The sequence below is a fragment of the Humulus lupulus genome, chromosome 6, assembly GCF_963169125.1.
Source record: "Humulus lupulus chromosome 6, drHumLupu1.1, whole genome shotgun sequence".
NCBI lineage: Eukaryota > Viridiplantae > Streptophyta > Magnoliopsida > Rosales > Cannabaceae > Humulus > Humulus lupulus.
In genome coordinates this window covers 61,727,146-61,871,324 of record NC_084798.1, presented here as the reverse complement: position 1 = coordinate 61,871,324, position 144,179 = coordinate 61,727,146, and positions in this window count along the sequence as shown.

Here is a 144,179-nt window from a genome sequence, read left to right as displayed (position 1 = left end):
TTACACATTACAGTGTTATGTTCTTTCCAGAACATTAGCAAAGTAGATAAGATCGAATGTATTTGTCACATCGGACAAGACCGATATTGACAGTTGATAAGATAAGTAAACATACCGTTATTATCTATTCTAGTCATATCATATAGTTGACCATAGGTCAATTCAATCTCAATTATAAGTGGTTAGTATTCTAACTGATTGTATTATTTGAGTTATTTGACTTGTTCGTTACCAGCTTACCCTACGAACTAGCCCATACTTACATCTTGGGAACTCGGTAGTATAATTGAGTGGGAGTGTTAATCATAGATATGAACATCTATAGCTTCTGACGAAGAAGTGAAACGATAGTTTCATTTTAGTTTGGTTCAAGGTGTTAAATGATAGAGATCTCATTTCAGTAATTAAATTAGTTTACGGAAATATCATTTACAAGGAACTAAGTATTTTAAGGATAAAATACAATGAGGGGTAAAACGATATTTTAGTCCTATCTCATTGTAGACCGTCTATAGAGGATTGAGTGACAATTATGGTTGTAACAATGGATAATTAATAGTGTATCTATATTTGTTATAGAGCGTTCTATGAATTCAAGAGTGCAATTTCGAGTCTATAGTGGAGTCACGAGGAATTAATAAGTTAATAAATTTATTTGTTAGATTTATGATAACTTATTGGAGCTTGATTTCATAGGCCCATGGTCCCCATTGTACCTTGGATAAAATCATCTAGATAGTCTCAATTAATTGATTTAATTATCAATTAGAATTATCAAAGTTGACCAGGTCAATTTTGGATAGTTTCATAGAGTTGTGTAATTTTGAGAAAAAAAGAGAAATTATGACAGATTTATTAATTAAGATAAATTGGTATCTAAATTAATAAATAAGTTTAAATTAAGGTTCAAATTATAAATAATTAATTTGATAAATGATTTAATTAATTAAATTAATAGAAAATAATACATGCCTTGATTTTAAGTCCAATGGGATTATAATCACATGAAAAATTTCACGGGCCTAAACCTCATGATAATTTCGACTTAGGGCTTTAAAATAACTATTATTTTATTAATTTTTTAATTAAATTAAATGGTTTAATTGAGTCTATAAAAGGAGTGCTTAGTGAGAAGTCAAAACGTAAGTTTAATCACTGGTTTTCTGATAGTTTTAGATTCTCTCTAAACACAAGTCATTTTCTAAGCCTCTTTGTTATTTTCTTGATAATAATTTGCGACAGAGAGGATACAAGAGTTAGAGAAACTGAAGGTAGGACTCTTTAATTCCGCTGCGTATACTGTAAGTATTCTATTTATTGTTTCTCTTTGAATTCAATTTTAAGAAAATGTTTTAGACTATCTCGTATTAATTTGTTTAATATTAGATATACATGAAAATAAATAAAGATGCTGTATAAATTTTTCCTAACAGATTTGACATCCTAGTCATTGATGTTTTTTTACATGACATCATGGCCAAAAACGGGTGTAACAACTGTCATTGCTTATACGTTTTATTTGTAGTATTTTTTTGAATTTGTTTTCCATTTTTCCGTTTAGATCTTGTTGCGGTTTTGATTACATTATTTTTAAAAAACTTGATCGCCCACATTCATAGAGATTTTCCATTGCTCCTTAGTTAGTTGTCATGAGCTTTCTATTAAAGGGGAAGCTCTTCGCGTGCGTGAATTAGTCTATATAATAAATTGTATTTTTGTAAAATAAAAAAAATAGTGTTGCTGTATAAATGCTAAAAAATAGGGAGAACCATGTAAGTATAAATATTGGGCTATATTAGGTGTATATAAGAAAAAGAAAACTCCTTTTTGTTATTCGGGAGCTAATTTATCAAGCTAAAACATACTAATGATGGAGATTTAAACCTTTAACCTCCTCTTTAATAATGAACTAATTACTAAGCTAAATGCAATTTTTTGTTTAAATTACAATTTTTATTATTTTTATAAATTTTCTAACAATACTTTACATATAATCATAGTAATGATATTTATATATATATTTTTTTAATTATAGAAATTGAAAAAAAAATGTTGCGATAAGGTGAAGGGAGTTTCTCAAACTTAAAAGTCTTATTGTCTATCCAAAAAATATGTTAAGCCAATTCATAAAACTTCTTGTGAACAAAGCAAACCATATAAGAGATATCATTGAAAATTTAGACAACAAAACTTAAATATCTAAAAAATACTAAAAGTTTGCAAGCTTAGTCCCAATGGAGTGGTTTTAATTAATTATTAGAATTTCATCACCTACTAATTTTACAATCACGTCGATTAGCATCATACACGAGTGTTAAATTACATACGGATTCAAATTGTATGTTTCTATTAGACTATGGTGTCCCACATGGAATATGTGTAAGAATATTGAACTATTAATAAGAACATGTGTAACTCCACTAATAACCAATTGGTTTTTAGATGGAGCCTCATGATTCTTGTCATGGTATCAAGAGCCAATTCCCTAGCGGGCATTCGATCCACACCGATCCAAAAGAGTGAGTCAAGCCGCACGAGATCCGCATAGTGCGAAAAGACACTTGAGATCCAAAAAAATAAGCGAGCTGACAAAATGGGCCACTTGTGATCAGGTGATTCAAGATTGGTAAAGAGTGAGCCAAGCCGCACGAGATCCGCATAGTGCGAAAAGACACTTGAGATCCAAAAAAATAAGCGAGCTGACAAAATGGGCCACTTGTGATCAGGTGATTCAAGATTGGTGAGCGAAAAATCGCCACCATCTTGAGGGGGGATATTAGACTATGGTGTCCCACATGGAATATGTGTAAGAATATTGAACTATTAATAAGAACATGTGTAACTCCACTAATAACCAATTGGTTTTTAGATGGAGCCTCATGATTCTTGTCAGTTTCCATTCAATGCTTAGCTTTGTGTTAACAAAATAAACATCCAATGTTGAGAGGACTTCTATTAAAACAAATTATACCTTATTATTTGTATTGAAAATGAAATTAGACCCAAAAGTGTAGGTCCATCAATTTATTTATTTAAATGCAAGAACAGTTTTCCGTTGGCATGCTTTTAAAGTTTAGCATCTTGCATCTTATAAAATTGCACTTTTTCTAAAGAAATTCAATTTGTTTGGATCATAATAGTCACACACAATTTCCAAAACTTTTCTAATCTTCTTTGTGGGTCATTATTAGTTTCTTCTGAAGTCAGTCGGCCTTGTTTGACCTCTCAAATAAATAGTTTTGAGACTTGACTCCATTAATGAGCCCACCATTTGAAACACCTCAGATTTGAGCAATTGACCACTTCTTTCTTCCTGCCACTTTCATTTCAATTCAATACAATAGGTTTCGATTTATTCTTCCTATCCTATTCTATTTTTTCCATCAACAAAAAGTAGCCAATTTGACAAATAATAATACAAATAATTTTGAAAATAAATTTGGTCAATAGTATCTTAGCATTTTTAGCCTGTCTTAGTGCATGAATTTGGAGCACACCCCACGTTCTGATGATCCCATTTTAATCCGAAAAGGTGATTATATTTATTAAATTTTAATTAGATGAATTATTATAAGATTGATTGACTATTAGTTTGTTTTGGTATGTATGAAATTTATTTTTGATATTTACTACTTTATGTTTTATCGAAATATGGACTTGGTAGTTTAATTTTTCAATAATACTCATAATTTACAATCCTATATATTTAATACTCTTAACTCAAATTTGAACAGTAAAATTTTATTAATATAACTAAATGGCTCTCAATTATATGTAATTAAGTAATTAAATTTAAGTTTGAAACTCATATAATTGAAGACAATTTAATCTTATTGATAAAATTTAATTACAAATATTAAATATGTACGATTTCAAATTACAAAATACCAGATAAATATTATTGATAATATAAAGTATCAAATATATATTTCCATAAAATATAAGTATCAAATATATATTTACCTTGTTAAAAAAAAAAGTTATTTTGAATGCTTATACATTGTTAACGGGTTTTTATTTTTATTTTGAATAATGTTAATTTGTGGATAGCACGTTTTTTGACGTTGATTAGGGAAGCAGATATAGTAGTGGGGTGCCAGAAGAGAGAACAAAAATCTCATGGTTTATTTGCTGGTCACAACCACAATTAATCATACTGTTTGTATTTTAGTGTCATTTTTTATGATGAATTTGAATATAATAGAAAGTCCTTTCTCTAACTTTATTATTTATAAGTTTGACTGTATTCTTTTTATTATTAATATATGTTTGTCTATTTTGTTTATATATTCACTTTCAACTAGAGTTGTAAATATCAGCCGGACTTTCTAGCACGGCACGAAACCGGCACGAGCACGACACGGCACGAAAAAATATGGGACTGGGCCAGGCACTATACGAATTGAAAATTGGCACGGCACGGCACGGCACGACATGGGCTTGAGCACGGCACGACACGACAAGCCCGAAGGCACGGAACGAAAGCATGAACAAACTAGCCCGAAAACACGATACGATAAAAAGCCCGATATTTTGACATTAATAATCATAATAAATTTTTATTTGTCAATTATTAATAAATTAAAATGATAATAGAAGTCTTATTTTCTCAATGTTTATATTTTTATAATTATATTGATTTATTTTAAGATTTGTGAGTTTAATTTTTTAGCATTTATTAGTAGGTATTAAAATTCTAATAATTATCTTTGATATAATTTTGTGTAAAATATTGTTAAAAAATATATAAAAATATCTAAAATTATAATTTAAACAAAGAAATGTATTTGGTTTGGTGGTAAGTCTATTGATGGTCAAAGAGGAGGTGGAGGGTTCAATTCTCCATTCTCACATTTTTTGGCAAAAATAAAGTGGGCCGGCCCGGCCCGGCCCGAATTTATCGGAGCCATGAAAATGTGGGCCGGCCCACATTTACACCTCTACTTTCAACTTTATGGTTTCAATAATACTAAAATACATTTATATTTTATCAATTCAATCATGATATCACACTGAGTTTATTGTTAACAAAAATTAATTTTAATAAGACAATATTATTATTATTATCATTATTATTATTTTATTTACTTCAAATTATCTTTATCTAATCTAAAATTTATATATATAAAAATAAGTATTTTATTTAAATAAAACAAGGATTTATATTATTTTGGACCTTATATTTTGTTTTATTATTTGCTTGAATCCTGTGTTTTGATAAATTATTTTTTGGACATTGTGTTTTGTACAATAATTTAAATAGACTCTTAAAATTGATTTTGATTAACAAAATATTGAATATAACAATATAGTTGTTAGACAGAATAATTATGTTTTATTCTCAGTTAGTTTGGTGAATTATTTGTGATTTTAGTTCAATTTTTTTTGATCAAAATCAGGTTTTAGGGGTCTACTTGAACCATTTTACAAAACACATGGTCGAAAAATTAATTTATCAAAATACGGGTCCAAACATGTAATGGGACAAAACACAAGGTCCAAAAAAGTCTTGTAGAGGAGATGTAGGTGAAGTCGACTACCAGATAGGACATGAGGCTCATTGAGGGAATGTTGGGGAGGCGTAGATTTGGAGCTTTAGGATGGTCTATTTCAACTAGTGAAGGGGATGCGAAGTGGCAAGAAGTTTCGAATGAGGATGATCTAGGTGAGGGAGAAGGTTGATCCAAAATATGAGGAGGGAGGAAAATCAAGGTGGTGAGGGGTGAAAACCTAAATCCATGGATAATTTGAGGTTTTTTTTTTTTTTTTGTTAATGTTTGCCATTAATGTGTATGAGTTTTTTTTATGATGTTCTTAAATTGTTGTATGAATGTGGGTTTATATTTTGTGTTACAATTTCTATTTTGATTTTGATTTTGTGTTTGGTTTTTGTTTTGATTTTGTATTTGGCTCATTTGACTAGCCAACAATGTCTAGATTTGGCAACGTCCCTTGGGGTTCCTTTGGTGCCTTGTCATGAAAAGTATCTAGGATTACCATGTTTTGCAGGCAGAACGATGAGTGGCCTTTTCCAATCTATCAGAGACAGAGTTTGGGATAAGCTATTTGGGTGGAAATCAAAGTTCCTCTAGTGGGAAAGGGATTCTATTAAAATATGTAGTTCAGTCTATCCCGACCTATGCTATGAATTTGTTCAGATTGCCAATGTCTCTAATTAACTGTGTGTGCGCTTCTGGTTGGGGGGGGGGGGGGGGGGGGTTGATACTGCATCTAAGAAAATGCAGTGGTATTCATGGTCTAAAATGTGTTGGCATAAATCCGATGGAGGACTTGGATTTCGCAATTTGTCCTTGTTCAATCAGACCTTACTAGCTAAACAAGAATCTCGTATCTATTACACTTCGGGCTCCTTAGCGAGAAGGGTCATGAAAGGCTTCTATTTCACATCCTCTACTTTCACTCAGGCAAAAGTTACTTAGAGGGCCTCATACTTATGGCGGAGTATTATGTGGGGAAGAGAGATGTTTCTGTTTGGAGCAAGATGGCTCATAAAAGATGGAAATTCGGTAAACATCAAGACTGATAACTAGATACCCAAAAAATACGTGGGACCTTCCATTTATTTCAGTGGCCCTTCTTCTCTTGAGAAGGTAAGCGATCTTAAAATGACTAATGGTGGTTGGAATACCGACTTAATTAGAGAGCACTTCTCTATTGAGGAGGCCAACTGCATCCTGTCTATTCCTTGTCTTATCCATCCGAGTCCTGACTGTTTAGTGTGGCACCACAATGAGACAGTAATTTATACAATCAAGAGCGGTTACTAGAGTGCAGTCCGTAATATGGGTCTCGGCCAAGCATCATCATCGAATGTCACATCCCCATGGTGGAAATTGTTATGGTCTCTAAGCTTACCACCGAAGGTGAGGAGTTTTGTGTGGAAGGCGTTATCCCATTTTATTTTGACAAGTGACAACCTTGCTCGTAATGGAGTTCCTGCGAACTGTGTTTGCCTAGTCTGTAAAGCGGATCGTGAAACAACAACCCACGCTTTATGGGGTTGTCAAAGATTGAAAAATATTAGAAAGGCGTGGATGGAACAAGGCATTGAAAATAAGGTGATATGTTACGAATTTTATGAGTTCATGTTGTTCTGTATGGATATTCTAAGTCGTGAAAAATTGGAACTTTTACTCACTTTGTTTTGGAAAATTTGGTATCGAAGAAACAAATTCATTCATGACAATTGTTGGACTAGTGATACCATCTTGATCATTGGGCTGCAAGCTACCTCTAGAGGTACCAAGACACTCAAACTTTAGATTGAAATGCATTGGGGACAAATACTCAAATTCCTGACTTACACCCGTCGCCTTGTGTTCCTGCTGTGAATATGGTGGACCTATTCGTGGATGTAGAAATTGATATAGGCCAAATGAAGGTTGGGCTAGGGGCTGATATCCACGACCTAAATGGGCTGTGCATTGGGTTGACTGTTATTCCCCTGACTGTGACCTTGGAGCCTCACGTTGCTGAAGCATGTGCTGTTGTTCAGGGACTATTTCCATGCTTATGTATGGGTTATGATTGTGTTAGAGTGAAAACAGATTGTCTTCAGGTGTGCAATATTTTATAATGTAAATTTGAGACTATGGCTGAGTTTGGGTTAGTGCTGCAAGATACATATGCTTTATCCAAAAAATTCAAAATTTTTTTTTCCACCATTGTAATAGATTTGAGAACACTATTGCTCACTCACTTGCTAAGCTTGCTCTGTCCATGGCATAAGCCACTGTGTGGTGGCTGCCTATTTGTTTATGGCCTCAATGGCCTTTTTATTTGTATGCTATTGGTAACTCATGCCTTTCTTAATGAAGCATCCCTTTAGTAAAAAAAACTAAAAAGAATAAAGAAAGAAGAAAAAATTAGCAAAAAATTAATTTTAATTTTAATTTTTCATTTAGGATAGATTTGAGGTTTAACAAAAGTTTTATTTTGATTTTTGTTTTATTTTACTTAAAATTATTTTTGAGGTTTAAATTAATGAACATACATTTTTATAAGAGAAAATACCATTTTGACACTTCGTTTTGCTAGAATACTTGTTTAGGTCCTTTGTTTGAAAAAAAATATCTTTGGACCTCATGTTTAACAAAAAGTATCAAAATAGTCTCGTAGGTACGATTTTGGTCAAATTTATTTTTAATATGACTAAAATGCCCTTGAAGCCCAACAGCTACTTTGATCCATTTTGCCTAACAGGAGGTCCAAAACAATTTTTTTTTTCAAAATTGAGGGTCCAAATGATTCTAGCAAAATTGAGAGATCAAAATGATATTTTGTTCTTTTAAAATTTCAGATTAAATATTACATATTACATATTTTTAAAATTTTAATTAAACATTAACTAAAATTCATTATTTATTCAAATTCAAGTGTATTTTGGTGACACTAAAAATATATTTTGACCAAAATTGAGTCAAAGGACATTCTTAATTGTTTGACGAAAACACATGGTCCAATTTTTTTTTTCTTTTTCAAGTGAGGGTCCAATTAATATTTAACTCAAACAAAAATGAAAAAAATACTATAATCATGTAACGTCCCAAAACTCCTAATATGACTAAGTGAATTGATTAGCATGTCGGGAGGACACGTGAGGTAATTATGTGAATTGTGTGAAATATATTACTATATGATTGAGAATGCATGATTATGTGTATTAAATGTGTTTACAGGCACGCTTTGGTTAGAACTAGACATTTTCATAATTTTGACCCGTTGATGGTATATTAGCAATTATTTTGTGTTATGTGCATTGAGACCACATTGGTGATGCTAGTGTAACATCCCAAAATTCCTAATGAGGTATAGTACCTTGGTTAGTGTGCCGAGATGACATAATTGGAATTGTTTGTGAATTTTGTGATTTTAATTGAATATGTATGTGATTATATGGAATATGTGAGTTATATTATGATATGATTGCTTATGCATGTTTATGTGTATTAAATACGCTTAAAGGCCCTCCATTGTCAAAAGAATGCATTTTTGTAATTTTGACCCGTTGAGGGTATAATTGCAATTTTGTATGCTATGGGCTTGAGATCACATTATTATGTGGATATATTCATGATATTCGGCATGAGCCAATCCTTTCGAGCAATTTAGCAGAAAAGTTACAACGAGAATTAATACCCGACTCGAGGAGAGCCAAGGGGTATTTTGATAATTTGGTACATATTTGGGATTTATTAGTAAATGGGATTGATTGGGAGAAATGTTTGGGTTAGTGTAATTAATTGGGAATTGGTGGTGAAATTTGAGGTTTAGTGGGGATTTAACTAAATGACCAAAATGTCCTTGGGGGACTAATTGGAGAGTAATATGAGCCAGGGGAAAATTGGTCTTTTACCATGAAAATAAATAATTTTTTTTACTAATTCTGAAGCTCATCTCATATACACGTTAACCATTCTATCTTTCTCTCTTGGTTTCCTTTCTTGAAGGGTTTCGGAGCTAAGGAATTTTCAAGCTAAGGTTTGGAGAATTGGAAGAAAATAGGAGGAGATTTAGCTCAAGAGAAGACTGCCAACTGCTAGGAGAGTAGTTCTGGCACAAGATTTAGATCATAATTTAGAGATAAAGCTCTTTGGTTTGTTCATATTTTGCTTGGGTGTCCCTCATAATTTTTGGAGGTGTTCTTTAGAAATTAAGGTGGTTCTAATAGTTTAAAGTTTCTAGGGAGTTACGTTATTGCTGTTGCTAGTGGAAAACATGAGTGGTGGCTGTTCTACATCTGAATTTGGGTTGTGATTCTCAGATTTTTTGGGTAATCTTTCAAAGTTTAAGCTCAAATGGTAATTTTGTATAATTATGTGTTTTTGCATGTTTAAGTGTATTTTAATGTTGTATTGGGGTTATAGAATTAGTCAGTGGTCGATTGGTGCGAGAAATTTTGTTGGTATTGTGTGAGGATTGGATTTTTGGTGTTTGAAATGCAGGGGAAAAACGTAGTTCTGTGTTTTTTGCGGTAGCGTCCTGGTGCTTGGGAAGAGCGTCGTGACTCGCTTGAGTTCTTTGAGGGCAGGGTTTGCCCTCTGACTGTCGTGGTGTCGCGACCCTTCCTGAGGACTCTGCGGTGCTACGTGACCCTTCATGAGGGCTCTATAGTGCTAATGTGGGATTTTTGATAGGAAAATCTCTCTGTTTATTGGAGCGTCGCGACCCTTTAGAGGGGGCGCTGTAGCTCAAAATGCACGAGTTTTATATAGGGGCTTCTCAATTTGTTTTAGAGTCGCAGCATTGCAAGGGTGCGTCGCGCTCGCTAATGCAATTTCAGGGTACCTTTGTTTAGGGGAATTTGGATACCAAAGTGAGGGCTCAGGGACAATTATGCTACTTGGTTTAGTGGAATCTGAGGTCTCGGGTGCTAGGGTTTGGTCTTGGAGCCCATTATATGAATTAGCCCTGATTAATGTACCATTACTGTTGTGACTATGGTTTTTTGTAAGGCTCAGGTGAAAGGGATCTACTCAGGGTTGCTTCGTTAAGTTGCTCAGGACTTAAGGTAAGAAAATTGGCATTTGCACAATGTGCTGAGAATTGGCCCTATTATTTGGAAAAAATTATGACTGTTCTTAAATTGTGAATAACGGTTGTGTGATTCTATCTAGTTTTATCTGTTGCATGTGATTGCTGTATAGCTATTTGTGAGTGACTGACACTGGCTATATTCGAGAAATTGCATGTGTAATGCAAGTCGAGATGGCGGGGCCACTTAAAGGGTTATGAACCCATTGGTTCAGCAAAGGTCATATGAATGAATATTAGATTGACATGAATTGTGTTATCTATTGTCATGCTTATTATGTGTTTTAAATGTCGTGATAGTTTTCTTGCTGGGCCTCGACTCTTGGATTCTTTATGGTGTAGGTAAGAGTAAAGGGAAGCTGGACCAGCCATGAATTAGAGAGTTGTAGGGGCGGTGTGTACATACTCTGGCTGCTTTGCCACCATGGTCAAGAGATTTTGAGGAACATTGGTTATTGGCTCGTTTTTGCCGCTTAGGTCGGCTAGTTCTATAATTTTGTTGTAACTATATTTCTTATGTAAAACCATTGGGATCCTTTGTATTTAGTCAAACATTTTTAATGAAAAGTTTAACTACATTGACCAAAAATTTTAATATCGATACTTTTGTTCATCCTTAATTACATTTTTAAGTCCAAAAGACTCACTTAATGAGTTAAGCACTATTTTTAACACACTTTGTAACGATCCTGGATTAGTATGGCATTCCAACTTGGCGTCAGAGTTGCCAAGGTTAATGGTTCCTGAAGTTAGGCCGAGTGGGTACGCTCGCCGCTAAAGATAAGCTCGAGTCATGATTTGGTAATTAAGGTGTTATACATGTTTTTAACTATTAACTGGAATATATATGCCTTATATGCATGCTTGAATAGGTAGCAATGAAATATACTGATAGGGTCTGGCCCTTGACTGCTATGTGAATATAAAAGATGTGCTTATCAACAGTAATGTTGCTTGTAAATATAAAGAATCTACTTATTAGCACTACTACTGATGTGTATGCTTTGATTGTTCAGTTTTGGATCGCGGGTTGGTTCCTGGATATTGTTATCATTGCCTGATTAGCTGAGTCTGTAGTGTCCTAGAATATTTACTTAGCTAGCTAGATAGTAGTAGTAGTTAGTATTAGTTAGTAGTATGTTAGTTACCGTGGCTTTTTGTTCAAGACGGGACTTAGTTGGAAACTCATAGAAACAGTTGTGGATTTTATAAGTTTAACCTATAGTTTAAGAATATTAATTATAACATAAGGTTTGATTAATATTGCTGGTCATATAAATATATTTAATTATAACCTAAGGTTTAGATAGAACCATTAAGAGCATGACACTTGTCATAATCATGTTTATTAAGGAATTAAGTATTTTTGATGGATAGTTTAAATAAAAGAAAGATCTAGAAGCTCTAGAACCTTCCAGCAGCTATTAGGATCATATTATGACTCAGTCAAAGCTATTTATCCAATTCAAATTATGCTGAAAAAGTGCAAATACGTGTTTGATATATCAACGTATGCCGATATATCGCAGCATATGGACCGATATATCGCCTACGGAAGATACGGAAAACACGTCGACTTTGCATGAACGATCGAACAAGCCCCGGGAATACAGGGGGAGACAATATATCTCCCATAGGGGGCAATATATCTACTCCATATATGTATTTTTGAATTTTAAAATTACCCTTAACCACTTAGACCTGCCTTTGAACGATTTTAACTGAGTTCTGGGCGTCAGTTGAACGAAAATTCAAATCTTTTTCATTTTATAATCATTTATTTATTCAAATTAAAAGGGGTTAGTTTCACTCCTTGAACTCTATAAATAGGACCTAGTGCTCAGCCATTTTCTTCATTCTTCAAGCATTTGATCAGAGTCTCCAAGGTGCTAGTGTTACTATAGAGAGATACACTTGGGTTTTGGGTTAAAGCTTTATCATTTTAAGCTTTTATAAACACTTGGGAAGTGAGAAATAGTGTGATTTCGGTATTGAGGTTTAGACCAATCCATAAGGTCATTCAAGTTATTTCTATTCCTAAGTTCAATTCTATATGGTTCTTTAGTTTTCTTTATTCAGATCCTAACTCTTGTTTATGATTCTTGATTAGGTAGTTAAGTTCTTGAAACTTAAGGTCCTTCTTGGTAAGTTTCTTCTTGATGGTTTAGTTCTCATATTCATCTTTATTCTTTAGAGATTCTCATCATTTTACAGTTGGTTTATAGGAGTTTCTAATTCCGTTCTTGTTCCCAAATATCCCGGCTTTTGGTAAGGAAAATAGGATACATTTTATGTGCTTATATGTTATGATATGTTTATTTTATGATATGTATATGTATAGTATGTTTTATAGTCCTTGGGCATATGACTTGTTTAGTTAGCAAGCCCCAATAATATATGGGCATATGACTTGCTTAGATAGCAAGCCCCACAAATTTATGGGCATATGACTTGCTTAGCTAACAAGCCCCAAGAAGTATGATGGCCATTGTAGTCCTATATGATATATGTTTCTTTTATAGTCATGTGTTTTCTAGTATATGTTTATGATATAGTTTTATGCATATATGTTTTAATATATTTTCCTTGCTGCGCATTAGGCTCACTCCTTTATTTTTAGTGTGATGCAGGAAAATAAATATGGAAGGCAAAATGATTCTTGGCAGCTTGGCTTGTGTGTTAAGGATGAAGGGATTCAATGGACTGCGTGTCGATCGAGGATGAAGTTATTTAGTCTTTTGAATTATGTTTCTTTTGTAATTCCGCATTTAGTTTTTAAATAATTGAATTAAAGTTTATGTTTTATTAAACAATGGGTACACATACCATATTTTACATCTTATTTTGTAATTTGAACAATATTTATTTTGGGGTTTTAATAAAGTTATGAATATTTTCTTATGTATGCTTTCTAAAAAATAGTAGCTATGTCTAGTAGTTTTAATGGTCCAAGGTCTTAGAAATAGTTGGGTCATTACAGAGTCGTTGATTGAATATATACTTTGGTAATTATGCCAAGAAGATCAAAATGACTAGCCGATGCAGAAATTGAGGCTAGAGATGATAACCAGGGTCAGAACCCTACACCTGCCCCTTAGGACTAGCAGCAAGTGCTTGCTGATATGCAAGTGAGACTTCAGAGATAGGTCGATGAGAACAGACTTCTGAGATAGTAGGTTCCGCTAGGGAACGCTCCACCGGTTGTACCACCAGTTGTGGGAGCAGTTTTACCACAACCATAGATTGAGAATAGATGGGAGCTGTTATATGAGCGGTTCAGGAAACAGCACCCTCCAACCTTTGAGGGAGGTCTACATCCACTAAACCATCCTGGATTTCATGAGGGTGGTGGGTAACAACAGAGTGGCCTGTGCCACATATATGCTATGTGATGACCTCCGCATCTAGTGGGAGGTTGTCTCTTAGACCTGGAACGTCACTGTGTTGAGTTGGAATGAGTTCCGGGATTTTTTCAACGATAAGTATTACACTGATGCAGTTTGAACTGTGAAGGCAGATGAGTTTACTAGGTTTGTACAGGGCAACATGACTATGCCTGAGTATGCTCTGAAGTTTGATAGGTTGGCCAAGTTTGCTTCTAACTTGGTGCCAACCAATGTTGCCAGGAAAGAAAAGTTTGTTCGGGGGTTAAACCCCATGATAGCACGGGATGTTAGGATCACCTTAGTGCCTGGAGTTACTACATATGCTCAAGTAGTTGAGAAGGCCCTTACTGTCGAGGACGCAGAGGATAAGATTTGGTGTGATATCACCCTCGAGACGTGGTGCCAGGAGGGTGGTACCTCCATTTACTAAATCTGGTAGTGGTGGAGGCCCTAGTGACTAGAAGAGGAAGACCCCAAACACTTCTACTACTCCTTGTTCTGATAGGAGGGTTCGGGGTACTCAGGGTGGCCGCCAGGGCGGCAATGAAGCCTGGAAAAGTTATCCAAAGTGTGCTAGCTGCAAGAGGCACCATTTGGGAGAATGTCGCGATAAGGCATGCTCCCTATGTGGGGTGGTAGGACATCTCAGGAAAGACTGCCCCCAGTCGAAGAAATAAGAGCAAAATAAGGGCGACAATTTGACTCCAGCCCGTGTGTTCACACTGATCCAGTCCGAGGCTGAGGCTAGTCGCTCGGTAGTGACATGTTAGATTTCTATTGCTGGCTCTACTTATACTGTGTTGATTGATTCTGGTGCTACACATTCGTTCATTTCTAGTAGAGTGATTGAAAGATTGTGTAGGCCTTGTGATCTATGTGCTGTGGGGTTTGGGACCTTATTGACTATTGGGGAGTTGGTAATTTCTAGTAGATGGATTAGATCTCTACCAGTAGAGGTGGATAGTAGGGAATTGTCAGTGGACTTGATTGAGCTAGCTATGGAGGATTTTGATATGATTTTGGGTATGGATTGGTTAGCCAAGTATGGAGCAACTATTGACTGTAAGAGGAGGATGGTGACTTTTGAGCCTGACAGAGAGGACCCGTTTGTGTTTGTGGGTACTGTGAATGAGCCTCACGTTCCTATGATCTCAACACTGAAGGCTAGAGACCTGTTGCAAGGAGGTTGCATAGGATTCCTAGCGAGCATAGTGGATACCACCAGGGATGTGCCAGTCAGGCTGGCAAAGACTAGATTGATTTGTGAGTTCTTAGATGTGTTCCCAGAGGATTTATCGGGGTTACCGCCACATCGAGAGATTGATTTTGTGATTGAATTGGCACTGGGGATAGAACCAGTGTCTAGAGCTCCTTATAGGATGGCACTGGTAGAGCTAAAGGAATTGAAGATTCAGTTGCAGAAATTACTGGATTTGGGATTCATCAGGCCTAGTTTTTTACCTTGTGGTGCACTAGTATTATTTGTGAAAAAGAATGATGGGTCACTGAGGATGTCCATTGACTACAGGGAGTTGAACAAGCTGACTATTAAGAACAAATATCTGCTACCTAGGATTGAGGACTTATTTGGTCAGCTACAAGGTAAGACAGTGTTATCAAAGGTTGATCTTCGATCTGGTTATCACCAGCTGAGGATCAAAGAAGAGGATATCCCGAAGATGGCCTTTTGCACAAGGTACGGGCATTATGAGTTCTTAGTTATATCATTTGGATTGACTATTTCCCTAACAACATTTATGGACCTGATGAACATATTATTCAAGGGTTATCTGGAAAAGTTTGTGATTGTCTTCATCGATGATATTCCAATTTACTCTTTGACAGAGGCATATCATGAGCTACATCTTCGATGGGTACTACAGTGATTGAGGGAGCATAGGTTGTATGCCAAGTTTAAGAAGTGCGAATTCTGGGTACTTCATGTGACCTTCCTTGGTCACATTGTCAGTAAGGATGGAATTATGGTGGATCCATCCAAGATCAAGGCAGCGAGAGATTGGCTAAGGTCCAGGAGTGCCACAGAGATTATGAGTTTCCAAGGTTTAGCAGGATACTATCAGCGTTTTATTGAAGGGTTCTCAAAGATTGCAACACCACTGACAGAGTTAATAAATAAGAACTTGAAGTTCGTTTGGTCAGAAAGATGTGAGAACAACTTCCAAGAGTTGAAGCGACAATTGATAACTACTCTGGTACTGAGTCTTCCTTTAGATCAGGGAAAGTTTGTGGTTTATTGTGATGCATTGAGACATGGTTTAGGATGTGTTCTTATGCAGGATGGGAAGTTGATCACTTATTCTTCATGACAACTAAAGGATTACGAACAGCGGTACCCTACTCATGATCTAGAAGTGGCAGCAATGGTATTTGCACTGAAGGTATGGCGACACTATCTGAATGGGGAGAAGTGCGAGATTTATATTGATCACAAAACTTTGAAGTACTTTTTCACACCAAAGGACTTAAACATGCGGCAAAGACATTGGTTAGATCTGGTGAAGGATTATAATTGTGAGATCCTTTTTCATCTAGAAAAATCCAACGCGATAGCAGATGCTCTAAGTTGGAGAGGTCCGGAAGAGTTGTGTACCCCAAAACAGATATCTAGGGAATTTGCAAGAGATAGAGTTCATTGTGGGTAGATTGGCCAACATTACTCTTCAGTCTACACTCCTTGAGAGGGTAAGAGAAGCTCAGAGGAATGATCCTTAGTTGAAGAAGTACTGGGAGGACGTCCTAGCTGGAGTGGCTAAGGACTTTACCATTGCAGAGACAGACATGTTGAGGTAAAAGGATCAGATTTGTGTTTCAATGGATGCCGGTATTAGACGAGAGATTTTGGATGAATCTCATACAACTCCTTATTCATTGCACCCAGGCACGACAAAGATGTATCAGGACCTGAAATCTTTGAATTGGTGGTCGGGGATGAAGAGAGATGTAGTGGAGTATGTGGCAAATTGCCTAACTTGTTAGCAAGTGAAGGCTGAACAGCAAAGGCTAGCTGGATTGTTATAGCCTCTAGGTATTCCTGAGTGGAAGTGGGAAGAAATCACTATGAGTTTTGTGTGGGCTTTCCTTAAACAGTGGGGAAACATTACTTGGTATGTGTGATTGTAGATAGATATACCAAGTCAGCTCATTTTCTACATGCGAGGACAAACTTTATCGTGGACCAGTATGCTGAATTATAACGTCAGGGAGTTTGTTCGTCTCCATGGAGCTCTGAAGTCTATTGTATCGGATCGGGACCCCAATTTTACTTCCAAGTTTTGGGAAGCTTGAAGAAGGCTATGGGTACTCAGTTGAAGTTCAACATATCATATCAGATACTAGAGGACATGCTTAGGGCATGTGTATTAGATTTCAAGGTGTCCTAGAGTAAGTATCTCCCCATGATTGAGTTTTCCTACAGCAACAGTTATTAGTCAACGATTGGAGAGACTCCATATGAGATGTTGTATGGTAGGAAGTGTAGATCACCCATTCATTGGGATAAAATGGGTGAGAGGAAATAATTGGGTCTTGAAGTGGTGCAAAGGACTAGTGAGGCCATTAAGAAGATTAAAGCGCGGATGCTGGCCTCACAAAGAAGACAGAAAAGCTACGCTGATCTTAACTGTAGGAACGCGGAGTTCTAAGTTTGGGACCACGTTTTCCTAGGTTTGTAGAACCTTTTGAGATCCTAGAAAGGATTGGGCAGGTAGCCTATAGATTGGCCATGTCTCTAGCCTTGCCAGGAGTATATAATGTGTTTCACGTATCGATGCTTAGGAGATATGTATCAGATACGACTCATGTGTTGAGCTATGGGGATCTGGAGTTACAGACAAATTTATTCTATAAGAAGCGACTGATTTAGATTTTGGATAGGAAGGATAAAGTCTAGCGAAACAAGACGATTCCATCAGTTAAAGTATTATGGAGGAACAACAAGATCGAGGAAGCAACTTGGCAATTAGAGTCGGATATACAGGATCAGTTTCCTGAGTTATTCATGTAAATTTTGAGGACGAAATTTCTATTAGGAGGGGATAGTTGTAGCATCCCAAAACTTCTGATGAGGTTTAGTACCTTGGTTATATGTGTGATTTTGTGATTTTAATTGAATATAAATATATGTGTGATTATGTTGATTATGTGAGTTATATTATGATGTGACTTCTTATGCATGTTTATGTGTATTAAATATGCTTAAAGGCCATGTTTTGTAAAGAATGGGCATTTTCATAATTTTGACTTGTTGAAGGTATAATTGCAATTTTTTATGCTATGTGCTTGAGTCCACATTATTATGTGGATATATTCATGATACTTGACATGAGTCGATCATTTCGAGCAATTTAGCAGAAAAGTCACAACGAAGATTAATATCCAGCTAAGGGTGAGCCAACATGTATTTTGGTAATTTGGCACATATTTGGGATTTATTGGTAAATGGGATTGATTGGGAGAAATGTTTGGGTTAGTGGACTTAATTGGGAATTGGTGGTGAAATTGGAGGTTTAGTGGAGATTTAACCTAAATGACCGAAACGCCCTGGGGGACTAATTGGAGGGTAATATGAGCTAGGGGAAAAATTGTGTTTTACCATGAAAATTGATAAAAATTTAATTAAATCTAAAGCTCATCTCATATACACGTTAACCGTTCTCTCTTGGTTTTCTTTCTTGAGGGGTTTGGACCTAAGGAATTTTCAAGCTAAGGTTTAGAGAATTGGGAGAAAATAGGAGGAGATTTAGCATAAGAGAAGACTGCCAACTGCTAGGAAAGTAGTTCTGGCACAACATTCAGATCATAATTTAGAGGTAAAGCTCTTTGGTTTGGTCATCTTTTGCTTAGGCGTCCCTCATAATTTTTGGAGGTGTTCTTTAGAAATTAATGTGGTTCTGATAGTTTAAAGTTTCTAGGGAGTTATGTTATTGCTGTTGTTGGTGGAAAATGTGAGTAGTGGCTGTTCTACATCTGAATTTGGGTTGTGATTCTTGGATTTTTGGGGTAAGCTTTCAAAGTTTAAGCTCAAATGGTAAATTTTGATAATGATGTGTTTTTCCATGTTTAAGTGTATTTTGATGTTGTATTGGGGTTATAGAATTAGTCGGTGGTTGATTGGTGCAGAAAATTTGGCTGGTATTGTGTTAGGATTGGATTTTTGGTGTTTGAAATGTAGGGGAAAAATGTAGTTCTGGGTTTTTTGCGGTAGCGTCCCGACGCTTGGAAAGAGCGTCGCGACTCGCTTGAGTTCCTTGAGGGTAGGGTTTGCCCTCTGACTATTGTGGCACTGCGACCCTTCCTGAGGGCTCCGCAGTGCTAATGTGGGATTTTTGATAGGAAAAGCTCTTTGTTTGTTGGAACGCCGCGACCCTTTAGAGGGGGCGCTGCATCTCAAAATGCAGCCTCTGTTTGTTTTAGAGCCACGACGCTAATGCAATTTTGGGGTACATTTGTTTAGGGTTTTTGGGAAACCAAAGTGAAGGGCTCAGGGACACTTCTGCTACCTGGTTTAGTGGAATCTGAAGTCCCGGGAGCTAGGGCTTGGTCTTGCAACCTATTATCTAAATTAGCCCTGATTAATGTACTATTGGTGTTGTGACTAGGGTTTTTTGCAAGGCTTGGATGATAGGGATCATACTCAAGGTCGCTTCATTAAGTTGTTTAGGACATAAGGTAAGAACACTGACATTTGCACCATGTGTTGGGCACTGGCCCTATTATCAGGAAACAATTATGACTGTACTTAAATTATGAATAATGGTTGTTGATTCTATCTGATTTTATTTGTTGCATCTGATTGTTGTATAGTTATTTGTGAGTGATCGACACTGACCGTATTCGACAAATCTCTTGTGCAATGCAGGTTGAGATGGCGGGGCCACTTAAAGGGTTATGAACCCATTGGTTCGACACAAGTTGTATGAATGAATATTGGATTGACATGAATTGTGTTATCTGTTGTCATGCTTGTTGTATGTTTTAAATGTTGTGATAGTTTTCTTGCTGGGCCTTGACTCACGGGTGCTTTATGGTGTAGGTAAGGTTAAAGGGAAGTTGGACCAACCATGAGTTGGAGATCTGGAGGGGCGGCGTGTACATACTCAGCATGCTCTGCCGGCACGATCGAGAGATTTTTGAGGAAAATGGGTTATTGGCTCAATTTTGCCACTTAGGTCGGCTAGTTTTGTAAATTTGTTGTAACTTTATTTTTGATATAAAACCTTTGAGATCCCTTGTAATTAGTCAAACCTTTTTAAAGAAAAGTTTGACTACATTGGCCAAAACTTTTAATACTGAAACTATTGTTTAACCTTAATTGCAATTTTAAATCCAAATGACACACGGTGTAACAGTCCTGGATTAGTAGGGCGTTGGCTATTGGAATGGGTAGATTAATGTTAGAAACATGCTTAATATTGTCTTTGTAACTTGATTTTGGATTGAAATCTAAGAATTGATTGGATTTCAGAATGTGAGGGAAAAGTGGGTTTAGAACCCTAAATTTTGCAATTTGTGGTTTTAATTGTGTAATTGATAACAATTTTGATGTCTTGATATTTTATCATGTCTGTGTATTCTGTTTTGTGATAAAAAACCATGTTTGGAAGCAACTTAGATCGATTTGAATTGAGTAGTGGAGCTGGAAAATCGTAGGAAAATTTGCAGGTTTTGCTCTTTGACTTGATTCGGTCGATTGGCCTGCATTTTGGGTCGGGTCGTGATTTCAGTGACTCGGTCGACCAGCCTCTACCATGTGGTCGACCGACCTAAGCTGGCAGCCTAATTTTTGGTTTTTTTTCAATGGATTTTGATGGGTAACCGTAAGGGAGTATAAGCTAAGGTTCCTAGGACAATTTGGGGCATGTTTAAGGTGTAATTGGAGCTTAGTGCAGTTAATAGAAAAGTTTTGACGAGTTGGGATTTATGAGAAACTAACCCTATAATATATTTTTGTGACTAGGTTTTCTGAGAGGCTTGTGAGGGGATCACACTCGAGTTCATTTTAATTTTCCCAGAAGACCTGAGGTATGACACCTGACACATGCACATAGAGTTGGGCATTAGCCTGTATACCTAAACGCGGTTATAACCGTAGATTGCATTTGTTTAGGGTTGTGTACCCATGTTTTATAATTGAATCTATTGCATATTATTGTTGTATTTATCTGTGATTGATTGGAATATGGGTCGTATTTGGCAACAAGCATGCGGAATGCAGGTCATGATGACAAGGCCACCAAGAGGGTGTTGTACCCACTTGCTTGACACAGGCCATGTAAATGACTTATATGCTAGAATGAGCTGATAATTATTTGCGAAGCGTGCCATTTATTGTTTATGTTTAATTGAATATTTATGATGCCTTGTTGGGATTTCTTGCTCGGCCTTGGCTCACGAATGTTCTATAGTGCAGGTAAGGGCAAGGGAAAGATCGATCAGCCATGATTCAAAGGGCTTTCGAGCAGTGCATACATGTTCGGCCTGCTCAGCCACCACGGTCGAGTTATTTTGAGGGACTTAGGGTATAAGTCCAATTTTTTCGCTTAGGTCGACTATTTTGTAATTTGGGTTGTAATTATTGTTGTGATTTAATTGGATAAAAAATGTGCAAGTGTACATAGTCAACACGTAATATAATGATAAGTTGAGTATCGTCTCCATAGGGATTGAAATAGCAAATAATTGTGCGCAAATCAATTACCAAACAATATAATAGTGGTAAAAAAATAAATTGAAAATGCTTGAAATAAACTAAGATGACAATATAAAAGCAAGAGAAATTCAATTTGGTGAAATGACCTTGAATTATTAAAGTCATCTATGTCAAGTGACCTGTACGTTTTGTTGCAACAAAATCTCATCAAAATTGCCCAGAGTTAACAATAATTCCAAATTAGTTCATAGAACTTTTCCAAATTCTATGATATTAATTCTTTCACCTAATTTAACATATTCATATGCCAATCAAGTTTAAGAACCCATAATTTAAGCATCAATTCATAATAGTTACACAAGGTAAATAACACATTCCTATGCTATTCACAAACATAACCTAACAAGATTATTCACTTGTGTCATTCAAATATATCAATTATATTCAAACTTCCTAGCACAAACATAACACAATATCTTGCCCTTGGTGGCCAATCAACAACAAGAAATCATCAATAAGCACATTTGAATGAACAATTGGTCAATTGCTAAAATAAAATGCTAGAAAATTAGAATTAAGACATAGAGTTCATCAGGCATAATGTGAACAATGGAGGAGAAACTCTTCATAACTCTGTGCCTTTGACAAAATTATGTGAACAACTCACTGTCAAATTGGAGGCCGTTGTTGGAGACTATCTTCCTTGGAAGTGTTCGTAGCGAGAGGTTTGACCTCGACTAACTTCGTGAAGTAGTTGACTGCCACAATAACATACTTCACTCCTCCCTTTCTCGTGGGAAAGGACTCGACAAATTCAATGCCCCATAATGTGAAGGGCTAGGGACTTGTCATCTGCGTGAGCTCATTCGGAGGAGCTCGAGGTATGTTGGCGTAGTGTTGGCACTTGTCGCACTTCTTGACGTAGTCCATTGCATCACCATTAATTGTACACCAAAAGTACCATTGTCTTAGGATTTTCTTGGCGAGGCTTTGCCCCCTAGCGTGGTCCCCGAAAAAGTCTTCATGTACTTCTCAGAGTATAAGGATGGATTTTTGCTTGGACACACACCGAAGAAGGGGCAACGAATATCCTTGCCTGTACAACATAATGTCCATGATCACGTATTGAGACACCTAGTAAAGCAGCTTCCGAGCCATTTTTTTGTCCTGCGATAACTCTCCAGAGACAAGGTACTTTATAATAGGATACATCCAACTGTCTTGGGGTTGGACTGCTTTCACCTCCTCGGGAACTAAGATGCTTGGAGCACCCAAATAATCTATTGGGACCACATTGATCAACTCAACATCCTAAGTGGTGGCAAGCTTGGCTAGGGCATCAGCATTCGAATTCTTTTCCCTTGGCACCTGTTAGATGGTAAATTTCTTGAAGTTGTGCAACATTTCTTGGGTCTTAGCTAGATAGGCGACCATCTTTGTCCCCCAGGCTTGGTATTCTCCAAGGACCCGATTCACCACAAGCTGAGAATCACTAAAAATTTCGAGGCCTTTAACTTTAAGTTCTAGGGCTACTCGTAGTTTGGAAATGAGTTCCTCGTATTTAGCCTCGTTGTTTGGGGCGTCGATTCCAAACCTCAAAGCACTGTGAACCTTGTGTCCCATGTGGGCCTGACTATTGGGGCCTCCTCGGGTCGCTCGTGTGTACCCGTTCACTCAATAATAAAATCTGCCAGTGCATGTCCCTTGATGGCAGTCCTCAGGTGGTAAGTGATGTCGAACTGACTCAATTCAACCAACCACTTGAGAAGTCTCCCGGAGAACTCCAGTTTTTGGAGGACCTGTCGCAAGGGCTGGTTAGTGAGGATCCTGATGGGATGTGCCTGGAAGTAGGGCCTTAGCTTTTGAGAAGCTACCATCAGGCATAATGTCAGATTTTCCATGAGTGAATATCTGAACTTCGTTACGAGGAGTCTTTTACTCACATAGTAGACGGGATGTTGGAACCAGCCTTCCTCGTGGACCAGGGCAGCATTAATGGAATTCTCGGAGATAGTCATGTAGAGGAGTAATGGCTCTCCATCTACAGGCTTAGAAGAAATTGGAGGGTTAGCTATGTGCGCCTTTAGCTGCTAGAATGCATGTTCGCATTCCTCCGTCCACTCGAATATTTGACCTCGTCGGAGGGTGTTAAAGAAAGGGATGAACTTATCAGTTGCCTTTGAGATAAAATGACTCAAGGCTGCTATCATTCTCGTTAGGCTTTGCACGTCCTTATGCTTCCTGGGGGATGACATCTTTTCAAGTTTTGTCTCTATTCCTCGAGCACTAACTATGAATCCCAGAAACTTCCCGAAGGCAACTCCAAAAGTGCACTTCTATGGATTCAACTTCATCCCAAATTTGCGGAGGACCTAGAATACTTTCGCTAAATCTTTCACATGGTCAGAGTCTGCCTTGGACTTCACCAGCATGTCGTCCACGTAGACCTCCATGTTCCTACCAAGATATTTTTTGAACATCTAGTTTACGAATCTTTGATACGTGGCACCAGCATTCTTGAGAGCAAAAGGCGTCACTTTACAGCAGTAGACATGGAGAAGTCTATGTAGTTGGGTCCAGTATGTCATTCCCACTAAAAGGCCCCTTAACTTCCATATATTACGCAAAAGATAAGAATTTAAACCTTTGTTTTATTGATCCTCATTCAATTTATTAGGTCCAATCTAGTAATGCAAAGCAAATGGGCCTTCACAAGTTGAATCACCCACAAGAGAGGAATTTAAACTTTGCATATTCAGTTGGGCCTAAATAAAACCTATCAAGATTATGACCCGTTTTATTTGACATGTTTCCCAGTATCTAAAATAATTGGCCGTCACTATACGCCCATCATCTAAGCACAAATTTGCAAAAATGACAATAATAATGATGCATGACATGTTAATTAATTTGATGGATCTAGCATACAATCTATATGGCATGTTACTAATTAATACATGTACACATTTATTACCAAAATAAATAAATAGCTAAAAAAATTAATCAATCAATTTCATGAAATAAATAAATTAATTAATCACAATTAATTTTAATTCAATCTTTAAAATATCAATCAAATAAAAATTAATTCAATTGTTCCCATTTGAAAAAAAATATCTTTATTCTCTTTTTAGAAAAAAAAATTACCAAAAAGATATTTACTTGCAAAAAAAATATATCATTTATTAAGAAATTAAAGAAACAAATCCAAAATAAATGATTTTTTTTTAATTGCCTCACATATATAAAAATATATCAACTAATATATATATATGTATAGATTGTTACCCCAAAAAAATATTGCCATTCAAGTATAGGCTACCAATAGATGCCAATTTTTTTTAATCTTATACTTGTAAACATATACTTATTGTTACACTCTAAATTTCGAGATATAAAAAGCAGCATCGAAATGTAGGCTCGCAAGAATGGAAATTAAATATGCAAAAGGGTATTCAGTGTGTTTACTTGCACATATAGTTAATCACTTTAAGATGTCACGTCATTAGCACCCGAGCATGTAGTGTGAGCTCGAAGGTAAAGGTTCTGTAACGTCCCAAATTTACTAATAAGGCTTAGTGCCTTGATTACTGTGCCACGAGGGCATAATTGAATGTTTATGTGTTAATATGATTTAATTGTGATTATATATATATGTGACTATTATGAGTTATATTGTGATATGACAACTCATGCATGCTTAAGGGTATTAAATGTGCTAATAGGCCCGTTTCTATTAAAAAAGGAATTTTCGTAATTTTGACCCACTGAGGGTATACCTGTAATTATACAGGTTTTATGAGTGGGACCACATTATTATGTGGGTATAGTTGAGATATTCGGCACGAGGTGATCTTTTTGAGCAAAGTTGCAGAAAAGTCACATCAGGATTAATACCCAGCTCGGGGTAAGCCTAGGGTTATTTTAGTGATTGGTGAATTAGGGGGGGGGGGTTATATGAGGGAAAATATGAGGGGGGGGGAGTATGAGTTATAACTGAGGGAAAATATTTGTATTTGGGGGAATTTTAGAGTAAATTGAGGATCTTAAGTGAAATATGAGGTGTAGCGGGATTGGTGTCAAATGACTAATATGCCCTTGGGGGCTTTGAAAAAAGGCTTAGCAAATAAGGGTATTATAGTCTTTTACACGGGCATAGTTCTAGACTTAGTCATTCAGAGGAAACTTCACTCTCACGTTCTCATCATCATTAACTCTCTCTCTCTCTCAAAGTGGTTCTCTATAGTTCTTGAAGAATTCATCTTAGAGCACCAAGTTTGGAGGTTGTTCAAGGAAAATTAATGTTCTAGGTGGGATTAGGAGTTGTAGAAGAACACCATTCTAGTAAAGAATCTTAAAATTAGGAGGTAATTCCTTAAGCTTATCCTCTAATGTTTTTTTGGTGTGTTCTCGGTGAATCTCAAGTGAACATCGCAATGGTGTGTATGTTATCACCAATTTGTTATCATGAAAAAATGGTTCAATGCATAGTGCAATCAAATTTTTGACAAATTTTGTGATAATTACACTATAGTAAAGTTCAAGTTGAAAAACACTTTGCTTTATGCATCAATGCAATGACTCCTATAAGAGAGAGTTCTTATTTAATCAAGTGGGGGATATGTTATATTTTTAAATATAATGATTGATTAAATAAGTGTTACAATAGATGACTATTTAATCTAGTGGGGGAATGTTATATTATTTTATAATATAATGTAATATTATATTATTTTATAATATAATGTTTTAGATTAAATAAATGTGACAAAGAGTGTCACATATTGTAACATATAATAGAGAGTTACATTATTTAGATATATGTGAAATATCCAAATATGTAGCATATTTGGTGTTACAAATTCAATCACAAATTTGTAAATTCCAAATATTACCCATTATTGTGTAGATTTGTTGTTACACAATATTGACATGAATTTCTTAAAGCCATATGTGAAATGGTTGTTAGAGATGTGATTTTAACTCCCATAATGTTTATGGAAGTTACAAAATCAAGTGGGAATGAATTTGGAACGTTTTGGAAAATTTGGAAAATTGGTTGCTGAAAAAACGTCTTGGGCCGCGACCAGTGTTTTTCAGGCCGCCACTAGAGCAGCTGACAACATTTTCCAAACTTCGGTTTTATCCAATTTTGAACGTTTCCAACAGCCAAGTAACTCCCAAATCTCTATTTTAATTCTATAAACATTCAATTAATCATTGGTAACAGCCATGGGGTTGGTGGAATTTGAAATTCAAAGGGGTGTCTCAAAACTCTATAAATAGGAACCTATTGCTCACTTGAAAGACACAACTTTTCTATCCATTAGAGCACTTGGCTAGAAAACACATAGAGGCTTGATTATTCCAGAAAGCATTTCCAAAATCTGTGAGAGATCCCTTAGTGCTTGAGTTATGGGGAAATAAGCTTTTGGACAAAGGTTTCAAACCTTGTTCAAGTTGGTGATCCCCAACACTCTTCACTTTGGTTGTGTGAGTGAGAGTTCTTTGTTCTTTGCTCATTGTTCTTATTCTTTTATTCTATTGCTTTTCATTTCTTCTATTATTCTTTATTTACTCTTTTATTTGTATCTTTTGTTTTAGAGTTGTAATCTCATCTATATCTTTCATTCTACTACTTCTATTTTATTTGTATCTTTTTGTCTTAGAGTTGTATTTTCTACTTCTATCATCTTCTACCTCTTTCTCTATATTTACATGTATTTTTGTCATAGAGTTGTAACACTTTTTAATCAATAATTATTTATTTGTAATATTTTGTCTAGAGTTGTATTTTTCTTACCAATTTCCATTGAGGCAAATTACATTTTCCTAACATTCAAAAGCTTATCCCTTTGTTTGTTTCAATGGAAGGTGAGACTATCAAGATCATGAATCAGGACCTAGTGAGGTTGGATAGGTTTCATGGATCCAATTGAACTAGGTGGTAAGACAAGGTAAGTGTAATTGTATACACTATTTTATAAAATAGTGATGAAATTTATTTCATGTATTAGCATGTTTTCAAATGTTGATATATGAATAATTGTGTAAATGTTAACATGTTAATACAATATGAGATACATTGTAACATAGTTGACAAATATATTTGTGAAAGTTAATGTGTAATTCTTAGAAGTGAACTTTTGACAAGCTCTACATAATGTAGGGATTGTTAGTCTTATGTGTATGCTATATGTGAGATAGTAGTACATACATTTGACATGGAAATTATGTTTTGAGAATTTATAAAGCATGATAAATAGGTAGTTTTTGACATGCCTATTTATTGATTTTATGAATCAATAGAATATATGAATATGTTGATATGTGAATTATTGTATGATATTTGTGATATACTTACAATATAATTATGAGATTCAAAATGCATGCTAATATGATGGATATATGTTGACAAATTATGTGAAATTTTTTTGAGACATAATTATGTTAATATATAAAAGTATTTTGATATATACATGAGAATTATCATGATTATTATGGTGTGCCATATAATATGATTATTAAGGTGATAATAATATAAATATGTTTTATCCTCTATTATTGCAATGTGATGAGTTACCTTTTATTTGGTAAATAAAGAGAGTTATTTGAGAAATTAAAATTTCTCATTTAAGTGTTGATCATCTCAACTTATGAGATAAGAAAAGATGAACCTAAGGGGGTCACATCTTTTGATATGTGTCTTGCTATTGCAAGAAAATGGATTAAGGGGATCCAAAATTATGAGATGACATATTGACCTATAGGCTTGGAGTCTAAAAGTGTTGGCAAAAGAGAAAACATTTGAGAATTATTTAGTGACAACAATTATAAAATATTCAATGTCTCAATGAGGTGACATTACAAAATTGGAGAAGCAATTTTGAATCTTTATACCAATAGTGAATAAGGTTGAAGAGAATTTTATTCATTCTTATTAAATATGGTGATATGTTTTAAATTAATCTCAATGAGGAGATAATGTTAAACCAAAGCATTAGAAATCAAAATGTTTAAATAAATCATTGAGGGTATATTTTCTTTGAATTAGTAGAATTCAAGGTCCCAGAGTCTAATATTTGTTCCCTAAGTATTTAATTGGATTAGAAATTTATGGTTACCCATTGATACTGTGACTAGGTTTATCGCCAAGGCTAAGGACTAAGGATCGTGCTCGGGACTCGAGGTAAGAAGACTACACCCTTGTGTGGTTGTGAACAGGACTGAGGTTCCCAATAATTGGATACATGTACTATGTAATTGTACAATTGTTATGTTATTTGAGAATGAACAACCTAAGGGTGTTGGGGCTGATGATAAGCGTACTGAACGCAGCTCGGCCTAAGTGAGCCGTGGTCAACTGGATAAATAGAGGGCTAGGCCTAAGTGTTCCAACCCTGAGTATTTGTGTAACTGATTGTGATATGTATTTGAGATGAAGTGTTTACAATTGTTTAATTTTATACTTGAATTCTGTTAAATAATTTAACTAGTTGAATTAAGGTTAATTGAATATTATTGTTGCTTCATGTGTTTGTTGTTTATGGTTTTCTTTTTGGGCCTTGGCTCACGGGTGCTATGTGGTGCATGTAAAGGCAAAGGAAAACTGGACCAACCATGAGTTGGAGACCTCTGGGGGTGAGGTGTACATAGTCAGCTACTCGTCCGCCATGACTGAGGGAAAGTATAAGGACAGAGCCCTAAAACTTGTATTTTGCCATTAGATTGGCTTTTGATTGTATTAAACTTTTGAGGGTTGTAAATTATCACTTATACCCTATTTTTGGGATCCCATGTACCAAACATTTGTTTTAATGAAAATTAACTGTTTATGATCAAAATATTTTAACCCTAACCTGATAGTTGACTTTAGGAACGCATTATTGTTCAAACTAATTGACTATCAAGTCTTACACTATTTTAAAATACAGTGTAATGGTCTTGGTTATCCAGGGCATTACAACCTCATTCCCTGAGCAAGAGCGTCTGTTAGGGGAAGGGTCAGAGGCTCTCGAGCTTGAACCCCTGTTCCTCTTCTTTGAAAAGGGTTTGACAGTAGGGATTGGGACATCTTCCTATCTCGTGTACTTTTGAGTCCTAGTATCATCTATAGACTTGCCTTCTCCCAAGAGTCCACATAGGCAGAGCTTATCCTCGTCAAGGAGGTAGTGAAGAGATCGTTGGCCGTATAGGAGCTTTAGGATGTCGTTTCAATGATCCACCATCTCCTTGGTCAGATTCAGGCGTTCATAATTGGTTGTACAATAATAAAAGTATTGCTAGTTGAGCTTAAGAAAAAGATGAAATTTTAAGCTCGAAAAATACGAAGACAAGACTTACGAGGATGTTGAAATGAGTAAAACTTGGATGAGTTGAGGCCATTAGTACAAAAGAATTAGATCTTGAAGTGAGGGTGGTTAGAAATATCCTCGAACAATCACTTTTCTTGATGCCAGCTCGAGAGGTAGTAGAATGCGTCTCCACCCTTGGCCTGTGTGGGGTTGCTTTTCAAACAAAAAAGATACAAAATCCTATAAGGCGAAGGCCCTTTCCATTTCATCTCGTAATAAAGTGAACTCAGCATCGCTAAAACTCGGTAGCAGTTGGAGTGGAGTTGGAAGGGAGCAATACCGATCCAATCAGAAAACTTCCTGAAATAATATTTAAGAGTAGGAGTGCCCCATCTTGCATGTGCTCGCAACTCCAAGTCGCAAGCTTGAGTTTCCTTTTCGGGTTGGCTTCACCTAGAGCATGGATACTTCTTTCGTTGGGCTCTGGATCTCGACACATTAATTTTCCAGACAGTTTGAGGCCTTGATAAGATAGAATGTTTGAAATCTGTCTTGAGGTGGTAATGGAACTATTATAATGGCCAGCCTCGAAAAAATTACTCTTTGAGGCAGGAAGGGAAATGATTTTTGGGGTTGACGATTTAGAAGGCTGGCTCGAAGAACTCTCCATAATTTCTAAGGAGAGTTGTTTGGATGGTAGGCAACAGTTACTTTAATCTTGGGGTCCAAAGGAATTTGGTGGATTTCAAGGTCGGGATCAGGGTAAACAGTGAACCACAACCTTCTTCTTTTTCCTTCTTCGACCTCAGTAATTTGACGTCGAAAGTGTGCACGTGTATCCTCAAGCTCAAGACATTCTTTGTGCTCTCGTATTATTCATTGGTTTCGAGTAAAAGGAGATTCAACTCATTGTGAAGGAGGATGATAAGGAATGGCAAGGTCGGGCCCCCACCGATTCTTCGAAGACTGCATCATCTAACAAGGAAAGTGTGAGAGCCCATTATTAAGAAATATATGAAAAAGGAAATATCTTGAAAATTCGAGAAAAAATAAGCTAAAAAAAACAAGATATAAGTTTTGAGTAATTCAGGCTGAATCTGGCTCGAAGTATCGAGATTGAACCCACGCAGAGTGGGTGGTTAAAACTCCCAATTTGGGCTATCCCAATTTTCTAGGAGGAAAACGGCAGTTACCCAGAATAGGGTTATCATTGGTTTATGCGCGTTAAAACCCTACTCTAAAGCCCAATGTCTTATTCTACCCGAAACTTGTGTCTACTCTATTAACAACCCAGAAAAGGTGCCATTTTCAATCACATTTAACCTATAAAACCCATTTCCCCCCTAAATATCTCATAAAAACATATCAAACACCTTATTTTTCTTCAAATATTCAAAAGTAAAAAAAAAAACACTCATGCATGGAACTGTATATACGATGTTAAGAGAAACAAAGTGAAGAAAACTTACACAAAGTTGATCGAGGAAACGAGAAGAGTGTCGACTGGAAGATCGAGGACAAAGAGGATCGTGCAGAATTAAATGAGTGAGGAATGTTTGATTATTTCCATTTGGAGAGAATGAAGGAGTAAAAGTGAAGAAAAAGGTTGAAGAAGGGGTTAAATAGGCAAAAAGGTTGAAGAAGGGGTTAAAATGAATTAAAATGTGATCTGAGGGACCACGTTTAACCTCAAAAACTAGCGGCAAAAAGTAGAAGAGGAAGGGACTTGGACAGAAGAAGAGTACTTGTGGACTCTTGGTATCCATTCCTACACTGACACGTGTCCATACTCAAGTGTGGTAGGTGGGCACGTTTTCTGAAAGAGGAGTTCAAAAGTTTCCTTCTCAGAAGGCTCAAAAAGATACTTTTGAGGGGGAAAATGTTACACCCAAAATTTCAAGATATAAAAAGCAGCCTTGATATGTAGGCTCACAAGTATGGAAATAAAATATGCAAAAGGGTATTCAACGTGTTTACTTGCATAGATAGTTAATCACTTTAAAATGCCACATCATTGGCACCCGAGCATGTAGTGTGAGCTCGAAGGTAAAGGCTCTATTTGAAGGACAGCTTCAAAAGTCTAATAGATGAAGAGGTGACGTTATTGTTACACTGAGCTCAAAACATCCTACAGGCTCGAAGACGCATTGAAGCAACATCGTGTTCACGGTTAAAAATCCCTGTAATTGTGGGTTTAGTTGAAACCATGTGTAAATGACCCTATTGTTAAGGGATTTTAGTTTAATTAAACATTTATTTGTATTTTAATATATTCGGTTGTATTTCAAATTCAAATGAGATACCATGTATCTTCCCTAAAATTAAGGGAAGAATATTCGATAAACCAATTCTATAAATAGCCTTGATTTAGTCATTTATTTTCTATGCACAAATTTGTACTAAAAGCTCCGTGAAATTGCTTTCAAAGCTTTAAACACAGACTACTTATTCAATAAAAGTGACTTGTGGACGTAGGTAGATTTAACCACTAAACCACGTAAAAAATCTGTGTTATTCCTTTTCTTCCTTATTGTTTATAATTTATAAGTGCTTAATTGCTCGATGGGAGCCTAGGGGTATTTTGGTAATTTTGGAAAATAATGGGACTCATTGGAGTATGAGTTATATTTGAAGGATTATTGGATTTAATTAGGAATTTTAAGTGAAATTTGAGGTTTGGTGGGGAGTTAATGTCTAATGACCTTTTTGCCCTTTGGAGCCTTGAAGAAAGGCTTAGTAGGCAGGGGTATAGTGGTCTTTTGCCAAGAGGTATAGCTAAAGACTTAGCCAAAGTCTGAAGCATTATCTCTCTTTCACTCTCTCCCATGTTTCTCATTATCTCTCTCTACTTTATTCCAAGAGAGAAAGCTTGGAGTCTTGATCCTAGAAGTGATCTAGTGAGGATTCAAAGCTTATGGTTGGGAATCAGAAACTGCTATGATTGTTATCAGCTAAGGGATTCGAATTTTTGTAGAGGAATTCAGAAGTAAGATCCTTGTTCTTTGTAGTTTTTGTGATATTCTTTGTGAGTCCTTAAGTTTTGGGATTATAGGGTGTTCTTGGGACTTTTGGTTGTTGTTTGTTGGGTATTTAAGTTCTTATATGTGTTCTGTGGTTGGTTAGTTGTTGGGCAGTTGTTAAATTGGGTTTTGTAGAGTTTGAAATTTCTGAAAATCACTAATTTTTTGGGTTTCGAAGTGGTGCTACAGTGCTTGGTAAGAGCGTCGCGACTCGTTTGAAGGTTCTCGAGGATGCGGGGTTCCTCAGACCCCCTTGGCGTCACGACCCTTATTGGGTAGTGCTGCGGCGCAAAATGAGAAGAAATTCTTGGTGGGCTCTCTGCCAAGTGAGGCGTTTGGCCCTTAGTGGTGGCCGCTGCGACACTAATTGATTGAATTTTAGGCTGGCCTCTCGACCTAGTGGGGCACCACGACGCTAAATGGGATACTTTGAATTTGAGGTCTAGGGTTTTGGGAACCCAAATTAAAAGGCTCGGGAATGATTCTACTACCCGGTTTAGTAGATGTAACGCCCTGGATAGCCAATGTAATGCCCTGAATTCTCCGATGTGGTTTAATGGCGGGATTAGTAGGCCGGGAGGGCCATACTTGCTTAATTATGCCATTAATTGATAATATGCATGTATATGTGAATTATATTATGATATGATGTTATATGCATGCATGTGGGTCCACATTTGAATATTATGATATTTTGATAATTTGGCCCTTTAAGGGTATATTTGTGTATTTGGGTGTATAATGTGATCTGTGAATGAGATTCCATTATTATGGAGATATATTTGAGCTATTCAGCATTAGACGGTCATATATAATGGATTAGCGATTTTATCATAACGGGGTCAATTATTGGGTAATAGGAATGTTATTTGATGATAAATTAGGAATATTTGAGATCAGGAGGAAATTCTGGAAGTTTTGACTATAATGTCCTCGGGGGTGTTTCCGGGACCCCGAGCACTAGGTTTTATTTGAGGTTACTTAAGCTTGAAGTAGCTTATCAGATAGAACGTACGTTAGAAAACCTCTCGTTCTCCCTTTCGTCAGTTCGTTTTACCGTTTGAGCCTTTTCGAAGAAATCTCGAGTTCTAGAAGTCGGAATCAAGCGAGGATTGAGGCATAGCGATCTTAGGAAAGATTAGAAGCTTCTTAACCAAAGGATTTGACGGAAAATAACCCAATCGAAGGTAATCGAAGTTTAAGTTTTGAGTTTTTCGAGTTTCTAAGCTTTGAATTAGATTTTGTAAATTGTTGAGTTTTCGGTTCGTTCGAACCTTGGGTTTTGAGAGTTTTAGAGCATTGGGAAGCTTGGGAGCTTTGATTTGATGATTGGGGAATGTTTAGGTATGATTTTGGAGGCTTTGGAGTGTTAAAAACGTGTTTTGGAATGGCCCAGAGTTGGGGGCCGCGACCCTATCATGAAGAAGCAGGTAGGGCTCTTTGTGCCTGCTGGGCGCCGCGGCCCTTGCTTCAGGAAGTTCTCGGGGCCACGGACCTAGCCCAGTTTTCACCCCATTTGCATGTTTTGACCCCGGGAACTTAGTTATAGGCCTCGGGAGTGTTCCTACTACTTGGATTAGTTTGGATTGATGTCCCAGAGGCTAGATATTGGTTTGGAAACCTATGTTGATCATTATTATTAATGATGTCCCGTGTTTGGTTATGATTAGGTGACCGCTAAAGGACTAAAGATTGATCGTTCTCAAGGGTCTGTCTTTTAATCACTCTAGCTCGAATCTGAGGTAAGAAAATAGTGTAAGAAAACTGCACCCTGTGTATATGTAACATGCATGATTGTTATTGAGGAATGTTGGTTGATAAATGTGGACATGGATTGCATATTAAATGCTAGTGAATATTGTTTACTTGTATATGGTACTGACTAGTCAGGGATATTGACCTAAGAGTCAGAAACGCCATAAGCGTCCTGAACGCAGGGCCGAATGAAGATTAGATCTAATCGATATCAGCATTGAATGAATCTAAGGCATTAATGCTGGACCGACCCTAAGGTCGATGAAACTTATAAGCGCTTGGCTAGTCTAAGACTAGTTACTGAGAGCCAGGGCCAAAGGCCTAGGTGACCGCTTGTCACATGGCTAGGGAACGCTGTTCCAGGGTTATGACTCTATGGTCATGAGGAAGGTTTTGTTGGTGACTAATCACCATGCACCTATCCTGTTTAAGCTTGTGAAAGGTTCACTTATCTGTTAAGCCCCGGTGACCCTATTGTCACATGGATAAAGGGAACTGTCCCCATCTTAGTGACTTCTGTGACTGTCACCTATATGTTATGGACTGAAAATCCTGAATGACTATTGTGATCATTGTTGATATTATATCATGCTATATTGTGTTTTCTTGCTGGGCCTTGGCTCATGGGTGCTGTGTGGTGCAGGTAAAGGGAAAGAAAAGCTCACCCACCCTTGAGTGGAGAGCTTAGGTGGTGATGTGTACATATGCGGCCGCTTGATCACCACGGCCAAGAAGTTCTCAGACAAACTAGGGGGTTTACCCTATTTTTGCCGCTTAGGTCGGCGGGGTTGTAAATTTGAAACAGTAGTGACCTTTTTGTATTATAAACAACTTGTAAATGTTTTGAATAGCTCATGAGCAGTTTATATACTTAATGAAATACATCATTTCCTTTTGATTGATTTTCTACCTTAGCCTGTTAATCACACTTAGAGCACGTTTTTAACCAAAGGACTCAGATAGCGAGTCAAATTTCCAGTTCACCGTAACTGTTCTGGGGTAACCAGGGCATTACAGCCAAGACCGCTACACTGTGTACTTATAAAGGTGCAGGACTTGCTAATCGAGTCATTTAGTTAAAAACGTGTCACAGAAACCGTTAATGTGCTAGGGTTAAAAGGTTTTGGTCTCAAAATAGTACATTTCATATAACTAAACATTCTTACACATGGGATCCCAAAAGAAATAGCGTTTAAAAGCCTGTTTACAAAATTTCTAGTGTACAGACAACCACTACCCTTTCTAAAGGAAAAATAGATGTTTATGGTTCTCCTGTCCCTGTCTCCCCTCAACCGTGGCGGCTGTGCAGTTGTTCATGTACATTCTGCTCCTAGAGCTCTCTAAATCAGGGCTGATCAAGCTTGCCCTTGCCTTTACCTGCACAACGAAGCACCCGTGAGCCAATGCTCAGCAAGAAAACGTAATATCACAACACAAGTACTGATAATAATCATAAACCCCTTTAAGCATGTTTAAACATTTAGCAATCCCTAATAAACATATAACTCACTGGCATAAACATGAATTCACAAATAGAGTCGACACCCTTAGGTCGCACCCTCTGTTTACCCCACTGACTACGGCCCGCTTAAACCGAGCTCAGTGCATAATAAGCTGTCCTCAGCTACCAGTGGCCGAGCTGCGCCCTATGCGCTAATGTAAACTCCGACACTCTTAGGCCATTTGTCTACTATTTACATGGCATAATACCATCCTTTATAAAGCAAACAAGGCAAGGAACCCTTAGTCCCATTATGAATCCACAACCGGGTGCACTTTTCTTACCTTTAATTTCCAACTGCTTCGATTACGAGAGATGCCCCTTGAGCATGATCCGTCTCCCGAGCCCTAGCTATTACCTACACTGCAGAATCAACTCCCTTGCGATTTCTGAGCTAAAACCCAAGCTTTCTAGCTTCAATTCAGTCTTAGTCTTGGTTGAATCCCTTAGTTAAGACTGAGCTAATCCCTTAAAACTTCAGCTTAAATCACAGAGTTCTAGCTAAATCTCCTTAGGTTTCAGTAGTTTTTCTCAAGAGAGAGAAAAGAGGGAAGAAAGGAACAAAAATGGTCATTTTGGGTATTTGTTCTATTGTTTTCTATTTTACTTAGTCTAACCTTAGTTAATTAAGTCAATCCCGAGGCTCAGGGTACCGGAAGCGTCCCCGAGGGCAAACTAGTAAAATTCCCCAATATTCCTGCCTAAGCTTCCTAACCTTAAATATATCTCCAATTATTTATTTCCATAGTTAGATAACCCAAATAATCATCTAATACCCGAAAAAGCCCCTTGACTTGCGCCAAGTCAAGTATTAAGCCCCGTTGTGACTTTCCCGCTAACTAGCTCCCTAGGATCGCCTCAAGTCGCATGCTGCAGATTTACCCACATAATAATGTAGTTCCCACAAATATAACATATAATCTCATTTACATTCATATAACCATGCAAGCATTCTTATCATATAATCATGCTTTAAATTAATAAATACACACACATAAGCCACTTATGCCCTCCCGGCACACTAATCAAGGCCCTTAAGCCATATTAGTGATTTTGGGTCGTTACACCCTGGGTAGCCAAGACTGTTACACTGTGTGTTTATAAAGGTGCAAGACTTGCTAATCAAGTCATTTAATTAGAAACGTGTTACTGAAACTATAATTGAACTAGGGTTAAAAGATTTTGGTCATAAAAGATACATTTCATTTAATTAAACATTTCGAACATGGGATCCCAAAAGAAATAGAGTTTAAAAGACATTTTACAAAATTTCAGGTTGTAAACAAGTACTGGCCACTCTAAGGGAAAAACAAACATTTAGGCTTCTCATGTCCTGTACCACCCCTCGGCCGCGGCGACTGATCAGTTGACTATGTACATTCAGCCTTAAAGCTCTCCAACTCAGGACTGGTCCACCGTGCCCTTGCCTTTACCTGCACCCCGTAGCACCCGTAAGCCAAGGCCCAACAAGAAAACTATAATGCATAGCACAAGCGACAACCAGCAGGTAGTTAATTTACGAATCATCAATCAGATATACAACAAGTCATACAACTCACATAAACAGTGATATCAAACTACAAGCCAATAATCATTTACTCAGATAACAAACTCATCACAATCATCAGTTTAAACAACATTAAACGTATCACCCCAAAATCTAGGGTCGGCGCCCTTAGGCCGCACCCTCTAATTATCCCACTGACTCCGACTCGCTTAGGCCGAGCTCAGTGATTATGTATTTAACCTTAGCTACTAGTGGCCAAGCCGTGCCCTATGCGCAAATATTGATTCCGGCACTCTTAGGTCGTTTACCACATGTCCCCATGGCATAATACCATCTCATGACATCACATACAAATATAGGGAGCTCTTAGTCCCAACATAATCACATAACTGGGTGCAGTTTCTTACCTTTGATTCCGAGCGCTCTGGTTAACTGAAATGATCCTCAAGCACGATCTCGACCGAGCCCTAGCGTACTCCTAGTCGCAAATGTAATGTAGAATCCTCATTAACATTCAATTCCGTAACCTAACCTCAGGACCAATCCCGAGCCCTCGGGAAGCCCTAATTCCACCAAATGGGGTGGTGGAATCAAACCCCGAGCCCCCGGGAAAAAACCCTAAGAAAATACCCAAAAATCCATTTCTGAAGGCAGGGTAGCGCTACAGCGCTACAAGTAGAGGAAAAATCCCCCAGAAAACCCTGACATAGTGCTGTAGCGCTCTACTGCTAACGCTACAGTGCTACAGACAACACCTTCAGCACTCTGAGTTTCTCCTTAGAACCCCTCCAAACCTCAACTACACTTCAAAACAAACCTACCATTAACTACATCTCATCCCACATGGCCCAACAACCTCAAATTTGGCCACATGCACCATCAAACAAAGAAAACAAGAATTGAACTCAAAACACAAGAACTCATCAGAAAAACCAGAACCAACCCAGCAACTCAGATGATCAAGCTCAGAAATTCTTACCTTCAATGGGGAATTTGACCTTAGGTTACCCTCTCAGCCTTTCCAGCCTTTAGCTCCTCAGTTCTTCAAGCTCAAACCCCTTAAATTCCCATCCAAAGTTTAGATTCAAAGATCAACACAACAGAACTCAGCAATCTCAGAAAAAGATAGAAACCTTACCTTAATCGAACACTAACTCTAGTCGAACCTCCTAGCTTCACCAAGAACCCAAGTTCCAAGCCCTAGCCTAGGCTACCTTTGAATTACACCTTCAAAAATCCTCAAGAAATGGTGAAGGGAGAGGAAACCGTGAGAGAGAAAGAGTCCCCTATTTTTCTTCTTTCTTTCCTTCCTTCTATTTCTACTAATTTCTACAACTTCCACTAAAGCTAAAAACAGAACAACACTTATTCTCTTTTAACCATCCAAAATACCATTTTCCCCTCCCATTAAAATCTAAGTCTTTAAACATTCTAAGGGAATTTTGGTCATTGTTCCCTATTCCTGCTAATTCTTCTAGTGTCCCTAATAATTATCGCTTACATCTCGACACCTAACTAATCACCAATTATTTTCCTCAATGTGAAATAGTCTCCAATATATTTCCAAGAAATACCTCTAGGCTCACCCCGAGCTTGGTATAAATCCCCATCGTGACTTTTTCGCTAAACCGCTCACTAGGATCGCCTCGAGTCACAAGCTGCAAATATATCCACATAATAATGTGGTCTCAACAATTTATCACAAATAATCATGTTTATGCCCTCAACGGGCCAAAATTACGAATATTTCCTTATAATCTAATCAGGGCCTACATGCATACTAATACTCATAATCATGCATCTCATACATCCAAATAATCATATAAGCATGCTTATCACATAATCATGCATTTAATCATTTAAAACACACATAATACAGTTATGCCCTCCTGGTACACTAATCAAGGCCCTTAAGCCTTATTAGTAATTTTGGGTCGTTACAGTAGAGCTCTAGGTCCCGGGGGCTAGGGCTTGGTTTTGAAGCCCTTTATTGATTCAATTCTTGATGGATATTCCTTGATATGTTGTTACTAGGGTGTACCACTAGGCTTAGGAGGAAAGGATCGCACTCAGGGTCGTTATACACTACTACAAGTATAGGATTTCTCTATGCTTTTTTTTCAACCTTAAATAAAGAGCGCAGAGGAATGGCTTGAAGGACTCTTAATTACTATGTTATTGTAGTTTTTTTTAAAATGTAGTGTAAAGTAGGAAATGTGTGGAGTGTAAACTGAAAAAACCGTAGAGAAAAATAAAAAAAAATAGTCTTGTCTTTGGATAGATATCAAAAAAACACCCAAGACATACAACCGATCACAAATTTATGCTTGTTCAAAGTTTTGAAAAAATACAAGAATTTTATCTGCAGGGTTTTTAAGAAAAGCATGGAGAAATTGTTTTCTTTCTCTACGATTTTGTTAAGAAAACCACAGAGAAAAGGTTCCTAGACCTATATATCAGCCCCTTCTTCCCCAAGATTCGTAGACCTATTTCGTTTCGCGAAAAACTTCTCCAGCGGCAATGGTACTTCTTTCAACATTAATCTTAGTGTTTTTTCATCATTTGTAGCTAAATATTAGTTAAAAACTGAATTAGATGCTTGATATTTGTCCATTTTCAGGTTTTTTGTAGTAAAAATGGTTACGATTTGGTCAGAAAATGGTCCATTTTCACCACATTTTTGGCCATACACTGTGTTCTTGAGCTTCAAAATAGGTAATGATCTACATATCTTTGTTTGCATATTTTTTTGTTTTGCTTTCATCATTATTTTTAGGGTTTATTTTGTGTGAAATAGCAAAATAAAAATCAAATTTTTAGAGTTTCATCATTATTTTTAGAGTTTATTTTGTTTTGGTTTTTTTTCTTCAGATTTTTCGGTGACCAAACCTGAAAAAGGGATTTTTTTTTCATCAGGTTTTCTTTGTTTATAGCTGGATAGATATTGTAACGCTTTGGTTAACCAAGACCATTACACTGTGTATTTAAAATAGTGCTTAACTCGCTAAGCAAGTCATTTGAACTTAAATGGGTAATTAAAGACTAAGTCAAGGTCAAGTATTAAAGATTTGGTCAACAAAATGGTTATTTTTCATTAAAATATTAATTTTACACACAGGATCCCAAAATCAGTTTATAGGCTTGTAAAAGACCAATAGAATACAACTTAGTCGTCAGGCTTGTAAAAGACCAATAGAATACAACTTAGTCGTCCTAAATGGAAAAATAGGGTTTAACCCAAGTCCTTCCCAAGCTATCCCGACCGTGGAGATCGACCATGCTGCATATGTACAAACCGCCCCTGAAGCTCTCCAACTCATGGATGGTCCAGCTATCCCTTTCCCTTACTTGCACCACGTAGCACCCGTGAGCCAAGGCTTGGAAAGAAAACTTGAACCAACATGCATAACTAGGCAACAATATAAACGCAGTAAACATAAATCATTAGATTCAATTAACAATAGGATATTAGTAACCAAAAAACAATAGTACTCAACTTAGTCAAATACGTAAACCAAACTCATCAATCGATAGAAATGACTAAGTCTACTTCTATTTATGGTATAATATCCAGGCCCGGTGCCCTTAGGCTGAGTCCCCTGGTCTCTTAGCCGACCCTTAAGTCGGGCTGCGTTCCGCACGCTTGCTATCGGCCCCTGGCAAATAGATATAATCGCAAATGCATAATGCATAGCAAGTAATCAATGGTAGTGTATACAAGCGTGCCCATCCAGATACTCTAAGCTACAGATATGTTCATATTCATAATATATTCATTAACAGGGGTTTAATTCCCATTCATAACCCGGGTGCATTTTTCTTACCTCAAGTCCCGATCAGCTAGCGTATGGCGGCCCCGAGCATGATCCCTAATCCTGATCCCTTGCAGTGTAACCTAGTCACAATGCGATAGTGGATAACCGTTAAAATCTGACACTAATTAAAAGCTTTGAAATAATATAGAGCCTTCAAGACCTCGAATTCTACTAAACCGGGTAGTAGAATTCGTCTTGAGCGCTTAGATTTAGGTTCCCGAGCTAACAAAATTGTTTTGGCTAAGTTTGCATATGCAGACTGCGACCTGGCCCTGAGGATCGCGGCGTGCCCCCTTAGTCAGAGGCTCCCAACCCTAGTTCCCAGTGACACGCTCCATGACCTAACCCTTAGGGTCGCGATGCACCTATGAAAAAGAAAGCCCCAAAGCTCCTAGGGTCATGCGGGCCTCGATGCCCATGAACATGGTCGCGTCGCGCCCATGTGAACACAAACAACCCAGCTTATTTCTGCATTTTCTCCGAGCTAAACCCTCCAAAATTCAACCTAAACCTAACTTAAAACCAGAATTAAGCCTCTCAATCATTCCCAAACACCATAAACAATATAACCACACTAATAGCAAAGACAAAACTCCATCACAGCCCAAAATCTAAACCTAGAGTTTAGAACTCAAGAACACCAAAACCAAGCTTAGGATTCATTCAAGAATAGAGAAATCCACTTACCCCTAATGTAGATTATGCACCTGAGTTAATCCTTCAGTGATCCTAGCTCCAATTCCCACTAGAATACACAAGCTCCCAAGCTTTTCCCCTTCCCAAATGATCAAACCATCAAGGCACCAAGGAGAGGAGAGGAACCGACTAGGGAGAGAGAGAGAGAGAGAGAGAGAGAGAGAGAGAGAGAGAGAGAGTTTTGTCTTGTTTCCTTATGTCTATAGGCTCCTAGTGCCTAAGTTAACCTGGGGTAAGTGTACCTTCCTACCAGAAAGACCACAATGCCCCTTAGTACACCCTTTATCTTCTAATGCCCGCGAGGGCAAAAATGTCATTAGGCACCTTCCCCGCTAATCCTTGAATTGTCTTATAAATTCCCAATTAATCCCATCATGCCAATTTAATCACCAAATAATTGCATGTTAACCAATAAATCCTAAATACACACTAAGTCCCCAAAATACCCCTAGGCTCGCCCCGAGCCGGGTATTGGACCCTGTTGTGACTATTCTGCTAATTCGCTCACTAGGATCATCTCGAGCTGAATATTGCAAATATACCCACATAATAATGTGGTCTCAATCATTTACACACATATAATCGCATTTATGCCCGCAACGGGCCAATACTACAAATATGCCCTTATTATCAAGAACGGGCCCACATGCATATTTAATACACATAAACATGCATTTAAATCCATATTATCATATAAATCATGTATGCCACGTAGTCACACATTTATTCAATTAATCACACATACATCCAATGATGCCCTCCTGGCACGCTAATCAAGGAACTAAACCTTATTAGCACTTTTGGGACGTTACAGGTATCGAAAAAATACCTAAGTTAAAAAACACCCAAAACGAACCACAAAGCACAAAGTTATGCTTGTTCAAAGTTTTGAAAAATTACAAGACTTAAAAAACCGAGGAGAAAAATCTTTCTTTCTCTGCGCAGAGAAAAGTCTTAATTTCTGTTGTTTTTTTCGTAGACTTGTCTCTGTGCCTGATTACATTGCGGTACTCATTACTCCCCAAAACCGCAGTCTATTAAGGAAAAAACTGCGGAGAAAGCTCAATTTTGTAGTAGTGATACTAAATTGCTCAGGACTTGATGTAAGAAAATTGCACCTATGATTGAGTTGTGGTCAGCATTAGCATGTGGAATGCAGGCCGTTATGGCTAGCCCAAATATGGAAGTGCGATATGCGCTTCCACGACTCTATAGCCGCTTGAAAGAAAGGAGTGTGGTATGCGTAATGTCCTCCTAATCCAAGACCGTTACATTGTGTAATTAAATAGTGCTTAACTCGCTAAATGAGTTATTTAGACTTAAAATGTGCAATTGAAACTAACCACAGGTTTAGGTACTAAAAATTTCGGTCAAGAGTCAACCATTTCATTAAAAGAGTTTGATTTCAATACATGGGATCCCGACAGAGTTTAAAATTGTTACAAACTCAAAATGAATACAAAGCTGACCTAAGCGACAAAATTAGGGTCATACTCTAGTTCCAACTGATAACCTCGATCGAGCGGGCTGCATATGTACACCCTACCCCTAAATCTCTCTAACTCATGGATGGTCCAGATTTTTCTTTCCTATACCTGCACCATTAAGCACTCATGAGCCGAGGCTCAGTAAGAAAAAACAATCATCCTCATAAGCAGTAAGTCATAAGATCACATAGTCATAATCAGCATGCCTAGCAGTAATAACCTACTCGTGCATGCAATTAATCTAGATAAGTGACTATAAAGCCACGCCAGGGCCTAATTCCCAATTCTTTGTATAACCAGCCTTAGAGCTGGCCAAGTGTACCTGGCGCTTATTATTTCAGGTGTCCATAGGGTCGTTCAAGCATATATCATGTTTCCTGGTTAGCTTAACCACATCGGTCGGCGTTCAGCACGCTATTACCGCCCTCAACTCATAAGTCGAGCCTTTAAACCCTCGACTTATAAGTCGAGCCTTATAAACCCTAGACTTATAAGCCGAGTCTTTTAACCGGATATATCCTCGACTAATATGCCAAGCTTTTAATTAGATATCATAGATAAATCCTCGACTTATGAGTCGAGCTTTTTAGTCAAATATAATCGATAAACTCTCGAATTATAAGCCGAGCGTTTCAATCAGACATAATAGATAACCTTCGACTTATAAATCGAGCCTTTCAATCATATATACAGATAAGCAGTTATTTCTTAACACAGGTAAGCATAGCGCAATTAACATGTTTAATAAAACATTCTCAGCATGGTTATAACCATGTTCTATAACTTGGCCAAGCCCTAAACATATATCGAGTGCATTTTTCTTACCTCAATTCCTGAGTAACTAGCGTCTGACGACCCCTGAGTACGGTCCTTTCCTCCCGAGCCTAACGGTTCACCCTAGTCACAACCATAACAATGAATAACTATAAAAAAATGAACTAATAAAGGCTTGCAGACCAATTCCTAGCCTCTGAGACCTTGTATTTTACTAACCCGAGTTCCCTGCTCCCAAAACCTACTTTTTATCATTTCTCCAATTAGGGCTACGTCACCCCCCACTAAGGGCCGCGCCGCTCAACAAGTCAGAGAGCCTGAGCCCAAAACCACTGGACACGCACCGTGGCGCAACCCACCTAGCTTCACGGTGCCAAGGTGGATCAAGGCACCTCCCAGTTTATGAGAGTCGCTGTGCTTCAAGAATAGCGTCGCGGTGCGACACTGCGAACTTAGGAAACCAGCAATTTTAAGAATCGCCAACTTCCCAAAAATCATCACAAACACATGATTTTCACCTATTTTGACCATAATAATGGTCCCAGTAACTTAGAAATACAATAACCAACATTAAAACTCAATTGAACAACAACAATTCCCTAAACTTCAAAAATTTTAAAGAAAAAAACCAAGAACTCAAACAGTTGAGTTACCTCTAATGGAGTTTGATTCCCAGATGGATCATAAGCTTAAACAACTTCCAATCCCACCAAAAGCTTTCCTCAAAACCTGAAGGATAAATAATTTCTATAAAAATTCAAACCAACCTAGGGAGAGATAAAACGTGAGGAGAAAGAGAGAGATTGTTCTATTTTTTCTTTCTAAACTGAGCTGATAAGCTTCAACTTACTTAAGGCATCCCATGGTCAAAATGACCATAATGCCCTCACTCCCTAAAATCCTCTCAAAGCCCCTCAAGGGAAAAATTATCATTTTACCCTCCCATCTCACAATACACTTAAAATTCCCAATTAATTTCGCTAAAACCAGAATATCACTATTTTCCCCAAAATACGACTCATACTCTAGTGAGTCCTGGTAAGTCATTGAATTACCGTAATACCCCTTTGCTCACCCCGAGCCGGGTATAAATCTCTTGTTGTGACTAAACCGTTATCTTCCTTGAAAAGACCGACTCCTGCCGAATATCTCAAATATATCAACATAATAATGTGGTCTAAATCACATAATATCATATAACTACAATTACACCCTCAACGGGTCAAAATTACAAATATGCCCCTTTAAATAAAAGCGAGCTTGTTTCGCACATTTAATACACTTAAACATGCATAATCAACTATATAATAATATAACCCATGCAATTCATATAATCACATAAATATCCAATTAATTTACATATAAGCACATAATATTCCAATATTACCCTCCTGGTCCCCTAATCAAGGCACTAAGCCTTATTAGGAATTTTGGGACGTTACATTATGCGCTCGTGTGGCTCTACAGACGCATGTAAGGATTTATAGCCACTTGAAAGAAAGGAGTGCGGTATGCGCTTGTGTGGCTCTATGGCTGCATGTAAGGCTCTATAGCTGCTTGAAAGAAAGGAGTGCAGTATGCACTCGTGTGGCTCTACGGTGGCATGTACAGCTTTATAGACGCTTAAAAGAAAGGAGTGTTGTATCAGCTCGTGTGGCTCTACAGCTGCATGTACGGCTCTATAGCCGCTTGAAAAAAAAGGAGTTTGGTATGCGCTCGTGTGGCTCTATGACCACGTAGATGGATTGAATGCCTACTTGAGTGTTGGTTATAACTTCTAAGCATGATATTACTGAATTATACATGTTGATTATCTGTTCTACTATCTTTGAGTTTTCTTGCTGAGCCTTGGCCACGGGTGCTACGTAGTGCAGGTAAGTGCAAAGAAAAGTTGGACCAGCCATGAGTTAGAGAACTTCAGTGGTGGCGTCTACATATGCGCCCTACTCGACTGCCACGGTCGAGACTTCTTTTGGAGATCTAGGATTTAAGTTCATTTTGCCGCTTAGGTTGGCCATGTTGTACATTGTTTACGGTTGTAACTATTTATAAACATTTTTTTGGGATCCCATGAATATACTGGAACTTTTTGATGAAGAGTAATATTCTTTTGGCCAAAAAATTTAATACCTAATCCTATAATTAATTTTAATTACACATTTAAGTCTAAATGTCTCGTTTAGCGAGTCTAGCACTATTTTAAACATACAGTGTAACGGTCCCTAATAAGTAGGGTGTTACTGTAGTTGGTGCCCACTATAGGGCTTTGGACCCTGTGGTATCTTATCTCTATAAAATGTTATTTGTTGGGCCTTTATCATATTCTTTTATGTAGTATACAATTATACCACAAAATCAAATATGATTAAATTAACTTTCAATAAAAATTAATTTCACAAAATTATTAATATAATTTTATATGCCATAAAATATTATTTAATATTAATTTGTGAGATTAAAAATAATACTTTATTATTTTTAAATATTTCCTTTTAATACCAAAATCATACTTCTGTGTTATCGAACTAGTACTGGGATAGTATGGACCCCGTAGTTCTAATCTCCAATAATTTAATTAATTTCACTAACTCTTAGTTGCATTAATTAATTTATTAACTATGAATTATTCCACTAGAAATTCATAGTTGAACTCTCAAAACTATAGTCTTATATTATTAGAAGCTATAACTATAAAGTCATCCATTGATTTAGTCATTTGCAAGAGTTATGACCCTCTGCAAGTTGTTCATAATCAAATCTAGGTCTTAATGTCCATTAGCCTCTCTAATTATGTATTTATCAATCAGTTCCATTAATCCTTTCATGATCATTATTCTATAAATTTAATTATAGAATCAAATTTATGTTCTCTAACAGAAATTGAGCGCTCTATATTCAAGCCCCGAATCAACACTAAAAGAAACAACTAATCTACTTTTATTTAAGTAAGGAGCAGATTCCATATCTAGGTAGTATGTCCCCAGCCACTTGTAGTTTTATGATTCTGAGATATCAGGAATTCAGTCGTAGGAATATTGAACCTTACCCGATAAGTGAAAATACGTAAATGCACAGATATGAGTTCAGTACTCACTTTAGGATTGAGGTCAATTCTCAAATGATCATCGATTGATGAATGTTGAACTTCTATATTTTAAAGGAGATTGTCAGAAGTTCTTTCTTTCATCGTGCACCAGTCCAATACAATCTATATTGTATACAATACCTCTATCTTTTTGTGCCACTACGCTTAACAGTCTGGATGAACTACTCTGTCTTAAACAGAAGATAGACCGTACTCATAATCTTTATTAAACAAAGCTCCCACTTTATTTAGCGATTACAGAAAATTTTTATATTATTATCTTGAATTAAATCCTCTTGTATATACATCATTATACATATACTTAATTCAAGACTACATCAATAATATTGGATCTTCATGATAAATGACATGTATAATTAAATACAAATACGAGTGCAAAATATTAATTTTATTTAATTAACAGCAATCGTTCATACAAAAATACACTTTAAGGGCACAAATCCCAACAATCTCCAACTTTCCCTAATGTAAATGAGTCATGTCGTGTAATCCTAAATATAATAAATGACTATCAAAACTCGTAGCAGGCATCGTCTTTGTAAAGGGATCAACATGGTTGTTTGCTGATTCAAATCTTTCAACGATTACATCCCCTATGCATCGCTCTTATGAGGTGGTACTTACGCTCTATATGCTTGGCTCTCTAATGTCTTCTCTATTCTTTTGAGTTGGAAACCGCTCTGTTGTTGTCACAAAAGAGTGCGATTGGTTTGTCCATATTTGGAATAATTTCCAAATCACCGAAAAACTTTCTAAGTCATACAACCACCTTAGCTGCTTCACTTGCAGCAACGTATTCTGCTTCCATGGTGGAGTCAACAATGCAAGCATGCTTTATACTCCATATAATTGTTCCACCCTCAAGTGTGAAAAAAGATCCAGATGTAGATTTCCTAGAATCTTTGTCGGATTTGAAGTTAGAACATGTATATCCGAATGGAATCAAAATCTCTTCGAAATATACTAGAATATAGTATCTCCTTCTCCTAAGATACTTGAGAATGTGTTTGACTGCTTTCCAGTGATCGAATCTTGGATTTGACTGGTACCTACTACAGAGGCATAGGGTATCCGTCTCATTTCCTCTTCCTCTTGGGTTGTCTTAGGACATTGGTTCTTGGAGAGGTGAACACCATGACGAGATGGTAGGTTTCCCTTCTTGGAGTTCTGCATCGCATACTTCGTAAGTATTTTATCTATATAATATGCTTGAGACAGTGCCAACAACTTCTTCTTGCTGTTACGAATTAATTGTATCCCAAGAACGTAGCTTGCCTCTCCCAATTCTTTCATTTGGAATTTGTTGGCTAGCCAGACTTTTACACCAGATAATTTATTCACATCATTCCCAATGAGTAATATATCATCTACATACAAAACTAGAAAGACCACTTTTTCCTTGTCGATTTGCTTGTATACACAAGGCTCAACGACATTTTGATCAAAACCATAAGATTTAACAGCCTGGTCAAATCTTATGTTCCATTATCTAGACGCTTGCTTAAGTCTATTAATGGACCTTTGTGGTTTGGAAACCTTTTTCTGTTTGCCTTGTTCTATGAAACCCTTCAGTTTACCATAAAGGTGCTTTCATCATGGTGGTCATTCAGAAAAGCAATTTTGACGTCCATTTGCCAAATCTCATAGTCAAAATGATTGGCAATGGATAAGAGGATTCAGATGGATTTTAGCATGGACACAAGAGAAAATGTTTCTTCATAATCCACTCCTTCTTCCTGTGTGTAACCTTTAGCTACCAGCCTTGCTTAGAAAGTCTCTACTTTCCCATCAACTCCTCTCTTTCTCTGGTATATCCATTTGCACCCAATGAGTTTTATGTCTTGAGGTAGATCTACAAGTTCCCAGACTAAGTTGGAGTACATCGAATCCATCTCGAATTTCATAGCTTCAAGCAATTGTTCCTTATTAGGATCATCCATCGCTTAACTATAAGTCAACGGGTCATCAACATTGTCATCAAATATTGTAAATTGTGCTTCTCCAAAATCAATATAACGAACGGGTTGTCTTTCAACCCTCCCACTACAACGAACTACTGTAGTATCCTGGTTTGGAATTGTGGCCTGTTCTATTCCAACTTCTAAAGTCGGTTGTTGTGTGATCTTATCACCAAGTAGCTTCTCAAGTACAACCTTACTTCGAGGTTTGAAGTCCCTCATATAGTCTTCTTCCAGAAAAGTAGCATTTTTCGATACAAATATTTTCTTTTCTCTCGGACTATATAAGTATCCTCATCTAGTGCCTCTGGGGTATCCAACAAATAAACATACTTCAGATCTAGGTTCCAACTTCCTGGTCTTAGCTTTTAGTACATGTGTTGTACATCACCATATACACACATGCCTCAAACTAGGTTTGTGACCTATCCACAATTTTGAGGGTGTCTTAGCTAAAGACTTAGATGGAACTAGGTTTAAGATGTATGCAACTATTTGTAAAGCATATCCTCAAAATTATAGGGGCAACGATGAGTAACTAAACATTGATCTCTTCATGTCCAGCAAAGTCCTATTCCTCCTTTCTGCAACATCATTTTGTTGAGCACTTCTTGGTGCAGTGAGCTGTGAAACAATGTCATGCTCTATTAAGAAATCTTCAAATTCCTTGTCAAAGTATTCCCCGCCTCATTCTTATATTTTAAGGGTTTAGCCTAACTAATTTTCAGCTTTGGCTATGAATTCTTTAAACTTTTCAAAGGTTTCCAATTTCTTTTCCATTAGGTATACGTAACTGTATCTTGAGTAGTCATCGATGAAGGTGACATAATACTCATAACTACATTGAGCTTGCACATTCATTGGACTACAAACGTCTCTATGAATTAGCTTGAAGGGTTCTTTGGCTCTAACACCTTTAGAGGAGAAAGGTTTATTGGTCATTTTTCCTTCTAAACAAGATTTGCAAACTGGTAGAGTTCCAACCTTTAACTCACTTAGAGGTCAGTCCTTAACTAGTCTTTGAATCCTATCTAAGTTAATATGGCCCAGTCTTTGCTTTGGTTGTTCAGATTTGAACATTTCAGTATTGAGTAGTGAAGACATTTTAGATCTTATCACATATATAACTTCCTCTACTTTTCCGTTACAAACATGTGAACTATTTCTTGAAATAATAACATAATTATTATTAAAAGAAATAGAATAGCGTTGTTCTAAAAATTTTGAAACATAAATTAAATTCATTTTGAAATCAGGTTTAAAATAGATCTCTTTTAGAGATAAAAGTTTATTTTCAGTAAAATAAATTTTCCCTTCTCTCATTGCTCTAGTTGAAACAAACGCTCTTGTCCACACTCTCAATGTGAACTCCCCTTCTTGGAGATCTTTCCAAGAGCTAAGCATTTGTAAATTAGAACAAACATTATTAGTGGCTCCTGAATCAACTATCCATGTATAATAATTATTTTCCACTAAACAAACCTCAGTGTATAGCAAATCAGATTTACTTTACTTTTTATTCTTTAACTCCTCGAGGTTCCTTTTACAATTCCTCTTACAATACCCATCTGTATGGAAGTGAGAAAAATGACCATTGAAGTTGGAATGGGCAACTTCTTTGCCCTTGCCTTTGTTAATGCTGCGTTTCTGAGTTATGTGCTTAGACATTGGCAATAGATTATTGTTACTTTTCCACCTTTTAATATTACCAAATAATTTTTCATTAGCAAGAATGGACATACGAGATGTAACGACCCAAAATTTGATAATAAGGCTTAAGGGCATTGATTAGTGTGCTGGGAGGGCATAATTAGTGTATGTGTGACTAAATGGTTTTATGCATGATTTTGTGGCATGCATGATTATATGGTTATATGGGTATGTGATATGCGTGTTTATGAGTATAAAATATGCATGTGGCCCTGTTTAGTTTATAAGGGCATATTTGTAATTTAGGCCCATTGAGGGCATAAATGTGATTATGTATGATAAATTGTTGAGACCACATTATTATGTGGATATATTTGTGGCATATGGCTCGAGATGGTCCTATTGAGCAGATTGGCGAAATAGTCACAACGGGGATTAATACTCGGCTCGGGGGAAGCTTGGGGTTATTTTTGGGAATTTACGGGATATCTTGGGAATTATTAGATATTGAGTAAATAATGGGTAATTAATTGGATGGTGGGATTAGTTGATAAATATTAGGAACATTTGAGGAATTAGTGGGAACTGGGGGAAATGACCATTTTACCCCTAGGGTCAACTTGAAGGCTAGGTAATTAAGAAGGGCATAGTGGTCTTTTGCCTAGGAACTAAGGGATATACTCAGTAAATATTAAGATTAGGCATATACTAGAAAAAATTGGAAACTTAGAGAGATACTTAGAATTCTCTCTTTCTCCCTCTCGGATTGCCTCTCTCTGTCTTTACTTTAGAGCTAAGGTGAAGGGGGCTTCTGAATTTTGGCCAGGAGCTCAGAACTAAGTTTGTTCTAGGCTGAGTCAAGCTGAGGAAAGGAAAGTTTATGATAGCCAGAGGATTTTTGAGAAGTTAGGGTCATCAAATTTAGGTAAAATTCTTGTTCCTCACCTTTGAATTTATTAAGTAGAACTTATTAGTTTGAAGCCTAGAACATGTGTTTTATTTATGGAATTTGAGTAGAATTGGACTGGGTTTTTGGACTGATGAATTATGGATGAAATTTGATAGTGATGAAGGATAATTTATGAGGTTTTGGTGTTTAAAATGAATAGTTTAATCTTGAATTTGTAGCTGGTTTGGTGTGGAATTGAGGAGATTTATTGGGGAAAATTATGGGTTAATCTTGGTGTTCTTGGCTGGGAGATGCATGGGAAAAACCCAGATGTTCTGGGTTCAAAGGGGGCACGCTGCGACCCAGCCCTGGGGCGGCGCGTGTGGCAATATTGGCCTGGGTGTGGCCTCTGACTTGGGGTGCGCCGCAACCCACTAGGCCAAGTCGCGGCTCACCTCCCCCTTTGGCTTGGGTGCTTGCTCTCTGAGTTGGGGGCAAGTCGTGACCCACTAAGCCAAGTCGTGACCCGCCTATGGATTTTAGCCTTAGAATTGTTTCAATAATGGATCAGGCTCGGGGGTTCGAACTTAGGTGCTCGGGACAATTTCTATTACCCGATTTAGTAGAAATTGAGGGCCGGGAGGTTAGTTTCTGTCTCCTAGGTATTTTATCTTGATTATAAGTTGATGGATACCCATTGGACCTTGTGAATAGGTTTATCGCCAAGGCTCGGAGCTAAGGATCGTGCTTGGGACCATTTCACTTTCTCTGCTCGAAATTGAAGGTAAGAAAACTGCACCCTTCGTGTGGCTGTGTTGGGACTGAGATTCCCTATGTTTGAATACAAATGTTGTATAATTATGATATCCCATGAGAGCATGAAATAGACGGTCTAAGAGTGCCGGGGCTAATATTTTTGCACAGGACGCGGCTCGACCACTAAGAGCTGGGGTCAGCTAGATAATCACTAAGTACGACCTAAGCGAGCTAGCGTCAGTGGGTTAAATAGAGGGTGCAGCCTAAGGGAGTTGACCCTGAGTATTGTATGATGATTATGATAAACTGATGAGTATTGATATGTTTACCAGTTCTAATAGGATGCTTATAGCTTGTTAAATACTAGAATGAATGGCTTATGAATCTTTGATCGTCCTCTCTGATTAGGTGACTGTTATGACATGCTGAATAAATGGTTAATTGTTCCATGAATCATTTGATTGTCATCATTGTTTATGTTATGCTATATGATTTTCTTGTTGGGCCTCGGCTCACGGGTGTGACGTGGTGCAGATAAAGGCAAGGGTAAGATGGATTAACCATGAGTTGGAGAGCTCTGGGAGAGGGGTGTACATTGTCAGCTGCTCGTCCGCCATGGCCGAGGGATTTGTACAGGGATAGAAAACCCGAAATGCGTATTTTGCCTTTAGAGTGGCTTTTGGTTGTATATGACTTATGGAATTTTGTAAATTTGTTCCTTAAACCTTGTTTTTGGGATCCCATGTACTAAATGTTTATTTAAATGAAAAATTATCTATGTATGACCAAAATCTTTTAACCCTAACTCGATTATGACTTTAGGGTCACATTTTCAACTGAACGATTTGATTAGCAAGTCTTGCACAACTATAAACACACAGTGTAATGGTCTTGGTTATCCAAGGCGTTACATGAGAGTTTCCTCCAGTCATTGTATTACTATAATTGAACAAAAGAAAAATAATAAATACAACCATACACTCATACACCATAAATCATAGTATTCGTACAATGAAATAAAAAATAAACATAATGCATACCTACAAAATCCTATTCATATAAGTACAACGATGAGATAACCAACACAAGTAAGTGTCATCGATAGGATAGGTCAAATAATTTCTAGTTAAATCGAGATGCTCTCAATTGTTATTATATCAAAATGTATGATATCTTTACAATAAACAATTACCCTTATTTTGGTCAAAAATATAACCAGCTGGGGTAGATATATTTTTCGTGAGTGTAACCTACTATTTCAGGTTTCTTGAATTAACCCATGAGTGTTGTTGATAGGATAGGTCAAACATTGAATACATCTCAAAACCCTATCACAAAGAGGTATATCTGTTAAAATCTTAGCCAAAACACCTTCCGATAGGGAGGATGAAAGCAAAGTCGTCTCGAGGTCCTGACTAGAACCAATGTGTTGGCGTCGTTTTTCGTCAACTTAGAAATGAAGAGAAATTAAAAAAAATACCAGAGGAAACAAACAATATAGACATGATTTTTTACATGGTTCAACAGTAAAAATCTACCTAGTCCACGAGTCTGTGTTATTCACTTGTTGGAATTTTCTCAAAGCTTTTTAGAAGCAATTTTATAAAGTCTTCCCAATACAAATTTCTCAGTCCTTACAAATGAATTGTTCCACTCTATTTATAGAGTGGTTTACCGAATATCTTCCCACAGATTTTGGGGACTTATGATACAAATCAATTAAAATAAACGCATATGGTTATTATGCATGCGTATAATTCCCATGATATTTGGGATTTAATAACATATTAAATCTAATATTTTAAACATAGGGATTTTACAACAACAAACACGTTCACACACAGCTTACGAGCTTGGACACTAGACTCACACACCTTCGAGACCGTTCACCCATCGCGAGCTTGACACCTCGGTTCGCCTATGTTCTCAACAAGATAACGTTGTTGATATCATCCTTTTCGAGCTCGCAATTCTCGAGCTCGAACCATCTTGTCTAATGGTAGTTTGTAAATCAGGAGATTTATACAAGTATTGAACTATTGTCATTGTGGTTTCAAGCCTGACTTATAACCTCGGAACTCCTCCGAGACCACGTAGTTTTTGATCTCACAAATTTCGATGTTGTCGCATTTACTGCTTAGCGAGACTGACCTTGACTTTCTCATTAATGCTGATTTTCATGACGAGTATGCTTATTTCGAGCTTACATCTTACGAGCCTGGATTTCGAGATCAAAATCTTCATTCTCGAAATCTGGGTGTAACATTTTGCCCCCTCAAAAGTATCAGTTCCAATCCTATGAGAAGGAAACTTTTGAACTGCCACATTCAAAAATTGAGCCACCTACCACACTCGAGTGTGGACACTTGTCACCACAGATTTCTCAAACAAAGTACTTGAGTACTTTTTCAACACACCCACGTCTTTTCACATTTCAACCTTTTTGCCACCATCGTCACGTTTGCACCCGACCGTCTGAACAAATACCAAAGCCGAAAAACCATCATAATCAGGGCCTTTGGTTAGATTTGGGACATATATATATATATAGTCACTTTCTCTTCTTCTTCACTTTCATCTTTTCATTTCTAGCTTTAGAGAAAAGAAAGACGAACCAGAGCCGAAAAACTCTATTTTTTCTCTTTGCATCTTGGCATTTTTCACTCCATGAGATCATTCGTGCAACCGCTTCTTCAGTCGTCGATTTTACTATATTCGCAAGCTTCTGTGTGTAAGTTTTGGTTCTTGACCCTCGTACTTTTATTTCTTCGTGCATTTTTATGTTTCTTCTGCACCGTGAGCATATTTACTAGTTTTTCACTAGTTTTATAAGGATATTTGTATCAATTAGTAGTCTTAGCCACATTGTTTAGCTGATACTACATGAACTATTAATTCAAAGTTTTTTTTTTTTGACAACACAGTTCTGAAACCCAGATTTAGTGTAAAAAAATGCAAACACATGGTTTTTTCAGATTAAGGGTAGTGTATCATGTAAGCCAACAAATGGGGGTTCTGTATTAGGGTTTTTAAATTGCAAAAATCCCAAAATTATCACCTTTTTGGGTAACCGTCAACTTTATCTCTGAAAATCAGGGATTCTTAAAATGAATCCAAACTTTCCCACTCTCGTGTTAAGTACACGCTCGAAGCCCGAAATTTACAATAGTTCGGGGTTCCACTTCGAATTTGATATGTCCTTTCGAGACCTTGGTCTCGATTGAGCTTACTCCATGATCTCGGGCTTTCGAGCTCAAATCACCAAAATTGTATTATGTAATTCCTTGCATGCTTGGCCCTCACCCTCTTTTTTCTTGTTAGATTTCGCAGAACTCTGAGAATCGATGGGGGTCAGTGCTCGGAATTCCTTACTCTCCATCAACTCCCAGTTCGTAGTCTCTCTTCACTCGAAACTAGCGACTAATATGCGAGCACCACGTGAAGTACAAACAAGAGGACATCCGAGACCATTTATGACGTCAGATTGACGAGGTCGAGGAAAGAAAAAGGAAGAAAATTTGGGTCGCAATTTATCCAGATCCAGGCCTATCCTGCTCGATCCCAAACTCAAAGTCACCATTGCTTACGAGCTTGGTGCACTTTCCTTCTCGCTGATAGAGGACCCTTCAGATCACCCTTCTATTTCTCTAGCAGCATCTATTCCGACCCTGCAAGAGGGTTTCTTCCAAGTGAAGCATTATTGGAGCTCGGTCACCTCAATGGGCCAAATCTCAGAGATTCTAGCTCGCCATGGCCTGAAACGCTCCGGCGCACTGATATGTCGACCTGCGAGTCTAAACGAGCGGAGCTTCTATGCCCCGGGTGATGGCAAAACCGACAGCAAGATTAAGCTCGCGGCCTGGAGTTGCGAGCATATGAAGGCAAGGGCCCTACTTCCCCTGAAATCCTTTTTTAAGGATTTTCTGGATTTTTTTGGGCTCACCCCGTTCCAACTCTAGACCAATTCTTATAGGGTTCTCTTCGCTCTCAAGTCCCTACACCATGAGCTGAAGTGGGAAGGACCTTCACCACAAGAGATTATGTATCTCTTTTGTCTAAAAAGCAACCCCTCTCGAGCTCGGGGAGGGGATGGCTTCTACTATTTTTCGAGCTATTTGAAGGAGAAGAAGATTTTTGAGGATATGCTAAACCATCCTCCAAACATCAAGCTGGCCTTCTTCTGGACATTTTGCCCTGCTCCCTCCAAAATTCTACTCATTCCAATGCATCCGCAAGTACTCATACATATTCCCTTTTTGTTCGTTTAATGACTGGGCTCGAAATAATAACACGTATCCATTTCTTCAGTCAACTATCACTGTCCCACCCCTTCAGAGACAAAGGTGGAGCACAAGTGTAACACCCTACTTCCTTAGAGCCGTTACTAAGTGAGTTTTAAGACAAAACAGTGCAATGAACTCGCTAACTGAGGTTTTGAAACAAAAGTGTGTCTAATAAAAAGTTAAGGCTGTAATCTTTGAAAGTGCGTTGACTTAATAAAAAAAAACTTCTAGTATTAAACAGTTGGGATCCCAAAATAAGGTTTGAAAACTATTTACATCTTGAAATAAGTTTAGAGTTGATCAGTTCTAAAAATCATAGATTATTACAGCCATTTTCAAACAAACCCCCAACCAAAGCAGTCGAGCAGGCCAAACATGTACGCGTCGCTTCACGCTCTCCGTACTCATGGTTGGTTGACTCAGTCCTTGCCCTTACCTGCAACACGGAGCACCCGTGAGCCGAAACCCAGCAAGAAAACTCATGCAGAACATAACATATGCAAATATAGAGTTAATCATATCAGATAGTCCACAGATAAACAAGTCAACCATTAGACTAAGCAAACACGACCATGTTGCCCCAGAAGCCTTACCGAAGCCTGGGGTATCGGTTCTCACCGTAAGGATAACACATGTATCCACCGGGCCCAGCCCTGACTATAGCATCCCATGTGCTAAGTGTTACTTCCGCCCCCGCTGCCGTACCCGGCCTACGTCGCTCTCGGCCCTTGCCGTTCATTTTATTATAATCACACATATAATATAACACAACAACATTCAAACGAATATTAATTCATTTAAGTCTGCATCCTAGCATGTGATGCAATATAGGGCCGTGCCCTGCAATCATACTATGGGCCCATGCCCTATCCTACGGGTGTTATAGTTTTCTTACTTGTATTCCGAGCCTCCTGATGCACTAAAGCCGCGAGCACGGTCCTCAAGCACGAGCCTCCCCAATATCCTAGTCACAACACACATGAAACATCCTTTAATACTAATCAAATCATAACCACTTCCCAGGACCAATCCCACACTCTCGGGACTCCCAAATTCCTAAAACAAATCATCCGGAACATCCCCCGAGCCCCTGGAACAAATGCCCGAAAATGCAAAATTTCCCATCCTGAAAAAGGCGTAGCGCCGCGGCGCTACCCGCAAGGGCCGCGGCGCCCAGCGAAGTCAGAAAGCTCCCCTGACTGAAAACAGCCTCGCGCCGTGGAGCCCAAGAACAGGGCCGCGACGCTCCTTCGCGAACCCAGAAAAACTGGGTTTTTCCTCTGCCTTTCATCATCCAAAACACTCCCAAAACATCCCCAACTCACACCTAAGCCCTAAAATCAATTCAAAACCCCACATAGACCATTTAACAACTCAGAAACACAATCAAAGAAACCCAAACACACAATCAAATCCCCAAAATCCACATCTTTGATTTTCAACTTTAGAAAATATAAAACCCAAAACCAAACTTAAACCATGCTTAAATTCCTCAAACCATAACAGAAACAAGCCTTAAATTTACTTAGAATCCTTACCTTGAATGAAGAATCCAACCCTATGCATCCTTGATTCATCTCCTAAGTCTCAAATTTCAGCTCCTTCACTCCTCTTCTTCTCCTTCTTCTTCTTCTTCTTGCACTAGGTCTCCTTCAAGCTTTCCTTTTCTTAATTTTTAAACAAAACCACCAAAATGGATAAGTGCCAAACCGTTCACCCCATATAACCCAGCTGCAATTTGTCTAAACCCCTTGCCAAATGACCATCTTACCCCTCCTTGCTTATCCTTTCCTAACTAAACCTCAAGGGCTTACTTGTCATTTCCTATCCATTACAATTCTACCATTTTACCATCAAAACCTGTTACTCTTTATGGTTACTAATTAGTTACACAAGTTACCAAATTACCAGTCACCAAAATCTCTCTAGAACTAAGTTACAAAATCCCCGAATTACCCCTAGGCTCCTCCCGAGCCGGGTATAGAAATCCCGTTGTGACTTTTAAGTTAATTTGCTCTCTAGGACCGTCTCGGCACGTGCATCACAATAATAACACCACACTCACGTGGTACAATTCACAGAATACAATTATCACATATCAATACAGTTATGCCCAACATGGCCAAAATTACAATTATGCCCTTCTAACACGATCCGGGCCTACATGCATACTAATATACATAGTCATGCATCTCAGATAAACAAATAGTCATATAACATGCTTTAAATCATAATCATGTATTTAACTCATCAAAGTCACACATAAATCCCATCATGCCCACCTGGCACGCTAATCAAGGCCCTTAAGCCTTATTAGCGAATTTGGGTCGTTACAACAAGACAGCTTTGCTCCAACTGTCATATGGTCGGCACTCCCTATCCTATCTTCTCCATGAAGAACGGCTTGAGCGTGTGTATCGAGGAGAAATTCATGCGAATGAACCATTGCTCTGATACCAACTGTAATGACCCAACTAATTTTAGACTTTGGACCATTAAAACAACTTATACATAGACAATATTCTTAAGAAAACATACATACAAAACATTCATAACCTTATTAAAACTTTAAAGCAAAGGTTAAAATACATAAAATTTGGGGTGTGATATGGGATCCCATTGAAATGACTAAAAACAACTTCGTCCTCGAATCGTTCACGAAGTCCACCGAATCCATTCTACCTTAATACACAATCCCAAGCCGCCAAGAATCTTCCCGCTGCCATAACTATTTTCCAGCACATATATAACAATAAAGGAATGAGCCTAATGCCCCGCAAGGAAAATCTACTAATAACATAAAACATATACATAAACTATATCATAAACATATACTATAAACATATATCACAATTCTAACCCATGTACATGGTAGTCATTGGGGTTTGCTAAATAAGCAACTATAAGCCTCAAAATACAATGAGGTTTGCTAGCTAAGCAATTATAAGCCCCAAGAACATAAAAGTGTTGGGGTTTTCTATTTAAGCAACTATAAGCCCCGAAACATATATATCATTACATATAAAAACATATCATAACATATTATAGCATAATCATATCACATAAACATATAATAACTATCTTATTTTCCTTACCAATACCGGGATGTCAGAACAAGGACGGGATTTCGGAACACTCCTAAAAACCGTCAATAAGAATGTGAGTATTCTAAAAGAAAGAGAAGAAAAGAAATAAACTAAACCATCGAGAGGAAATTTACTGACCAGAAATCTTAAGTTCAAAGAACTTAGATGCCTAACCAAGAATGGAAAACAACGAGTTAGGATTTGAGTAGAGAAAACTATAAGAAACTAATGAAACATAGAGAAATGAATTAGGGATAGGAATACCTTGGAAAGCACTATAACCGAACAACACCTCGTTATCAAAAAACACACTATTAACCTTACTTCCCAAGTGTTTAATAAGCTTAAGATGATAAAGCTTATAACCCCAACCCAAGTGTTTAACACTCTAAAGTAAACCTAGCAGCTGGAAGGCTCCGAACTCAGCTTGAAGAATGAAAGAAATGGCTGGGTACTAGGTCCTATTTATAGAGTTCAAGAATGAAAAGATCTTCTTTTAGCTTGAATAAAATAATGACTATTTAATTGAAAAACATTTGAATAATTGTTCAGCAGAGGCTTAAGACTCGGTCAAAAAGATTCTGAGGCTTGCTAAGAGGTTATGGGTTGAATTGAGCTCGGTTTCAAAATTATTCAAAAATATTGCTCTGGAGCCGATATATCACCCATGGTAGGCGATATATCGCCTGGGCTTATATTCCCGAGGCTCGTCGAAACGTTCGTGCGAAGTTACGTGTTTTTCATATTCCCCGAGTGGCGATATATCCCCCCTATAGATGCGATATATCGGCATACGCTGAAATATTATACACATAATTGCACTTTTTCAGTCTAATTTGAATTGAGTAAACAACTTTGACAGAGTCCCATAACGATTTTAAAGCTGCTGGTAGATTCTGGGGTTTTCAAATATTTCTCTATTAAAACTTTTCCTCAAAAATACTTAATTTCTCAATAAACATGCACATGACAAGTGTCATGATCTTATTTGTTCTATCTAAACCTTATAGTATAATAAATATCATCTTCATGATCAACTATATTAATCAAACCTTATGTTATAATTAATATTCTTAAACTATAGGTTAAACTTATAAAATCTATAACTGTTGCTACGAGTGTTCAACTAAGTCCCGGCTTGAACCAAAATCCATAGTAATAAACATACTATAACTACTACTAGCTATTACTACTACTACTACTACTGCTACTACTACTACTGCTACTACTACTACTACTATCTAACTAGCTAAGTAAAGTTCTTGGACTCTACAATTCTCCCTTACTAAAAAGAATTTCATCCTGGAAATTTACTTACCAAATAATTCCGGATACCGGTCTCACATGTCTTCCTCCAACTCCCACGTTGCATCCCATTCAGAACTTTTACTCCGTAGGACTTTGACTATCAGAATACTCTTGGACTGTAACTGCTTCATCCCTCTATCTAGGATGCTAACCAGTCGTTCCTTGTAACTCAAGTCTTTCTGGAGTGCTATCGTATCGTACTTGAGGACGTGAGATGGGTCTGACACATACTTTCTTAGCATTGAGATGTGGAAGACGTTGTTGCTATCTTCTAGGGTTGGCAGTAGGGCTAATCTATATGCAACTGCTCCCACTTTGTCCAATATCTCAAAAGGACCTATAAAACGGGGACTAGGCTTGCCTTTCTTCCCAAACCGCTTTACGCCTTTCATAGGAGATATCTTCAGGAAGACTTGATCTTCGATTTTGAATTCCACATAACGTCACTTGGCATCCGCATAGCTTTTCTGACGGCTTTGAGCAGCGAGCATATGCTTTCTAATAAGTGCTACTACTTCTTGAGCTTTTCTAACAGCTTCGGGACCAAGAAGCTGCCTTTCTCCTACCTCGTCCCAGTGTAATGGCGATCTGCACCGTCTTCCATAAAGTAACTCATAAGGTGCCATCCTGATCATTTACTAGTAGCTATAGTTGTAGGAGAATTCTATCAATGGCAAGTACTTATTCCATGATCCTTCAAAATCAAGTACACAAGCACGTAACGTATCTTCTAAAATCTGTATGGTGCGCTCAGACTGACCGTCTGTATGAGGATGAAACGATGTACTAAGACTTAACTTAGTACCCATGGCTTGTTGTAAACTTCCCCAAAATCTCGATGTAAACACCGATCCTCTATCAGATACTATTGTCTTAGTGATTCCATGCAATCGTACTATCTCTTAGACATAGATGTCTGCGTATTGATCCGCTGTGTATGAAGTCTTAACAAGAAGGAAATGAGCTGACTTGGTTAGTCTATCTATTACTACCCACGCTGAATCATGCTGCTTACTTGTTCGTGGCAAACCCTTCACGAAATCCATAGCTATATTGTCCCATTTCCATTCCGGTATGCTAAGTGGTTATAATAAGCCTGCAGGCTGCTGATGCTCTGCTTTCACTTGTTGGCATACTAGACATTTAGACACAAATTCTGCTATATCCTTCTTCATTCCTGGCCACCAATACATTGCCTTGATGTCGTGAGTCATCTTGGTTGACCCTGGGTGAACTGAGTATGGGCAACTGTGCGCTTCTTCTAAAATCGTCATCTTAATCCTTTGAATATTTAGCACGTATACTCGATCCTTATATCTCAATAACCCTTGACCTGATAGTGAGAAATATGTGGGCTTGCCTTCTCTAACTGCATCCATATGTGTCACTAATGTGTCATCATGCCCTTGCCCAATCCGTATATCTTCTACCAGATTTGACTGGATAGACAAATTAGCCAGCTTACCGATAACTACTTCTATTATGGCACTGATCAGCTCCTGCTGTAGCGGCTTTTCTATTCCGGCTAGTGCTGCTAAACTTCCATAATTCTTCCTACTTAGCGCATCAGCAACTACGTTTGCCTTTCCCGGGTGGTATAGGATTTCGCAATCGTAATCCTTCACTAGTTCTAACCACCTGCGATGCCTCATGTTGAGCTCCTTCTGAGTGAAGAAGTACTTTAAACTCTTGTGGTCCGTATAAATCTCGCACCGTTCCCTGTAATGATAATGGCGCCAGATTTTCAACGAAAAGACCACCGCTGCCAACTCCATATCGTGAGTTGGATAGCGTTGCTCGTACTCCTTCAGCTGCCTTGAGGCATAGGCTATCACCTTGTCATTTGGCATTAGCACACAACCCAACCCTTGCTTCAACGCATCACAGTAGACTACAAACTTGTCGTTGGGTGGTTCTGAGCAAAGCTTATCCTTAGCAAATGGAAGCTTTCTTCACATTTATCAGTCCAATTAAATCTTTGCTGCTTCTGGGTCAGGTTGGTGAGCGGAGTGGCTATCTTAGAAAAGCCATTTACAAACCTTCGATAATAACCTGCTAATCCCAGAAAGCTCCTTACTTCGGATGCATTCTTTGGTCTTGGCCATTCCTTCACAGCCTCTACCTTGGATGGGTCTACTGCAACTCCGTCCTTGGATATAATGTGCCCGAGGAACGCCACTTGCGAAAGCCAAAACTCATATTTCTTAAACTTGGCGTAGAGTTGATGCTCCTTTATTCAGAACAAGACCAACCTTAAGTATTCCTCGCGCTCGACTTCGTCCTTTGAGTATACTAAGATGTCGTCGATGAACACTACGATGAATTTATCCAAGTAGTCCCTGAAGAACCTATTCATTAAGTCCATAAACGCAGATGGAGCGTTGATAAGACAAAAAGACATAACTAGGAACTCGTAATGCCCATAACAAGTTCTAAAAGTTGTCTTAGGAATATCCTCTCCCCACACCTTGAGTTGATGGTACCCGGACCGTAAATCAATCTTTGAAAACACGGTCACACCTCAAAGTTGATCAAACAAGTCATCAATCTGGGGTAGCGGGTACTTATTCTTAATCATTACCTTATTCAGCTTGCGGTAATCTATGCACATCCGCATGCTTCCGTCCTTTTTATTCACAAATAGAACCAGTGCTCCCCATGGCGAACGACTCGGTCTAATGAAGCCCAAGTCTAGGAGTTCTTGTAGCTGCGTCTTTAACTCCTTGAGTTCTATAGGTGCCATTCGGTATGATGCCTTAGAGAAAGGCTCGGTGCCCAGTAATAATTCAATCATGAAGTCAATTTCCCGAGTCAGCGACAATCCTGGTAAGTCATCAGGAAATACTTCTGGGAATTCTCTTACAATACGGATGTCGCCAACCTTAAGTGATGTTTCCTTTACTACATTTGTGATGCTGGCTAAGAATGCTTGACATCCTTTTTCTATCATCCTTTGAGCTTTGAGAGATGATATTAGCAGTGTGCGTAGTCCTAAAACTTGTCCCATGAAGCATAGCCTCTGGCCGTCAGGAGTCTCGAATGTCACTTTCTTGCGTTTGCAGTTGATGGTTGCGCCATGCCTTACTAGCCAGTCCATGCCTAGTATCACGTTGAAGTCTTTGATCTCCAGTTCTATCAGGTCTCCTTCTAGTTCTACGTTCTCAATCTTGATCGGTACGCCTCTTACTATCCGTGATGATAGAACTACTTTGCCTGAAGGCAACTCTATTACAAACCTAGTTCTAAATCTTTCACAAGGTTTGTCTAGTTTTTCTATCATTCCTAATGATATATAAGAATAAGTGGCTCTCGAATCAAATAATACATAACATATATTATTGAGGATAAAAACCTGACTTGTGACCACTTTATTGCTAGCATCAGCTTCTCCTTGGGTTAAGGCAAATACCCTGGCAGGAACCATCTTGTCGTCTCTTTTTCCCTCTGGCTTGAGCTGGGGACACTCTTTCTTTTGGTGACCTTCCTAACCACAGTTGTTGAATCCTTTAGTGCTTGCATGACATTCACCAGGATGTTTCTTCTGGCACTTAGTACATTGTGGGTATTCTACATAACCCGACCTATTACTTCCATTATTCGTGCGTGCCCTTTTATCATTGTCAGACTGCTTATTGTTAGTATGCTTTCTTTTCTGACCATTGCTGTTGTTGGACTGATTGTTGTTGTTGTGGTGGTTGTTGTTCCGACTAATTTGTGGTTGACTTGACTGTTTAGGCTCGGGCTTACTGGCTTCTTCTTTACTAACATTAGCCTGCAACCTTTCTACTTCTATTTTCGTTTCTAGGACATCGACATAGGTAGTATTTCCTGGGTTTTCTCGCTTAACCCCTAGCTCAATCTTCGGTCGAAGTCCTCTAATGAACTTGGTCAACCTCAGATAGTCAGTTGGAACCATTTCCGGTGCAAACTTGGCTAATCGGTCGAATTACCGAGCATACTCTACCACTGATAAACTCCCTTGTTTCAGGCCAGCAAACTCCTTGACTCTTGAAGTGATGATAGTCGAATTATAATACTTTTTGTGGAATAACTCCACAAATCGGGTCCAATTCATGGTGGCAACATCATGCGTCTGATGGACTAAGTCCCACCATATTCTGGCGTCTTTCGTGAGCAGAGACGAAACGCAGGATATGCGGTCTGCGTTGCCGAGGTTCATGTGTGTCAGGATTGGCTCCACATTTCTGAGCCATTCTTTCACCTCGAAGGGGTCTGTAGTCCCTTCAAAGTTAGGAGCGTGTTGCTTAGGAAACCGCTCATAAACTTGCTCCATGTGCTGAACTGGATATGGCGCATAGTTCACCACTGGCCATCCCCCATATGGACCAATTTGTTCGGGTGCTGGGGCCATTTGTTGCAGCTGTGGTTGCGGTGGAGGCAGAGGATAAGTCTAAGATTGAGCCTGTTGTCGCAGTTGCTGCAATAACTCCTCAACTTGTTGTCACAGTCTGGCAATTTCCGCAGTGTTATCAACTGTCAGCGGCGGCGCATTGCGATCGGTAGTAGCACGTACTCTCCTTCTGCGAACCAAAGGGGCTTCATTGCTCACTAGAGCAGCGTTGGAGGCATTTCCATTGGTGCGAGCAGATCTTCGGAGCGACATCGCCGCAGAGTTTTAACAGTTGAGAAAAACATGTTAGAAGTTTTCCCTACTAGGCTCTAAGGCAAAAACTTAATCTAAACAAACATAACTCGGACCTATTAATTATTACTTCTTATGAAAATTATATAAGTGTTCTTTATTATTAGAGTGGGTTTCTATACTTAGAAAAATAAGCCATCTTTATTATTTTCTAAGTCTGTTTCTAATCATCCTATATGACTTAATTCTCAGGCTTGAAACTCATCTTTGTTCCAAAGTTAACCATATTGAGGGAGGGTTGGGATCAGTAAAATCGTTCCCACTACTATGGCCCCCTAACTCTCAATATAGAGAACCCGGTTCATTAATTTGTATCCACCCTCACTGAACTTAGTCATTATTTATTAAATTTGTTATTTATTATGATTGTAAAAGAAAAATCAAACTCATACATGTTAACAAAATAACATTGATATTAATTTGGAAAAAAAAGTTTTCACTATTTACAATCATAAAAGAAAACAAATAATAAATTAAAATAAAAAAGGAAACTAATATATTCTAAAAATCAAGATCTTCTACATCCGATCCTTCATCTAACATATCGTCATCTATTTCTTCATAGTCATCATTGTCTTGTGCCTCAAAATGCCCTTGAGGAAGATTTGTAAAAATTCTATGTTTTTGCTCATTTGTAAATTGAAATTCCATTTTTGAAGTTAACCTAAGTATGAGAAAATAATATCTCATAGCTACCGGCAATTCATCTTCATCATCTATCGTCTCCCAAATTTCTTCTAAGGTTGCAATCACAGTAGGATAATCTCTAAAAAGTCTAATTAGTAAAACGTATTGCTCTGTTGATCTCATCATGATCTTCTTAGATTCTTGGAGGTGACCTAATTAGTCTAATTCGAATGATTCTTTCTAGCACTCCTACGGTGTTTCTCAGTTCTCTAATTCTTTTTAAAGCCTTAATGGCTCGGATATCCTCATATGTTAATGTTCCATTCATTCTTAACTGAAAACATAAAGTCTAAAATCATTAGCTATACATATAAACATAATAACTATAATCATAAACACTTACTTGGCGATTAGATTCGGAGCTTGAGCGTGTGTATCGAGGAGAACTTCATGTGAATGAACCATTGCTCTGATACCAACTGTAATGACCCAACTAATTCTAGATGATGGGCCATTAAAACTACATATACATAGACAATATTCTTAAGAAAACATACATACAAAACATTCATAACTTTATTAAAAACTGTAAAGCAAAGGTTAAAATACATAAAATTCGGGGTGTGATATGAGATCCCATTGTTTGAAAATTAAACATAACATAAATCTTAAATGAATTTGTTACATAATCAAGTGCGGAATATACATAGAAAACATAATTGAAATGACTAAAAACAACTTCGTCCTCGAATCGTTCACGCAGTCCACCGAATCCATTCTCCCTCAATGCACAATCCCAAGCCGCTAAGAATCTTCCCCCCACCATAACTATTTTCCTACACATATATAATAATAAAGGAATGAGCCTAATGCCTAGCAAGGAAAATCTACTAATAACATAAAACATATACATAAACTATATCATAAACATATACTATAAACATATATCACAATTATAACCCATGTACATGGTAATCATTGGGGTTTGCTAACTAAGCAACTATAAGCCTCAAAATACAATGAGGTTTTCTAGCTAAGCAACTATAAGCCCCAAAACATATATATATATATCATAATATATTATAGCATAATCATATCATATAAACATATAATAACTATCTTATTTTCCTTACCAATACCGGGATGTGAGAACAAGGACGGGATTTTGGAACACTCCCTAAAAACTGTCAACAAGAATGTGAGTATTCTAAAAGAAAGAGAAGAAAAGAAATGAAATAAACCATCGAGAGGAAACTTACCGACAAGAAATCTTAAGTTCAAAGAACTTATATGCCTAACCAAGAATGGAAAACAACGAGTTAAGATTTGAGTAGAGAAAACTATAAGAAACTAATGAAACATATAGAAATGAACTTGGGATAGGAATACCTTTGAAAGCACTATACCGAACTACACCTCGTTATCGAAAAACACACTATTAACCTTACTTCCTAAGTGTTTAATAAGCTTAAGATGATAAAGCTTATAACCCCAACCCAAGTGTTTAACACTCTAAAGTAAACCTAACAGCTTGAAGGCTCTGAACTCAGCTTGAAGAATGAAAGAAATGGCTGGGCACTAGGTCCTATTTATAGAGTTCAAGAATAAAAAGATCTTCTTTTAGCTTGAATAAAATAATGACTATTTAATTGAAAAAAATTTGAATAATCATTCAGCTGAGGCTTAAGACTCGGTCAAAAAGATTCTGAGGCTTGCTAAGAGGTTATGGGTTGAATTGAGCACGGTTTCAAAATTATTCAAAAATATTTCCCTAGAGTCGATATATCGCCCATGGTAGGGGATATATCACCTGGGCTTATATTCCTGAGGCTCGTCGAAACGTTCGTGCGAAGTTACGTGTTTTTCGTATTCCCCGAGTGGCGATATATCGCCCCCTATAGCTGCGATCTATCGGCATACGCTGAAATATTATACACGTAATTGCACTTTTTCAGCCTAATTTGAATTGAGTAAACAACTTTGACTAAGTCCTATAATGATTTTAAATCAGCCGGCAGATTCTGGGGTTTTCAAATATTTCCCTATTATAATTATTCCTCAAAAATACTTAATTTCTCAATAAACATGCACATGACAAGTGTCATGATGTTATTTATTCTATCTAAACCTTATAGTATAATAAATATCATCTTCATGATCAGCTATATTAATCAAACCTTATATTATAATTAATATTCTTAAACTATAGGTTAAACTTATAAAACCTGTAAGTGTTGCTATGAGTGTTCAACTAAGTCCCGACTTAAACCAAAATCCACAGTAATAAACATACTATAACTACTACTAGCTATTACTACTACTACTACTACTGCTACTGCTACTGCTACTGCTACTGCTACTGCTACTGCTACTGCTACTGCTACTGCTACTGCTACTGCTACTGCTACTGCTACTGCTACTGCTACTGCTACTGCTACTGCTACTGCTACTGCTACTGCTACTGCTACTGCTACTGCTACTGCTACTGCTACTGCTACTGCTACTGCTACTGCTACTGCTACTGCTACTGCTACTGCTACTGCTACTGCTACTGCTACTGCTACTGCTACTGCTACTGCTACTGCTACTGCTACTGCTACTGCTACTGCTACTGCTACTGCTACTGCTACTGCTACTGCTACTGCTACTGCTACTGCTACTGCTACTGCTACTGCTACTGCTACTGCTACTGCTACTGCTACTGCTACTGCTACTGCTACTGCTACTGCTACTGCTACTGCTACTGCTACTGCTACTGCTACTGCTACTGCTACTGCTACTGCTACTGCTACTGCTACTGCTACTGCTACTGCTACTGCTACTGCTACTGCTACTGCTACTGCTACTGCTACTGCTACTGCTACTGCTACTGCTACTGCTACTGCTACTGCTACTGCTACTGCTACTGCTACTGCTACTGCTACTGCTACTGCTACTGCTACTGCTACTGCTACTGCTACTGCTACTGCTACTGCTACTGCTACTGCTACTGCTACTGCTACTGCTACTGCTACTGCTACTGCTACTGCTACTGCTACTGCTACTGCTACTGCTACTGCTACTGCTACTGCTACTGCTACTGCTACTGCTACTGCTACTGCTACTGCTACTGCTACTGCTACTGCTACTGCTACTGCTACTGCTACTGCTACTGCTACTGCTACTGCTACTGCTACTGCTACTGCTACTACTACTACTACTACTACTACTACTACTACTACTACTACTACTACTACTACTACTACTACTACTACTACTACTACTACTACTACTACTACTACTACTACTACTACTACTACTACTACTACTACTACTACTACTACTACTACTACTACTACTACTACTACTACTACTACTACTACTACTACTACTACTACTACTACTACTACTACTACTACTACTACTACTACTACTACTACTACTACTACCTAACTAGTTAAGTAAAGTTCTTGGACTCTACAGGTTCCCACACGGGAACATTTATTGTCGATCTCGCCCCACGTCTCCGAGTATGTGATCGATAATGTTGCAGGGTCACACGGAGTTAGTCTAGTCTCGGAGGAACTATCCCAAGTTGGCCAAAACCTTAGCAATCTTGGCACTCCTCAATGGCAGTTTCTCACCTCTTGCCGTGGCACCAATATAATTTTTGACAAGGGCAGCGGGCTTTTAACCTCGGTAAGTCCTTTTACTCTATCATGTTTCTTATTCGGATTTATCTTGTATGCTTACTAACCCATTTTTGTTTATGTGTATAGGTTTTCGCCGCGTTTGCTCAGCTTAACTACAAGCTGAACAACGAAGTTCACGCGAGCCTGTCCTACGCTCAGGAGGCGAAGAACCTCTAGATAAAGCTTGCAGACGAGCTCAAGGCTGCGAAGTCGATGGTGTTTGAACTCGAGTCAAAATTGGAGGCTAAGGATTCTGAAATCATAGAGAGAGACTCTAGAATCAAGGAGCTTTAAGAGATGAATGCCAAGCTCGAGGAGGAGAAGAAGGCCACATTTGATATAATCGAGGGTGAGAAGGCTCGCCTCCTCGAGGAGTTTAAGCAGAAGAAGGATCATGTTGTTGACATGGCCATGTACCGCATCTGGGCCAACAACGCTGATCTCGACACCAGCTTTCTAGACAACCTGAAAGATGAATTCCTTAAAAGGTGGCAAGCTCGGCTTGACGAGGAGGATGCCAGGGATGAGGCAGAGGAGGTGGCAGAGAAGTCTGGTTCTGTTGATGGTGATGTGCCTGCTTCTTAAAAGCAATGTAATGGGTTGCGTCCCATTAAGATTTTTGTAATACCCTTTTTTTATATATGTGCCCTTGGGGCAAATACAATACATATCTCATTTTAGGGCTATTTTATATTTATTTAGACAGTAATTTTGATCTTTATGTATATGATTTTCTTGCTCGAAAACCTTTATGCATTTGATTTTACATTCAACTTTTACTTTAATATTTTTACTTTACATTTCTGGGTCGAAATATTTCAAGCATGTCATACTAAAGGTTTTCTTTTATGTTCTTTTATTCGTACAACCAAACTTGTTGGATATAAGCTCGATTTCAATGCATTCATGCACAGTTTACTCGACATATCCATGTCCGACCTCGTTATTGTCAAGGTCGGATTTTACTTTTACCATGCACTCGAAAGTATTTATATGGCATGTAATCTTAGTAGTTTAGTTATATTTTTCTTTTGTAGTCACTTTTTCTCATCCTCGAGTAGCTCCTCAAGGTTGTGAGGTCGAAACTAATTTTTGCAAAATATTCCAGCCTCGAACCCGACTTAATTCGAAGTAGGTTTATTTACATTCCAACTTTTTGTCGATTAGTTTTAGCTAGTTTGTTCCAAACTTATTTAGCTCGTGTGCTAGTTTATTAATCCATACACTTATAATTTTTATATCTGGTTATGACCAGACTATCTTAGCTCACGAATTTGGTTATATCCAGACAACTTTAGCTCGCGTGTTTGGTTATTAATCCATACACTTATAATTTTTATAATCTGGTTATGTCCAGACTATCTTAGCTCGCGAATTTGGTTATATCCAGACAGCTTTAGCTTGCGTATACACTTATAACTTCTATGCCAGGTTAATGATCTAGACATTATTAATTTACGTGTATACTTAAAACTTTTTATGCCACGTTAATGATCTCCAGATAGCTTTAGCTCGTGTATACACTTATAACTTCTATGTTGGGTTAATGATCCAGACATTATTAGTTTACGTGTATACTTAAAACTTTTTATGTCGGGTTAATGATCTAGACATTTTTATTTTATGTTATTTATTTTTTCAAACTTATGGTATGATTGTATACCACTGATGCCCCCTTAATATCCTATGAGTGTAACCATAGGTTATTGAGTTAAGAGAGTTTGCAAAAAATAAAATATTTAGTAAAGAAAATAAATTTTAAGCAAAACTTAACATTTTTATTAACAAATGTCTGAAACTTAAACAAGCTTGGTTACAACAAAAACACCATTCCTACATTATTGAGAATAAGGTCGTAGATGTTCACTGTTCCAAGCTCACGGCACAACTCTCTGCTTAGTCTCGCCAATTTATATACCCTGGGCCGGACGATAGACTCGATCTGGTAAGGTCCTTCCCAGTTAGGTTCGAGTTCCCCAGCAGACGGGTCCCGTGTAGCCAAAAATACACGCCTTAATACCAGATCCCCCAATCCGAATTTTCTATCTCGAACCCTCTTATTGAAATACCAGGTAGCTCGTTGCTGGTATGCAACATTTTTTAATTAAGTTTCATCTCGTCTTTCTTCAATGAGGTCTAGACTTTCTTCGAACTGGGACTAGTTTGAGGCCTGATTGTAGGCATGGCTCCATATCGTAGGTATTTTGACTTCAGTTGGCAACATGGCCTTGCATCCATATGCTAGGGAGAAGAGAGTATGCCCTGTTGAAGCTTTATTTGTGGTTCGACAAGCCCACAAAACCTGAGGTCACTCCTCGGGCTACCTTCCCTTAGCCTCCTCTAATCTTTTCTTTATAGATCTATTTAGGGCTTTGTTGACTGCTTCGACATGGCCATTTGATTGGGGATGGGCGATGGAGGAAAAGATTTTTATTATCCCATTCTTTTCACAGAAATGGGTAAACAGTCCACTGTCGAACTGGGTACCATTGTCCGACACTATCTTTCTGGGCATCCCATATCAGCAGATGATATTTTTTTACCACAAAGTCTAAAACTTTTTTCGAAGTAATTGTGGCCAGAGGTTTGGCTTTGGTCCATTTTGTGAAATAATCGACTGCGACCACATCATACTTTACTCCACCTTTGCCTGTTGGTAGCGAGCCAATAAGGTCGATTTCCCACACCACAAATGGCCATGGGGAGGTCAACATGGTAAGCTCAGTAGGTGGAGCTCATGGAATTGAGGCAAATCACTGGCACTTATCACATCTTTTGACATATTCAAATGCGTTTTCCTTGACTGTGGGCCAGAAATACCCATGCCTTATCACCTTTTTGGATAGACTATGCCCCCCGATGTGATCTCCACAAAATCCTTCATGAATTTCTTCCAAAATATTTTTTGCCTCGGGTGGAGTTACACATCGGAGTAATGGCATAGAATACCCTCTTCGATACAACGTTCCTTCCACAATAGTGTATCTCGGGATCTGATACATCAGTTTCCGAGCCTTGTTCCGTTCTACTGGGAAAATTATGATTTCGAGGTAATCGACTATTGGGGTCATCCAGGTAGGTTGAGAATCGATCATTCATACGTCTTCTTCATTAGGCTCGTTTATACTAGGGGTCGATAGAAATTCTACCGGGACCACGTTCAATGTATCAGCCTCGCTGGTGGTAGTGAGCCTGGCCAATGCGTCTGCATTTGAATTTTGTTCTCGGGGAACTTACTCTATATCATAGAATTCAAACTGTCCGAGCGCAGCCTTGGCTTTCTCTAGGTACGCAGCCATTTTTATGCCACGAGCTTGATATTCCCCTAAAACTTGGTTGACCACCAGTTGTGAGTCACTATAATAGTGTATAGCCTTTGCTTTGAGTTCCTTGGCTATTCAAATTCATATAATGTATACGTATACTGACCTTATGAATATTATATAAATATAAAAAATATATCATATTCATATAATTTTTTTATATTCATATAAATTTTCTACTTTTTTTTAAAGGAATGCTTGCTATAAAGGAGGGAGAATTACAGTTCAGTTCAAGTATAATGCAGGCTTTCTCTCCTTGCTAGTAATGCTTAGTATTCAGCCTCGTTATTTGACGCTTTGAAGTTGAACCTTAAAGCAGAGTGGAATCGATTTCTTTCTGGGGTGATCAGTATAATGCTTGCCCCCGATCCATTTTCATTGGAGGATCCATCAACATAAAGTTTCCACAGCTCGCGGGTTGGGGTTACAACTTCGTCGTTAGAAAATCCAGTACATTCTACAATGAATTCTGCCAGGGCATGTCCCTTGATGGTCATTGTTGGGTTGTACGTGATCTCGAATTGTCCGAGTTCGACATCCCACTTTAACAATCTTCCAGAAGCTTTTGGTTTAGATAAAACTTGTCGTAGTGGCTGGTCAGTTAGCACATGAATAGGGTGTGCTTGGAAATAAGGTCGGAGCTTTCGAGATGAGTAGATCAGGTTGAGAGCCAGCTTCTCCATTTACGGATATCTCAATTCATGCTCGGTTGTAGCGAGGTATAAATACAAGAATTCTCCTGTGATAGGTTTCGACAAGATTGGTGGTTCGGTGAGATGCTTCTTTAGGTTTTGGAATGAAAGCTCGCACTCCTTTGACCACTCGAACTTTTTTCCCCTCTTAAAAGGTTGAAAAAAAGAAGCCAACGGTTTGTAGATTTCGAAATAAACCTACTTAGTGTCTCCATCTGTCCAGTTAAGCTCTGGACATCCTTATGCTTTTGAGGTGAGGGCATATCAATCAATGCCTTGATCTTGTCTGGATTAACCTCTATTCCTCGCACATTTACTATAAATCCCATAAAATTTCCTGAAGACACTCCGAAATAACACTTTTGTGGGTTAAGTTTCATGTTGTACTTTTGTAGTACAGTAAAGCATTCTCCAAGATCATCCACATGGTTATTGTTATGTTTGGACTTAACTAGCATGTCGTCAACATAAAATTCCATGCTATTCACTATCTGCTCGGAAAACATCCTATTCACTAGTCTTTGGTACGTGGCTCCATTGTTCTTGATCCTGAAAGGCATGACATTGTAGCAGTACAGCCCTTTATCGGTTACAAAGCTCGTATGCTCTTGGTGTGGAGCGTGCATGAAGATCTGGTTATATCCAGAATAAGCATTCATGAATGACATGATGCTGTGACCAGCAGTGGCATCTACGAGCTGATATATCCGAGGTAGGGGAAATAATCTTTAGAGCATGCCTTATTAAGGTCTGAGTAGTCGATACAGGTTCGCCATTTTCTGTTGGGTTTCGAAACCAACACCGGATTGGCAATCCAATTGGGATAGAAGGCTTCTCGTATGAATCGATTTTCTCTTAACCTGTCTACTTCTTCCTTGAGGGCCTTATTTCTATCATCGTCTAGGAGTCTTTGATTTTGCTGCTTCGGGGGGAAGCTTTTGTCAATGTTAAGCGCGTGGCTCATGACATTCGGAATGATTCCCACCATGTCTAAGTGTGACCATGCAAACACATCTTGGTTTTCTTTTAAGAAGCAGATTAATTGCTATTTCACTTCTTTTGAAAGATTTTTACCCACCTTCACCGTCTTCGTGGGATCGACTTTTTCAAGCTTGACCTCCTTGACCTCCTCTAGAGGTTTGAGGTTAGCCTTTTCTTCTATCCTGTAGTCGATCTCTTCATCTATCTCGAAGACCGTCCCATCCTTGTTCTGAATAATTACAAGTGCATGCGCACTTGTCTGCTTCTTTCCCCTTATGGAGATGCTATAGCATTCTCTTCCCGCAAGCTGGTCTCCCTTCAACGTCTCGATGCCACTAGAAGTCGGGAACTTGATGGCCAAATGCCTAATAGACGATACTGCCCCCAGCCTAACTAGAGCGGGTCTCCCGAACAGTATGTTGTAGGCCGATGGGAGGTCCAGCTCAACAAACTCCATCATCTTGGTCACTGAGATTGGATAGTCTCCCAAGGTCACGGGGAGTTCAATGAATCTCATACAGGCAATCCCTTCTCCTGAAAAACAGTACAATGTTGTTGTACATGCTTTCAAATCGTGAAGCGCGAGTCCCATCTTTTCTAGAGTGGCTTTATAAAGGATATTCACCAAGCTCCCATTAACAATTAGGACTCGGCATACCCTCTTGTTCGCGAGTTGGAGAGTTAAGACCAGGGGGGTCGTTATGGGGAAACTAAATGTGTGATGCATCCTCTTCAGTAAACGTTATGGGTTGAGTCTCAACCCTCCGTTATTTTGGAGCTCGCGGCTCGAGTTCGTAGGGAGAATCGTCTCCAGTCTTGAGCTCATTCACGTATCTCTTTTGGGTGTTCCTACCCGAACCTGCGATATGAGGTCCCCCCGAGATGGTTATTACATCTTCTCCATCAATCGGAGGGTGTCGCTCGTCCTCCCGAGCTTGGGAGTTATTATTCTGGGCAGGTTGTACAGCTACTGCCCTTTGGCTTGTCGAAGCTTGATTGGGATTTCAGTTCCTGACGCACTGTCCAAAATATCCCCTCGAGATCAAACATTCGATCTCATCTTTCAGTTATCGACATTCATTGGTTGTGTGTCCGATATCTCTATGGAATCTACAGTATTTATTTGAATCTCTCTTTGCCTTTTGGTTCCTCATGGGGTCAGCTCATCTGAATGGGACCTGGTTTTCATTAGCTAGGTAAATATTCTCCCGAGACTTGTTGATCTCGGTATACACTTTGTATATAGAGAAATATTTGTCCCTTTTCTTCTTCTTTCCTCCATCAGCCTCGGGGTTATTCCCTTCGTTCTTTTTCCTTTTAGAAGGGTTGTCCCCAGAGGGTTTCGAAGTTGATGGGGCCGCCGAAGTCAAGGCAGAGTTTATGTTCGCTGTTGTAGTTATGGGCTGAGAGGTCATGTTCAGTGCTAACCTGGCCTCTTCTACATTGACAAACCTATGGGCCCTCCGATTGAACTCGGTTAGCGACCTGATAGGTTTCCTTTGTAAGTCTTCCCAAAGGGGACTTCCTGGAAGTATACCTGCTCTAACAGCCATCAGGTGACCGCTATCATCGACATTTAGAGCTCGGGCCACTTCTAGGTTAAACCTCATGAGGTAACTCTTTAATGTCTCATTTTGTTGTTTACGGACATTCGTTAAGGCTGAGGCCTTAGGCCTGATGCCAATCATAGCCTTAAATTGTTTCTTAAAGTCTCTAGATAATTGATCCCATGATGAGATCGAATGCCTTTTAAACTTCTTAAACCAGTTTTTTGCTGGTCCTAAAGTGTGGCTGGGAACAGCATACACCTAAGCTCGTACCCAACATTGCTGGCTTGCATGATGATGTTGAATGATGGTGTTGAAGGTACTCAGATGACTATACGGTTTGGAGTTTCAATTAAATGGAGGGACATGAGGTATCCTGAACCCTTGAGGGAACCGAGTGCTGGAGATATGAGAGGCAAAAGGCTCAAGCTTTTCATCAGACTCTTCAGCCTTATTCCTGATACGCTCGTTCTGCAGGAGTCTGAATGCTCTTTCTAATTGGTCAATCCTTTCCTGAACTAAATCCACTGGGGGTCAAGCCTGGACCTAGGGGGCTGGTTATCGTTAGTAAAAACTCCAGCTCCCTGTCTCGGTACAGGGTAATACGCTGACTATTTGCGGCCATTCAGGTGGTCGTGTAGATCAGGGTTCAGGGATTATCTCGACCCCGATTATGGTTTAGATGATCCCGCAGATCAGGGTGATTCCCTTGATTCCCTGTGTGCCTTGGTTCGGTGTTATAAATTCTCACGAACCGAGTGTAGTCTGAGCTTTCACTTATGTAACTTGTAGCCCTTTCTGGATGTGTGGCTTGATGATTATGAGGTGGGTCTCCTGCTGGCCTCCTTGTCCCAGTAGTTTGTAATCTTAACCTTTGGCTTCCCGAAGGCTGAGGAGCCCTACGATCTCGGGTAGCTTCTCTTTCGTTCACTTGTCTAGGCCTAGCCCGTCGGTTTCCATCTCAATTGCCACTGCGAGATGGCCTCCGATGTGCAGCTCGTGGGACCTCTTGGACTGGAGAGGGGTGCCTTATTGGTGATGGTGGGTACCTTATGGGTGACAGTGGTTGTCTCCCATTGCCGGGCCTAGATGGTCCAGAATTTTCCCGATCAGGCTCCGAGTTGTTTCGCGCAACATCGGGGTTTGGGTTTTGAGCCGCCGAGGGGGCTCAGTTATTACGCGTTCTTTTTGGTACTTTTGCAGTTGGGTTGGCAGTAGCCTCAGCCGAGTTACTCCTCTGGGGCCTTGGCTGAGTTGGCTGAGACACCGGCGGTGGCACTTTCTCCTCCCTCCTAGCGGTCTTGCTCCTACGGGGATGTCCCCTAGGCCTCCGGGGAGGTGCCTAGGTGTGAGCAGCCTGTCTGGCTAATTCTTCATTGCGTTTTGTTGCCTCTGCAAACTATTTGTGCAGTTGGCAATTTTCAAGTTCCACAATAGGAACATATCTTTCAGGAATGTAATACATATCCTCATCAGGCCTAGGGGCAGGCGACCCACGAGAGTTGGACGAATCACTCCTTTCTCCAGGATCTAGATCCACCATGGGCTGCTTTCCAGGCCATCGGGGGTAATCCTTAACATGAGGAGTCTGCTCCTCGGGTATCTGGGGCAATGGTCGCTCACCAGTATGGGTTACTTGCAGCGGCCATTGATGATTCAGGAGGCTTTCTGATTAAACATGCTCACGTCTTGTTTAATGGCTCTCAATGAAAGCACCAAACTGTTGATGTCGTTTTTTGTCAACTTAGAAATGAAGAGAAATTAAACAAAAATACCAGAGGAAACAAACAATATAGACACGATTTTTTACGTGGTTCAGCAGTTAAAATCTGCCTAGTCCACGAGTTTGTGTTATTCACTTCTTGGAATTCTCTCAAAGCTTTTTGGAAGCAATTTTACAGAGTCTTCCCAATACAAATTTCTCAGTCCTTATAAATGAATTGTTCCACTCTATTTATACAGTGGTTTACCGAATATCTTCCCACATATTTCGAGGAGTTATGATACAAATCAATTAAAATAAATACAAATAAAAGTGTATGGTTATTATATACTCGTATAAATCCCATGATATTTGGGATTTAATAACAGATTACATCTAATCCCTTAAACATAGGGATTCTACAACAACAAATGCATTCACACACAGCTTACGAGCTTGGACACTAGACTCACACGCCTTCAAGACCGTTCACCCATCGCAAGCTCGACACCTCGGTTCACCTATGTTCCCAACAAGATAACGTGGTCGATATCATCCTTTTTGAGCTCGCAATTCTAAAGCTTGAACCACCTTGTCTAATGGTAGGAAGTAAATCAGGATATTTATACAAGTGTTGAACTATTTTCATTGGGGTTTCGAGCTTAACTTATAACCTCGGAACTCCTCCGAGACCACATAGTTTCCAATCTCACCAATTCCGATGTTGTCGCATTTACTGCTTAGCGAGACTGTCCTTGACTTTCTCATTAATGCTGATTTTCATGACAAGTATGCTTATTTTGAGCTTACATCTTACGAGTCTGGATTTCAAGATCAAATATTCATTCACAAAATCTGGGTGTAACACAACGCTTTTCAACCAATAGTAAAGATAGTAGGGATTTTGAATATTCCAAACTTAGTTTTTGTTAGGTTTTATTGTTATCCTGAGCTTCTGAGGAAGCCACTGGATCTTAAATTTTGCTAACTTCCAAGTTTCGAACCTGGTTGTATCCAGGATATTTAATTAAAACTTAGTTCGTGTTAGGTTTATCGACACCTCGCATTTTTTTAGAAAAAACACTAGCTAATCAATTTTACTAACTTCCAAATTTTGGACCTGGTTATATCTAGGATATTTTGGGACCTGGTTATATTCAGGGTTTTTGATGATTTAAAACTTAGTTCGTGCTAGATCTATTGACACCTCACATTTTTTAGGAAAAACACTAGTTAATCAATTTCTCTAGCTTCCAAGTTTTAATCCTTCTCGGGTTATATGCCCCCCAAGTAATTAGAAAGTGAACTTTCTTGGTTGCTTTGGACAAACGCTATCATCTGAACTAACACATAGATGAAACTATATGAAAAGACAAGAAATACACAGTGATTCTTTTATTTCTTAAATTAAACAGCTTTTATCACTAAGCCTTTCATAGACGGGTGGTATGATCATTGATAATACTTCTTTAGGTGCACAACATTACAGGTCTGTGGGACTGTTTCTCCATTAAGCCGAGCCAATTTGAAGGTTCCCTCATGTACGACCTCCACTATTTGATAGGGCCTTTCCCAGCTCAGACCCAAAGCACCATCTTTGGGGTCCTTGCTTGCCAAAAATACCCTTCGGAGTACCAGGTCGCCTAAACCAAAGATACGCCTCTTGACATTTGAATTAAAATAACGAGTGATTTTTTGCTGGTAATGCGCGAGCTGTAGCTGCGAATCCTCTCGTTTTTCATCAATTAGGTCAAGGGATGGGCTGAGCAATTCATCATTCCGCTCCTAGTTTAAGTTCTGGAGTCTGTGCGTGGCTATCTTTGTTTCGACGGGAAAGATGGCCTCACTTCCGAAAGTCAGGGAGAAAGGGGTGTGCCCCATAGAAGTTTGATGGGAGGTCCGGTATGCCCATAGTATCTGCGGGAGCTGCTCAAGCCAGACTCCCTTGGCCTCGTCTAACCTCTTCTTAAGGCTTGCTTTGAGGGTTTTATTCACGGCTTCGACCTGCCCATTGACTTGCGGGTAGGCAACCGAAGAGAAACTTTTAATTATGTTGTGCCTTTGGCAGAACTCGGTGAAGAGGTCGTTATTGAACTGAGTTCCATTATCTGATACAATCTTTTTGGGCAGTTTGAATCGACACACAATACTCTTGACTACAAAGTCGAGGACTCTTTTTGAGGTGATTGTCGCCAGGGGCTCGGCTTCTGCCCATTTCGTGAAATAATCAATGGCCACCATCGCATAGCGAACTCCTCCTTTTCCCGTGGGCAGAGCTCTAATTAAATCGATTCCCCATACCTCAAATGGCCATGGGGATGAGATCATTTTCAGCTCGACTGGTGGAGCTGGGGCGACTGTGGCGAACTGCTGGCACTTGTCACACTTTCGGACATAGGAGATGGAATCCTTTGATAAAGTGGGCCAATAATATCCTTTCCTTAATATTTTTAAGGCCAAGTTTTGCCCCCCACCATGATCCCCATAGAAGCCTTCATGCACCTCCTGCAAAATAGTTTTGGCCTCCACTGGCATAACACATCGTAGAAGAGGCAAGGAATGGCCATGTTAGTACAGCGCCCCATCCACGATTGTATACCTTGGAGCCTGATAGAGTATCATCCTCGCATCTTTTCGTTCATCAGGTAACTTCCCTGTTATAAGATACTCTATTATGGGAGTCATCTAGGTCAGTCTGGTGTCGATCATCTCGACCTCCATCGTGCTTTCTGCTACGCTTGGGCTTTCCAAGAATTCCACCGGTACTATGCTCAGAGTCTCGACTTCCTTGGAGGTAGCGAGTCTCGCCAAAGCATCATCGTTGGCGTTCTGCTCGCGAGGGATCTGCACGACTAGGCCATATTCAAATTCTGATAGCTCCTTCTTCACTTTGCCTAGGTAAGTCGCCATTTTGGCCCCCCACGCTTGGTATTCCCCAAGCACTTGGTTTACTAGAGGGCCCTGGCCTTCAGTTCCTTCGCCACTCTAAGCCCGGCCAATAAGGCTTCGTATTCGGCTTCATTGTTGGATGCCTCAAACCATAATCGTAGCGCAGAGTGGAATTGGTGCCCTTTTGGAGAGGTCAAAATGATCCCAGCTCCGGACCCGTTTTTGTTAGATGAACTGTCCATGAAGATTCTCCACAATGCCTATACCGGTTCTCTCAAAGTCTCCTCCTGGAATCAAGTGCATTCAGCCATGAAATCAGCCAGGGCTTGGCTTTTGATCGTAGTCCATGGTATGTACAGTATTTCAAACTAGCTGAGTTTGATTGCCCATTTCAAGAGACATCCCGATGCCTCAGGTTTCTGCAGTACCTACTTTAAAGGTTGATCGGCCTAAGCTTCCTAGAGGCCGTAATAAGGCAGAATGCCATTTTTTCCATTAAGGGATACTGTGATTTAGCTCTGAGAAGTCTTTTGCTTATATAATATACCATTTTTTGAAGTCGGTCCTCTTCCCGGATCGGCACGGCACTGGCTGCATTTTCTGTAACAGCTAAATAAAGAAAAAGGGGCTCCCCTGCCATTTGTTTAGACAATACTAGTGGCTTGGCCAAATGTGTTTTTAGATCGAGAAATGTGTGCTCGCACTCCTTAGTCCATTCAAACTTTTTATTTCCCCGGAGAAGGCTATAGAATGGAAAACACTTGTCAGTGAACTTGGAAATGAACCGATTAAGGGCTACCACCCTTCCAGTCAGACTCTGAAATCTTTATGCAACATGGGAGAATGCATTTCTAGTCACGATCTGATGTTGTCAGGGTTCGCCTCTATCCCTCTAGTATTGACTATGAACCTCATAAATTTTCATGATGCAACTCCGAAAGTACACTTCTGGGGATTTAACCTCATGCTATACCTCCTTAAGATCTCAAAACATTCCTTCAGATCGGGAACATGGTTATCGGCAGTCTTAGACTTGACCAACATACCATCAACATACACTTCCATGTTTTTCCCAATCTGATCAGCGAACATTCTGTTGACCAATCGCTGGTAGGTAGCCCCAGTGTTCTTCAGACTGAAGGGCATGACTTTATAGCAGTAAACATTCATTGGAGTCATAAAGCTAGTACTTTCTTGGTCCGTAGGGTTCATCGCGATCTGGTTATATCTAGAATACGCATCCATGAAGGACATGAGCTCGTGCCCCGCAGTGGCATCCACCAACTGATCAATCCTTGGTAATGGGAAGCAATCCTTGGGACAAGCTTTGTTTAAGTCGAAGAAATCGATGTAGGTCTGCCACTTCCCATTACGCTTTGGGAGCAGGACAAGAGTCGCAACCCTGATCGGCTATTTAGCCTCGTGAACAAACCCGCATTTTAATAGTCGAGCTACTTCTTCTTCCAGGGCCTTAGCTCGAGTTATACCTAGACGCATCTGTGTTCTAGGATTTCGCAGGCACACTCTTATCCAAGTTCAAGGTATGCATGATCACACTCAGACTTATCCCTACCATGTCTTCATGAGACCAAGTGAAAACATCTAGATTTTCTTGTAAAAATCTTATCAGCTCCACCTTCCTTTTCTCACCAAGATTTTTCTCGAGCTTAACGACTTTTGAAGCATCTATGGGATCGATGTTTACTTCTTCGAGCTCTTCAATAGCTTTGAGCACAAATCTATCTTCGCCTACTCATGGATCGATATCATCACTCGGGGCAATGTCCCTGCCACTAGCTTTCTGAGGTTCTTCCATTCCAGGAGCAGTCCTTACTTCCTGTGATTCCTCGCCCTTATCTTATATGGACATCGTTTGCTGCCCGGGTTGTGATTTTCCCTTCATGGAAATGTTGTAGCATTCTCTAGCAGCAAGCTGATCGCCTCAGATAGTACATATTCCCATAGAGGAGGGGAATTTGATCACAAGGTGGCGGACAGATGTTATGGCTTCGAATGCCATCAGCGTAGGTCGACCCAAGATTGCATTGTATGTGGTCGGAAAATCGACGACCACAAACTCGAGAAGATTGGAAACAGTTCGTGGTCCCTCACCTAAGGTTACCACTAACTCGATTGTTCTGATAGCTGCCGATCCCTCGCAGGAAAACCCATATAGCATCATAGAGGTTGCCTTCAGCTCGGTCACCGACAATCCCATTTTCTCCAGTGTGGACCTGAATAGTAGGTTCACAGAACTCCCATTATCCACTAGTGTCCTCCTAACTCTCCGATTGGCGAGCTGGACGGTTACGACTAGAGGATCGTTATGCGGGAATTGGACATGACTAGCATCTTCTTCAGTAAAACTGCTTGGTTGTTTCTCCAATCGTTGTTGCTTAGATAAACGCTGCTCCAAGACAAATTCAACTCTGTTGTGAGACCTTAGCTCATTGATATACCTCTTTTGGGCACCTCTTTTCGTGCCTGCTAGATGAGGGCCTCTGGAGATGGTTGTTATTTCTCCCCCTGTTATCAGAGGAGGGATATCCTGATTCACCTGAGCTCCAGTTTGATTTGCGGGGGCCTCCGGAGCTGATTGAATGTTTTGCCCAACGAGCTGACTGAGAGTGATTCAATTTTGGGCATACTGAGCCAAAGGTCTGGCCCTAATGAGTGTCTCGATCTCATCCTTCAAGTGCCTGCAATCATCGGTGTTGTGACCAATGTCATTGTGGAATCGACAAAATTTTGAAGGGTCTCTCTTCGCCCTTTGATTTTTTAAAGGTTCTGGCTTTTTCCACAAAAGGCGAACATAATTTGCAAAGAAAATGCGCTCTCTAGTATTCGTGAGGTCGGCATAAGTCGCATAAATCAGTTTGAACTTTTCCACGAGCTTGTTTTTCTTTGAACCGTTCTGGCCGCCCTCACCATTTCCCTTCCTCTTGCTACCTCCCCCTTGGTTATTCTAGGTAACGGTTTGAGCCGTAGCTGCAATGTCCATGACCGCTCCAACGGGCTGGGCAGGGACTTGGCTGGTTCCTACGACCGAAGCTTGTGCCTCTTCCAAGTTGATCCACCTTTGAGCTCTATTCAGGAACTCATCCAGGTGTTGATGCCCTTTCTTTGGATTTCCTTCCATAGGTTGCCCACAACAAGGATTCTCGTTCTCATCGCCATGAGCCTAGAACTTTCTTCTTCATCTCTAGCTCGCATAGCAATATTGGCGAACCTACTCAAATATGCTTTCAGAGGCTCTCTGGGCTGCTGCTTTACATTTGCAAGGAAATCCACCTTAATGCGAGCCGCTTGAGAAGCCTGGAATGCCCTCTTGAAATCAGCGGAGAACCTCTTCCACGAGCTGATAGAATGCTTTTTGTATTGCTTGAACCATTGCCTAGCCAGTTCGACCAGGGTCGAAGGGAATACAAGGCACCTCAATTCAGGTCCGATATTGTGGGCCATCATCAGGGTATTGAACATTCCCAAGTGGTCGGAAGGATCTCCATCTCCATTGAATTTTGATAAATGGGGCATCCTGAAACCCGGCGGGTATGCTGTTGCTGCGATGTTTGGGGCGTAAAGCTCGAGCTCATCCCCTGAGTCATATTCATCTTTTTCCTTCTCTGATAGGAGTCTTTTCATCAGCTCCTCCATTTGGGCTAACCTCTTGAGGGTTTGGTCCTTGGTTCCCTGGGGCTGTCCAACAACTCCCATTCAGTCGTACGCGTTTGGAAAGTTATTGTCCCTCCAAGCTCGAGCTTGGTTTGGTGGGACATTCTCGTTATCTCGTACTTCAGAAGGACTTCCCTCGTGGTGAGTGCTACTGACTCCATCACGAGCTAGATTTCTCCTTTGTGAATTCAGGTGATCTCGTAGATCGGCCTGTGGATCAACCTGACGGCTCTAAGTCGAACTCAGCTGATTTCTCAAATCTGCGCCGGTCCTACCACTTCGACGGCTCTCTGTCCAATAACTCCCATTAGAGAAACAAAGAGCTTGCGGTCCAGGATGAGGATCTAGGATATTTTCGCGTGCTCGTGGGGCCTAAGTAGGGGCAGCGGGAGGAGGATTCATCCTGCTGTCCCCATAAGTAGGAACATTTTGAGTGGAACGAGTTGGTGTAGGATGCATTATGGGAAAGCAGGGATGTCTAATTGGCGATGCAACTCTTGTCCCATCAGGTTAGACCAAATTAGCGCGTGGTCGCTCTGCTCCACCATTTCTGACTCCCTGTGTCTGGCGATCTAATCGCAGTACATGGAGGTCGATTGGGACATGCCGTCTTTGCGAGTTTGCCCTTGACCTTCTACGTGGGTTTCCATGGGCGCTTCCAGGTGCATTTGACGGTGGTGCTGAACTCGGATTCGAGGTTTTGACCGACTGGCTGATTCGCTGATGATCCCTGGGAAAGCCACCAAATGGGGTTTCCTGGTGATCTTGCAACAGGGGCATAGAACTCAGGGTCAAGGTTCTAACATACCGACTTGACCTGGGTCGACTATCCCGGTGAGACTTACGAGTCCCACCTTGCCTCTTTCTGACATTAACGTCAGTTGCAAGAGGGGGTAGCCGAGCCAAAACCTCCTCGATTTGTTTGTTTTCTTTGGCTAAATGGCTCCTTAACTGCATGTTTTCCAACTCTACCGCAGTCAAATAATCTGAGTTCAGGATTGGCGGTAATGACGCTGAACTTTCAGTGTCGCCGTGGCCTATCGGTTGTTTTCCCGACTGCTGCTGGACTTCAGGGTTTTGTCCATCAGAAACAGCAGTATGGTGAGCCTCCTTCCCACCAAGCTGATCCGTCTCATTACCATGCCTCGAGCGATAACCACCATGATGAACTTTGATCTGAATCTTTCACAATAGCACTAATCTGCAGCTCTCTACGAGAGCACCAAACTGTTGACGCGGTTTTTTGTCAACAGTGAATTACGTGAATAGCTGGGATAGATTAGTGCTTAATGATAAACCATAATAAGGAAAATGATACTTAAAAATGGTAAAAACGAAATATCAAGAACACTCATTACATTTTACGTGGTTCGGAGGTTAAAATCCCCCTAGTCCACGAGTCTATATTATTACTCTATATCTCTCTATATTTTGACAGAGTATTTGCATTACAGAGAAAAAACCAACCCCTCCCCCTATCCAAGATCTTAGTATTTATAGAAAAACAATCCTTGGGTAGGCATTGGGGTCATCACGTGAATACCAATTCCTCATGTGACCTGTCTCGCACTAATGATGAATATTACAATTTATATTAAGGTATGGTCTTATAATTAGGTGAAACTGATCATGGGTCGTCTGGCATATTTGGACATGTGATGTCTGATCTCGAACGATTATATTATGTGTCTGGGAATTCAGGGATAAACGGAGAGGTGATGTCTGATCACGCACGTTTATATAACATATCTAGATTTATAAAGATGCATGGACATGGCAGATCATTAGCGTACCCCGAGCTGAGCATAGCATTAACTCGTGTTTCGGGTGCCATACTTCATAAATGTTCCTAACTCGTGCCTATTGCTTTGTACTCATTAGCTCGTGCTATTTACTTGGGGAATCACACTGTCTTTACAGAGGAAAGGTGAACTTGTGGGTCATCTATTATAGCTCTAGGCTAGACAGATGTATCCAAGCTGTCTAAAAGACTGGTGTTGAATTTTAGGACGTACATAAAATATTAGAATTAAGTTATCCGATATTAAAAATATTTTTTAATACTTGATATTTTTTTGAAATCTTTTATGTGAAAATAAAAATATCTGAATATTCTATGGATATTAATATTTAGATAATTTGAAATTTGAAAAAAAATTGACTAGATATTTTTATAGATATTTGAATTTGTTTAACTATTTAAGATAAATTTTTTCAAAAACAGCAGATAATATTTGTTTTTCAAAAACTGGTTAAATTTTTAAAAACTATCACGTTTTTCAAACCAATTTATAAAATATTTTTTAATAAATGAGATTTAAATTAACTTTGGTTAATTTTTGATAAATCATATTTAAATTTAATTAATATTTTTTAAAATGACCTAAACTAAGTTGATTGTTGATAAATGAAATTTAAATTAACTTTTGTTAATTGTTGATAAATTTTATTTAAATTGACTAATTTATTTTCACAAAAAAATTAATTAATTCGAATTTTTGGATAAATTATAGAAAATTAATTGTGGTATTTTTGCAAATGTAATAAATTGTGGTATTTTTTCATAAATTCATAAACTTGCTCATATAGTAACATGATTAGGCCCATCTAATTATAACATGTGTGTTTGCACTATACGTGGTATTTTTGCAATTGGGCTTAGATGCATATAGTTGCCCATATGTTTGATTAATATATAGATCTTTCTAAATAAAAAATTCATAAAATGATAGGTTTTACTTGGGCCCATTAGAAAATGTAAAGTTTAAATTCCTCTCTTATGGGCGGTTCCACTTGTGATGGCCCATTTGCTTTACATGACTATAGTGGGCTTAATCAATTAATAACAATTAATGAAACGAAGGTATAAATTCATGTCTTTTGGACATTGTATGGAAGTGTGGGGGCCTTAGTAGTGTGAACGACATAATGGACTCAGCCCTCCTCCATACAAGCCCAATTGTTAAGGCTTATTTGCCTGAGTTGGACTTAATTATATAGGTTCATTATAATAGTTAAACCAAAATATTGATTAGCAACAAATTAATTCTAATTTAATTAAATTTGTTTAAATGTGACACTTTGGAATTAATAGAAAATTATAGGATTTTGGTTTTAAAAATTTAATTTTACAATTTTTTGGAGAACATAATCATTACTTTTCGAAAAATTAATAATAAAAATATTATTTTTAATTTATTATTGAGCTTATTTTAAGTATAATATTCGATCTCCACCGTTGGTTTAACAAGGTCAATAGCTTAATGGGGCATCTAGATGTTTTGATTCGTCCCTCTACGGAAGGTGCTCAATAGTTATTTTGACAATGTTAGATTTTGAAAGATAGATAATTATAGGTCAAATTCTACTAGTTTCACCCCTACGGTGACTACTAGGACTTAATCTATTGATTAGCAAAACCGTAGGTCTAGCTCATAAAATAAGAGATTTTGTTTTCTTATTTTGATCGAATAGTAGGTTGTTAACAATGATGAGTTTACAACTCTATTTAACTAATGATATGTTTTTGACTCTTGCCAACCAGAACAACAATATCATAGAATAGTTAAAAACCTAAAGAAAAAAAGATATGATTATTTTGATATTTTTTTTTTCATATCTTACATATTTTATGGTATATGTTGTATTTCTTGAAATTAGAGTGAATAGAAGTTTTATTGAGCAAATGTGATAGATTTCTATTTTATTGATATTATGAAGTTTTAAGTATGGCTATGTCTACTCCCATCCTTTCTCAACTTTCGATGGAGAAACTCACTAGAGAAAACTTCCTTAAGTGGAAGCAGAACATCAACATAGTGTTGATTGGTGATAACTCCAAGTTCATCATGACTGAGGAATCCCCAGAAGTTCTAGCTGAAGGAGCTACCAAGTCTGTAAGAGAGAAATATGAGTGTTGGCAGGTGGCCAATAACAAGGCACGGTACTACATGCTAACCAGTATGGTCAACACTCTCAAGAAAATGATGGAGAATGTCGAGACGGGCTACGAAATCATGGATCAGCTCCAAGACATGTTCAGTGCAAAGTCTATTCAGACTTGTTTTTAGGCCACCAAGAAATATGCCAATGCTCGGATGACACCATCTCAGCACATTCATGATCGCCTGATCAAAATGACCAACTATTTTTAGGAAGTTGAACTGCATGGATCAATTATAGATGAGGAGACTCAAGTCGGCTTAATCATCAAAAATCTCTCTCCAAGTCGTTCACCACCAACTCTGTGATGAATAAACTCAACTATGGTCTAACGTAGCTCATGAACAAGCTTCAGACTTTTGAATCTATCATGGGTAGACTAAGGGAGGAGAAAAGAAGACTAATGTTGTTGCTGATCCAGCTAAGGCCGAAGCTAACCAAGCTTCATCTTCGAAAGCTGGAAATAAGAGGAAAGATGGAAAAAACAACAACCCCGGGCCTACAAAGGCTACAAAGATGAGTGCACAGCATAGTGCACAGATGCCTAAGGGAAAGAAAAAGAAAAACAAGAAAGGTAATGGTATGTGTTTTCACTACAAAGAGAAGGGGCATTGGAAACAAAATTTCCCCAAGTTTCTAGAAGCAAAAAACGAAGGTAATGATTACAGTTCATATATCTTAGAAACATGTGTTTTAGAGAATGATAAATCTGTTTGGATTATTGATTTTGGATCTACTAACCATGTTTGTAACTCTGTACATCTTCTTGAATCATGGGATGAAGTGGATGAAGGCGGCTTAAAGCTTAGAGTTGGGAAAAGAGCATTCGTTATGGTCCAAGCTAGAGGAAGAGCTTGCCAGAAGTTCGGAAATAAATATTTCATTTTGAAAGATGTATTTTTTATTCCTGATTTTAGTAAAAATTTAATTTAAGTTTCTATGTTGCAATTAGAACAAATTTTTATGACTTTTACAAGTTTTAATATATCTATTTCTTTCAATGAATCACAATTGTGTATTACATGTTTGGAAAACGGGCTTTATATTTTGCGACGTAACGAACCCCTCGCTCTTAACAATGTGTAATAACCAAGGTTATTACTTTCTTATAAGCTCCTTAAATATGATCTTAGGTTAGATTTAGTTATGACTTCAGTTGTGGAATAAAGATTGCTTTAAGTTTAAATTATTTAAGTTATGATTTTATGACTTAGAAATAATTATAGTTTGGGTAATTATAATTATTTTAGTATATGATTAAATTACTGTATAGTTTTATTAAGTATTAAATTCACATGTATTTGATGGATTAAGAAGTGGACACGTGGCATTAAACTAAGTCCAAGTATTAGAATTAAAATGAAAACCAAAATAGCTTAGTCTTAGGTTTGACACAAAAATAGGAAGGATTTGGCTCTTTTTAAATTTTGAAGATAGGCAAGATTAGATCTATTTAAATTAAGTGACTATGTGTCAAGAAGAGTTAGATAAATGAGGATTTAAAATATTTAATTTAAGTAGTCAAATAACTAAATAGAGATAGTAGTGTGATGATTAAACTAAGGGTTAGATAAGTAAATGAAGTTTTCGTAACTTTAGAGTGCTGTAACTTCGGACATAGTTTTGACCAAGTTATATTATGATTTTGGAAAAATAGTATTTCTACAAAGTTGTAGATAATTTAATTAGCTTTTCAACGGTATAAAATTGATTTAAATTGAATTTATATAGCTCCAATTAAGTAAATTTTACTACAGAAGGATCTAGAGTTACGAGATATATGATAGTAGTTTGGACTTTGACTAAAGTTTGAACCAAATGGAGACTATGTGGCATACTTGGAGATGATGTAGCAACAAGAAGGGAGTAATACTAGGCTGGCCGAAACCATATAGATGAGGGAAGGTTTGATTTTTAAAATTTAAGTTGAATAGTGTGGAGAAAATCGAAGAAGGGAGTTGGGGTTTGAAGCCTATAAATAGAGACTTACCCTTAACCATTTTTCTCACACTCAAAAGCTCTCAAAAACCTCTCATAATTTTGAAATCCATAGTCCCAAAAGCTCTCTCCATTTTTCCGTAAACACTCTACATAGCCATAGCCGAAACACTAGTCCTTATAGTGCTCGGGATCTTTTTATTCTATTTTCTTTATTTTGCCTTAAACACTATTGCCTTTATAAACCCTCTTATAGCCGAAATATTGAACCCCATCAAGCCAATATATAGCCAAAATCTACCCAAGTATCCAAACTCTTGGTGTTGTTGTTGGAGATAGACTTTAGAGAGAAGACTTGGGATTTCATCATTTTGGTTCTAGATTAAAGGTTGACTGGACGTTTTCTATAGCAAGCAATCTCTTCTCTTTCTTTTTCTCTCCACACTCAAAGTAAGGAAAATTAGGTAGTTTAGTTTATGACCTAGTTTATGTTTTGTTTGACCTAACATTTTAGGTACAATAAAGAGGTAAGTGTGGCTAGACCTAAGGTGTCCAATGATGTATGACGAACTTATGTCAGATAGGCTCAATTGCCAAACTTGTATGACGGACCTAAGTTGATGTCCGGTAGGCTCGGTTGCCAAACTTGTATGTCAGACTTATGTGTAGGGCTTAATTGCCACCCCTGTATAAGCACTTATCTTTATATTGTATCTGTCTTGTTATTATGACCTATGACCTATTATTATGACTCATGACGTATGACCTATGACCTATTGTTATGATTATGACTTGTGACCTATGACTTATGAATATAAACTATGATTTAGATTATGATTTATGATTATGACTTAGGCTATGTTATGACCTAGGATTTTATGATGTTGTATGATTAGTATAAATAAGTTATGTTACAACACTTGTGAAATTTATGATATGTTTGATTATATGACTGACTCTTGTTTGTATTTTATTTACTGCGCTTAGAAGCTCACCCCTTGTGATGTTGTTGATTCAGGCAATTAAAGTTAGAAAGGTCGGTGGTGAGTGGGACCCAGGACCTTTGTGATGTACTCCTGGGGACCATATAGTCGAGGAAGATAAAGCGAGCCTATTTTTATTAAAGCATGTTTCTTTTAAAGTTTTATTTAATGTTTCTCATTTTAGTATGTTAAAGACAATTATTTTCTTTTTGTAAAACCATGGATCCATTTACTTATTTAAATTTTCATTCAATAAAAGAGCAATGCTTATGTTTATGATCCAACGATGTATTCTCGATAATTTATGAGAAATTAGGGTGTTACAAGTGGTACCAGAGCCACGACTGTATTGGTCCTAAACATTCCCACGAAATACACACGACAGCTACAAAGGACCAATTCGCTACCAAGTATGATTTACAAAATATGTTTGTTATGTGAAATAATGGTTTTCTTTATGACTCATTTCCAGAACTTAGCACCATGAACCCTAATGTTATTAAGAAGGGTAAGGCGATAAGGAGAATCAAAGACCCTGAAGATGTATCAGAGTTCGAAAGAGTATTTTTAAGAATAAATCGCATGATATTTTTTTAGTCCTTATGCATTTAAATTACTATTAGCAGAGCCAAGCTTGTAGATATTATGGAATGAGCTTTTGTTTGATCATAGCGTACCTATTGAAGATAAGTATAATACATTTATGGATAGATTTGCACGAAATTTTAGAATATTTGAAGATATAATCCTACGAAATGGAGAAATGGGAGAAAGGGATTCATCAGTTACCAGACAACCTTAGGGAAAGATTTCAAAGTCAAGTTCCTTTCACTTCAAGATTTATCTACACCCAAGAGGATTATGAGGACTTCACTCAGGATATGCTAGAAGAAGGATCCGATGTGGAGGATTAGAGGAATATAAGGACACATCGTTAAGTTTTATTTTATGTTATTATTTTTATAAGTTTTTCACTAGTTTGTAATTAATTTCTTATTTTAATAAAACATGTTATTTCTTTCCTTTTATTTATATTGTTAGTAAATGTTATGAATTTTCGATTCAATTGAAAGTGTAAGGTTTAAATTCCTCTCTTATGGATTAGCCCATTATTGAAGGCCCATTTTGTGACCGTCAGAATCCCGTGATCCGTAAGGGGAAAGACCGGGTAAGCTGTGCAATCCCACACCGCCTGGGGAAGGTCAAGTGTAATGATTCTAAGGCTGTGTAGGTATGGGACTGCACAGTTGAAGAGGGCATAAATGGATTGATAGGTACTACCTATATCAGGAAGGTGCATCTTCTTTTTGGTAGCCCATCACTTGAGAACTCCATGGTTAAGCGTGCTTGGCCTGGAGTAATCTAGGGATGGGTGACCTCCTGGGAAGTTTTCCCAGGAAGTGTGCGAGTGAGGACAAAGCACGCTGGAAAGACTTGTCTTGGTTTGTAGGGCCAGTCGTCATTCCAGAAAGCAGCCATAGTGACGTGGGGCGTCACACATTTGCTTTGCATTATTATAGTGAACCTAATTAAAATGAATAACAATTAATAATGCAATTGTTGAAATTCCTGTCTTTTGGGTCCAAGTGGAAGTTAGGGGGCCTTAGTAGTGGATACGATATACAAAACCCAGATCTTCTCCATGGAAGATTCAATTGTTAAGGCTCATTTACCCAAGTTGGATTTAATTGTAATAGGATAGTTTTAATAGATAGATGGACCTAATAGACAGTAGTACAATAGGGAAGGTTATAATTTTTGTTTGTTTGTCGCAGTTTTTACAATTTTCTCTTTCAAGGTAAACATAAAAGAAAATGGAGTAGGAACTAAGAAGATCTGGAAGACTGAACGAACAAGAAATCAAACTGGAAAGAGGACAAGAAAAAAGCTGAAGAATGTCTTCGTTCAGTAGAATCCATATTGGAACATATGCGCTTAGGAAACGAGGGTCGAATCTCATGTGCCTCAAGCTTACTCAAGAAAGACGCCCACATCTAGTGGGATATAGTGAAGCAGATCTAAGATGCCAATGTCATGACTTAGGAAGATTTTATCCAAGTATTCCATAAGAAATACTACAGCCTTGCGATTTTAGCCACAAGGGTTGACAAATTCATTGCGTTAACTCAAGGGAATTTGATTGTGACGAAATACGCCAGAAAATTCGATCGACTGGCCAAGTCCATAGTGGACATGGTACCCACTGAGACATTACGAATTCAAAGATTCGCAAAAGGGCTAAAGCCAATGATAGCCTGAGACGTAAAGTTTGTTCGGGGAATAACCACGTATGTGGAAACATTGGAAATAGCTCGGGAAGCCGAGCAAGCGGAGGATAAAATCTGGAAAGAAGGAACGACCAAGAAGGATGCCAAGAAAGGAAATCATGAACAAAATGACAACAAAAGGAAACACGATGGTGGTCATAACCAAAAGGCAGAAAAGAAAGGGAAAACTACGCCAGAAGGCAATGGAAATAAGAAGCCTTACATAAAATATCCTCAATGCCCAATCTGTAGTGAAAAAATTAAGGAGAATGTCGATATAAGACTAGAGGTTTCTTCAATTGTTGAGACAATGATCATCTCAAGAAAGACTGCCCAAAATTGAGAGACCAAAAGAAGGGTGAAAAGCTAATACCAGCCAGAGTTTTTCACTCTTACATAAGGTGAGGCAGAAACTAGCAATACAGTAGTATCAGGTCAGATCACAATCTCTAGCAAGCAATTCAATCTTTTATTCAATTAAGAAGCAATGCATTCCTTTTTCTCTATGAACATGATTGATAGATTAGATAAGCCATGCGAAATTTTTAGAGATAAGTTTGCCACAGAATTACCCGTTATCTAGTAGAGGGGTGTGTAGCTTTGTAGTTAGAATCTAAGGAAGAGAATTACCAGTAGATTTGATCGAGTTAGACCTTAAGGAGTATGATATTAGGAATTTATTGGTTAGAAAAATCTAGGGCAACAATTGACTGTAAGGGTAAAATAGTCAACTTTCAAACAGATGGCGGAGAACAGTTCACCTTCAAAGGAGAAGTTCCCAAACTCGCATACCAACAGTCTCAACTCTCAAAGCTCAATGGTTAATCAATAGCGGTTGCCAGGAGTTTCTAGCTAGTGTGGTGGACAATTCGCAAGAGATGCATCTCGAACCAAAAGACGTACATATTGTATGCAAATTTCCCGAGGTATTTCCAGAAGATCTACCGGGGTTACCTCCGAGTAGGGAGATTGAGTTTGAAATAGAGTTGGCACTGAAAATCACACCAATATCAAAAAGTCCATAGAGGATGGCATCGATGGAGCTTAAGGAATTAAAGATACAACTGCAAGAGCTTTTAGACAAGGGTTTCATTAGACCAAGCGTTTTTCCTTGGGGTGCACTAATGCTTTTTGTCAAGGAGAATGACAGGAGCATGAGGATGTGCATAGATTATCGAGAGCTAAACAAAGTGACAATCAAGAACAAGTATCATTTGCCTCGAATAGACAATATTTTTGATCAATTACAAGGATCTACGGTGTTCTTAAAAATAGATTTGCAATCAGGGTATCATCAGCTACGGGTACGAGAAGAAGATATCCCAAAGACAACATTTCATATCAGATATGGACACTACAAGTTTCTGGCAATGTCTTTTGGATTAACGAATGCACCAGCCACGTTCATGGATCTTATGAATCGAGTATTTAAGGACTACCTGGATAAGTTCATTGTGGTGTTCATAGATAACATATTGATCTACTCAAAGATGAAAGCCAAGCATGAAGAGCACTTGCGAATGACGTTGGAGTGACTCAAAAGTCATCAATTGTATGCTAAGTTTAAAAAATGTGAATTCTAGCTAGAAATGGTGGCATTTCTAGGACACATTGTGTCTAAAAATGGCGTATAAGTAGATCCAGCTAAGATAGAAGCAGTGAAGGACTGGCCCAAACCTAAGAGTGCCACTGAGGTGAGAAGTTTTCTGGGCTTGGCAGGATACTATAGACGATTTGTTGAAGGGTTCTCTAAAATAGCTACACCCTTAACAAATTTAACAAGGAAACAACAGAAGTTCACATGGACGGAGAAGTGTGAAGAAAGTTTTCAAATGTTAAAGGACAAGCTCATATTCTCCCCAATTCTATGCGCCCCAAATGATAAGGGTAGGTTTATAGTATATTGCGATGTGTCGAAGTAGGGACTTGGATGCATTTTGATGCAAGATGGAAAGGTGGTCGCATACACCTCAAGACAGCTAAAGAAGTACGAACAAAGGTGCCCAACCCATGACTTGGAATTAGCAGCTGTGGTTTTCGCTCTAAAGATTTGGGGGCAATATCTGTGCAGAGAAAAGTGCGAAATCTATATGGACCACAAAAGTTTAAAGTACTTAACGCAAAAGGAACTCAATATGAGGCAACGAAGGTGGCTGGAGCTAGTAGAAGACTATGATTGTGAGATCTTGTATCATCTGGGAAAGGGTAATGTTGTGGCAGACGCGCTTAGTAGATGGAGTTATGGTAGCATATCGACACTTAAGGGCATTGCACAACCCTTACAATATGATATTAAGAAATTCAAAATCGAGTTGATAACAGGACAATTGGCTGATCTCACAATCAATTCAACACTTATGGAGGAAATTAAGGAGAAACAACAAGAGGTCGAGTTTCTTCTGAAGAAAAAGGCGGCCCTACAAATCTCAGAAAATGTTGATTTTTTTATAACAAATGAAGGTATGCTACGATATAGAAATCGAGTGTGTGTTCCGAATCAGGACGAATTAAGAGAAAGTATCATGGCAGAAGTGCACACCACTCCGTATTCACTTCATCCGAGATCGACCAAGATGTACAACGATATCAAGACAATGTACTGGTGATTGGGAATGAAGAAAGACATAGCAGAGTTTGTAACAAAATCTCTTACATGCCAATAAGTTAAGGTCGAACATTAGAGACCTGCTGAAACATTACAGCTGTTAGAGATTCCCGAATGGAAATTGGAAGATATAGTAATGGACTTCATGACGGGGTTACCAAGAACCACCAAGCAGCATGACTTTATGTGGGTGATTATAGACAGACTTACGAAATCCGCTAATTTCTTACCAGTAAGAACGGTTTTCAACGCGGAACAATATGCAGAGCTTTACGTGGCAGAAATAGTGAGACTACATGGAATTCCAAAGATGATAGTCTCTGATAGAGGATCGATTTTTACCTTAATGTTTTGGGAAAGTTTACAGCGTGCAATGGGCACTAAGTTAAAGTTAAGTACGACATTTCACCCTCAAACCGATGGTCAATTAGAACGTACCATACAAATATTAGAAGATATGCTAAGGGTGTGTGCTTTAGATTTCTCAGAATCATGGAGCAAGTATCTTCCATTAATAGAGTTATCTTACAACAATAGTTATAAAGCGACGACATGCATGGCACCTTATGAAATGTTATATGGATGGAAGTGTTGATCACCACTTCATTGGGATGAATTTGGCTCGGACGATACTTAGGACCCGAGGTTGTAAGAGAAGCAACAGAGGCGGTAGAAAAGATAAGACAACGAATGATTGCCACTCAAAGTCTCCAGAAGAGCTATGCCAATGCTAAAAGGCAAAATTTTGAGTTTTCAGTAGGCGATCAAGTGTTTCTCAAAGTATCTTCGATGAAGGGGATTATGCATTTTGGAAAGAAAGGAAAGTTAAGCCCAAGTTTTATAGGTCATTTTGAGATATTGGACAAAGTAGGGCAAGTATCATATCGGTTGGATTTACCGCCATCATTAGCTGAAACACATAATGTTTTCCATATATCTTTGTTGAGAAGGTATGTATCAGTTCCATCCCATGTGTTCAATTACAAGGCTCTAGAGTTAAAATAAGATTTCAGTTATGAAGAATGGCCAGTACACGTTCTAGAGCAGGGAACTAAGGAGTTAAGGTCCAAAAGTATCCCTATAGTTAAAATCGTGTGGAGCAATAGTAATGAAAGAGAGACAACATGAGAATTAGAAGAAGATATAAGGGAGTGGTATCCCGAGGTATTTGGTAAGTAAAATTTCGAGGACGAAATTTCTTTAAGGGGGGAAGATTGTAATAACCAAGGTTATTATTTTCTTATAAGCTCCTTAAATATGATCTTAGGTTAGATTTAGTTATGACTTGAGTTGTGGAATAAAGATTGCCTTAAGTTTAAATTATTTAAGTTATGATTTTATGACTTATAAATAATTATAGTTTGGGTAATTATAATTATTTTAGCATATGATTAAATTAGTGTATAGTTTTATTAAGATTAAATGCACATATTATTTGATGGATTAAGAAGTGAACATGTGGCATTAAACTAAGTCCAAGTATTAGAATTAAAATGAAAACCAAAATAGCTTAGTCTTAGGTTTGACACAAAAATAGGAATGATTTGACTCTTTTTAAATTTTAAAGATAGGCAAGATTGGATCTATTTGACAAAAGAAGAGTTAGATAAATGAGGATTTAAAATATTTAATATAAGTAGTCAAATAACTAAATAGAGATAGCAGTGTGGTGGTTGAACTAAGAGTTAGATAAGTAAATTAAGTTTTCGTAACTTTAGGGTACTATAACTTCGAACCTAGTTTTGACCCAGTTATATTATGATTTTGGAAAAATAGTATTTCTACAACATTGTATATAATTTAATTATCTTTCTAACGATATAAAAAGGTTTAAATCGAATTTATACAGCTCCAATTACGTTAATTTTACTACAAAATGATCCAGAGTTATAAGATATAAGATATTAGTTTGGACTTTGACTAAAGTTTGAACCAAATGGAGACTATGTGGCATACTTGGAGATGGTGTAGCAACAAGAAAGGAGTAATACTAGGCTGGCCAAAACCATATAGTGGAGGGAAGGTTTGATTTTTAAAATTTAAGTTGACTAGTGTGGAGAAAATCAAGGAAGGGAGTTGGGGTTTGAAGCCTATAATAGATACTTACCTTTCACCATTATTCTCACACTCAAAAGCTCTCAAAAACCTCTCATAATTTTGAAATCCATAGTCCCAAAACTCTCTCCATTTTTCCCTTAACACTCTACATAGTCATAGCCGAAACACTAGTCCTTATAGTGCTTGGGATCTTTTTCTTCTATTTTCTTTATTTTTCCTCAAATACTATTTCCTTTCTAAACCCTCTTATAGTCGAAATATTGAACCCCATCAAGCCAATATATAGCCAAAATCTACCCAATTATCCAAACTCTTTGTGTTGTTGTTTGAGATAGACATTAGAGAGAAGACTCGGGATTTCATCATTTTGGTTCTAGATTGAAGGTTGATTGGACGTTTTCTATAGCAAGCAATCTTTTCTCTTTCTTTTTCTCTCCACACTCAAAGTAAGGAAAATTAGGTAGTTTAGTTTATGACCTAGTTTATGTTTTGTATGACCTAACATTTCAGGTACAATAAAGGCGTAAGTGTGGCTGGACCTAAGGTGTCCAATGACGTATGACAAACTTACGTCCAGTAGGCTTAGTTGCCAAACTTGTATGACAAACCTAAGTTGATGTCTGGTAGGCTCGATTGCAAAACTTGTATGATGGACTTATGTGCAGGGCTTAATTGTCACCCCTGTATAAGCACTTATCTTTTTATTGTATCTGTCTTGTTATTATGACTTATGACCTATTATTATGACTTATGACTTATGACCTATGATTATGACCTATGACCTATTGTTATGATTATGACTTATGACCTATGACTTATGACTATGAACTATGATTTAGAATATGATTTATGATTATGACTTGGGCTATGTTATGATCTAGGGTTTTATGATGTTGTGTGATTAGTATAAATAAGTTTTGTTATGACTCTTGTGAAATTTATGATTTGTTTGACTATATGATTGACTTTTGTTTGTATTTTCCTTACTGGGCTTAGAAGCTCGCCCCTTGTGATGTTGTTTATTCAGGCAATTAAAGATACAATGGTCGGTGGTGAGAGGGACCTAGGAACTTCACGATGTACTCGCGGGGACGATATAGTCAATAAAGATCAAGCGAGCCTATTTTTATTAAAGCATGTTTCTTTTAAAGTTTTATTTAATGTTGCTCATTTTAGTATGTTAATAACAATTATTTTATTTTGTAAAACCATGGATCCATTTACTTGTTTTAATTTTCTTTCAATAACAGATCAATGTTTATGTGTACGATCCAACGTTGTTTTCTTAATAATTTATGAGAAATTAGGGTGTTACACAATGATTTATTCAAAGTAGCTAATCCTAGGACCAATAAACATCAAAAGACTGATAACGATAACATGACGTATTTATGGCATTTGAGACTAGGTCACATTGGCTATGAAAGAATTCAAAGACTTAAAAAGGACAGGCCTTTGAGGGAACTCACATTAGGTGAACTACCTGTCTGTGAATCTTGTTTAGAAGGCAAACTGACTAAGCGTCTATTCTCTGCAAAGGGTGATAGGTCCAAGGAACCACTTGGACGTGTTCTTTCAAATGTTTGTGGACCTTTAAATGTACAAGACAAGGTTGATTTTGAGTATTCTGTCACTGTCATTGACGATTACTCTATATACTCATGTCTTTCCCTAATGCATAGGAAATTATAAACTTTTACAAAGTTTCTAGAATTCCTAGCTATGGCTCAGAACCTATTAGGTAAAATATTAAAGATCTTGCGATTTGATAGGGTGGAGAATATTTGGATATGCAATTCCATGATCATTTAACTGAACTTGAGATTTTATCACAATTTACTGCCCCGGGTACTCCGCAACAAAATGGTGTAGCGGAATGTCAGAATAGACTTTATTGGAAATGGTTAGATGCATGCTTAGTTACTCAACTCTGCTTAGATGCATGGTTAGATCCGGATCACTAATGTGGTAGGACACTTTAGTGGAGGTGCTTTATATATTAGAGAATATATAGAACTGGACCAGATATGTTTGTTAATACTTAGTTAAATACCGTTTCGAAGTATTAATTAAATATATCAACTGATGATCATATACAAATAGATCTTAATCCTGAAGTTACTATGAACTCCTGTTTATGTTATATGAGTTATTTGATTCACTTGTTAGGGTCTGTCAGAATGATCAGGCTAAAAACTTTTGTTTTGGGAACTCATTAATATAGATGGCTGGGGACATAGTATACAGATATGGAATCTATACCTTCTCGCAAGAAATTGAATGATGGTTCTCTTAAGGGTTGACTTTCGGGACTGAAAGGTTATTGAGCTCAAATTCATAATTTAGTTATGAATTAACCTCCACTAGTAGAGTCAATGGTACTTAAAGATCTTGCGATTTGATAGGGGTGGAGAATATTTGGATATGCAATTCCATGATCATTTAACTGAACTTGAGATTTTATCACAATTTACTGCCCCGGGTACTCCGCAACAAAATGGTGTAGCGGAATGTCAGAATAGACTTTATTGGAAATGGTTAGATGCATGCTTAGTTACTCAACTCTGCCAACTTATTTTTGGGAACATGCAATTGAAACTGTGAACGAAATTCTAAATGTTGTACCATCGAAATCAATCCCCAAAAGACCTTTAGAACGCGGGAATGGTCGTGAACCTAGCTTACGTCATTTTAGAATATGGGGGTGTCTCTCCCACGTCCTAAGGAAAAAGGAAGGAAAGCTAAAACCGCGAACCGAAGTTTGCATGTTTGTTGGCTATCCTAAAGGCACTTAGGGTGGACTTTTCTATAGTCATTTAGAAAAGAAAGTGTTTACTTCCACGAATGCTACTTTTCTGGAAAATGACTTTGTCCAAAACTTCAAACTGCCCAGCAAAGTAGTTTTAGAGGAGATGGTTGAAGAATTGACTCCAACCAATGTTCCATCGTCATCAACGCAAGTTGATGATGAAATTTCCACTCTTCATGTCCAACCGTCACAAGTCAATTTAAATGAATAAAGTACCACTGTTCCTAAGCAAATAGTCACGAAGCCTCGTCGCAGTGGGAGGCTTTCTAGGAACCCAGTTCGCTATGGTTTGGATGGTGAAACCAATATGGTTGTTGGTGACACTGGTGATGGTGATCCATTGTATTTCAAATAGAAAATGACTAACCCTTAAAAGGAACTATGGCTCGAAGCCATGAAAAAGGAAATGGAGTCCATGTACTCAAATTCTTTCTGGGATCTTATGGAAGCACCTAGTGACTTTAGGGCCATTGGGTGCAAGTGGATCTACAAGAAGAAATTAGGTGTTGATGGATATATTGAAACTTATAAAGCTCAATTAGTGGCCAAGGATTGTACCCAAAGAGAAGGCGTGGATTATGAGGAAACTTTTAGTCTGTTAGCCATGCTTAAGTTCATTCGCATCCTCCTATCCATAGCAGTCGCTCTCGACTATAAGATCTTGCAAATGGAGACCAAGACAACCTATCTTAACGGGAAGCTTGACGAAGTCATTTATATGGATTAGCCAGAAAGATTTAAAGTAGCTGGACAAAGAGGAAAAGTTTGCAAGTTGAATAGCTCCATTTATGAACTTAAACAAGCTTCTCGTTCCTAGAATCTTAGGTTTGACGAAATAATCAAAACCTACAAATTTGAACAAAATATTGAGTAGCCTTGTGTTTACCAACTGAAGGCAAATCAAATAGTGGTATTCCTGGTTCTTTTGTAGATGATATCTTACTCATTGGAAACAATGTTAAGAAATTATCAGATGTGAAGAATTGGTTGAGCACTCAATTCCAGATGAAGAATTTGGGTGAAGCAAGTTATGTTCTAGGTATCCAGATCATTAGGGATAGAAAGAACAAACTCTTAGCTCTATCTCAAGAATCTTACATTGATAAAGTGCTTGAACGTTTCTCAATGACAAATTCCAAGAAAGGACGTCTACCGTCCTGCCATGGAATTCATCTTTCAAAGAAACAGTCTCCCTATACTCCTGAAGAGGAAGCTACAATGAGAAAAGTTCCTTACGCATCTGCAGTTGGAAGTCTGATGTATGCTATGTTATGTACTAGACCAGATATCGGCTATGCTGTGGGAGTAGTGAGCATGTATCAGTCAAACTCAGGATCGAAACATTGGATAGCAGTTATGCATATTCTGAAGTATTTAAGATGGAATATGGATTATATGTTAGTCTACAAGGGTGGTATTTTGAACCATGTAAGCTACACCGATTCAGATTTATAGACTAATGTCGATGACAGGAAGTCTACTTCTAGAATGGTGTTTACTCTTGGGGGTGGAGCTATGGTATGGGGAAGCATAAAGCAGTCTCCGATCTTAGATTCCACCATGGAGGCTGAGTACATAGCTGCGTCTGAAGCAGCTAAGGAAATAATATGGCTAAAGAAGTTTTATTCAGATCTTGATGTTATTTACAGATATGGATAAACCTCTTGTGTTGTTTTTTGACAAAACAGGAGCGATAGCCAGCTCGAAAGACCCTCAAAGTCACAAGAGGAGTAAGCATATAGAAAGGAAGTATCACATAATTTGAGATTATGTGGTCAGGGAGATGTGAAGGTTATCAAGATTGCATCCGATGACAATCTTGCCAATCCGTTTACAAAGACACTACCAGAAGCTACATTTGATAAGCATATCAAGGAAATGTGATTAGTAGAATTAAGGCATTAGTTTCAATTAGTGCAAGTGGGAGTTTGTTGGGGTTTTATGCCCTAATTAAAACTCAATTTCTTTGTAATCTTATTTTATTATCAATAAAAAGAATATAAATCAATTTTTGACTTGGTCAATCACTTTGCTCATATGTTTTATTTTCATGATTATTTGTTTAATATAAACTTCTATTAAATCCCGAGCATATAGCTAATCGTATTTATAGTGATGTATTCGCAGTCAAATATATATATGATTATATGTTCAAACATAAGTTAGTCCTAAGATTAGTTAGTGCATAGGATTTACACTGACTTGCCAATCTACGATATGATCTACTTACACATTGTAGTATTATGTTCTTTCCAGAACATTAGCAAAGTAGATAAGATCGGATGTATTTGTTACATCGGATTGGACCGATATTGACGGTAGATAGGATAAGTAAACATACATGTTGACGCGGTTTTTCGCCAACAGTGAATTAAAAAAATAACAAATGTTGATTAGTGCTTGATAATAAACCAAAACTAAGAAATGAACTCTCAAGAACACAGATCATTTTATGTGGTTCAGTTGTTAAAATTCACCTAGTCCACGAGTCTATATTATTACTATTTTTTTCTCTCTATTTTGGCAGAGTTTCAGTATTACAGAATAATTGTGCCACTTCCTGTCCAATATTCTCAGTATTTATAGAGAAATTCCTTGGACAGGTTTGGGTAACTGCATGAGTCAATCACAGAGTTACATATTTATTACATTTAATATAAATTATTCCCATTTATACTAGGATATGATCTGATCATGAAATAAACGGTCTCTTAATATCTGAGACATTAAGTATTACAGGCTGGCCATAAATGATTATATAAAATATCTGGGATTTTGGGGATCTGCGGATACGCCATATATTCGAGTTACCACGAACTGGATATGTCTTCGAGCTTGTACTATGGAGGTCATGCCGTATGAATATCATAAACTCGCTCTTTGCAACTTATGCATCCCTAGATCGTATAATCATCGTAAAAACAGTGTTGTCCACATGGACAATAAATGGATTCCTTGGCTATTTCTTCCATGTATTTATTTGCCAGTTGTACCTGAACTGAGTGAGACTCGTGCTGAAATTAGGGTACACATTTGCCCCCCAAGTCCCTACTTGTGGTTCATGACGTCACCTTCTGACCGACACAATAGGGACTTTTAGACTTCTGCTGCATTAAACCATGCCTGCTCATACTTCTTGAACTTAGCAAACAATCTGTGTTCTCTCAGTCTCTGTAGAACCAACCTCAGATGTTGCTCATGCTCTAACTCAGTCTGAGAATATACCAGAATATCATCGATGAAGACGATCACAAACTGGTCTAAGTAATCCCTGAACACTCTGTTCATCATATCCATGAAAGCAGCAGGAGCATTAGTCAATCCAAATGACATAACTAGAAACTCATAATGCCCATACCTGGTACGAAAAGCAGTCTTCGGTATATCTCCCTCCTTAACCCTCAACTGATGATAACCAGAACGAAGGTCAATCTTAGAGAATACCTTCATACCTTGCAACTGATCGAACAGGTCATCTATCCTTCGCAAAGGATACTTATTCTTAATTGTCAGCTTATTCAATTCCCTGTAATCTATACACATTCTCAGAGAACCATCTTTCTTCTTTACAAACAGAACTGGCGCACCCCAGGGTGAGAAACTAGGTCTGATGAAACCCATATCTAGCAGCTCTTGCAACTGCACCTTCAATTCTTTCAACTCAGCTGGGGCCATTCTGTACGGTGCTCTAGACACTGGCTCCGTCCCTGGTGCCAATTCTATAACAAATTCAATCTCCCTGTGTGGTGGCAACCCTGGAAAATCTTCTAGAAACACATCCAGAAACTCACATACAAGTCTGGTATCCTCTGGTCTCACTGGCACGACCTGAGTGGTGTCAACCACACTGGCTAAGAATCCAATGCATCCTCTCTGCAAAAGATCCCTGGCCCTCAACACGGAAATCATAGGAACACGAGGTCCACGCATAGTGCCAACAAATACAAAAGGATCCTCACCCTCAGGCTCAAAGGTGACCATCTTCCTTCTGCAGTCAATAGTTGCCCCATACTTTGCCAACCAATCCATACCCAGTATCATATCAAAGTCAGTCATAACTAACTCTATCAAATCCACTGACAACTCTCTGCCCGCAACAGTCACTGGCAAAGATCTGACCCATCTTCTGGATACCACTATTTCCCCAGTGGGTAACAAAGTACCAAACCCCACAGCATAGAAATCACAAGGTCTACACAACCTATCAATAATGCTACTAGCAACAAAGGAATGTGTAGCACCAGAATCAATTAACACATGATAAGGGGTTCCTGCACTAAGAAGTTGACCTGTAACAACTGAGGGGGAAGCCTCAGCTTCTGCTTGAGTCAACGTGAACACTCGAGCTGGGGTCGAGCTATCCACCTTTCTGGCTTCTTCTTTCCCTATCCGAGGGCAATCCTTCTTAAAGTGGCCCACTACTCCACACAAAAAGCAGGCCTTTGCCTTACACTCCCCCAAATGGCGCCTTTTGCACCTAGGGCATTCGGGACGAGTCTTCCAGGCTTCACCGCCCCCAGGACGACCTATTGTAATACCACGAGGTCTCCTGTCAGGACCTGGAACTGGGAAGGTATCAGGAACCTTCATCTTCTGATCACTGGGGCCAACACCCCTACCAGAACCAACAAATGGAGGACCTGGCCTCCTGAAATCCCTTCTGGCTGCATTGTCACGCCAGATCTTAATCTCTGCACTCTCAGCTGTGAGTGCCTTCTCCACCGCCTGTGCATAAGTAGTGACTCCTTCCATAGTGGTGATGCGAACGTCACGGGCTAACCTGGGCTGTAGCCCCTGGAGAAATCTCTCTCTCCTGGTCCCATCAGTGGGCACCAGCTCTTTGGCAAACTTTGCCAAACGGTCAAACCTTAAGGCATATTCAGTAACTGATAAGCTTCCCTGAAGTAGCCTCATAAACTCATCGGCCTTCGTCGCTCTTATAGCATCATTATAGTACTTCTCATTAAACAAGGTCTGAAATTCCTCCCAGCTCAGGAGATTAACATCTTTGGTCTTACCAACCACTTCCCACCATATCCGGGCATCTTCCCGAAACATATAGGCAGCACAGGCCACCCTCTCACTACCCACTACCTCCATAAAGTCAAGCATAGTGGTAAGCATGCTCATCCATTGTTCAGCTTTGATGGGATCAGCGCTGCCTTCAAAAACTGGAGGTTGCTGTTTCCTGAACCGCTCATAAAGAGGTTCCAATCTGTTTTACACCCCAGGCTGCTGCCCAATAACTGGCACTGACACAGAAGGTGCCTCTGGTACATTAACCACTGCAGGCACTTGTTGCTGCCTCAGGAGACGAAGCTCCTCTCCCTGTTTCAACACTATAGCCTGCAAATCACTAAACAACTACTGCCAGTTTGCAGGTGCTGGCTGTGGAATCTGGGAATGGTCATTCTCTTGACCCTAGCTGTTGTCATTATTCTGACCCTGACCACTCTGGCCAGCTGTAGTGTCTGTCTGTTCTGGGTTCATTCTGTCACTGATACCTTACTGAAACAATAATAACCAATACGGCCAGTCAGGTAGTAATAACTAAACCTCTTGCCGCCTCACGGTCCAAGAACAAGCAGACAATTATCATTTTCCACAGTCATTCAATATGCTCAAACAGATACATGTTTATGGCACTCAACACTCAGCATGTATCATATAATAGTTCATAATATTTCAGGGGCACAAGGCCAACACAGTGACTCATGCATACAGGCAAAGCATTTGCACCACATTTAAGCAGTTATGCACATAACTACATAAAGAGTTACCAAACCAAGAGTCGAGCTTGACTTCAGTGATGTGTGTACATGCCCAGCCAGTCTACAGGAACCTTAACCTTGGCATTGCTCTGATACCAAGTTGTAACGCCCTGGTTGCCCCAGAACAGTTACGGTGAACGGCGGACCGAAAATTTGACTCGTTACCCGAGTCCTTTGGTCAAAAACGTGCTCTAGGTGTAATTAACAGGTTAAGGTGTAAAACCAGTAAAAAGGAAATGGATATTTTCATTACAAACTGCTCTGCAGAGCTAAACAAAACATTTACAAGTGTTTCTCAGTACAAAATGGTCATTACTGTTTTAAATTTACAATCCCGCCGACCTAAGCGGCAAAAATAGGGTAAACCCCCTAGTTCCTCTGAGAACTCCTTGACCGTGGTGGTCAAGCGGCCGCATATGTACACACCACCACATCAGCTCTCCACTCAAGGCTAGGTGGGCTTCTCTTTCCCTTTACCTGCACCACATAGCACCCATGAGCCAAGGCCCAGCAAGAGAACATAACACTTTATATAAACATTATCAAATGATTATCATTATAATCACACTGAGCATAAAGCTTTCAAACAAATGAGTGAACACCACATGAGGTCCTGATAAGCCACACTGAGTGACTGACAAGCGAGTCACTAATTTAGATGGAAGAGTGGTTGATAGGTAAGCCACTAGCCTTCAACGGGTTCTGGTAAACCGCACTAAGTGACTGCCATGCATGTCACTAATTCAAGTGGGAGAGTGGCTGCTGAGTAAGCCACTAGCCCCCAAGCGCTTATTTCATTCATCGACCCTCGGGGTCGGTCTGGCATTAATGCTCTTTGAGTCATTTAATGCTAATAATCGATTAGATCCAATCTTACTGGCATGCGTGACACACGCCAAGGCCGTCCTGACTAATAAGTCAGTTCATCGTGATCAATGCCCAATACCACTGCCGAACCTGACTAATAAGTCACAGCTTCACAGTGATACTAGCACCCTTGCCAAACCTGACTAATAAGTCAGTGCCATGCACAAATGAGCAACATAGGCTAAGCATTCTATGTTCAATCCATGTCCATATCCTCACATTCAACATGCCTCAGGAATATCCATGCATGTTACACTTGGGGTGCAGTTTTCTTACCTCTGGTTCGAGCAAGAACGAACAAAGGAACAACCCTGAGAACGATCGACTTTTTGGTCCTTTAGCGGTTACCTGGTCATAACCAAAATGTAGGATTCATCAATAAAAAGTGATAACTGAGGATTCCCAAACCAAGACCCAGCCCCCGAGACCTCAAATACTACCCAACCGGGTACTAGGTCCAACCCCGAGGCCCATGGTTTGAATCCCTAAGCTAAAAACCATTTTTAACAAAATTTGGCCTATGGGCCGCGGCCCCAAAAAGCCGTGCCGCGGCACGCCTCTAAGCTCCATCTGCCAGACGCGCGTGGGCCGCGGCACGCAAAAGCTGTGCCGCGGCACCCAGCCCAGTTCAGCCCAAAACCAGCACGCAAACTCAGAATTGCCCCTGCGTTTTACCCTTGAAACCAGCCTCTCAAACCAACTTTAAACCTCTTCCAAACACCCAATTCAACCCCCTATCAACACCCTTAATTCACTCTCATCAAACCCCAATCAAGCTAACACAAAAACCTCATTTGATTCATGCTTCCCACATCCAAAAACATGAATTGAAAACTATAAAAAAAAACAGGGTATAACCTGAAATTCAAAGACAATTCCTTACCTCCAACTGGTTTTGAACCCTCTTAAGATGATGAACTAAGACCACAACCTCCAAGCTTTGATTCCCTAACTTGCCACCTCAACTTGGGACCAAAAACCTCAAAGAATGATAGAGAGGAAATGATGTACGGGAAGGAAGAAGAAGACTCTCTGTTTTTGCTCTGTTTTGAACGGTTTCCACAGCCTTCTAAAACCACATATATCCTAGCCAAATGACCTAAATGCCCCTAGGTCATTTAAGGCTCTAAAACCAACTTAAGGGCAATTTTGACATTTTCCACCTACACCGTTAATCATAATTAACGCCTCCCTTTTCCCGCTAATCTCAATATTCTCAAACTCCAATATTTCACATCCCGTTACCCTTTAATACCCGGTAACACTCTAACAATTAAAACACCCCGAGACTCACCCCGAGCCCCGAGCTTAAGCCTGTTATGACCAAACCGACGTTTAACATTTCTTTGATCGTCTCATACCAAATGGCTCGAACAAACCCACATCATAATGTGGTCTCAAATTATATCACCGACATGCGAACAAATAATCAATTTACCCTCAACAGGCCAAATTGCCATCACACCCCTGTATAAAGAAGTATGGACTCACATGCATGCATTTCACATCATATCATAATATAATCAACATATACATGCATTTAATCAATTAATAATACAATTAAGCAAGTATGGCCCTCCCGGCCTACTGTTCACACCGTTAAATGCATCGGAGAATTTGGGGCTTTACAACAGAGCTGCTCCACTCTCCAAGACGACTTCGCGGCCTGGAGTGACGAACATTTGAAGGTAGGGGCCTTCCTTCCCCTGGATCAATATTTTGTCGACTTCCTAAATTATGTGAAGTTGACACCTTTTCAGCTCCTCCAAATTCTTACAAGCTTTTGGCAGGGCTGAAATACTTATTTTTGAAGCATGAGTGGGAGGTCCCCACTCCGGCAGATATACTATATATTTTCTGCCTTAAAGCCAGCCCGGAACAAAAGGGTCGAGGTGACAGATTCTACTACCTCACCAGATTCCCAAACTTTGCTTCGGTCATCGAGCTCCCAAGCCAGCCTAACGATTACAAAGACCATTTCTTTATGTCGAACAGGTTCTGAAACTATGAGCACTTATACTTCAATCGTCCTTTTAAGTTTTTTTATTTTTCTCTGATCTCAGCTCATAAATCTTTTGTCTTTTCAAGAAATTTTCCTTGTGCATCTGCTAACTGAGTTTAGTTTTTGTGCAGCCATATTTGCGAGGACGGGGAAGTAAATGACCCTCAGGGGTTAATATGAAACATTTTCTAGGCTCCCACCTAGCAAGAAGGATTACCGCCAGCTCGTGAATGATGCCACGATGATGGCGTGTAAGTTGATTGGCAAAGGCCTGACGTTGGCCTTAAGAAGGACCCGAGCTACCCTTCCGATAATCCACGACACCCGCCTTCTCAAGAAGAGGACTCACCGGACACCGAAGGCGAGGAGCAAGAAGAGGACGAGGTGCCTCTTGTGCGAAAGAGGCGGGTTCCCAAGGCTGTTTGGGAACCCAATTTAGAACGAGCTACGTCAGGGGAAACAGCCGGCCCCTTCGGCCATGGTAACCCATACTTATAGGGAACTAGATAGGGCTATTGCCAATTTTATGTTAGCTAGATTTAACCCAAATCAGCTCTTCCACCGTCACCCTAACAATCCAGACTATGATGTCACCCTACTCCAGTGTGTGGATCACTTAGTGTTGCGTCATGATAATAGCTACCCTAAGGGCACCATTGTTGTAGACAAAACCTTAAAGTTTAGGTTCGCCATCTTTGAGGAGTATGGGACCAATCGTAGGAGCTGGCCTTATCTTCTCTAGGGCGCCTTTGCCCCTGGATTTAGACAGTATGTAGATGAGTCTAGCCCCGAGGTAGAAATTGAGCCCGAACCTCCTAGAGTCCAAGAAATATTAGACTTAGATTGTCCTTCTCCTCTAGTAGTCCCAAGGCCGGAGGTCGTGATAATAGACTCCTCCCCCAGCCCGGAAGGTAGGACCTTTATTTTTTCCTTTGTGTATGTTTTTGACTTTGCTTGTGAACTAATCCCCTTTTTTTTTTCTTTTCAAGCAACGAGATGGAACAACTCGGAGCTCCTGACCTCCGTACGGCTTTCCAGGGCGGGACATCTGACTCGGGCCCTATCATGAAGAGGCCCTGATATACAAAGAAAGCCCCTCCTACGGCAGGAAATACATCAAAATCCCCTGCTAAGGGGAAAGGCACAAGCTCGAAAGCTCCGGCGTCTACTGTCATTGAGAGGAGGATTCCTCCTCCTCCTCCACCTTGGTTCGTAAGATGATCCTCCAACTCCTCTTGCCCCAGTTGCTACTGTCCGTATACCAGTTGATCTACAGGATCTGGAGAAGATCCCCGAAGCCTTTCGGGGAATCCACTACAAGATGGTGAACCACATGGTGGGGCATGCTTATAGAGCCAGCTCGAGGGACTTGAGGACGATCGAAGAGCGAAGCCCGGAAAACTTCCTGGAGTCGGCCTTGGGGATGACCCTCACAGTAAGTTATCATTCCTTAGTGACATTTTTCTCTTTATCTTGCAAAAGGATACATCTAACTTGCCTTGTTATTTTGCAGTCTGCCCTGGCTCAGTACCGCGGCATAGCCCAGGCTAGGGCTAGAAATGATGAGCTGCAGGTCAAACTCAATGCCGCCAAGATTGTCCTAACCACTGTTCAAGAAGGTGAGCAAGACGCCAAAGCTACCTTTGCGGTTGCTCAAAAGAGAGAATACGATGCCAAGTTTGCCCTTGCCTCGTCTCAGGAAAGCGAGCACGCTGCAAAGATTTCCTTGGATGCTCTCCAGGCCCAAACTACCTAGCTCTAGGTCGAGCTTGCTAAGGCCAAAGCAAAACAGCTAGAGGTCAAGGTTGTAATTAAAGAAGAGAAGGCGGCCTCACTATCCTCCATGGAAGATATGTTGTACCATTGCTGGGCTTTTAACCAGGATGACAACTTTTCTTTCATGGCTCCCACGCTATGGGATCATTACCTTGAAAAATTCAAGGCTCGAATCTTGCAAGAGTCGTCGGAGATGGGGGATGCTTCTACAGCGGGCAAGCAGGAAGGCAAGGAGGTCACATCCTTAGAGCATCCTCGAGGGGCTCAATGACAATCTTTTTTGTTTTTGTTTTATATTTGTTTGTAAACAATTTCCCTTGGGCTTAGTTCGAGGTTTTGCTCCTTGGGACAAATTTAATTTCAATTTATATATCTAACTTTTAATTTATTTGTCTTTCCTTGATTATCTCTCATTGTTTATGCCTTCTTAGACTTGTACATTCGAGATTTTATGAATCAATTTTTAGATCGGGATAGATATTTTGAGTTCGGTTATATCCAAACTTAATGTGTTGATTTATATCATACCTGTTAAGAATCAGGCCTTGGACCCAGTTATATCCAGGACTTTAAATATTTTAAACTTAGTTCGTGTTAGGTTTATTGATAACTTGAGCTTTAAAAGCCCTTGATTTAAACAATTTTCCCAACTTTCAAAGTTTTGGACATGGTGGTATCCAGGGCTTTTAGTGATTTAAACTTAGTTCGTGCTAGGTTCTTTGACATCTCGAGCTCTTAGAAAGCCGTCATATAATCAATTTTCCAAGCTTCTAAGGTTGTATCCAGGATAGTTTTGTAACTGGTTATGTCTAGGATTTTAAATGATTTATACTCATCCAACGATCTTATTCTGATCCACTTCGGGTTATATGCCCCCAAGTAACCAAAATATAGAGACTTTCTTGGTTGCTTTTACAAACATTAACACACGAGCTAATACAACCTTACAAATAAAAAATTATTTAAAACCATTTCAATAAGAAAAATCATTTAATAATGCATCTGTTATTTAACTAAGTGGCTTTTATATTTAAGCCTTACATGAATGACTGTATTATTGATAATACTTTTTTAAGTGCATGGCGTTCCAAGTCCGTGGGACTGTTTCTCCACTAAGACGAGCTAACTTGATAGTTCCCTCACGCAAACTTCCACGATCTGATATTGTCCTTCCCAGTTCGGGCCTAAAACTCCGTCCTTGGGATCCTTGTTTGCCAAGAAGACCCTTCGGAGAACTAGGTCACCCAATCCAAAACTACGTCTTTTGACCTTAGAATTAAAGTAACGAGTGATTTTCTTTTGGTAATGTGAGAGCTGTAACTGTGAATATTCTCGTTTCTCATTAATCAGGTTGAGAGATGCGTTTAGTACCTCATCATTCTATTCCTGGCTGAATGTCCTTAGTCTGTGTGTGGCTACCATAGCTTCGACGGGAAGGACGGCCTCGCTTCCGAAGGTCAAGGAGAAAGGAGTGTGTCCTGTGGAGGTCATGTGGGAAGTTCGGTATGCCCAAAGTACTTGCAGAGCTGCTCAGGCCAGACTCCTTTGGCCTCATCTAACATCTTCTTAAGGCTCGCCTTTAAGGTCTTATTCACAGCCTTGATCTATCCATTGGCCTATGGATATGCTACCGAGGAAAAACTCTTAATAATGCCATACTTTTCATAGAAGTTGGTGAAGAGATCACTGTCGAACTGGGTCCCATTATCCAACACGATCTTTTTAGGAAGCCCAAATCGTCATACAATATTCTTCACCACAAAGTCCAGGACTCTCTTTGAAGTGATGGTTGCCAAAGGCTCTACCTCTACCCATTTCGTGAAATAGTCGATTTCCACTACCGCGTAACGAACTCCTCCCTTTCCCATAGGTAAGGATCCTATTAGGTCAATTCCCCATACTGCAAATGGCCATGGGGATGAGATCATTGTTAGCTCGACTGGAGCAGTTCGGACAACCACGGCGAAGCACTGGTATTTGTCGCATTTCTAAACATAGGAGATGGAATCTTTCATTAAAGTAGGCCAAAAATAGCCCTGCCTCAATATTTTAATTGCTAGGTTTTTCCCCCAGCATGATCTCCAAAAAAACCTTCATGCACTTCTTGCAGAATGGTTTTAGCATCCTCAGGCAGAACACACCGTAGGAGAGGCAATGAATGACCACGTTGGTATAATGTACCATCCACTATCACATACCTCAGAGCTTGATAGAGTATTTTTCTCGTGTCCTTTCTTTCCTCAGGCAGCCTTCCCATCGTAAGGTATTCCACTATGGAGGTCATCCAGGTCGGCCTTGCGTCGATCATCTTGATTTCTACCATTTTTTCTATTACGCTCGAACTCTCCAAAAATTCCACTAGCACTACATTCATAGTCTCAGCTTCCTTGATGGTGGCAAGCCTTGCCAAAGCGTCAGCATTAGAGTTCTGCTCACGAGGTATCTGTTCAATAGTACTGTACTCATATTCGGATAGCTCCCCCTTCACTTTATCTAGGTAATCCGCCATCTTGGTACCACGAGCTTAATACTCCCCCAACACCTGATTGACCACGAGCTGGGAATCGCTATAACAATGTACGACCTTCGCTTTGAGCTCCTTCGCCACTCTAAGTCCAGCTAGCAAGGCCTCATATTCAGCTTTGTTGTTAGATGCTTCGAATCTGAATCTCAGAGCTGTATGGAATCAATGCCCTTCTGGAGAGATAAATATGATCCCAGCTCCGGATCCATTCTTGTTCGATGAGCCGTCTACGAATATTTTCCCCAACTCCTGCACCATTTCCTTCAAAAGGTCCTCTTGAAATCCAGTGCATTCAGCCACAAAATTAGCAAGGTCTTTGGCTTTTTATTGAGGTCTGTGGTACGTACAATATCTTAAACTGCCTGAGTTCAACCGCCCATTTTAAAAGACGTCCCGACATTTCAGGTTTTTGCAATACCTGCCTTTAAGGTTGGTCGGTCATGACGTGGATTGAATGGGACTGGAAATATGGTCGGAGCTTCATGGAAGCCAATATTAGGCAGAACACCATCTTTTCTATCAGTGGATATCATGATTCGGCTCCGAGACGTCTCTTGCTTATACACCGATTTTTTAGCACGGTCTTCTTCTCGAACTAACACGGTACTGACTGCATTTTCGGTTACGGCCAAATAAAGGAACAGATGTTCTCCAGACATAGGCTTAGACAATACTGGGGGCTCGGCCAAGTGTGTTTTTAGGTCAAGGAATGCCTACTCGCACTCCTCATTCCATTCAAATTTCTTGTGTCCTCTGAGCAAGTTGTAGAACGGCAAGCACTTGTCAGTGGATTTTGAAATAAATCGGTTCAGGGCTGCCACCTTTCCAATCAGAATCTATACTTTTTTATGAGAGCTAGGTGAAGGAATTTCCAACAATGATTTGATTTTATCTAGGTTCGCCTCTATTCCCCTTGTATTGACTATGAATCCCAGAAATTTTCCCGATCCCACTCCGAAAGTACACTTTTGGGAATTCAGCCTCATATTATACCACCTCATGATCTCAAAACATTCATTTAGATCGGATACATGGTTATCGGCAATCTTGGATTGACTAGCATATCATCGACATACACTTCCATATTTTTTCCGATTTGACCAATAAACATTCTGTTGACTAACCATTGGTAGGTAGCTCCGGCATTCTTCACCCCGAAGGGCATAACTTTATAACAATATACATTAGTTGGATTCATAAATCTAGTATGCTCCTGGTACATAGGATTCATCGCGATCTGGTTATATCCAGAATACGCATCCATGAAGGACATGAGCTCGTGTCCCGCGGTGGCATCTACCAACTAATCAATCCTCAGCAGTGGAAAGAAATCTTTAGGACAACCTTTGTTCCGGTCGAAGAAATCCATGCAGGTCCTCCGCTTTTCGTTTGGCTTTGGGACCAGAACAGGATTCGCGGCCCAGATCGGATATTTTGCTTCACAAATAAACCCACACTTTAATAGCCAAGCTACTTCTTCTTCCAATGCTTCAGCTTAAACTGTTCCCAAACGTCTTTGTTTTTGGGATTTGGAGGCACACTTTTGTCCAAGTTTAGAGTGTGCATGATCACACTCGGGCTTATTCCCACCATGTCTTCATGCAACCAGGCGAAAAAATCTAGATTCCCTTATAAAAATTTAACAATCTCCTTTTTCCTTTCATCACCAAGATTTTTCCCAATCTTAATGACTCTTGAAGCGTCTTTGGGATCTATGTTTATTTCCTTGAGCTCCTCAATAGCTTGGAGCTCTGATCTATCCTCGCCTATTCATGGGTCGATATCATCACTTGGAGCAACGTCACTATCCTTTTTTCTTGAAGTTCTTCCATCCCACAAGAAACTTCCACTTTCTGGGACTCCTCACCTCTATCACTTATGGCCATTGCTTGCTGCCCGGGTTGTGATTTTCCCTTCATAGGAATGTTATAGCATTCCCTGGCAGTGAGCTGATCAACTCTGACAGTGCATATTCCCACAGATGAGGGGAATTTGATTGCTAGGTGGCGGATAGAGGTTATGGCTTCAAATGCCATCAACGAAGGTCGGCCCAAAATCGTATTGTACGCGGCTGGACAATCGATGACCACGAACTCAAGAAACTTGGAGACAGTTCGTGGACCTTCACTTAATGTTACCACTAATTCGATTATTCCGATGGCAGCCGACCCTTCACCAGAAAATCCATATAGAATCATTGAGGTTGCCTTCAGCTCGGTTACAGACAATCCCATTTATTCTAAGGTGCACCTAAAAAGTAGATTCACAGAACTCCCATTGTCTACTAGTGTCCTCCAAACTCTCCGGTTGGCGAGCTGAACAATTATGACTAGGCAATCATTATGTGAGAATTTGACATGGCTGGCATCTTCCTCCATAAAAATGATTGGTTGTTTTTCCAATTGCTGTTGCTTTGATAGCCGTTGTTTCGGGATGAACTCCACTCCGTTGTAGGACTTCAGTTCGTTGATGTACCTCTTCTGGGCACCTTTGCTCGTGCCTACCAGATAAGGTCCTCCTGAAATGGTTGCTATATCTCCTCCTATTATCGAAGGAGGGGTGTCCTGATTCGCTTGGACTCCGGTTTAATTCATTGGAGCCTCAGGAACTGATGGAGGATTTTTCCCAGCGACCTGACTAGGAGTCGATCGATTTCGGGCGTATTGGGCTAAAGGTCCCGCCCTGATGAGAGTCTCGATCTCATCCTTCAATTGTCTACATTCATCAATATTATGATCGATATCATTGTGGAATCGATAAAACTTTGAAGGATCTCTCTTCGCTCTTTGGTTTTTTAGCGGTTCTGGATTATTCCATGGAAGGCGAGTAGAATTAACTAAGAAGATGCGTTCTCTAGTATCTGTGAGATCGGTATATGTTGTGTAGACCTGTTTAAATTTCTCCATGGACTTGTTTTTCTTTGTTCCGCTCTGGTCTCCCTCACCATTTTCCTTCTCTTATTATTTCCCCCTTGGTTATTCTGGGCAAAGGTTTGACTCATAGCTGCAACATTCGTTACTGCTCCAACGGGCTGGACAGGGACTTGGGTGGTTCCTGCGACGGAAGCTCGCGCCTATTCCAAGTTAACCCACCTTTGAGCTTATTTCAAGAACTCATCCACAGTATTAACTCCTTTCCTCTGTAGCTCTTGCCACATGTCCCCTCCAACAAGAATTCATGTCCTCATTGCCATAAGCTTGTAGCTTTTGTCGACATCTCTAGCTCGCACAGCAACATTGGCAAACCTACTTAGATGTGCTTTCAACGGTTCACCAGGTTGCTGCTTTACATTAGCCAAAGAGTCAGGCTTAATCAATGCTGCCTAGGAAGCCCTGAATGCTCTCTTAAAATCAGTGGAAAAATTCTTCCACAAGCTAATTGAATGCCTCTTGTATTGTTTGAACCACTGCCTGGCTGGCCCAGCAGAGTCGAGGGGAATATAAGGCACCTTAGCTCGGGCTCGATGTTGTGGGCCATCATTATGGTGTTGAACATTCCCAGGTGATCAGACGGATCCCCATCTCCGTCTAACTTTGAAAAATGTGGCATCCTGAAACCCATTGGATATGCAGTCGCCACAATATTCAAGGCGAAAAGCTCGAGCTCATCCTTTGAGTCACACTCATCTTTCTCTTTCTCTAATAGAAGCTTCTTCATTAGCTCCTCCATCTGGGCTAGCCTTTCGAGGGTTTGGTCCCTGGTTCCTAGGTTATTCTATGGCTGTTCAACAGCTCCCATCCTATCGTACGCAATCAGCGGGTTGTTGTCCCTCCAAGTTCAGGCTTGGTTTTGTGGGACATTCCCGTTATCACGTACTTCGGAAGGACCACCCTCTTGATGAGTGTAACTGACTCCTTCATTTTGGGCTAAATTTCTTCTCCGTGAATTCAGGCAATCTCGCATATTAGGTTGTGGATCGTATTGAGGACTTTGTGCCGAACTTAGATGGTTTCTTAGATCGCCCTCGGACCTACCACTTCGAGGAATTTCAATCCAATAACTTCCGTTTGTGAAGCTTACTGCTCGTGGTTGAGATCGAGGATCTAGATTATCAACACGTGTCTGCGAGATATGGGCAGACAGAGGAGGGTTTCTCCTGCTGTCTCCATAAGACAGAATGTCCCATGTAGGACGAAGCGGTGTGGATGTCGTATGGGTGATGAGTGATGCCTAACTGGCGAGGCAATTCTTGTCCCATCAGGGAAAACTAAATTACCCCGCCTCTATTCCGCTCCATCATTTCTAGCTCTCTGCGCCTGGTGATTCGATCGTGATGTAGGAGGGTTAGATGGAACATTTTGTCTCTGTGAGCCTGTTCCAGCTCTTCCCTATGGATTGCCATGGGTACCTCGAGGCGCTGGGGAAGTAGGTACCGAACTCGGGGTTGCGGTCCTAACTGACCGACTGACTTGCTGATGTCCTGTTCAAGGGCCACTAGGTTAAGCATTTTGGCAGTCTTGCGCTGTAGGCATAGAGCTTGGGGTGGCAGTTCTGACTGACCGACTTGGTTTGGATCGGCTATTCCTCTTTCCGACATTAACGTCGGTTGCTAGAAGGGGTAACCGATCCAAAACCTCCTCGATTTTCCTATTTTCCTTAGCAAGATGGTTTCTTAACTGCATGTTTTCCAACTCAACTGCAGTCAAGTAGTCCGGATTTGGATTCGGTGGTAATGACGCCAAACTTCTAGTATTTTCATGGCCCGCCGGTTGCTTTCCCGGGCGTTGCTCAACTTCAGGGACATGCTCATTTGAAACAGCAGTATGATGGGGCCCCTGCCCACCAGGCTGTTCCATCTCATTGTCGTGCATTGAGCGAGTGACCACCATGATGAGATTTGACTGGGATTTTGATGAAAGCACTAATCTCTCCTCCCAATGAAAGCACCAAACTGTTGACGCGATTTTTCGCTAACAGTGAATTAAGAAAAAAAACAAAGGTTTATTAGTTCTTGATAATAAACCAAAAATAAGAAATTAACTCTCAAGAACACATATCTTTTTACGTGGTTCAGTGGTTAAAATCTCTCTAGTCCATGAGTCCATATTATTACTATTTTTTCTCTCTATTTTGGTAGAGTTTCAATTTTACAGAATAATCGTCCCTCTTCCTATCCAATATTCTCAGTATTTATAGAGAAATTCCTATGACAAGTTTGGGTAACCGCGTGAGTCAATCACAGATTTACATATTTATTGCATTTAATATAAACTATTCCCATTTATGATAGGATATGATCTAATCACGAAATAAATGGTCTCCTAATATCTGGGACATTAAGTATTACAGCTGGCCATAAATGTTCGTATAAAATATCCGGGTCTTTGGGGATTCGCGGATACGCCATATGGACATGTCTCCAAGCTCGTACTACGGAGGTTGTGCCATATGAATATCATAAGCTCGCGCTTCGCATCTTATGCATCCCTAGCTCGTATAATCATCGTGAAAATTGTGCTATCCAAATGGACAATAAATGGATTCCTTGGCTATTTCTTCCATGTATTTATTTGCCAGTTGTACTCGAGCTGAGTGAAAGACTCGTGCTGAAATTAGGGTACACAATATCGTTATTATCTATTATAGTCATATCATATAGTTGACCATAGGTCAATTCATTCTCAATTCTGAGTGGTTAGTATTCTAACTGATTGTATTATTTGAGTTCTTTGACTTGTTCGTTACCAGCTTACCCTATGGACTAGCCCATACTTACATCTTGGGAAGTCAGTAGTATAATTGAATGGGAGTGTTAATCATAGACATGAACATCTATAGCTTCTAATGAAGAAGTAAAACAATGGTTTCCTTTTAGTTTGGTTCAAGGAGCTAAATGATAGAGATCTCATTTCAGTAATTAATATTAGTTTACTGAAATATTATTTACAAAGAACTAAGTGGTTTAAGGATAAATACAATGAGGGGTAAAACGATATTTTAGTCTCATCTCATTGTAGACCGTCTATAGAGGATTGAGTGATAGTTATGGTTGTAACAATGGATAACTAATAACGTATCTATGTTGCTTATAGAGCGTTCTATGAATTCAAGAGTGCAATTATGAGTCTTTAGTGGAGTCACGAGAATAAGTTAGTAAATTTATTTGTTAAATTTATGATAACTTATTGGAGCTTGATTTCATAGGCCCATAGTCCCCACTATACCTTGGATAAAATCATATAGATAGTCTCAATTAATTGATTTATTTATCAATTAGAATAATCAAAGTTGACCATGTCAATTTCAGATAGTTTCATAGAGTTATACAATTTAGAGAAGAAAAGAGATTTTAGGGCAGATTTATTAATTAAGACAAATTGGTGTCTAAATTAATAAATAAGTTTAAATCAAGGTTTAAATTATAAATAATTAATTTGATAAAGGATTTAAATAATTATTTAATTAATTAATCAATAGAAAAATAATACAAGCCTTGATTTTAAGTTCAATGGGCTTATAATTAAATGATAAATTTCATGGGCCTAAAGCCCATGAGAATTTCGACATAATGACTAATATTATCTATTATTTTATTGGTTTTTTAATTAAAATAAATGACCTAATTGACCCTATAGAAGGAATGCTAAGTGTGAGTTGAAATCAAATTTTTGAATCACTTGTTTTTTAGAAGATTTATTCTTGATGCTCTAGGTTTTAGATTCTCTCTACAGCATAAGTCCTTTTCTAAGCCTCAATATTCTCTTTTATTCTTCTTCTCTTTGTATCTATCTCATGTGTTGAGAATTTCTCACTCTAGTCTAGGTGATTCTAAGGATACTTTGGAAGACTGTGAAGAAATTTGAAGAAGGGTTCAGTTTCTTGGTGATACTCTGCGAAAGAAAGGATTCAAGGGTTAGAGAAATTGAAGGAATGACTAATACATTCCGTTGCGTATAATGTAAGTGTTTTTATCATTATCTCTATTTAAATTCAATTGTAGAAACATGTTCTAGGTTGTCTTATATTAATGTGTTTAATATATGATTTACATGAAAATAATTAAGATCATGTATAAGTTTTCCCAACACTTCTCTCTTCTCAAAACTCTCTAGATCAACTAGTGAATTCTACGTGCCCACACACGTCCTTGTGTGTTAGAGGAACGACTTGTGTAACGTCCCAAAAATGCTAATAGGGTTTAATGCCTTGATTAGCGTGCTGGGAGGGCATAATTGGATATATGTGTGATTAACTGATTAAATGTTTGACTATGTGGCATGCATGATATATATGATAATATGATTATGATTATGTGCATGTTTATGAGTATTAAATATGCATGTGTGTGTGTTATTGTTTATAAGGGCATATTTGTAATGTTGGCATGTTGTGGGCATAAATGTGATTATATGTGTTAAATGATTGAGACCACATTATTATGTGGATATATTTGTAGTATGCGACTCGAGGTGATCCTAGTGAGCAGATTGGCAGAATAGTCACACCGGGGATCAATACCCGGCTCGGGGCGAGCCTAGGGGTATTTTGGGAAGTTAATGTATATTTGAGGTTTATTGAGTAACGAGTAGGTATTTGGTTATTAAATGGGTATGTCGTAATTAATCAGGAATTTATAGGATGACTCGAGGAATTAACAGGAATTGGGGAGAATGATCATATCACCCTTAGGGGCAAAAAGGAGAGGTTGTGTTAGCTAAGGGGTATTTTAGTCCTTTCTAGTTAAAGGATGTCAGCTAAAGCTCTAAGAGTAACTAGAACCTATCATAATTAAGATAAAAACCTCACACTATCGCTCCCTTCCTTCTCTCACGTTCTTTCACTTCCTCGCTAGGGCCTAAGGAAGCTTGAAGTATTGGAGGAGAAGACTCAAGCAATTAAGCTGGAAATTTAGCTGGGAAGGTCTGGAGAATCAAAGCTGGAATCAATCAAGGATTTTTGAGGTAGTTAAGCTAACAATTGAGGTAAGAATTTAGGTGTTATTGCTGAAATTCTGTTGAAATAATGTCAGAATTTAGAGCTTGCATGAACATGATTACCAAGTCTGATTTTGGGTGTTTGATGATGTAAGGAAATTGTTTATAGGTTAGTAAGGTTGAGTTTGAATTTTGAAGCTCGACTCACGGTTAGGTACTTAATAGCATGAATACGTGGTTAATTGTTTAAATTGAACCTATGTGTCTTATCTGCATGGTAGTATAGAAAGCATGATGTGTATGAATATATTTGGTAGTAATGGGATTTGATAATTAATGCATGAGTAAGGTAGATTGGTGCTTTGATATGCTTATTGTGCGTGTGATTATTGTGATTGTTTGGACCTGCCCGTGGGATGATTCAGGATATGAACATCAGGGCTGAGGAGTTTATTCGGTGATTGTAGGCTGATTCAGAATGTATGTACTCAAGATGGTTAATTGGACCCTGTATTGTTAGAGTGGGGGTTTCAGATGATAGTTGGAGTCAGAACCCTCCATCTGCCCCTGGAATTCACAGCAGATGTTTGCTGGTATGCGAGTAATGCGTGTAGATCAGGATAAGGAGACTAGATGGTTGAGACAGCGGATTTCATTGGGAAAAAGTTACTTCGTATATCTTGATAGTAAGGGCACCAGTGTTGGTTCAACCTGAGGATGGAAACAGATAAAAGTTATCGTATGGAATGCTTTAGAAGCATTATCCTCTAGGTTTTTAGGAAGGTTTGGGTTTGCTCAGGAACTGATTAGTGGATGGGCGTGACTAACTCTGTCCATGATGATGTGAGAATGGTATGCCATGATAGAGTAGTTGCGCCATGCACATGCGGCAGGAGGATGCCCTGATGTTGTGGGGAATAGTACCCAGACCCGGAATGTTGTCATGATGGGTTGGGAGGAATTCAGATAGTGATTTGATGAAAGAGACTATTGTGATGTAGTTTGAACTACAAAGACTAATGAATTTATGAACTCGGTCCATAATGGTAACACAATGACGGAGTATGTTAATGAATTTGATGGGATGTTCAACCTGCTTGGGGGTTTGGTACCAGCGGATGTGGCCCGGAAAGAACGATTTATTTTAGGAATAAACTCTGGGATGGCCCAGAGCACCAGGGTCGCTCCAGTGCATGAGATTTTCATCTATGTTTGGGCAGTAGGGAGGGCCTTGTTATTAAATACATAAGAGATAAGATATGGAGTGTGAAAGAAGTGCAGGCAATGGTATTCCCATTGGTGGGATTAAGTAAGGACAGATGCCCAGTAACCAGAAAAGAAGGACCCCTGATAGTTCTACCACTCCTGGTTTTGACAGGAAGGGTCATAGTTTACAGGATAGCCTCCAGGGCGACGATGAGGCATAGTTTACAGGATAGCCTCCATGGTGAAGTTATTTAGTATGCGCCAGATGTGGGAGATGTCATCTAGGAGGACGCCAGGTGAAGGCATGTTTTCTACATGGAATAGTTAAATATTTTAGGGCGAATTTCCCGAGAATGAGGACTGGCCTACCTTGTTATAGTCAGAGCCCGAGGCTAGTCCCTCGGAGGCGACTGGTTGACTAGTTAGTCCTCGTCCTTTGTTATATAATGAGTTGGGAGAGTTCAGTGCTACGTATCTCCTAGAAAAGACTTAGATATGAAGTGCATGCTTCAAGGTTGTTATCGATGGGGCTTGAGATATTAGTGCTTGCTAGGGAAGAATTGGAATACTAATGGTAAAAGGGTTTATAATAAAAGTGATTGAGCTTGTCATATGAGAGTTTTGATATGAGCCTGGGTAGGAGCTAATCTGTTAAATAAGGGACAACCATGGATTATAGGAGACGGTAATAATGTCTAGATTTGGAGGGGAAGGACCTGGTTGTATCTACGAGATGCCTGGACGTTGGGGTAGATAACACTTGGAATATATCAGTTAGATTGAATGGAAACTAGAGTAGCCAGTAAGGTTTCAGATGGGTGCACCAAGAAATGTTGGGTACACTATAGGCTTTGGGTATGGATAGACTCAGTACCAGGGACATCGTGAAGAATGATATTTGCCTAGTCTAAAGAATTAATGGTTCAGCTGAAGAAAGTATTTGATTTAAGGATGGATTAAAAATAGCATCGTATCGTGGGACATGTTGACATCGCCTGTTGAGAATGAAGGGTTCAATTTCCCAGTTGCAAGATAGGACAATGTTCTCAGGAATTGATCTTTGATCTGGTTATTACTACCTAAGGATCAAGGAAAGAGACACTCTAGGAATTACTTCTTGCACTTAGTGGGATGTGATGGGTTATTGGTGAAGGTTCTTAACTTACCAATGCTTCAATGACACAGGTAAGTTCGACAAACAGAGAGTACAAGAACGACAAGGATGATCCATATCTAGACTAGTTAGGAATGTGTGGATCTACTCCCAGATGGAAGCAAATCACAAACGAATACTACGTTGATAGTACCAAGACTGATGTAGCAGGGTTTCAGGTGAGGCTCCAGAAAGTGTAAGCTTCGATTTCTCCAAAGGTAATCAAGGTCATGTTATAGGAAGTGATGGGATCATCTATGAAAGAATTTCGTCAGAAGTCACAAAGAAATTACTGAAGAATGCCTGAGGGGTCAGAAGTACAGTGAGACCGGTAGACACGTCATCTACTACTTGAAGCGTCTTCGAAGACAACTACACCCAAGATTGGGATGACACAAGAACCTAAAGTTGGACTGAATGGATAGTTTTGTATTGGATTTTTTCATAAGAAAGAATAATGATTGGTAGCACCCTATGGTATTAGAATATGTATGCAATGGATGGATACGAAAGGACAACATGGTGGATATTGTCTTTTCTTAAGACATGAAACTATAAGGTGGTGCATCAAAAAATAAGACGCGTCCAGGATTAGACTGAAGGAATGGTTGTTTGTGGTTCACAGTAGATGAAAGAATAAGAACACAAATGTTATGCATGGAACATTAAGTTGATGATAAAACTAAGTAGCCACGATGCAGTGTTGACTTCCATGGAATAGAAGTGAATATATTGGCACAAAGGATTTGAGCGTTTGGTCATCTGTAGAGGAATAACCTTGATACAAAGACCTAGTGGGAATTAATAGGTGATTCATATTGGAAACCCTTGATTGCATAAAGGAAAATTAATATGGAAGTTTACCTCTTAAGTTGGAAAGATCTGTACCAGTTGGGTAGGACGCCACAAATAATAGTAAAGTCAGACGAGGTAACAATTAAGATTGATGTAGTATCTGCAGTTGATAGTGGACAGATATATCTCTATGGACAATGAAATTTAGAGAGAATATCTTGTAGGAATGGTTCAGAATCCTACTATTTTAGAATGAATGAAGTAAGATATGAAGATTAGATAAGTGATCTGATGAAGCCTAGTGTTGAGGTGGAGATTCTAGATGAATATAGTAACGAAGACATTTAAATGGATGTTGAAATCAAAAAAAAAATATGTATATTGGAAGGTAAAAAGGTATAGTAGTGGACCGTAAGAGCGAACCACATCAGACGGCAAGTAAAAAGGTTGTCACTCAATAGATTGAGTTAACACACTTCGGTTCGTAAGAACGGGTGACACAATAAGGCATTTGGGCAACAGGAGACTATATGTCCCCGTGAAATACCGAAGTTGATAGTGTCGGGTTGAGACCCTTTATATTCCAAGTTCTGGAAAAGGATATAGAAGACAAAGAGTATAAGAGTGAAACTTAGAATTATTGGTTACCTTCAGATAGTCTGGCAATCTGAAGAAGTGATTCAGATTTTGAAGAATTATGCATCGAATGTGCAAGTGTTTGGAGCATCAAGACAAGTACGGTCCCTTGATGTAATAGTCACAGTGGTGAATGTCGGTCAACGGCTAGGATGACTCGGCATGAGATATAGTAAGATAGAGAGCAAGAAGTACTTGTTCGAAGTAATGAAATGAAAAACAAAGAATAATGTGATTTAGTACTGGTTCGGGGAAACCAATGAAGTTATTAGGATTATTTGGGCAGAAGTGTTTGCCTATCTGAGAGGACATAAGAGTTCACAAGTTTCAAGTATGGGGAGACTTGTATTTCTCCGAATATTGTAGACAAGAAAGAATATGATATTTTGGAAAGGAAATAGGGGTTTTGACTCCCGATTTAATAAGGGTTCTGATATCATACCAAGGACTAGGCCGGAGGCTCGCAAGTTAGCCTTACCCTAGTATAGGTGGAGGCTTATGAATGTTACTAGTGCCAATATCAAGGAAAGAAATGTATGATATCACCATTGATGAGGTAAGGAGACCTTATGATTCCAGCGGGAGTTACTGTGCAAAGAACAATTAATGGGATTATGATAAATGAGATAAGGTTTTATGGATTAAGACTGTCACTCTAATAAGAGTGTTACTAAAGGATAAAAGGGTAAAGGACTGGGCTCTGGTTATAGTCAGGTTTACGAGATTTGTGTTTTGAAGTGTTTGAGTAAGTTTTGAGGATGAAATTTCAATAAGGAGGGGATAGTTGTAACGTCCCAAAAATGCTAATAGGGTTTAGTGCCTTGATTAGCGTGTCGGGAGGGCATAATTGGATATATGAGTGATTAACTGATTAAATGTGTGTCTATGTGGCATGCATAATATATGATCATATGAGTATTGTTTACCCAAAAATGACTCCTGATGACGTGGTAGGATTGACCGACACACGGCAGGCACGTGACAACTTTAAGTGGATAAATCATGTTCGACCATCGACCAGAAAGTTATTTTATCAAGTATCACGCTTAGGTGCGACCAGTCTGGTCATATACTCTCATTTACTTCCTTTTGGATATGCAATCTTGTAATATTTTCATTAATTGTATTTTCTTTTATTACCCCTATATGCAAGTCTTAATTGTAATTAAGGCCCATGAGCCCATGTAATCTTCTTAAGCCTATAAATAAGAATCAAAGGGCTCAAGGAAGGGACTTTTTGAACTTTTGATCTTTGTATCCTGAGAGAAGAATATAGTGTGATTTTCACCGAAGTTGTAATCTTCCCAAGGCTTGTGAAACTCGTGAACCCTAGTTCATTAATCACAGTGTTGGGATTCAATATCAATAAGAACACTAAGTGGACGTAGGTCATTACCATCCTATTGGGGCCAAACCACTATAAATCGTTTGTGTAGTTTGCTTTCCATTTGATTTTTCTTCTTGTTTTCATCTCATTTTCTATCGTCTATTTGACTCCATGCATTAATCAATTTAAGGGTCAACATTTTGGTGCTTTTATTGAGAGATGAACTCAAGATTTTAAGAAGATAAAATGGCTAAGACATCCAAGAAGACGGGGCAGACTGCTAGCGCTGCATCCACCCAGCCTCCTCCACCAATTGTGGCTGAAGATAAGCCACAGTTGGACTTTGAAGAGGAAGAAATGGATTCTGAGACCCTGAGGACAACTTTGAGTGTGTTGCAAGAGGAGTTGGCCAATCTGAGGGCCAATCAAGAGAATGTGGCTGAGACGTTGGCATTGCAACAGAGGGTAATCGAACACCAATGCCAAGAATTGAATGAGCGACAGGCAAACATGGACCGCCGGCAGAGAGATGCCACTGCTTCCTTGGAAGCAGCCATTCATTTGGCCCAGGGCAAGCTGCGCCGACTTCTCAATCGGATCAGCCACCAAGCGCACCACACAAATAGACCCCACACCCGAGTCCTCCGCTTTAGCCGGCAAGCCCTCAAAGGCTGGAGCAACCACCTGTTGCTGAACAGGATATCCCAATTCAGGATCCTAAGCAGCAGCCACCTTCTCGTGCTGGTCAGGATAATCCCCAGTGTCAAAGGCAGAATAGGGTCGGGCAGCCTCCCCGAAGCCCTAGACGCCCAATGGCTGATGAGTAAAATCCACCAAGCAGGGGGCAACATTCTTCTGCTAACAGAAGGTATGCCGAATCAGGCGCTGCAGTCAGCGGACCCCCATGGCATGATAATGCCCGGGGACCTACCAACCAACGCAGGCCTCCCCCTAACGCTCGGGAGGTGTCAGCAACGCAGGCCTCCCCCTAATGCTCGAGAGGTGTCAGTTAGAGGGGGGAACGATGCGACCAGCCGGTCGCGCCATAGTCGGTCGTAGTTCAGGGACAGCCATGAATGTAATGAAGCTGACTCCAGCAGAAGGAATGGTTGTCGAGGAAGAGAAGAAAGAGGTGGAGAAAGGAATCCCCCATCAAGAGAAAATAGGCATGCGAGCCAGAACGCTGGGGGGCAGCCTAACATCTTTGATTGGTTGGGCGCTAGCGAGCAAAGGCACAAAGATGATGACCTAAGGGACATGCTCAACGACAGGCGTGAAAGACATGATGAGTATGCTCCTCCGGAACCAGTCGCCCCAGCGATAGATGTCGTACATGCCTAGATCGATGCATTAAACCAGGTTGTCCAGCAGCTGGTAGGGAGCCAGACATCCCACATCGAGTATGATCGAAGAAGAGGCACTCCATTCATACAAAGAATAATTGTGGTGGAAACCCCCAGCAAATTCAAGATGCCAGTATTGCCAAACTTTGATGGGTACGAGGACCCAATATCTCATGTGAATAAGTTCAAGATACAAATGGATATCCAGAAGGTGTCAGATGATGCTCGCTGTTGAATCTTTCTGGCCACCCTATCTAACTCTGCTCAAGAGTGGTTTTTTAAATTCCCTCCTGCCAGCATAGTATCATGGGAAATGTTCGTGAGGGAATTCTATGGATAATTCTAAGTTAGTCGTGTGCACCAAACTGAAGGCAATCAGCTGGTCAAGATACGCCAAAAGGAGGGAGAATCCTTAAAGGAATATGTCCAACATTTCATGCGAGGAGTAGCTGGGGCTAAAACAATTGGCAATGAAGGGAAAATGATGGGCCTTACTGCTGAAGTAAGGCACCATTCTCCCCTCTGGAACAACTTAATAAAGAATGGGGTGAAGAGTACCCAGGAGTTTCTTAATCAAGCAGATCGATACATTAAGCTTGAGGATGTGATTACCAACGAGGGGAAATCGTCGGCAAAAGACAAGGGACCAAAAGAAGATCCCACTAAAGCCGCCAATGGGTCAGATAAACCCAATGGCAACGACAAAGGCAACATGAACGGTAAAAATGGTGGAAAAGGGGCAAACGCTGAACCATCAACGTCTAAAAATAAGCGCCCTAAGGAAAACAGGTATGAGCCAAGGTTCACCAACTACATGACCCTTGTCGAGAGCAAAGCAGGGGTGTACCAAGCGACCAGCTCCAATGTCCTTTACAAGCGACCAGCGCCAATAAGGAAGGATATCTCCAAGAGAGATACAACAAAGTTATGTTTCCACTACGACTATGGTCATGACACTAATGAGTGTAACCAGCTGAAAGAAAAGATTGAGTTCCTTATCAGACAGGGACACATGAGGGGATACATACGAGCCACTGGAGGTTCTCAGTGAGAGGCTCAAGGAGGCAACGAGCAGGCACTTGTACGCCAACGCTCCCCACCTTTATAGCCAGCTCCTGTGGAAGGTACGTTACTAACTATCTGTGGTGGCCCACACCTTACAGGAGAAAGTGGGAAGGCGAGAGAATGATATGCTCGGACCTTACACCACGACCAAGACATCGAGATGCTGAATGTGGAGGAACGAACGCTCGAGAAGGCTCGAACAAAGAAAGAACTAATAACTTTCTCTAAGTTTGATGCTCAGCATGTCCGATTTCCTCATCCAGACCCCCTGGTCGTGGACATCCAGATAGCCAACATGATGGTCAAAAGGGTGTTAGTTGACACAGGGAGCTTAGTAAATATCTTGTACAAATCTTCACTGGAGAGAATGAAGTTATCCTTGAAGGACCCAGAGCCATGTAACCAAACCATTTATGGTTTTTCTGGCGAAGGGCTTGCGCCAACAGGATCAATTAGGCTTCCGGTTACAGTAGGAACTGCGCTTGTGAACAGGACATTACTCGCTACTTTTATAGTAGTTGATTGTCCTTCCGCGTACAATGCTATGATTGGAAGGCCTATTCTGGTCGATCTATGAGCTGTAACCTTGGTTTGGCACCTTACCATGGAATTCCCAACTGACACAGGGGTAGGATGTGTGTTGGGAAACCAGTGAAAAGTGAGGGAATGCTATAATTCCTCAATATCTAAGGCAAAGAGAGGTGGATCGAGGGAAGACGCCAGGAAAGAGTTGTAGTTAGCCAATGAAACACAAGCCCAATCAGGTGAGCACATCAATAAATAGGGTGTTGCCCAAAGTGAGGATAGGGATTTGGATCCTCACTTTGGGAATTTTGATGAGGAAGTAGGACCGATCGAGGACCTCAAAGAGGTCCAACTCGATGAGATAGATCCGACCAGGGTTGTGAAGGTCGGTAAAAACTTAGCAACAACAATAAAGAAAAAGCTGGTGGAATTTTTGAAGAAAAACCAAGAAGTCTTTGCCTGGTCGCATAAAGACATGGTTGGGATTGACCCAGCAATTATCAGCCATGTCCTAAACATAGATAAAAGTTTTCCACCAGTGCAACAGAAAAGAAGGCTGCTCGACAAAGACAGATCAAAAGCGTTAAATGAAGAAGTCGAGAAGCTAAAGGAGAACGAATTCATCGGGGTAGCATTTTATCCATCGTGGGTCTCTAATCCCGTACTAGTACCCAAGCCAAATGGCAAGTGGAGAACATGCGTGGATTTCACTGGCCTTAATAAAGCCTGCCCAAAAGATTGTTTCCCGCTCCCAAGGATCAACCAACTGGTCGATGACTTCAGGGCACGAGATCCTATCATTTATGGATGCATACTCTGGGTACAATCAAATCAGCATGCACCCACCTGATGAGGATCACACTAGCTTTTGGACCGATATAGGGCTTTACTGTTACAAAGTAATGCCCTTCGGTTTGAAAAACGCTGGTGCAACTTACCAGTGACTAGTTAATCACATGTTTAAAGAGCTGATCGGTACAAACATGAAAGTATATGTTGATGACATGCTAGTTAAGTCGAAAAAGGTAGAAGAACACGTAGGGAATCTGCAAGAGTTCTTCATCGTCTTGAACAAATATCAGATGAAGCTGAATCCCCTCAAGTGTTCCTTCGGAGTTGGATCAGGGACATTTTTGGGATTTATAGTGAACTCATGAGGGATTGAAGCTAATCCCGAAAAAATCAAGGCCCTGATCGAAATGAAATCACCAACAAAGATAAAAGACGTTCAAATTTTAACCGGGAGAATTGCCGCTCTAAGTAGATTTATCTACAAATCAACAGACAAATGTGTCCCATTTTTCAATCTAATTAGGGGCAATAAGAAATTCGAGTGGACAGAAGAGTGCGAGCAGCCTTTCCAGGCTTTGAAGTCTCATATGTCACGGCCACCGATTCTATCTAAACTGGTTGAAAAAGAAACTTTGTTCATCTATTTGGCGGTCACAAAATATGTTGCTAATGTTGTCTTGGTAAGAGAGGAGGAAAATGTGTAAAAAGATGTATATTATGTAAGCAAAAGGCTAATAGAAGCAGAACTGTGGTATCCGCTCATTGAAAAATTAGCCTACTGCTTGATCTTAGCCTCCAAAAAGCTGCGGCCATACTTTCAAGCTCACCCCATCACAGTACAAACCGACCAGCCCCTACGGCAAGTTCTACAGAAGCCAGAAGTCGCTGGTCGATTATTGAAATGGGCAGTTGAACTTGGGCAGTTTGAAATTTCTTACCTACCACAAGCAGCAGTAAAAGGGAAAGCTCTGGCTGACTTTGTTGCAGAACTCACTGGGCTTCCAGACTGTGAACAGAAAGAAGACCCTGAACCTCAAAGCCAAACTCCCTCTTGGAAGTTTTTTACAGACGGTTCTTCTAATGAACATCACGTTGGAGCCGGAGTGATTTTGGTAACGCCTAAAGGACATCGATTCCACTGCATAATCATATTCGACTTCATAGCGTCCAACAATGAAGCCAAGTATGAAGCGATGCTCACAAGTTTACGATTAGCCAGGGACATAAACATAAAGTCACTTGAAATCTATAGTGACTCCCAGTTGGTGGTTAATCAGATTACTGGAGAATATCAAGCCAGGGGTCTGAAGATGGTTGCTTACTTGAACAAATCAAAGGATTTGTTGGCACAATTTGAGAGATATACTCTCCAGCAAGTACCTCGCGATCAAAGCTCAAATGCTGATGCTTTGGCCAAATTGGCAAGTGCAAAGGATGCTGACACCCTGAATATAGTGCATGTTGAACTACTTTCTGCACCAAGCATCAGAGCAGAAGAAACCTCTCTGGTAATTAAAGCAGAAGATACGTGGATGGCACCTTTCATTGAGTACTTGGGGCATGGAGTATTGCCGATGGACAGAAACAGAGCAAGGACCTTTTAGAGGCAGGCTGCTCAGTTTATCCTAGTCGACGGAATTCTATATCGAAGAGGGTACTCAATGCCACTCCTAAGATGCGTCTTAAAAGAAAAGGCCAAAGAATTAATGTGAGAAGTCCATGAAGGTTTCTGTGGAGATCACGTTGGGGGACAAAGTTTATCAAAAAAGATCCTAAGGCAAGGTACTTCTGGCCAACAATGAACAAAGACTCTGTGGATTTTGTTCGGAAATGCGACAATTGTCAGAGGTTCTCCAAGATTCCACGAGCAGCCCCCAATGAACTAAAGTAGATGGAAAGTCTGTGGGCATTCGCAGTATGGGGAATAGACTTAATCGGGTCTTTGCCCACAGGAAAGGGCGACGTCAAATACGCCGTGGTGGCTGTTGATTACTTCACGAAGTGGGCCGAAGCTGAGCCACTTGCAACCATAACGATCAAGAAAGTGCTGGATTTTGTGGTCAAGAACATAGTGTGTCGCTATGGACTGCCAAGAAAAATTATCTCAGACAACGACATGCAATTTGATAGTGATCTGTTCACAGATTTTTGCGAACGACATGGAATTATCAAAAGCTTTTCTTCAGTAGCTCATCCGCAGGAAAATGGACAAGTCAAGGCTGTCAATAAGACATTAAAGGATACTCTGAAGAAAAGGCTCAAAGAATCAAAAGGGTCATGGCCAGAGCAGCTTCCTAAAGTCCTCTGGTCGTATAGAACGTCGCATCGAACAGCAACATGTCATACTCTATTTCCTTGGCTTATGGATATGAGGCTATGTTGCCTGTTGAATTAGATCCGCCATCACATCGATGAATGGAATACGATCAAGACACTAATAGCCAATTATTAATGGAATCTTTGGATTTGGTCAATGAAAGGCATGAGCAAGCCCAACTCTGAGTATCAACTTACCAACAAAAAGCCGCCCAGTATTTCAACTCTAAAGTGCGTGAAAGAAAATTTAATGTGGGATATCTAGTACTTAGAAGAGTTTTCCTTAACACCCGCGATCAAGCTACTGGAGTACTCGGACCTAACTAGGAAAGACCATACCAAATCGAAGAAGTCCTCCATCCAGGTACTTATAAACTTGCTCGCTTGAATGGAGATCTCATTCCTCGCTATTGGAATGGAGAACACCGGCCCAAGTACTATCAATAAACAATTCTTCTTAAAGAATTGGCTTGTATTAATTTTACTTTTTACAAGTTTATGAACAAGGGTTAGTCAATTATGTGACTGATCGCTTATAAGTGTAAGATCAATTTTTGATCACTCGTATAGGCACGATTGTCCATTTATTATGAGAAATATAAGGGACTGTGCGCAGCCAATCAATCTTTGCCAACTATTGTATTTATTACAAGTATTCACTCATTACGTGTGTTGTTTTGCCATATTATCATTGTTTACATATCTTTATTACGAGCATAAATGTTTGAACAGGTCTAGGTCAAGGCAAGTGACCGAGAACCTTAAGCTCCTCAATCACTTGGGAGGCATACGAGGCATCTAGCAGGCAAAGCATATCAATATGCATATGTAAACACACGAGCAAAATAAGTGAAAGCATATTATGGTAGTTAGAGTATTTTTCAAAATTTTGTTTAAATTTTGTTAAATCAAACCAAAGTGTTATGCTAAGTTCGGTCATGCTAACAGATGTTATAATAAAATGAAAATATTATAATATCAAAAAGGAAACCTTTTACACCGCGAGTAGTTACTGCTCGGATGTAATTGTCTGTTTAAAGGAAAAGCTGCCCGTGCAGCAATAAAATTTTAAATTGTCTTGACACTAAGAACCGAGGTCCGTGTGTCCCAAATTACAAAATTAAATAAAAACAACAAAAATTATGAAGCAGGGGAGTCCTGAGGAGTTTGCTAGTCGACAGAGGCCCTAACTTCCTCTTCCACACCATCAATGCCCGTAGCTAAGGAGATTTCTGGGGAGACTGGGACTTTCGCTCTCTCCTCTTCTTCAAGGCGAGCAAGGCACCTGTTTATTTGACATTACCTCAGGTGCTCTGAGAGGTAGCTGAAACTTGCCTCGTAGTTATGCTTCTAGAACGCGTAGAAGCAATTGAAGGTGGCACCCTTATACCTCTCCAAGTTGCTGGCATTGTTCTCCTCGAGCTCTTTGACGCGCTCCTCCAACCCCTCAGTCTCTTTTCTGCTTATGATCTATCATCTTGAAGTTTAGAGGCTTCCTTGAAATTAAACAAATAAGCTTCCTTGTACTTCTCGTTGGTCTCGATGGCTTTGAGCAAAGTAGCCTGGTGCTGTCTTAGCTCTTCGGCGAACTTAGCCTTCTGTTCGAGCAGCTCAGCATTTTTCTTCTCAGCTGCCTCGAGCTGCTCGGTGTATTTCACCTCAGTCATCTTAAGCTCCTTAGAGCGTCTGACCTCGGACGTTTTAAGTTCCTCAGCGTGTTTGTCCTCGAATGCCTTAAGCTACTCGCAAAGTCTATTCTCATACTGAGCAGTCTGGGCTCCTGAACGACGCCAACTGGCGGTCATAGTTAACATTCCCTGCGATCAAAGAAAAATTTAAACTGATGGCAGAAAGTGACAAGATAAACAAATGAACCTCAGCAAGAAATGGCAACTTACACTGGCTATTTCAATCAGGGCACGATTAATTATTTGGTCGACCTCCATGGAGTCGGTACCAATGATGGCCTCTCGGCTGCGTTGATGCCTCGATATTTTAGTCATCCTCTCCTTGGCTAAGCCAAGCACAATATTCGTCAAGGCGCCTCCTGTTTGATCAGGAGGTGTCTGGTCGACAGGTGCGGGAGGAGGTGTCTGGTCGACAGGTGCGGGAGGAGGTGTCTAATCGGCAGGTACTGCAGGAGGAGTATGACCGATAGGAGCTGGGGGAGACGTCTGGTCGAGGGGGGCAAGAAGAGGTGTGATTTCCAGAGAAGCAATTGGCACTGGAGGATCCTCGAGCCAAGCTTTTTTCGTCGGGGGGTTCTTGCTGCTTTCGCCTCGATGAGGCCTACTCCCTTTTTTCTTGCTCGAAGGAGTAGTAGGTACAACTTCACTGTAAAGCTCAAATAGATCTTTAGATGACATGGCTAGAAAATAGAAGCAAACAGTCAGATAATGTGGATGGAGGTATCTACTAAATAAAGAAAATAAGTTCAAGGAAATTATAAGTAAGATACTCGAGCTACAACTACTGGTCGCTACACTATTTACTGCACTACTGCTACACTCACTCTTGGCTTGAAGAAGTCTGAATTTAAATTAGGAGTGTATTTAAAGTTGTCGTCCCCGTCAAATAAATGACAAGGAATAGGTAAACTATCTAAGAGTGAGAGGTCAGTACTATTCTCATCTGATGATTCAAGAATAGGTTTGGGATGTTCAGAAACCTTCTGCTTGCCCTTTCCTGAAGGAGCAGGGGCAGCAGCTGCTCGCGGGGTGCTGGAGGGTTCCCTGATAGTCACTCTTGTTGTCCTCCTCCTTGAAGGTTGTGACACATCGTGGTGGTGCTCGAGAACTTCTCCACCGGTAGCACTCCCCACAGTTGTTTCCCTCACATCCTGGTGAGGAGCCAAAAGACCAACCAGTCTTAGATTATTCTCTGTGACCAGCTCTTTGACGCTTTTTTCTATGTCGGTCATGCTGGCCAGGGATGTTGCTCGTATCTCCTTCTCTGGTGTAGGAGCTGGTTGATGCCATGGACCTGAATAATACTAAAATTCTAAGGAATGTGCGGAAAAGCTAAAGGAAATTAAACGACCAATAAATAAATAATTTACCTCCTTCGGTGAAGGCCAAATTGTTGGCGACCAGGTCTGTTGTCAAAAAGTACTCCTGGAAGTACTTTCCCACGTTGAACTTATAGGTGATCTCACTCAGGAAGGTGCGAGCAGATTCCTGGTGGTCAAAATGGAACAACCCCGTGTTTTTGTGATTGGGGTTGGACTTGAGATCAAACAGATAATTGAACTCGTGTGGCGTTGGGACGGGCCACTTCTTATGACTGTACAGGATATAGAGAGCAGAAAGCACTCTATACCCGTTTGGTGTTATTTGAAAGGGAGCGACCTCGAAATAGTTGGCCACCCCCTGAAAAAATGGATGAAGAGGCAAGGTCGCCCCTGCCTCAATATGATGTCTCGACCAGGCGCTGAAGGCGCCCCCAGGAAGGTTTGTCCGTTGGTCGATGGAATGTTTGATTAGGGTTACCCCAGGAAGTCTGTACTTCTTGAGGTAATTCATTACCATCCTAACTATAATATTGCTAGGAGGGGCAACATACCATTTGACTTCTAGTCGAAGGACGTCCCGAAGTTGGGCTTTTATTTGGATTTCTAGCTGGGATGTGCTTTCGGGTGAAGGGTTGGTCGAAGGATTTTCAGCATGAGGAGCAGGTTGTTTGGCAGGAGGAGAGGTTGTTTTCATTTTCCTTTGGGTGGTGGATTTTACTCGACCCATGTTCGATGGGCTGGTTGAAGGTCTATAAGAAGGGGTATGAGAAAAAGGAATCTCTGGGATCAGTAACGATGGTTGTTCCTGATCTTCGAGCAACTGGGCCAGCAAGTCGTCATCGATCGGCCTCTCACCTCCCCACAAATCGTGCATGAAAATCTGCGAACAGAGAAGGGGAGATGAGAATCTATGGCCAAAAGATCAAGAAAGTGTAAAAGTTGGAATAATGTTGCTCGTGTCAAAAATTTAAGCTTTATACGACCAGCGGCATTCTAACAAAAATATTAAATTTTATGCGAACAATTTGGAAAATGGATTAAAAAGCATAAGTGAAAAGTTTTTCGACTCTGAAAGGGTAGGAAAAACCCAATTTTTTCTACATGCTTATAATCAAATTTTTACTTCGATTTTATGCCCTAAATTAATAATCCTAACCCCCAAACCGATTCCTAAGCTTCATGTAGTGTTATTCCCTTATACTATCATGCTTAGACTTACATACCCATTTACCCCAAAATAGTTTCTTTCATGAAAATTCAAGAAATCAAGGTCCGAAATAGATATAGAATAGATATTGCATGGCATCTCGACGACTGAAAAAGTTGAGAAACTTACTTGGATGAAGATTGGAGTAAATCTCTGAGATGCTAAATCAGGTGGCTGGGCAGAAACTTCACGGATCGTCAAGATCATCTGAGTTTCTGGGTTTTCTACGCCTTGTTCTTCAGTATCCTTAAGGAGAAAGTGAAATGTAAAAAGTAAAAAATGATTTTAAAGGGTTATTTATATTGGTCAAGGTGCAGTTACCAAGGTAATCATAAGGGGTAATTTTCCAAGGCATGGGTAAGTGTAATAGCCGTCAGACCATTTTTGGGAAACTACAATGATATGATTGGCTGTCTTTTTTGAGAAGGCATGGACGGCTCTGACAGATTTGACAAGGCATACGAAAGGTCGGTTGTCTAAGTTTACTTTATGCTGGTCGCAGTAAAATAAACTTGGGGGGCAAATGTTTACCCAAAAATGGCTTCTGATGACGTGGCATGATTGACCTACACGCGGCAGGCACGTGACAACTTTAAGTGGATAAATCATGTTCGACCATCGACCAGAAAGTTATTTTATCAAGTATCACGCTTAGGTGCGACTAGTCTGGTCGTATACTCTCATTTACTTCCTTTTGGATATGCAATCTTGTAATATTTGCATTGATTATATTTTCTTTTATTACCTTGATATGCAAGTCTTAATTGTAATTAAGGCCCATGAGCCCATGTAATCTTCTTGAGCCTATAAATAAGAATCAAAGGGCTCAAGGAAGAGACTTTTTGAACTTTTGATCTTTGTATCCTGAGAGAAGAATATAGTGTGATTTTCACCGAAGTTGTAATCTTCCCAAGGCTTGTGAAACGCGTGAAACCTAGTTCATTGATCACAGTGTTGGAATTCAATATCAATAAGAACACTAAGTGGACGTAGGTCATTACCATCCAATTGGGGTCGAACCACTATAAATCGTTTGTGTCGTTTGCTTTCCATTTGATTTTTCTTCTTGTTTTCATCTCATTTTCTATCATTTATCTGACTCCGTGTCGTTGATCAATTTGAGGGTCAACAGGTATGATTATATGCATGTTTATGAGTATTAAATATAAATGTGGGCCCGTTACTGTTTATAAGGGCATATTTGTAATATTGGGCCGAAGCAGGCATAAATGTGATTATATTTGTTAAATGATTGAGATCACATTATTATGTGGATATATTTGTAGTATGCGGCTTGAGGCGATCCTAGTGAGCAGATTGGCGGAATAGTCACAGCGGGGATTAATACCCGGCTCGGGGCGAGCCTAGGGGTATTTTGGGAAGTTAATGTATATTTGAGGTTTATTAAGTAATGAGTAGGTATTTGGTGATTAAATGGATATGTCGGGATTAATCGGGAATTTATATGACGACTCGAGGAATTAACGGGAATTGGGGAGAATGACCATATCTCCCTTAGGGGCAAAAAGGAGAAGTTGTGTTAACTAAGGGGTATTTAGTCCTTTCTAGTTAAATGATGCACTCAGCTGAAGCTCTAAGAGTAACTAGAACCCACCAGAATTAAGAGGATAACCTCAAACACTCTCTCTCCCTTCCTTCTCTCATGTTCTTTCATTTCCTCTCTAGGGCCTAAGGAAGCTTGAAGTATTGGAGGAGAAGACTCAAGAAATTAAGCTGGGAAGGTCTGAAGAATCAAAGCTGGAATTAGTTAAGGATTTCTGAGGTGGTTAGGCTAACAATTGAGGTAAGATTTTAGGTATTATTACTGAAATTCTGTTGAAATAATGTTAGTACTTAGAGCTTGCATGAACATGATTACCAAGTCTGATTTTGGGTGTTTGATGGTGTAAGGAAATTGTTTATAGGTTAGTTATGATGGTTAGGCTATAAGAATAAAGATTCTAGACTTAATTCAGAGTTTGGTTGAAGGTTGAGCTTGAATTTTGAGGATATGGTTGAGGAAAAATCGCTGGAAACCCCAGGGGATTCTAGGTTCATGGGGGTGGGTCGTGACCTAGTTCATGGGCGTCGCGACCTGCGTGCCCTAAATTCCCTAGGAGGGCTGCTAACTTGAGGAAGCACCGCGACCTTAGGGGAGCAAGTCACGGCCTGCCTCCCCCTGATGCAATAGGTCGTGCCTCTGACTTGAGGTGCGTCGCGACCCTTAGGGCTAGGTCGTGGCCCGCCTAGGCAGTTTTTGTCTAGGTTGTTTTTAATCTTGGGGAGGCTTGGGGAGTCAAACTTAAGTGTTCAAGACGATTTCTACTACCCGGTTTAGTAGAAATCGAGGTCTTGGAGGCTAGTATTTGAATCTAAATTTTTTAAATGGTTTAGAATTTTATGGTTATCCATTATCGCCGTGTGACTAGATTTTACCGCAAGGGCTCAGGAATTAAGGATCATGCTCGGGGTCGTTATACGCTTGATGCTCAGGATCTGAGGTAAAAACTCTGCACCCATGTGGTTGTGTTTGCGACTAAGGTTCCCTATATCTGAATATATGTAATGTGTGACTGTATTGATAATATGCTTTATTTGATAGTACGACCTAAGGGTGTCAGGGTTGATGTTATGCGCTCTCGATGCAGCTCGGCCTATGTGAGCCGGGGTCAGCTAAATAATAAGAGGACTCGACCTAAGCGAGCCAAGGTCAACTAAATAATCAGAAGACACAGCCTAAGTGAGCCGGGGTCAGCTGAATAAACAGAAGGCTCGGTCTAAGGGCGCCGACACCTAATCACTTGTATTACTGATTGGGATGTATGATTGAGAATATATGTTTTCCATTGTTTAGTTTAATGCTTGTACTCTATTGAATAATTGGACTGGTTGGGTCAAGGCTGATTAAATGTTATTGTTGCTCTTTTATTAGGATTGTTGCCTATAATCTATTTTCTGTTGAATTTGGTGAATTATATTTATGGTCTTTATACAGTTGCCTAGTTGTGCATGTTGTTTTAAGTTTTCTTATTGGGCCTTGGCTCATAGGTGCTACATAGTGCAGGTAAAGGAGTTGACAGCAAGACTAGCCATGAGTTGGAGAGCTTCAGGGGCGGTGTGTACATACGCATCCTGCTCGATTGCCACGGTTGGGGTAGCTTGGAAGGAACTAGGGTTAAACCCTGCTTTTGCCGCTTAGGACGGCTAAATTGTATATGTTTATCTTTTACCAATTTGTAAACTAATTTTTGGGATCCCGTGTACGAACTTAATATTTTAATGAAAAATAATCATTTTGTTGACCAAATCTTTTATTACATGACATTGACTTAGTCTTTAACTACACATTTAAGTTCAAACGACTTGCTTAGCAGGTTAAGCACTATTTTAAACACACAGTGTAACGGTCTTGGTTATCTAGGGCGTTACAACTTGGAAGGCTAGGTGTGAGCATTCCCTTGGATAGGAAGATCGTTGATTCTTACGAAAAGAGTCAATGAATCTTGATAGGCTCCAAGAGGTAATCTCTATATCTTTGGTTATGTTAATTTAATGTTTATATATATGTATGATCCCGGCTGTTATTAATAATTTTTAAAAATCTCCTCCCCCACTTTCCCCTACGTATTTTGATATTTTTCATTTTAATACCAACATCCCTAATAACTATTACTTTAATAAAAGGAATTTATATTTACGTGCCAAAATATTATAAAGACACCTTCTTTTTAATATATATTTTTTAACAAATTTATTTTTAAGTAAAATAACTAAAATATATCTTTGATTCTATTTATAAAATTATACGCATAGTGAGTACGCCCAAAATTTAATTAAATTCCAACTCTAACTTTTTTTCTTTTAAAATTAATTCTTTCTAATATGGGAAAGTACCAATTCGGCCCCTGTGTTTTTCCCAATACACGATCGGCCCCTGTATTTTGTTAATGACAATTCATACCCTATGTTTTACAAATGGATCAAAATAGAACCTTATACCCAATTTCAGTAAAAAAAAATCAAATATAATCTTTCATTATCATCTCCTCAACTATTTTCTCCACTTCTTTGAACCCAATGCATCACTAACGACCTGAAATTGATCTTATAATTGAAAATATTTTGACCAAAATCAAGTCTAGAGTACTATTTTGATCCATTTTGTAAAACACAGGGTTTGAATTGTCATTTAACAAACCACAGGGGTCAATCGCGTATTCAAAAAAAGCATAAGGGCCAAAATGGTATTTTCCCTTCTAATATTTTAAATTATATTCATTGTTATATCAACACAACAAGAAAATTTTCTTATTGAAAAAAATATAAAAGTAATTTTATTATATTTTTTAATTACTTTTCATAAACTTATTATATTAAAAATTTATGGTTTACTTATTTAACTATTTATTTTATTAAGAAGCATTCAAATTTATCGTTTAAAATAAATTAATCCCCAACTTTTAGTTAATGATATACACAATTTTACTTTATTTCGTTTTTTTAAGAGGTGTACAATTGTGGATATAATATAAAAAAGATGATTAATTTGCGACAAAAATACTTTGGTTGTACACAAATCAAAGCCCTTGATTGTTAAAAATATTAGGAGAATCGGCAAAAAAAAAAGAATGAGAAGTAGAAAAAGGAAATTAAAAATATATTTAGGTTCTAATTATTTTAAAACTGATTTTACAAAAAAAATGTTTTAAAATTTGTAACTTTTTGAATTATGATTTTTATTGATTTTTAATAATAATGTAATTAAAAAATAAATTTTAATTTTTTATTATATTTTTAATAATTTTTAAAAAATTAATTAAAAAGTAAATGATGTGGACTAATTATGTACTGCCACTTAGGTAATTACCTAGTACTTAACAATCAGGTATCTACCGCTACTAGTAAATGTTGACGAAATGTATTTTATTGACAAAAAAAAGTTGGGTATTAAAATGCAATTTTGTGCAAAACTAAAGTGTTTTCGCATATTACTCTAAAAAAAGATATGGAGTGTAATTATAAATAAATATATATTTTTTAATTTAAAAAGAAGTGTATATAGTTTGGAGTGTAAATATAGTTCTCATTTATTAAACCACTTAAAAAGTAAAAAAAATAATAAACATGTATTTAAATAAAATTAAATTTGCTATACATAAAAAGTTCAATTGGGCATTAAAAGTTATTATATTTGTAAATAAAAAAAGATGGTTAATATATTAAACAGAATTGGTTGAAGATCTCCTAGTATAATCTATCCTAATGTTATATTTTGTAATTTATTTTTATTCATTTCAAATTAATCGATGTTTAATATAATATGTGTCAAATTTAGCAAATACAATATCATTTTGCTCCAATTTTTTAATTAAGGAGCGATATTTTTTTCGTTTTTCAAGTTTGAGATAAAATGTATATTTTTAGTATTAAAAATATATTAATTGGAAAAATGTAACAATCTAATTTGTCATTTACAAAAAAAAAATTGAGAGAGAGAGGAAGCTCGGGATAGATCAATTAAAGAAAATCATATGAGAGAAAACATGTACATAGAAAATAAGAGCACTTTTAGTGGAGTGCTAGGAAGGTTGTGCAATGTTATATTTAACATTTTTTTAACAAAAGTATTACTCCAATAATATTCTAAAAAGTGTGCTAAATTTGACACATGCTAAAAGTTGTGCAAAATTTGGCACAAGATATAGCATGGGCAAATTTGACCATAATGCACCCTAATTAAACTATTTACTTAAATAATCTTATTTATTAATTTTATTATTACTCCACTATAAATATGGAATTGCACTCTTAGTTATTATAGAATTATATTTACAGAATTATCTCATGTAGTCCATTTATATAATCACTTCATGTAGTTTTGTCCTCCAAATAGTGGTTCATAAATGGGAATTGGTCAAAAACGGGTTTACCCTTCTAATTTCCTCGTGTTCCAAGGGGCAGGTCCTAACCTACCTATTCCACAACCCATGGTTCAAGGACCTCCTCCCGTGAATGGAAGAGTTGGGACCATCTTTGGTGGACCACATCTCGGGGGATCATCGCAAAACTTGCACAATAGGTATGCTCGGGCCCTTAATCACGATGATGAAGTTTGTGCACTTGTCCA